Source organism: Garra rufa, chromosome 9 (assembly GCF_049309525.1).
Source record: "Garra rufa chromosome 9, GarRuf1.0, whole genome shotgun sequence".
NCBI classification, from domain to species: domain Eukaryota; kingdom Metazoa; phylum Chordata; class Actinopteri; order Cypriniformes; family Cyprinidae; genus Garra; species Garra rufa.
The window spans coordinates 777032-894509 of record NC_133369.1 but is presented as its reverse complement, the minus strand read 5'-3'; the positions used below and the strand labels follow the sequence as shown (position 1 = coordinate 894509).

At 40.2% G+C, this 117478-nt stretch overlaps 5 protein-coding genes across 6 annotated transcripts in view; 4 read left to right on the top strand and 1 right to left on the bottom strand.

Annotated features, from left to right (window-relative positions):
* gnrhr3 (gonadotropin releasing hormone receptor 3) overlaps positions 1–4010 on the top strand; it is an 11151-nt gene extending 7141 nt beyond the window's left edge. The window contains 3 exon segments of the mRNA XM_073846681.1: positions 1–159; positions 2986–3314; positions 3316–4010. The exon segment at positions 1–159 is cut by the window's left edge and continues 43 nt beyond it. Coding sequence (XP_073702782.1) covers positions 1–159; positions 2986–3314; positions 3316–3468 — 641 coding nt within the window. The 3' untranslated portion in view covers positions 3469–4010.
* Positions 4011–15934: 11924 nt separating this feature from the next.
* On the bottom strand, positions 15935–41908 carry LOC141342450 (immunoglobulin superfamily DCC subclass member 3). Its single transcript, XM_073846897.1, has 14 exons — positions 41863–41908; positions 32768–33073; positions 31606–31750; positions 30383–30513; positions 30161–30298; positions 26681–26839; positions 23597–23762; positions 22156–22406; positions 21901–22065; positions 20389–20577; positions 19188–19304; positions 18159–18285; positions 17928–18054; positions 15935–16045 (listed from the first exon to the last, which is right to left on the bottom strand). Exons 1-14 carry the CDS (start codon positions 41906–41908, stop codon positions 15935–15937), a joined length of 2178 nt encoding a protein of 725 aa, XP_073702998.1.
* Positions 41909–45062: 3154 nt separating this feature from the next.
* LOC141342446 (uncharacterized) lies at positions 45063–86796 on the top strand. Its single transcript, XM_073846894.1, has 15 exons — positions 45063–45620; positions 46091–46186; positions 46286–46519; positions 46799–46958; positions 47090–47137; positions 47363–47506; positions 51834–51951; positions 52137–52272; positions 59034–59401; positions 60347–60914; positions 70009–70104; positions 70204–70437; positions 71175–71334; positions 71444–71491; positions 85033–86796. The coding sequence occupies exons 1-15, from the start codon at positions 45063–45065 to the stop codon at positions 85566–85568; spliced, it is 3504 nt and encodes a 1167-aa protein (XP_073702995.1). The 3' UTR covers positions 85569–86796.
* Positions 86797–87686: 890 nt separating this feature from the next.
* LOC141342134 (E3 ubiquitin/ISG15 ligase TRIM25-like) lies at positions 87687–95593 on the top strand. The gene is made up of 6 exons (XM_073846523.1): positions 87687–88256; positions 88597–88692; positions 88792–89025; positions 94284–94443; positions 94584–94631; positions 94795–95593. Exons 1-6 carry the CDS (start codon positions 87687–87689, stop codon positions 95313–95315), a joined length of 1629 nt encoding a protein of 542 aa, XP_073702624.1. The 3' UTR covers positions 95316–95593.
* Positions 95594–103627: 8034 nt separating this feature from the next.
* On the top strand, positions 103628–106818 carry LOC141342133 (tripartite motif-containing protein 16-like). Of its 2 annotated transcripts, none has more exons than XM_073846522.1 (6): positions 103628–104200; positions 104513–104608; positions 104708–104941; positions 105326–105485; positions 105595–105642; positions 105934–106818. In XM_073846522.1, exons 1-6 carry the CDS (start codon positions 103628–103630, stop codon positions 106452–106454), a joined length of 1632 nt encoding a protein of 543 aa, XP_073702623.1. In that variant the 3' UTR covers positions 106455–106818. The 2 variants fall into 2 exon arrangements, with proteins under 2 accessions (XP_073702623.1, XP_073702622.1); XM_073846521.1 differs by having other exon boundaries at positions 105326–105507; positions 105599–105642.
* Positions 106819–117478: the final 10660 nt, after the last annotated feature.

The following is a 117478-nucleotide window of genomic DNA, read 5'->3' as shown; positions in this document are numbered from 1 at the left end:
CTCAGTGTGTCACTCATGGGAGTTTCCACGAACGCTGGCATGAGACGGCATACAACATGTTTCATTTTGTGACGCTGTACGTGATTCCGCTGCTGGTCATGAGCTGCTGTTACACCTGCATCCTCATCGAGATCAACAGACAGCTGCACAAGACCAAAGGTACAGCCACCCAGAATCAGTCATTCTTCTACACTGTAATCTGACTGTCATCTGAGAGCCAAATCAAACTTCCACTGAAGCAAATATGACTTGCACATCTTCTAAAAGCTTTTACCCTACTGTAACTTTTTTTTTTTTTTTTTTTTTACAATCTGGGATTAGTTTTCTTCCTGCGGCAACACACATGTGAGGTAAACCATCAAAAAAAAAAAAAAAAAATTATGTCAGGTTCAGTTTCTATGGAAGGCCTTTTCCGCCCCATAAAAAAAAGATCATGACATACAAAGTCATAGTTAGATAAAAAAAAGGTCATAATTATGAGGAAGAAAGTATAAAATTAGAGGTCAAAAGTCATTATGAGATAAAAAAAAATGTCTTAATGATACAATAAGTCATACATTTGAGATAAAGAGTCATAATTATGACAGAAAATGTCAAAAGTGTGACAATTACAATTATGAGATAAAAGATCAAAATTATAAAGTAAAAAGGTGTAAATGAGGAGTTTTAAAAATAATTTGAGAAATTAAAGTCAACTTAGATAAATGTCTAAATGACACAAATTGTTTTTATTTCATAATTATGACATAATTGTGACTCTTTGTCATAATTATGATATAAAAACAATTAGGAGATAAAGTCTTAATATAAGGTAAAAACTCAAAATGATCACACATTGTCATAATTGTGACAAAAATCAAAAGTATGACATAATAAATCATAATTATGAGATAAAAGCTCATAAAAATAAAGTATAAAATAGATAAAATAAGATAAAAAGAAAAAGTTGATTTTTTAATCTCAATTTATTTATCTATTACTTAACTTTTTTGTCTTATGTGGCTAGATTTGATGCTTGCGGTCTCAAGTCTCAAGTCTTATTTATTTATATAGCCCTTTCTACTACAACGTAGACCAAAGGACTGTACATCTAAAAGAAAACAAAAAACAAACATACAAGCCACATACCATGCAGTTAAGCAGTTAGAAATACTTATGTCCGGTAGCTTTTCTCAATTCTTCTCCTTTGGCAGGTGTAGCAAAGAGTTAATTTTAGCCACTGCAGATACCCATAATGCCGCTCTCAGGTTTAGCGGCTCCATTAGGGGCTCAATAACACAGTCACATGTCTACAGTAACAGCAGTCAGTGGATTACGGTAATATCGCAGCAGTGTGTCGGATCAGCGCAGCTTCTATTTTTCTCCCTCTGGAGCCGAGAGATTTGCTCAGATTCAACTCTACGGTCACTTGATTCCTGCCAAGGGCAACAAAACAAGGTCACATATTCATGAGGGTTTGCTGGATGTTTTTACAGGCTTAGAGACAGGTGAACACTGAACGAGTGTAGGTTAAACAAATATCACCATGCTGCTCTTCTTACTATGACAGCGTTTTAAAGAGACATAAAAAAATAAAGGTAAATAAAAATTTAACGAGAATAAATAATAAATATTACAAGAATAACGTCCAAATATTACAAGATTAGTTCAGAATATTTTGAGAATAAAGTAGAAATATTACAAGAATAAAGTCGGAATATTACGGGAATAAAGTCAGAATACTAAGAGAATAAAGTAGGAATATTAGGAGAAAAAAGTCAGAATTTTACAAGAATAAAGTCGGAATATTACGAGAATAAAGACAGAATATTACGAGAATAAAGTCAGAATACTAAGAGAATACAGTAGGAATATTACGAGAATAAAGTCGAAATATTACGGGAATAAAGTCAGAATACTAAGAGAATAAAGTAGGAATATTAGGAGAAAAAAGTCAGAATTTTACAAGAATAAAGTCGGAATATTACGAGAATAAAGACAGAATATTACGAGAATAAAGTCAGAATACTAAGAGAATACAGTAGGAATATTACGAGAATAAAGTCGAAATATTGCGAGAATAAAGTCAGAATATTACAAGAATAAAGTCAGAATACTAAGAGAATAAAGTAGGAATATTAGGAGAATAAAGTCAGAATACTAAGAGAATACAGTAGGAATATTGCGAGAATAAAGTCAGAATTTTATGAGAATAAAGTCAGAATACTACGAGAATAAATTAGGAATATTACTAGAATAAAGTCAGAATATTATATGAGAATAAATTCTGAATATTACATAAATAATGTCGAAATTACGAGGATAAAGTCAAAATATTATGAGAATCAAGTTGGAATATTATGAGAATAAAGACAGAATATTACGAGAATAAAGTTGGAATATTACGAAGATAAAGTCGGAATATTACAAGAATAATATCAGAATATTACGAAAATAAAGTTGAAATATTACGAGAATAATATCAGAATATTACAAGAATAATATCAGAATTTAATGAGAATAAAGTCGAAATATTATGAGAATAAAGTCGAAATATTACGAGAATAAAGTCGAAATATTACATGAGAATAAATTCCGAATATTACGAAAATAATGTCAAAATTATGAGAATTTTTTTTTAACATTACGAGAATAAATCGCATGCAAATTGCCCAGATTAAGAGCACTGGGAGATATATTTATTCTGAAAATATTTTGACTTTATTCTGGAAATATTTCAACTTTAATCTTGTAATCTTAATTTTTTTAATGTGGCAATAAAACACAGTTGTATCTTACAGTTACTAGTATATTACATAAACTAGTATGTTTTTATTTTTTTAATTGTCTTACAATGCATGTTTACTTTCTTAATGTTCTTCCATTTTTGTGTTTGTAAGTGCTATAAAAATCCGGAAATCGAACCCATGAGCTCAATGTTGCGAACACAATGCTCCACTGTTCAAGGAACGCCTCTGATCACTGATGACATGTTTGTCTCTGCAGCGGGCGAGTCTCTCAGACGCAGCGGCACAGACATGATCCCGAAGGCCCGGATGAAGACGCTGAAGATGACCATCATCATCGTCCTGTCGTTCGTGGTCTGCTGGACGCCCTACTATCTGCTGGGCATCTGGTACTGGTTTCAGCCGGAGATGCTGAAGGTCACGCCCGAGTACATCCATCACCTGCTCTTCGTGTTCGGGAACCTGAACACCTGCTGCGACCCCGTCATCTACGGCTTCTACACTCCCTCGTTCCGCGCCGATCTCGCCCGCTGCTACCGCTGTCGGACGCCCGCAGACTCGCCGCGCTCTCTGGACCGGCTCTCGGCCCGACACGGAGAACACGAGTCTGACCCGACCGGCGGGAAGGGCACATAAACCGCATCTCAATCTCATGATGGCCTTGATGGAGTTTCTGTATCTGAACTTCACAAGAAATGCTTGGCTGAAGCTCTGGAGCGCAGCGGGGTTCATGCACAACTAATGAAAAGAGCTCAGAGCAGATTTACACAGAAGCCTTTGCAGTTTTAGAATAACTTCACAGATTTCCCAGCGTGGCTTTGTTATTAAAGCAGCTGGATGTGCTGGAATAGAAGACGTCTGTGTTGAGCTCGTTCTGTATGTTTACGCTGTTGATCTGTGTGTGTTTGCATGCAGGGTGCAGGTTTTTGTTTGCATTAAAACTTGATTTAGGCTTTTTTTTTGCAATAAATCTTGACTGGCATTGAGTCTGGTCCACTTTACAGCTTATTCTGATCTAGAATCGCCAACATAGACACTGCAAAAAGTGCTTCTTCCTCAGTATTTCTGGTTGTTTTCCAGCAAACACTACCAGTCAGAAGTTTTTTTTTTTATAGAAGTCTCTTCTGCTCTCCAAGGCTGCATTTATTTGATTTAAAGTACAATAAAAACGGTAAAATTTTGAAATATTTCTACTATTTAAAATAACGGTTTTATATTTAAATATATTTTAAAATTTATTTTTTTCCTGTCATTTCAAAAATGATTTTTTTTTTGCATCATTTGTCTTCAGTGTCACATGATCCTTCAGAAATAATTTTAATATTCTGATTTGCTGCTTAAAAACATTTCTTATGTTGAAAACAGCTGAGCAGAATTTTTTCAGGTTTCTTTGATTAATACAAATTTTCAGAAAGACAATTTTTGTGAAATATATATATTTTTAAATGTCTTTATCATCATTTTTGAGCAATTTAAAGCATCACTGCTTAATAAAAGTATTAATGTGTACTATCTCTCATATATATATATATATACACACACACACACAGACACACAGACACACAGACACACACACACACACACACACACACAGACACACAGACACACAGACACACAGACACACACACACACACACACACACACACACACACAGACACACACAGACACAGACACACACACACACACACACACACACACAGACACACACAGACACACACAGACACAGACGCACAGACACACAGACACACACACACACACACACACACACACACACACACACACACAGACACAGACACACACAGACACACACAGACACACACAGACACAGACGCACAGACACACACACACACACACACACACACACACACACACACACACACACACACACACAGACACAGACACAGACACAGACACACAGACACACACACACACAGACACACACACACACACACACACACACACACACACACACACACACACACAGACGCACAGACACACAGACACACACACACACACACACACACACACACACACACACACACACACACACAGACACAGACACAGACACAGACACACACACACAGACACAGACACAGACACACACACACACACACACACACACACACACACACACACACACACACACACACACAGACACACAGACACACACACACACACACACACACACACACACACACAGACACAGACACAGACACACACACACACACACACACACACACACACACACAGACACACAGACACACAGACACACACACACACACACACACACACACACACACACACACACACACACACACACACACACACACACACACACACACACACACACACACACACACACACACACACACAACCTCTCTTCTTTATCTGGAGCCTTCCATGAAATCTGTGCCTTTTCCATTTGGAAAAATTATAAAATAAAATAAGTTTAACCAATATTTTTTACATTTCCATGAAATGAGGACACCTTAAAATGACAAGAAATTGTATTGTGCCATCTCATGCTATGTAACTTATTATTTTATGACAATTTTTCTACCTCGTGTTTTGGTTTTTGTTTAACTAAGGGACAGGCCAGAAACCTTACCCTTACCAGCACAAATGCTATTAAAATTATTTAAAATATTATGTAATTAACTATTTTGATGTAATTTTGATGTAAGCATACATAGTATGGTTATGTTTTGTAAATTGCATATTTATTTGTTGTTATATTAAATCTAACATTATTCCATAGGGACACAAAAGGCACCGTTTTCATGGAATGACTAAAATATCTACCTCTCAATATGTTCTAGTGGTCCTCCTCTCCTCTTCTCTTAACACGCTGAAGGAGAAAGGAAGGGGAATGATGTTTAATAGATTGAAGGGGTGTAAAGTGACTGACTAAGAGCTTTCTGGGATCCCAGGAGTGTCAGTAAAGTTCTCCGGATCGTGGCTGCAGTGCGTCAGAGTTGTGTTTGCTTCCCGAGTGCCGTCACATTCGATCACTCTGAACGTCAGCCTCACTGACACACACTTCAGGTAGAAACAGAGAAGCATTATGGGAAAAGAACTTGTCGTGAATTCTATTGACTATTTTCAACTTTTTTCCACTAAAGAGTATCAAAGTGTCAATCTATTTTAAAAAAATTGACATTACCAGCGGTGTCTTGCCATTTATTTATTTATTTATTTTTTAATCGCTACGACACATTTCTCAATACTTGGGTCACTTTTATTTGTTTCAAAAATAAACTGTGAATCAGTTATTATTGCTTTGGCACAAAATGCATTAATTGATCTGTCAAATTGCAGAAATTATTATTTATTACTTTCATACAAACACCACCAAAACTTTATGTACTATACGAGCCAGTATAGTATAGAAAACATATAGAAAAATATTCTGAATGTTAGATTTCTGAAGGATCATGTGACACTGAAGACTGGAGTTATGATGCTGAAAATCAACTTTGATTAAAATAATAAATTACATGTGAAAATATATATACATTTTTCCAAGTAACTAGTAATATTACCTTTTCCAAGTAAGGCATTTATTTTTAATTGACCAGAAAATATTGGAGTTACTTTTTATTAAATAAACTACTTTTTTATTGATTAAAAGCTCTCCTGTCCCCATGTTGAGAGAGATTGTAAGAAAGATGTTACTTTAGTTCTAGAATAAATGTGAACACTCGCTAAAAAACAGATACAGTATTCCTCAAAATGAATAAAAACAGTGAAACTTAATGCAAACCTGCAATAATTCAATATGTTAAATAATACAAACATCCTTTATGTATTTCATCTCATTTTATTAACCGATGTGTTTACTGCCAACCCTCGATGATCCAATTCATCCATACTAATGAGCAAAAATTACTCAAGATAATCGAACATTTGTTTTCCTTTTTTATTGCTGAAGAGTTGACATTTGTTCTTCTGTGGTCTACTGTACAGACCTCAATTTACTTTTCTCTAAGCCTGAGGCTTTTGCTGTGAAAAGGCTTTTACATTTGACAAAAATACAACTTTTAATATTAAAAACAAACAAGCAAACCCTGCCCAGATTTAAAAAGTAACGCAAAAGTAACGTAACACATTACTTTCCATAAAAAGTAACTTTGTAACATAATTAGTTACTTTTTTAGGGAGTAACTCAATATTGCATTACTTTTAAAAGTAACTTTCCCAACACTGATGAGAACTGTGTGAAGAGTTTAGACTTTGTTTACCTTTTTGCAACATTAAAATTACATTGGCATTACCAGTGGTGTAATGTAACAAAGTGATAATACTTCGTTATACTACTTAAGTATTTTTTGGGAGTATCTGTAATTTACTTGAAATTTTTTTTATTCAGCCTCCTTTTACTTTTATTCCACTACATTTCCTGATTAAAATGTATACTTTTAATCTGATACATTGTCCCGAAGCATATTTATTACTTACTACAAAATAGTCAGAAGTCAGGATCTCAGTCACAGTTGTGAGATGTAAACAATTTTTTTTCTTGATTTTGCAAAACTGTATGAAAAATTCACAAAAATATTGCCTTTCCCTCAAAAAAAGTTGCATTTGCATTAAAATCTAGATTTCTTTCTTTCACCTCTTTATTTCCATCACAAAAGTTTTTGTGAGCAAACAGTTTATATTTTTATCGCAGAAAAAAGTCAGAATTGCGAGATAAAACTCTGAAAATAAATTTTGCAATTTTGACTTCTTTTCAGGAAATTCTGGCTTTTTGTCCCAGAATTGCATGATTCAAACTAAATTCTGACTTTTTTTTCTCAGAAATTTATGATACAAACTCGCAATTGTCAGAAACATTTTTCCTCACAATTGCAAGTTTGTATCTTGCAATTCTGACTTTTTTTCTCCAAATTGTGAGTTTACAATTGTGAGAAATAAAGTCAGAATTGCAATATAAACTCATAATTCAGACTTTTTTTTCCCCTCAGAAATGGATGATACAAAAATTGCATTTACTTGTACTTTTACTTTCAATACTTAAGTACATTTGAGATTTAAAAATACAATAAATACCACATACTTTTAGACATTTACTCAAGTAATATTCTAAACGGTGACTTCAACTTCTACCAAAGTCATTTTCTGGTAAGATATCTGTACTTTTACTTAAGTATGGCTTCCAGGTATTTTATACAGCACTGGGCATTACATCAACCACATTTCAACACTGAAGCTCAGTCAGATGCCGGCTGGATTTGGAAACTGAATTACAAGGTGATAAAAGTGATTTTTATTTGGAAAGAAATGCCAGTTTTAATGTTTTGATATATTTTCACATACTAACAAAAACTCAAATGTTTACAGCACTAGTGCAAATAAGGGAAGATTTAGATGTATTTTAAGCTGCCACAAAGACTGATGGGAAATGTGGTTTTGTCAAGCAAGCCTCATGTCACCTCATTTATATTCTGAGCCAATCGCATGAGCTGTAAATGTCATGTGACTGAGAATTCAAATATTTTACAAAGCTTCCAGCAAAAGCTCTCCTCTGTAATATAACAAAATATTTCCTGATGAAATGTTTGCAAAGCGATTTTCAGTGCGTCGGTGAGGGTGAAGCGGTTTAGCAGTGAGACGCATTTCATGCACTGAATTATACATGAGGACTGTCAGCGCACTGCGGTCAGAGACAAGGTCATGTGACAAGGGATGACCCGTTTCCATGGCAACACTGGTAGGACACACACACACACACACACACACACACACACACACTGCTGCTTTAATTATTCATGCATCACTTTCTGTCTGACATTTTGGCCTGAACTTCAGAACATGTGCAGGTCGTATTTCACACTAAGATCTAAATAATGAAGTCATGGATTATATTTAACAAAGAACATGAATTCGGTGTTTTAATAAATACTATGTGACTTTTCATGACAATAAGCTCCTTCTGTCCAAACATACATACATGGGTCAAAGGAAATTTACAAAAGTGATTTTAAGTCAAATAGAAAGCACATTAAATGTAAGTAAAGTGTACTTTTAAGGTTTCAAATAAGTTTCTGGAGAATAAAATCTGGTTGAAATAATGTTACATTGTCACTCAGCGTAACAAAATATTTATGCAAAAAGTCTAACAACATGCTTATTCTGACTTGTACATATTAAAATATATAAAGAATAAGGGAGCATGTATTTTATTGTGTTTTAAATTAGTAACAAATGAGTAAATTTTACAAATGTAGAATTACAACTAATTAGTATTTGGGGTGAAAGTAGTTCATCTTTTAATATGTCATAAATTGATTTGTGTTGTAAATATGCCTGACAAGATCGGTACACTCAATGACATTTTAATGGGTGTCTTCTGTAAATTAGGGAAAAATGTATATTTATTAAACAGAAAACTTTTTCTTTTATTTATTTTGGAAAAAAAAAATTTAAAGCAGTATTATGCGTATTGTTTTTATGCTTAAACCTTTTTCCAACCTTTTGACCCACACATATTTGTTGATTTATTTCAGATTGTTTTATTTATTTATGTAAGCTACTTAATTTTTTAGGTAAGTGTACCCATTAAGCCCACCAAAATCTAAGTTTGTGTGTTTTCACTGATATTGACAAATGATTAGAAAAATCAATTGTAAAAATGCAAGATTTCTTTCGCATTTGAAAATGCATTTATTAGTTGATGTACACTTTAGAACATAAGATTAAGATATTTTATAAATAAAGTCAAAAGTCTGGCATGGGCTCAACTTTGGAACAATTTAAGCCTGCATAAGTTTCAAATAAGCCCTCGTCATGATTTATTTGCAAAATATAATAAAACAAAAATTGATTTTAAAGAAGTAAAACATAGATTTATTAAGTGACACAGAAGTGTTTTAAAAATTCCTTTTACTAATGTTTGCTCGTGCTCATTGCCTGTGCTAATAACATTTAACCCCAGAATCAACAGACACCCATTATATAATGGTGCTACACAGTGTGTATTTGTGGCCTAAATATCTACATAGAGTTGTAAATTAAGGTAGTAAATAAGGTAAAAGGTTGGTGAAGTAAAAACACACAAAGAACGTATCATTAAACACTTTCACTCAGAAAATTGACCAAAGTTCAAAGGATTTCTCATTGAATGAATGAATGATGCATTTATATAGCGCTTTCATTGTGTATTGCCGTACACCCAAAGCGCTTTACAATCATATGGGGGATCTCTCCTCAACCACCACCAGTGGTTGAAACACATAAGTTTGGCTTAAATGGTTCCACACTGACTAATGGTGAAAAAAAGACAATATTTTCATTTAAAGCAGCATAGTAATTTTCATTGTGCCCGCATTAAAAAATGTTAATTTTTTTCATTTAAGTTTAGCTGTGTCAACTGTAGTTTGCATGCATCTTTTAAAAAAGTTAATTCCTCTGCAAAACATTTTATGATTTATTTGCACATTAATGTAAAATGATTCACAAAACATTTACCCCCGGTTTCACAGACAAGCAACACCTTAGCAACCACCCTGGTTACCCTAGCAACTGCATAGCAACACCCTAGCAACCACCCTGGTTACCCTAGCAACTGCATAGCAACACCCTAGCAACCACCCCAAATAGCCTAGCAGCCACATAGCAACACCCTAGCAACCACACTGGGTCCCCAAGCAACGGCACTAGCAACCACTCCGGGTACCCTAGCAACCGCATAGAAACACCCTAGCAACCACCCTTGGTACCCTAGCAACGGCCCTAGCAACCATCCCGGGTGCCATAGCAACTGCATATCAACACCCTAGCAACCACCCCAAATAGCCTAGCAACCACATAGCAACACCCTAGCAACCACACTGGGTCCCCAAGCAACGGCACTAGCAACCACTCCGGGTACCCTAGCAACCGCATAGAAACACCCTAGCAACCACCCTGGGTACCCTAGCAACGGCCCTAGCAACCATCCCGGGTGCCATAGCAACTGCATATCAACACCCTAGCAACCGAGGGCCGAGTTTTGCAACAGCAAGCACCACTCACATTTTCTTCAGGAAATGTACATATCTAAAATGTAAGTCTGAGCTGTTTCAGCTGAAACAAAATTGCACTGATTGATCTTAAAATATATCAGTGCCTTTGTTTTGTCTCAAGATGCACACCAGTAATGTTTTTTTCTAAGCATGTTTATAAAAATGACTTAAATGTCCTAATTGAACTATGGCCTAATCCTGGCTTAGTCTAAGCCCTGTCTGTGAAACCGGGCCTTAGTGTTTGCAGTTGACATGCTTAATTCTTCAGCAGTCAAATCTTTCAGTAGTGTCAATGGTCAATAAAACTCAAACTCATCTTTCCATTTAAAGAGAAACTATATAAAATGATAAAGCACTGTTTGTTCATACACACACACACAAAAAACCCCAATACATTTATCTCTTATTTAACATAATAGTTAGAAATTTGCAGAAATGTGTCGATTTCTGAAGGGTCCAATAAATTGAAGTGGGGCTAATTAAACAATGCCAAATGTGATTGGTATGCAATAAAAAACGTCAGGGAATTAAGAAATCAATGGACTCATTTTTTTAATTTGACTTCAGCTTTGAAAGTGGGCTTAATGAGTACACTTACCCTATGCTACTTAATTATGTACTTAAATTATGCATTTAACTGTTATTAATATAATAATAAAAAATGTAAATGTTTTGTTTGAGAAACATGAGCTGTGTGGCTTTCCAGAAAGACTCAATATATATCTGCTGCAGAGATCAAATCTCCTTAATAGTGAGTTAATCTGCTGTTAAATCAATCTGCTGTGTTTCATTAATAAATGATGAGGATTAATTTTAAATGTGAAGGCTGCAGCACTGGTTATCTGGTGTAACAACAACACTTGTGATGATTCTGTGAAGAAAAACACATCAGCAGTTTCTCTATTTGTGGAGTGAATCTGAGCTGATATCAACTCAATATCGGACTGACTCTGGATCAGCTGACAGAAACGTTGTAAAACAATCACTTTTCATTATTCTCAGTCTATAATCTTGTGTTTTTATCCAATGTGATAAAAAGCACATGTCCAAACCTGTTGATGACGATCTCTGATTCTTCTCATTGGTCCTCAGCAGTTTCTGAGTCTATTTTGGCTTGTTTAGCTGGTTAACGTGCTTTGGTTAACCTCTGCTGGTAGCTTTCGTAACTACACCGTTATGAGTATAAAAAAAAAACCAACTTTCTCCTTTGAAAGTCGTTCAAACGCACTCGTTCTCACTCAGTAGAATTTGCGACGAGAAAAATCAAATACTTGAAAACAACCGCGCAGAATCAAGATGGCGGCTAGTGAACGGACATCATAAAGCGCATGCGTTCAAACTTGAGCTGTTTTCCCGCTGAATTTCTGACCATAATAGCGAAATCTTTTCCATGTTAATCGGAGTTTTTATCCTCATGACACGTGATATTTCTATTTGTGACCCTGGACCACAAAACCAGTTATAATAGGGTCAGTTTTTTGAAAATGATATTTATAAGTCAACTGAAATCTGAATAAATAAGCTTTCCATTGATGTATGGTTTGTTAGGATAGGACAATATTTGGTTGAGATTTGAAAATCTGGAATCTGAGTGCGCATTTATTACTCAAAAATGTAATTTTGATATATTTATGGTGGGAAATTTACAAAATGTCTTCATAGAACATGATTTTTTACTTAATATCCCAATGATTTTTGGCATAAAAGAAAAATCTATTATTTTGACCCATACAGAGTGGCTAAGACAACAATATACTGTGCTTTATTTAAGCAATAAGGTACGAGAGGCCGTGCTGTATCGTGAATAAAGCCGTGATTTATTCACGATACAGCACGGCCTCAAGTACCTTATTGCTTTTATAAAACGGTTACCACACAATAAAAATATTAAAATCAAAAATATATATTAATTTATATATATTAAGTTGTATGTTTTCATAAAGTAAAATCATTAACTGCCTTCCGCTGTAAAAAGTAGTCCCTAACTGCTGCAGCTGTGTTTACGTTGCTAAGGGTGGTTGCTAAGGGGGTTCAATGATACACAAAACAGTTGAGTGAAGCGGTCATAGCAGTGCCATATCATGAATACCACACAGCTGCTGACCAATCAGAATTGAGGAATGGAACTAACCGTTTTATAATTAATGCTAGAAGTGTCTAATGTGACCTATAGCCATAATGAAAACAAAAAATAGTTTACTTCAGATCTTTAAAATAAATTAAAGCAAACATGTACGTTAAAACTGCAAACACAATACGAACCAACAAGCCTATTCCATGACAAAGATGGTATCAGTCACTCAGTATGTAGCCTACATTTAATAATGTTAAAAAGGTTTAATATTTATAAATTAGATTGCCTAATTGCTTGTCGCATCGCGTAATATTATATTCACCTTATTCTTCAATGCAGAAGTAATCCTATGGGCAAGACTTCCGAATCTTTAGGGAAACAACGAGAAGAATAACAATGTGCAGTAAACCAGTGTGTTCAAAATTAAAATATAAAATGTGAATTTTTGCACTGGTTGCACAATTTGGCGCATAACAATTTTGGAGTCAAATAAACACTAGGTTTGCTGCATAGGTTGGTGTTACATGGTCTTTGATCTTACACTGATTACATAACTTACATCGTTTTGATTTTTTATAGAAATTAAAATCATTTAGTTCAGATGGATGCAGAAATACAAGCAATATTAAAGATTTTCAAAACATGGAATTCATTTTAGCCCAGCAAAAATGAAACACGCAACACGTAATGTTCTACGTAACGCTGTTTTATTTGGCACAGAGGCTCAATACAACCGACTGAAGGAAGAAAAACTAAATTTCAGCTGAGAAACACACAACGACCATCAGAGAATAAAACCAATCTGATGCATTTTCTTGTTGCGTCGTGAGTTTCATCAGCTGAACGTCGGTACCAGAGTAACAGCAGGTAAAGCTACAGGAGCGTTTGGTGCTGAGAAAAGAACAATCCTGAAGGTTAAAGCATCACTTCTCTCATTGGTACAAGCATATAAAAATCAGCATCTACTCGACTAAGTTCTTCTAAATAATAGACATGTTGAGCAATCAGTCACATATGACATTTCATCACATTTCATCAATCTGGAATATAAAAGAGTCCATTCGATCCTAAAGCAGCAAATTTCAGAGTCTGAGGTGTTTTCTTCAACAATAACGCTATAAAATCACACCTGGAATGACTGTAAATCCATATAAACTTGAGGGTTTTTTGCAATCAACAATCTACTCGCTTCAAACTCTCAAACGTCTAACTTTATAATTCTACAGAAAGAGAAGAAATAAATTTAAACAATAATTAAAAGGAATGAAAAGAACAGCTACAATATAAGAATAACATTAAAGAACAATCGTACATCTATTTTGGCAATATTTCCCAAATCAAGCAGAAAAAGAAGTTTTCATCCGTGGGAAAATAAATCAAAGTTCTACAAGAGAACAGACGTTTCTCCACTTGTTTCGTCTAAAAGTTTGGCCTCGGCTTCTAATCTTGTCGCTTTAGTTTTTACATTTTGGTTTTGTTTGTGTTTCAACAAGAATCAGAGTCCGAAAGGTTTAAAGACTTTTACGTGAATCCTAGAACGTGTTATTTTGGTAACTATTCAAACAGTGAAGAGTGTGTTAAACCGGTTAGTTAAGCACACAGACGCGCACATGAACACCATCAGACTGGCTTCGGGTTCCTTCATGCGCTTTAGAAGAAAAAATACGAGGTATTTGGTCTCATCAACACTAACCGCTATTTGGCAAGTTCAGCTTCAACATCACATACAAAGAAGCAGGTCTTATTTTCTGGTATATCATATGAAAATATATCCCATATCTGCTAGTTATTATTATTAGTTATATTTTCTAGAATAGAATCTGCGTCTTTGAGGTAATCATCATCATGTTATGAGCTCGAGCTAATGAGTTTAGCTTTGGTTAATGGTCAGCTGGTCAGTTTCCTGGTTTAATCACCATCACGACTGACAATAAACCAGGAATAACCATACGGCAAGAAATATATATTTTAAATACGTTGGATATACTCCATATAACATAAACTATGGAGTACTGCAAAATATGTTCCTTATAATATACATAAAAATGACCAAAATATATTCAAGCATACATTTTGAAAAATTGCCATTTTTGTATATTCCGACATATATTTATAAATATTTTTCAAAACATATATTTTTTGCCGTATAGGAAACAACTTTACAAATGACTGGAAGGAAACATCGGTGTGTTTGTGGAACACCGTGAAGAAAGAAAAGAGAAGCAGAAGTTCTTTGGACGTCCCTCAACTTTCACAGAAGCTTCTTCATATCACAAAATCTGAGAAAGAGTCTTGTAAAAACGTCAAAAGTCACAGCAGAGCTGCTGGAGGTTCCGACGGATCCGAGAGGACCCGTTTGAAGACTCGTGTGTTTGAGGTAGAGTGTTTTTCCCAGAAGCAGAGCAGCAGGACAGGAAGACGGTCAGACGGAGGCACGGCTCTTTGGACGGATAAAGAGTTTTGGTGGAGTGGGAGGGGCTTAAGGGAAGGGGCGGGGCTTCAGCTGTACACAGGCTAATATGGTGAACAATAACGTCCAATCACACGACACACACTCGTCGAATACTATAACAGACTTACTCTTCATCTGTTCGGTCACATAGAACATGCGTTTTTGGTTTAACAGGATAAAGTTCAGTTTGTTATTCGTTAGTAATGTTAACCAAGTTTGAGTTTGTTTGGAAACTCTAATGAGTATTTAAATCGGAGCTAGTGAGTCGCCTGCATAGACAGCACTGAATGCATCATCAGCTGTGTTAATCGGTCTTATAAGATGTAAACTGATCTCATTTGAAGACCTTTACATTCATGCATTTGGCAGATGCTTTTATCTTATGAACTCAAGCTATACATTGTTTTTTAGTTCATGCATTCCCTGGGAATCAAACCCATGCACTGGAAAAAATTAGAGGGAATTTTGCCAATTTTACCCAGTATATGCATGTCTATTTAGGCTAAATGTAAAAATCCTAATCACTCCCGTGTGATGCTGCATGATGGTTACGATGCTGTCTACGTAGGTCACTCAGGAACAGATGCAGTGTGTCATTAAGGCTGAGGCTTTGGTGAGAAACAAATGGTCGCTGTACAGCTGAAGGGGTGTTGGGGATGTGGAGGGTAGAGGTGCCTCATCCGGTCCCAGTATCTGTGCCAGTGCTGGTGTCCGGCGGGTGGACAGGTTGAGGTTCGATCATCACCTGACACTGAGGAACCGCCGCTGGACGCTCCGCTGCAGCAGCCTGAGGAACAGCAGGACAATAATTCAGTACAAAAGACTATGATTTATGACTATGATATGATTTTTAATAAATGACATGAGTCAGAGCTCTACAGTGCTACCATTTCTACCAGTTCAAACTACTGCGAAAATATATTAAGGAGCAGCAGTGCGACTGACCCCATCAGCATATTTGTGTTTGTGCTGAGAGGAGCTTCAAAGGTTTCTATGTGTTTTTGCAATGTTGAGTAATGCATCACAGACATATCTCACCAATCCTTTCACAAACACAGTGTAGAAAGAGTGTAAATAAGAGATTAATTCTGAACTTTGTGAGATTATTATGAACTAAGATGAGTGACAGCTTTTAATGATTATTAAGGGAGTCTGTAAAGGAGATATTGATTTCATACACCAGTTTAATAAACAAGTTTAAGTATTAAATATTAAGTGACTTACATTGTCTGACTATAACACTATTGCCTGATTTTGCTCTATTTCTGTCAAAAATAGCTTGCGCATCTCCATTCAAACACAGCAGTGTTTCATTTATGAATGAATGTGCGCTTTTTAAGGAATCTAGTGAGTCAGTGACTCAGTTTCCCATTCATAAAGACAGTCACTTGCTTTATTCCTGAATGAATCAGCCGTTCGAACGAATCAAATGAATGAATGATTCAGTGATTAAATCAGTGATTTGCTGATCTACTTTATTTTTAAAGTATCTTTTTGGTTATTTAAATCATTTAATATTTCTCTATTCAAAATTTGAGATTTAAAACATTAAATCTCAAGATGAATTTATGAATTTGGTTGCACTCATGCCACCTCTGAGCCTCATTAAACATGAAAAATACACCTACAAGCCACTTTTGTGTTCTTCTGTGCCACCTCTGTAATTAATTAATTTTGTTAATACTGATTTCATTTGATTGGTAACTTATTCTTATCCTACTTGTTCTTATTCTATTGTTAGAAATTTTAAAAAGCTTATAAATATATATTTTTTTATAATTTGACACAAAAGATGACAAACTTTTAGCGAAGTTAGAAAAACGGCATTACAAAGATAAAAACAAAATTCCCCTGTAAATCACTTCAAGGAGTCAAATATCTCCTCGTAATGGGAAGGCACATTTTTAATCAGATTTTTTGATTATTAATTAGAAGGTGCTCCTGAAATTTTGACTGTGTTCCTAAAAAGAAAAATAAGCGTAGAGCCCTCTGAGTGTGTGTTTTTATTCTCAAATGCATTTGTTCTGTAATGCAAACATTTTTTATAAAGTTAAATTTTTTTTTAATCTATTTTAAACAGTGTTTATTTTATTTTGCGTTTGTTCTATAATACTCAATACTCTAAAATGTTTTTATTCTACAATATTAAAAGTACTCTTTTGGGAGCAGGGTCAGGTTTACTTTGGGTTTATTAGTCACTAAAAATGAGCTTTATATATGTGACAACAAAACCAGTCATAAGGGGCATTTTTTTTTAATTAAGATTTATACATCATCTAGGATAGAACAATATTTCTCCAACATACAACTATTTGTATGAAAATCTAGAAACCTGAGGGTGCGAAAAAATCTAAATATTAAAAGATTGCCTTTAAAGTTGTCCAAATGACATTCTTAGCAATGCATATTACCAATCAAAAATGAAGTTTGGATATATTTACGGTAGGAAATTTACAAAATATCTTCATGGAACATGATCTTCACTTAATATCCTAATAATGTTTGGCATAAAAGAAAAATCGATAATTTTGACACATACAATGTATTTTTGGCTATTGCTACAAATATATCTGTGCTACTTTAGACTGGTTTTGTGCTCCATGATCACATATAAAATCATGACGTTCTCTGTCTCTGTAGGACTGTATTGATGTCAGTGATGTGTTCACCTGTGTTGTGAGCTCGATAGCATCAGCCGCTCGGATGCTGGTGACTTTAGCTGCGGCGTCTCTCTGGGAAACACTCTGTCCTGTTGACAGACTCCAGTCACCCTGAGAACCCTTCTGACAGAAGAAACTACACACACACACACACACACACACACACACACACACACGAGTCAGAATGCAGTGTCAGATAATCCCAGTATGTGTGAGTGATAGAGAGACTGACAGACGCACCTGTGCCTGTAGCCGAACATCAAGAAGAGTGCGCAGAATATAATGCAGGCCATGCCGATGTGGATCCCGACCACCAGAGCCGTCATGGAGCCCTCACCATCCTGACGACAGTTGCACACACTCTCACCTCCTGCTCATATAAACACACACATCAAATCAGCTCAGGATTATTATAGCAAAGTCTGTTATAGAACATGTCTTTGCATTGGAATACGTAATAGAGCATTCAATAAATACAGGAACTTAATATTAAAGCATACTGAAAAACAGAATGTGTATTCTGTGTAAAGCAGCTGGTAATAAAGATCAGAGTAAAGCTGTTATGAAAGGATGCATATTGGCTGTGACAGTTTGTGATGGACTCTGGCTCCATCTAGTGTGTGTGAAAACACACTGCAGGAGAGTGATGCTTTCAGAACAAAACAATTTACTCATTCCCTTGTCATTGACATTTTAGGAATTTTCTCCATATAGTGGACTTTTATGGTACCCGCGAGTTAGCACTTTCAAAAACGCAGTTTAAATGCAGCTTCAAAGGACTCTAAACGATCCCAGGAGAGGAAGAAGGGTCTTATTTATTGAAACAATCTGTCATTTTCTAAAATAAATAAATGAGCAATTTATACACTTTTTAATCTTAAATGCTCATCTTGTTGCGTTATGCAATGCGCATGCACTCTGTTCACTCCGGTTCAAGACAGTTAGGGTATGTCGATAAACTCTCTAAAATCTCATTTTCTAGATAAGACCTTCTTCCTCATCTGGGATCGTTTAGAGTCCTTTAAAGCTGCATTTAAACTGCATTTTGGAAGTTCAAACACGGGGCACCATAGAAGTCCACTATATGGAGAGAAATCCTGAAACGTTTTACTCTAAATAAACAATTTCTTTATGACAAAAACGCCATCTCAGTGTGGACGGAAGGCCAAAACGAAAGTGTATTAGTGTGGACATGGCCTTTATTGAATCATTTTCAGTTCAATTGTTGTTTGCAGACATGATTTGCAGATGATGAATACGAAGCGTCACCTGTTGCCTCTTTCCTGCTTTTTTCAGTCTCAGCCAATGAGACGAGCCGCTTGTTGCCGATGCTGTCTCCGTTCCCGTTAAAGGCCACGAGCTGAATCTCATACACCGCTGACGCTTCTGCAGGAGAAACACACTCACCGTCAGACTGATGTGTGTTTGTGTGTGTTTGCACTTGTACAGCTATCTTTGTGAGGGCCAGTTTGAATTTTAGACCACCGGAGTGAGGACTATTTTGTAAAGTGAGGACATTTTGGCCAGTCCTCAGTTTCTGAGACCCGTTTAACCCTTGTGCGACCTTATGGACATTTTTGTCCATTTCAGTTTAGTTTTTTGTTATAAGTGTGCCTGTGTTAATGCTGACTGCATGGTGTTTATTTTTATTGAAATTTTAATACTGCACCATCATTTCCTTAAAAAAATGTATTTTACCCTTCGTACAAAAAATACTCACACTCAGGACCATAAGGACAAAAACGTCCAGATTGAAACCCATTAAAACTGCAATTTTTTTTACCCAGGGCCATTTGACTATACAATCATGCAATATTTGCTAATAGGCATTTGTTCTATCGCCAAGGCTTCAAATTTTACATTTTTACCATTTTTTACTAGATTGTGCCATTTTTCAAATTTGGCATATACATTTTTTTTTTTTTAATCTAACACTACATAAAAATATAAATGCCTCAAAATCAATGTTGTTGTTCTTCACTGACACACACAAGAATCTAATAAGCAAAGAAAAAAAATTCTGCTCAGCATTTAGTATATGGAAATTACTACCTTTTTTAATTTTTTCATTAAAAAAAAACCTGTGGCATTATGCAAACAAACCAGCATTTAAAGGGTTACAATTCTGAAAATGAATGAATGTTTGGTATCTATGGATAGAACAGATGCTGGTTAAAAAAAAATCCACATCATTAATAAATCATATTTTTATGACAATTTTTGGACATTTTGCACCCATGTTTAACTCTTTTTTTATGCACAAGGGTTAAAGGCCTGTTTGAGGGTCCTGACTTGAATTTAGGAATCAGGTTATAATTGAGTAAAGGTAAGGTTTAGGGTAAGGAGCTAGAGATTGCATTGTGTCAATGTATGTCCTCACAAAGATAGCTATACAGAGCTCTGTGTGTGTGTGTGTGTGTGTGTGTGTGTGTGTGTGTGTGTGTGTGTGTGTGTGTGTGTGTGTACTGACCGAGGTTAGAGATGGTGTGTGTGTTGATCTGAGCAGGGAATCGCTCCTCGTGCCTGAACTCTTGCTGCGGCAGCATGCGATAAGAGAGTTTGTATCCTTCCACTCGACCGGCTTTAGCAGGAAGCTCCCAGAACACCTGCATCGCTGTGCTGTTCAGAACCTTCGTGAAGAAACTGGGCATCGTGGGAACTGACCGACACACGGACAGATGGATGAGATTAGTGAGAGTGGCTAGTAACTGTCTAGAAAAAACATTTCCACTGTGTTTTGGACAACCTTTAATACATAAACTGTTGAGATCAAAAGTTTACATCCCTCTTTCAGAATTTGCAAAATGTTAATTATTTGACCAAAATAAGAGGGATCATGCAAAATGCATGTTGTTTATTTAGTACTGACCTGAATAAAATATTCCACATAAAAAAGATGTTTACATATAGTCCACAAGAGAAAATAATAGTTGAATTTATATAAAAGTTTACATCCCCTTGATTCTTAACACTGTGTTGTTACCTGAATAATCCACAGCTGTGTTTTTGTTTAGTGATAGTTGTTCATGAGTCCATTGTTTGTCCTGAACAGTTAAACTGCCTGCTGTTCTTCAGGAAAATTCTTTGAGGTCCCACAAATTCTGTGGTTTTCCAGCATTTTTGTGTATTTGAACACTTTCCAACAATGACTGTATGATTTTGAGATGCATCTTTTCACACTGAGGACAACTGAGGGACTCATATGCAACTATTACAGAAGGTTCAAACACTCACTGATGCTCCAGAAGGAAAAACCATGCATTAAGAGCCGGGGTGAAAACTTTTGGAATTTGAAGATCAGGGTAAATGTAACTTATTTTGTCTTCTGGGAAACATGCAACTATTTTATGTAGCTTCTAAAGGGCAGTACTAAATGAAAAAAAAAATAATAATATTAGGCAAAATAAGAAAAATGTACATATCTCCATTCTGTTCAAAAGTTTTCACCCCCGGCTCTTAATGCATGTTTTTCCTTCTGGAGCATCAGTGAGTGTTTGAACCTTCTGTAATAGTTGCATATGAGTCCCTCAGTTGTCCTCAGTGTAAAAAGATGGATCTCAAATCATACAGTCATTGTTGGAAAGGGTTCAAATACACAAAAATGCAGGAAAAAAAAAGAATTTGTGGGAGCTGAAGGACTTTTCTGAAGAACAGCAGGCAGTTTAACGGTTCAGGACAAACAATGGACTCATGAACAACTATCACTAAACAAAAAAACACAGCTGTGGATCATTCAGGCAACAACACAGTATTAAGAATCAAGGGGATGTAAACTGTGGACTATATGTAAACATCTTCTATGTGAAATATCTTATTCAGGTCAGTACTAAATAAACAACAACATGCATTTTCTACTGTATGATCCCTTCTGTTTTGCTTAAATAACTAACATTTAGCAGATTCTGAAAGGAAGGTGTAAACTTTTGACCTCAGCTGTATATTTCCTGAGTTTACTCAGTCATGTACGCATGTGAACTCCTACCGGCTCCGAGTGTGGTGGCGATGATGCTGTTGGACTGCTGACTGGCTCCCATCGGTGAATACGCTTTCACGTAGATGGAGAAGGTGGTGGAGGCCTCCAGGTTTGTGAAGTCGTGCTGAAACGTGTCTTTGCTCACGGCTTCCTGAAGCTCGCTGCTGTCCGGCTCTGAAAGCACACAAACATCATTCAATCAGTCATCAGTCTGGAGTCTGATTCGGAGTCTGATGGTCTCAGTTCGTCTTTCTGTCGCCTCACCGCCCAGTTTGCGGATGTGCAGCACGTATCCGATGATGCCGGCGGTCACGTGCGGCTCTGGCTGAGTCCAGCGCACCTGTAGGGAAGTGGTGGAGAGCGGTGTGACCGTCAGATCTTGAGGGGCTTCTGGGAGATCGACGGACGGGGAGACGGCGAGACGAGCGCTGGCCTGGTTGGTTCCTGCGCTGTTCTCCGCGATGCACTGATAGATGCCCTCGTCTTCAGCTGTGATGCGCGTCACTGCTAATGTGCTGCAGATCAACACACACCAACATCTGATCAAAACTCACTGTCACACCCAACCTACTGCATGCATTCTGTCTCTGATTGATAGTTTAGAGTTTTTATACAGTAAAAGGCCTTTTATACTGCAAACCAAATGCTTTTCTTTTTGTCTTTTTTCCAGCCAAAATATCTAAAAATTCTTAAATCAAGAAGCATTTTCTAGACGAGTGAAAATGGTCTTGTTTTCAGAAAAAACAAGTAAAAATGAAGTGCGTTTTTGCTTGAAAAACGCAAAATAATCTGCCAATGGGGTAAGAAAAATAATCTTATTTTCTGATTGAAATAAAAACAATTTGCTTACCCCACTGACAGATTATTTTGGCTGTTCTAAGGCAAAACTCACTTAAATATGACTTGTTTTTTTCTGAAAACAAGAACATAAATCAACAAGAATTTTCTAGACAAGTAAAAAATTTATAATTTTTAGATATTTTTGGCTGGAAAAAAGCCAAAAAAAATCTAAGTAAAAAAAGTTTTTTTTTTTTTACAGAGTAATGTAATTGTACAAACGCCCACCTTCATCTTTTTGCCGTCAAATCTTGACTGATTTTTATCAATTAAATGAACACATACTGGACTGATATATTATTGGATATATATATATATATAACCACTGATATTTACATCATTTAGCACTGCAAAAAAAGTTTTTCTTACTTAAATTTTTTGTCTTGTTTCCAACCAAAATTTAAAAAAATTCGTAAATGAAGAAGGTTACATTTAAAGGGTTAAGGTAATGTACAAATTATTTTGTTTTCAGAAAAAAACAAGTCAAAATTAAGTGAGTTTTTGCTTAGAACAAGCAAATAATCTGCCAATGGGGTAAGCAAAAAAATCTTATTTCAAACAGAAAACAATACAGAGTCTAGAAAATCCTTCTTGATTTAAGAATTTTGAGATATTTTGGCTGGAAACAAGACAAAAAATCTAAGTAAGAAAAGCATTTTTCGCAGTGTGTCAGTATCTGCTGTCCTGTTATAAAGATCATTTCCTCATATTCTCACGATACCAGACTATACGAGCCATAAAAGGCTGATGGCGCAAATATGATGTGACCTTTGTTGTTGTTAATGTTCAATAAACTGGTTCATTTCAAAACATTACATTATTATTTGATATGTCAGCCGTGAGTTTGCAGCAGTAGGCCGACTCTCACCTGTTGTTGTTGGTGAGTTTGACGTTGACTCCAGGTGTGAGGATCTTGCCGTTCTTCAGCCAGATGAGGTGTGGATCAGGAACACCTTGAGCTTGACAGGTGAAGACGGCACTGCTGCCCGCCGGCTTCGACACGGACTGAGGCCACTGCAGGAACTCTGGAGGAGCTAGAGAGAGAGAGAGAGAGAGAGAGAGAGAGAGAGAGTTCATAACGTGTTTGAAGAGAGAGAGAGCACCTCTTGACCAGAGTTCACACAACGCCGCTAGATCTACAGATCAGACAGATTCACTCACTTTGTTTCCATAAGGGTCAACTGAAGGTTATATTTATTTATTACAAAATGTATTTCTATGGTTGTCAAAGTTAATGCGTATACTATGTGTATACAGGTACATAAGATAATATTAAAATATTTGTAAATCATGGAATTAACTGCATTCATTTTTTTTTTCATATTTGATTATTATTTTTTAAAGCATTATGCAATAGTATGCAATTATTGTGTAAATGCATGTACTGTATGCCACTTTTCTCTAAATGTAATAACATCTTATTCTGCTTTATAAAGACCAGTCAGACATAAGAATTAATTGCAATCATTTTATATTTTTATTCTTCTCATAATTTGTTTTTTTTTCCTAAATAATTTTCTAAATAAGCAAAGGTATTATTTTAGTATGAATATTTATACAAATATAAATCTGCAATTGTAAAACAAAGGCATTTATATCTTTAAATAACTAGTATGTCTCATTCTGAGTGTAAACTGTGTGTCTCGGAGTTCATTTCTTCTCATTCTGCTCATAGACTAAAATCATTCACAATCTAATCAATGTTTTGTTTATTGAAGTAGTTGGTAATCAGTCGTGTGATGAGCAGGAAAATAGATGAAATTCTAGAAATAGTGAATTGATCCAGCTTTTTCTGCGTTTTGTCCTAAAATCACCCCATCCGGCTCCACAAACCCCCACACTGGAACTGCTGGAACAAGGTCAGGGGTCAGAGGTCAGAGGTGATCCATCACCCCAGACACAATTATTCCTCCCCCTCTACCTCGCTTTCTTCTATTATCCATCCGTCCCAAACCCAACACAATCCCTACAACACACTACGATACTGTGAAATACTCTGGTAAAACAACTGAAAATAATCTACAGCACAGTAAAACACAAAAATATTTTAGAGTGCTGTAAAATACTCTTGTGAAACAACATAACATACTCTACAGTCCTGGAAAACACTAAAATACTCAACAGAGCTGTAAAATACTCCACCAAAACACTATAAAATGCTCCACAGCGTGGTAAAATACTCAAAAGCACTGTAAAATACTCTAGTAAAACAACGTTAAATACTCCACAGCGTGGTAAAATACTCAAAAGCACTGTAAAATACTCTAGTAAAACAACGTTAAATACTCCATTGTGTGGTAAAACACTAAAATACTCGACATTGCTGTAAAATACTCTAGTAAAATAGCATAAAACATCCCACAATGCAGTAAAACACTAAAATACTCCACAGCACAGTAAAATACTCAAAAGCACTGTAAAATACTCTAGTAGAACAACATTAAATACTCCATTGTGTGGTAAAACAATAAAATACTCAACATCGCTGTAAAATACTCTAGTAAAATAGCATAAAACATCCCACAATGCAGTAAAACACTAAAATACTCCACAGCACAGTAAAATACTCAAAAGCACTGTAAAATACTCTAGTAAAACAACGTTAAATACTCCATTGTGTGGTAAAACACTAAAATACTCGACATCGCTGTAAAATACTCTAGTAAAATAGCATAAAACATCCCACAATGCAGTAAAACACTAAAATACTCCACAGCACAGTAAAATACTCAAAAGCACTGTAAAATACTCTAGTAAAACAACGTTAAATACTCCATTGTGTGGTAAAACACTAAAATACTCGACATCGCTGTAAAATACTCTAGTAAAATAGCATAAAACATCCCACAATGCAGTAAAACACTAAAATACTCCACAGCACAGTAAAATACTCAAAAGCACTGTAAAATACTTTAGTAAAACAACATAAAATACTACAGAGTGTGGTAAAACTTAAAATACTCAACAGCGCTGTACAATACTCTACCAAAACATTATCAAATACTCGGTAGCGTGGTAAAACACTAAAATACTCAACACTGCTGTAAAATACTCTAGCAGAACAACATAAAACACTACGCAGTGTGGTAAAATACTAAAACAGCGCTGTAAAATATCTGTAAAATAACATAAAATACTTCACAAAACACTAAAACACAAAATTTCTCTATTAAAATAACAAATGAAAGAACTGTAAAATACTCTTGTAAAACAACATAACATACTCCACAGCACTGTAAAACATTAAAATATTCAACAATACTGTACAATACTGTAAAATATTAAATAGAACTGTCAAATACTCCAGTAAACACTATATAATAATCCACAGTTCTGTAAAACAGTTCTCCAGCTGTATTGTAAGTGTTTGTTACCCAAATGTACTTCAGTTTCATGTGATCTCAAGAGTGTGTGGCTTTAGTTCATTCACTTCCTCTGTGGGGTATGTGTGCATTTCTTGTCTTTTATCTATAATAAATATGAGCTGTCAAAAGATGATTTTAATAAAACACAGAAACACCTGTCTGTCTGTATGTGTGTGTCTCTCCATCTGGCCGTCGTGTGTGTGTCTGTAACGCAGCTGCTGCTCAAACCAGACGAGCTCACCAGACCATCTATAAGCTCCTCCCATATGCTAATGAGGCTAGAGGTGACGTGGGGGGGGGGGGTCAGGTGTCAGAGGTCACTGTCAAAGCCCTTTGTTCTTGTCTCCCTGCTCTAATAGAGAATAGTGTGTGTGTGTGGAAATGAATGAAGCCTGGTCTCTGGTCAGCTATTGTTCAGTATTCTGTGTAACAGGAAGTGCATCGGTCATTATTATGCTGATGGTAAATAAATGTTGGAATTCTCAGCTTTTCTAATGAGTCTGTCTCAGTGCAGTGCTTTAGTTACAATTAAACTGAAGTGATCTCCAGGTTTGACTGGAGTGAGGATGTGTGTGTGTTTATTGTACCTTGCACCACCAGTCGTCCCAGTGCGGTTCTCCTCATCCTGGTTCCGGGTCGGTTGGCGGAGCAGACGTACACACCTGAGTGCTGCAGAGACACGTCTGAGATGATGAGGTTACCTGTGCCCAACACCTGGATGCCCTCCACACCGATGGAGCGACCGTCTGACAAACACAAACACACATCAGCAGCAGATTCAGAGGCTCTCACTCCCAAAAATATAGTGTTTCATCTGCTGTAATGTCAATGCTGTAATTTAAAGAAACTAAAATATATTACAATTACAGTTTTTCTCAGTTGCTTAAACACATTTCTTGAAATTATGCCTCTTATTTGCGAAACTCTAAACACAAATCCACAACTCCTAACTCAATTCCCCAAACTTCCTATATTGAGGTCAAAATGAAGCTCTCCACTCAAAACAATTCAATCTTGCTGAAAAACCAAACTTTGCTCTCAGACATGACACACAAATCCTCAAAAACACACACACTACAACACAGTTTTACACACCGATGAGACAAATTCAAAACAATACTACGAAAACAATACAAATAAAAAACTTTTCACATGATGAACACAACAAATCTATGCCGAAGGTTCTGATTGGTGTCCACTTGGGTAATTGTGTGCTAATTGAGCTCAAACTTCGCAGACTTGAGTGAACAATGTTGAATGCTTGTGCTTTCTAAATGACATCATGGTGTAAGCACTGAGAAATGTAGGTATTTGTGTGTAGAGTTTTGCAGTAACAGTTCACCAAATATAACTCATGTGTCAAAGCAGGGAATAGTGTTTATTGTTTAGGGAAATGGGTGTGCTTTTTCAAAAATGGCGTTATTGTTTTGAAATTTTAGTTCAAAAGACTGGTTATAGTGTTTTAGCAATTGAGAAAAACTGTAAAATAATTAAGCTCCAGGATTGCAGACATTTTAAGAGCTGAAATTTTTTCAGGGTTTCAGCTTTTCTTAAAATCAACAATTATTTAATTTTTACTCACAATTTATCCTTGGTAAAATGTTTTTGGCTTGGCATAACTAGTAAAATGTATATTCATTCTAAAAATCCCTGTGGCATTTTTTAGATTTTTTTTTTTTTTCAGGTCTAATTTTTTTTTTACAAACTTATAAAATTAGGTTTTCCTTTATTATCCATGTTTTCCAACACAATGATAATCCTGGTCCTTCAAAAAACAAACTGTTGCACTGTGCACTTAGAACAAAACAAAGCTACTGTATTTAATTTTAGATGCTTATCATTATAATTATTGCTATCTTTATACTTCTGTTATAGTTGTAAAACAATGTAAAATTATTCACAGCGCGGTATAACACTAAAATTCTCAGTTGCACAGTAAAATACTCTAGTAACGCAACAAATTACTCAACAGCGTGGTAAACACTAAAATACTATCTAAAATATAAAATACTCAGCAACACTGTAAAATACTCTGGTAATGCAACATAAAATACTCAACAGTGTGGTAAAAGACTAAAATACTCACTAAAATATAAAATATAAAAATACTCAGCAGCACTGTAAATACTCTAGTAACGCAACATAAAATTGTCCACAGTGTGGTTACACACTAAAATATAAAACACTAAAATACTCAACAGTGCTGTAAAATACTCTAGTAAAACAACATAAAATACTCCACAGCGTGGTAAAACACTAAAATACTCACTAAAATATAAAAATACTCAGCAGCACTGTAAATACTCTAGGATCGCAACATAAAACACTCAACAACGGGGAAAAACACTAAAATATTTACTAAAATATAAAATACTCTGCAGCACTGTAAAAACTCTAGTAACGCAACATATAATACTCAACAGTGCTGTAAAATACTCTAGTAAAACAACATAAAATTGTCCACAGCGTGGTTACACACTAAAATATAAAACACTAAAATACTCAACAGCGCTGTAAAATACTCTAGTAAAACAACATAAAATACTCCACAATGTGGTAAAACACTAAAATGCTCAACAGCGCTGTAAAATACTATAGTAAAACAACATAAAATACTCCACAATGTGGTAAAACACTAAAATGCTCAACAGTGCTGTAAAATACTCTAGTAAAACAACATAAAATACTCCACAATGTGGTAAAACACTAAAATGCTCAACAGCGCTGTAAAATACTCTAGTAAAACAACATAAAATACTCCACAATGTGGTAAAACACTAAAATGCTCAACAGTGCTGTAAAATACTCTAGTAAAACAACATAAAATACTCCACAATGTGGTAAAACACTAAAATGCTCAACAGTGCTGTAAAATACTATAGTAAAACAACATAAAATACTCCACAATGTGGTAAAACACTAAAATGCTCAACAGCGCTGTAAAATACTCTAGTAAAACAACATAAAATACTCCACAATGTGGTAAAACACTAAAATGCTCAACAGCGCTGTAAAATACTATAGTAAAACAACATAAAATACTCCACAATGTGGTAAAACACTAAAATGCTCAACAGCGCTGTAAAATACTCTAGTAAAACAACATAAAATACTCCACAATGTGGTAAAACACTAAAATGCTCAACAGCGCTGTAAAATACTATAGTAAAACAACATAAAATACTCCACAATGTGGTAAAACACTAAAATGCTCAACAGCGCTGTAAAATACTCTAGTAAAACAACATAAAATACTCCACAATGTGGTAAAACACTAAAATGCTCAACAGCGCTGTAAAATACTCTAGTAAAACAACATAAAATACTCCACAATGTGGTAAAACACTAAAATGCTCAACAGTGCTGTAAAATACTCTAGTAAAACAACATAAAATACTCCACAATGTGGTAAAACACTAAAATGCTCAACAGTGCTGTAAAATACTCTAGTAAAACAACATAAAATACTCCACAATGTGGTAAAACACTAAAATGCTCAACAGTGCTGTAAAATACTCTAGTAAAACAACATAAAATACTCCACAATGTGGTAAAACACTAAAATGCTCAACAGCGCTGTAAAATACTCTAGTAAAACAACATAAAATACTCCACAATGTGGTAAAACACTAAAATGCTCAACAGTGCTGTAAAATACTCTAGTAAAACAACATAAAATACTCCACAATGTGGTAAAACACTAAAATGCTCAACAGCGCTGTAAAATACTATAGTAAAACAACATAAAATACTCCACAATGTGGTAAAACACTAAAATGCTCAACAGCGCTGTAAAATACTCTAGTAAAACAACATAAAATACTCCACAATGTGGTAAAACACTAAAATGCTCAACAGTGCTGTAAAATACTCTAGTAAAACAACATAAAATACTCCACAATGTGGTAAAACACTAAAATGCTCAACAGCGCTGGAAAATACTATAGTAAAACAATTTAAACAACATAACACAAGATATAACTGTTGAATTATTGTCGTTTTAGCTGATTTTAGCTGGTTTTGTCTTTTCTGAAGTCATCTTGAAGTGATGAGCTGTTTTTTTTTACCCAGCCTGCTCCAGGACACGATAGGCCGCGGGTTTCCGGTGGCGATGCACTCCAGGATGGCCGTCTGGTGGACATTCAAAGTGAGATTCTGTGGCCCAGAGAGAATCACCGGCTCCTTATAGAGACGATTAGCTGCCACTGAGACAGAAACAGAGACAGGTCTTTCAGATACACTCAGCGGTTCAGATCATATCATCAGATGAAGGACGGGCTCAGCTCTACCTGTGACTGACAGCTGGGCCTCGTGACTGTAGCGAGTGTTTGCAATGTTTTTAGCCACACAACGGTAGATGCCGCTGTCAGCCTGACGCACTCCTGTGATGTGCAGGATACCGTTGGGCAGGAGAGTGTACCTGAAAACACATACAACACAACATCAGATCATAATCATTATAGTTAGTTATATTTAGTTAGTTATATTGTCAGTTATGTTCAACATATCAGGCTTTACTCAGTTGCATTTGTGACTGAAATCTACTGCGTGCAATCAGCATATTTGTGTTTGCGCTGAGAGGAGCTTCAAAGGTTTCTGTGTTTTTGCAACATTGAGTAATGCATCACAGACATATCTGACCAATCCTTTCATAAACAGTGTAGAGAGAGTGCAAATAAGAGATTGATTGTTCAGTGGAGAGAGCTTCCTTGATTAGAAAGGAACTTTGTGGGATTGTGATGAACTAAAAGTGACAGCTTTGTTAGTGTTTGTAAAAAACAAGAAGTTAGATAAACAAGAAGTTAATATTAAGTGACTTATATTGTCTGACTATAACACTATTGCCTGATTTTGCTCTATTTTATCATCAAAAATAGTTTGAAACAAGTGAGCTGCTGCGCATCTCTATTCAAACACAGCATTGCTTTGTTCATGAATGAACGTGCGTTTTTAAACAAATCTAGTGAGTCAATGACTCAGTTCACTTGCTTTATTCCTGAATGACTCAGCCATTCGAACGAATCAAGTGAATGAATGATTCAGTGATTAAATCAGCAACTTGTCGCCACCTACTGGCAGTTTTTGTTTCATCTTTAAAGTATCTTTTCAGTTATTTAAATCATTTCATATTTCTATATTCAAAATGTTATATTTAAAACATTAATCTCAAGATGAATTTATGAAATTGGTTGCACTCATGCCACCTCTGAGCCTCATTAAACATGAAAAATACACCTTTTGTGTTCTTCTGTGCCACCTCTGTAGTACAAATACATTTTGTTAATACTGATTTCATTTGATGTAAAATATGATATACTTTTAATAAAGTTGCCAAAAATGCCATTCAAAAACAAAACTCCCCAGTAAATCACTATAAGGAGTCAAATATCTCCCCGTAATGGGAAGGCACATTTTTAATCCGATTTTTTGATTATTGATTAGAAGGTGCTCCTGAAATTTTGACTGTGCTCCTAAATTTTTTAGGTTAGAAAAGTATGTGAGTGTGTTTAACCTGTTATCATCAGCGTTGAGAGTGGTTCTGTTTCTTTCCCAGGTGATGTTGGCCTCTGGAACGCCGCTGACGGCGCAATGAAATCGAGCGACGCCGCCCTCATCCACGCTCACGGATTCTGGATGCGTGTGGAACTTAGGAAGCGCTGAGAGAGAAACAAATATTTCATCATGAGTTACAGATGCTCAAATCACTCCAGAAACACACCTGCATCCCTCAAGAGCAAAGCTGGTTTAGGCAGGTGTATAAACTCAGATGTTTCTCCTAAGACAGTTCTCTAGGAGAAACTATTAAGATAAGGACTGCTCCATTACAGCAAAAATCATAATCTAGATTACTTTGGTCAATATTGTAATCACGATTATTTAACACGATTATGAGCCAGTCCAGAACTTTATATGATTGATTAATTTGAAGATAGAAGTACAATAGAAAAAAAAGATACAAATGTAACAGTTTTTAATTTTTTTTGGAAATTGAATGTAATCAACTAAATGTAAAATAACACAGCATAATCTTCACTCTTAAAATGAAACATGCTTTGTTTCTTATAAAAACTACAAAAGTCCCTCTGTCAAGAGCAGTGAGTGATTTTGTCTTTGTCTTTTGTTGTTTGATTAACATTAAGCACAGAGACGGCAGAAGGAATATTACTGCACCGATCCAGTATACTGTTACACACATATTTTTATTCTCAACTGTTTATGTTCATTTGAGACATAAGTTGAAAGTTTACACAAATAATCACCAAACACCGCATTTTGACATATATGTGCATGTATTTGACATCTTAAGATAAACATTCACTTTACTTGTCCATGTTCTGTTCCATCTCTGAGCGCAAACACAGAACAGCGCAAATTCTCTTCCATGCTTTTAAAAACATGACATCAAATAAACATTAATAAATCATGCACGTCCCAATTTATGCATGTCATGTTACATAATTTGACTGATTTACATGTAAAATTTTAAAGAGGAGCTAAAGTGCACCACTGTAAAGGGGGCGGAATCGGGAGCAATAATCATTTTATCCCGATTATTGAATTTTCATAATCGTTTGAAGCCAAAATTGAAAACGATTAATTGCACAGTCCTAATTGAGATATCAGAGTGTTTTTTTATTTCTGAAGCATGTCTAGAGCATCTTTGCATCACTTACAGGCCAGCTGCACATGTGCTTTGCGGCTGATGAGCAGCCCGTATCGGTTTTGTGCTGCGCAGTCGTATTCGCCCGCGTCGCTTTCGTCCCCATCCCGCCGTTTCTGAAAGTTTCGGATCAGAAGCGTCCCGTTATCCAGCACGGTCGCTCTGGCTCCTAGAGGAACGGGAACGCCGTTCCGCCGCCAGGTGATGGTGATAGGCCCCTCCCCCTCTACCTGACAGTCCAGCATGAGGGGGCGGTCCCTCACCGCGATGACATCACTGGGCTCTTTGATGAAGGCCAACTCTGAAGCTCCGCCCAAACCTGCAGGACCAGAGCAGAATGTGAGGATGAGGAATAAAACATTGAAAGACGTGCGTTTGAGTAATCTGAGAGGAGTTCATGCTTACAAATGATTCATGATGATGAAGATGATGAGGATGATGATGAGGGATGATGAAACCCTGATGGAGGAAAACTGTTACTCACATAATATTAGAAATAACAATGCAGCATACCCTAGTAAAAAAGTAATAGAGTTAAAATGCATTTATTTTATACTAAGTATAGTTCAAGTCTATTGACATATTCAACTTTATTTGCAGTGCTACTTGTGCACAATGCACATTTCTTAATATTAAGCTTAAAATATGCATGATTGTATGATCTTTAAATAATATTGTTCTTTAAATGCTAAATAAATAAAGTGTACAATCAAATATAGGCCACTTAAGAATATCTTTAGTTGGACTTCTGCACAATTAAAGCACATTAAGTACAAAATTAGTTGTTCCAGTTTAGCAGACTTTAAATATACCAGTTTAGTATGCTAAAACTACAATGTCAGTGTTTTTTTTTAAGTAAATAATATGCAAATATATTTGTAGTATACTTGGCATTAAATAAGCATTATATAAGTATTTTTTCACTAGGGTAACTGATACAGAACTAAATAAAATACCCAATCAAAGCTTAATAATAATTATATTAGATATGTATGTGAACTATTTTAAATTTAGTATTTTAATTAAATATATTCACTGCAAAAAAGCTATGCCTTCTTTGGTTTTTCTCTCTTGTTTTCCAGAACAAATATCTTAACATTCTTAAATCGAGATACATTTACTTTAGAAGCAAAGTGACATAAGTCGTCTCATTTTCTGAGAAACTGGAAAATGAGGTGAGTGCATGATTAAAACAGTAAACATCTATTAATGAGGTAAGGAAAATAAACTTAATTCAAAGGTTGAATTTTCTGATCCAACTGGCGGATATTTATTCTTGATAAGCATTAAAAAATTGACCTCAAACATCCAAAAAAAAAAAATAATACATTTGTACAGTTTGGTAGAGTTTTTGTTACACTTACAATTACACTTGCTGCTAGTGTGGATGATAATATAGTTATTGCTACCTTTATTTGTTAGTTTCATTAACCTTATTGTTGTTGTAATAGTTGGTTGTTGTAATACAACCATCATTGAAAGAAATTGTTGCAAAGAGGCAAAAAAAATAAAAATAAAATCTGTACATTTTCTGAATCTTTTCAAAAGTTGCTGAACATTTCCAGTTGTTTCCAAAAATTCTGAAATTACTTGAAATTAACTGTAAATTTTCCACCCTTTTGAAACCTTATTGGCAAAAATGTATTCAGATGTGAACAGACCTCAAACACCCAATAAAACCACAAACTAAATATTTATAGTTATAATTACAGTTACCTCTATAGTTATCCTTATTGTGATTGTTATAGTTATCAATATCACTGACAGATAATTGTTCTTGTTTAAAGCATAACAACAGACAAACAACTCAATAAAACCACAAATATAATATATGACCCCTATTTGCAGCAATAGCCAAAAAATACATTGTATGGGTCAAAATGGTCAATTTTATGCCAAAATTCATTAGGATATTAAGTAAAGATTATGTTCCAAGAAAACATTTTGAAAATTTCCTACTGTAAATATATCAAAACGTCATTTTTGATTAGTAATATGCATTGCTAAGAACTACATTTGGACAACTTTAAAGGTGATTTTCTCAATGTTTTGATTTTTTTGCACCCTCAGATTGCAGATTTTCAAATAGAGATGGTGTATATATCTAAATTTCAAAAAATTGACACTTATGGCTGGTTTTGTGGTCCAGGGTCAAATTAAATTCCATGAAGTGCATTTTTAACAGATATTAAATTTCTTGAAGAATTCTTGAAGTTTATTTAGTTCTCAAACACACTCTTGCATCAGTAGCTGGTGTTTGTCTTGTGCTTGAGTTGCTGATGTGACGGAGGCAGGTCTGGCTGGATTTAAAGCGTCTTAAATCAAAGTGATTCATCTCCGCTGAACTTAAACTTGACTTTGGGCCGTCTGATTGATGGCTCTTTCAGAAGCACTCACACAAACACACACAAAACCCTCCATCAGCCCAAAACAGGCACACAATGCGACCCCACCCCACCCCCCCACAAACACACCCTCCAGATCTGCCCCGGCCCATCATTCCTGCCCCGTCTGAAGAGCCATCTGCCCCTCCTCCGCCCCGTGGCGCTGCGCGAGGGTGACTTTCCCATGCCATCGCATCAGTCAAACGCGCCGCACGCCGCCCCCTCGCAGCTGCCAAACACACAACAAAACACTCCGGTCACACTTGAACTTGAACGCGTTCGCACGGAAAAACCAGACTCCTGCACCTCTGCGCTCGTCTGGCATCTGGACCCGAGTCTGACCTCCGAACACGAGCCGGGTCTCCTCTGACCAGATCAACTTCAGGTTGTCCGTCACATTTACTCATCAAACTCACACACAGGATTCAGAGAGCAGCTTCCTGCTGGAATCATTCACAAGAATAGGCTATACAATGATATGGACAATTACTGCAACATAATAAAAACTAGAACAACAACCATAATCATAACTAGAACAATAATGAAAAATATGACAATAAAGATGACTATAAATATATTGAGGTCCACCCAAACAGACTACAACAATAACCATAACAATAAATATAAACTACTAGTAAATATATACTGGTAAATTTCACTAGTATTTAATCAAACAGACGATAACTGTAACAATAACTATAATCAATGATAGCTATAACTATTAACATTTAAACAAACAGACAACATCTATAACAATAACTACAATCATAAAGACAAATACTGTATGACTAAATAAATATCATCACCAAATATTATCGTTAGCATCACAGTCTTTTAGTATTGTTATTATTGCTATAATTATTATTATTATTACTGTTAATATTATTGATATTACTGTTACCATCAGTACAGCATATTATTGTCATCATTACAATCTTTCATATTATTGTTGTTATTATTATTACTACTATTATTATTATTACTGTTATTATTGATATTACTGTAACTATCACCACAAAATATCATCGTTATCATCACTATCTTTAGTATTATTACTGTTGTTGTTACTTCGATTATTTCTTTTTATGGTTATTTCTATTATTACTTTTTCCATTATTATTATTCAGATTGTCATTTTTTGCTTGTTTACATTTATTATCATTGCTGTTTTGTTGTTGGTGGGGTTTTTTTTGTAGTTTTTTTCTGTGTCCACTATGTTGTATGTTTTTGCACTCCTAATAAAAAAGAAAAAGAAAAAAAAAAAGACAAATATGACTACAAGCACTTAAACAATCAATGATAACTATAACTATATTAGTGTTTAAAGCATCCAGGTTAATGTTTAGATAACTAACTATTAGGAGAGGTCCACCAACGTATCGGTTTTGCAGATTAATTGGCGGAACTATCGGTTAGCGGAAAAATCCATGCCGATTGTTTTTCCGGATTGGGTCTATTGCTAGAGCAGCTGAGAAGGTCCTCATTATACAGCAACGTTCCTATAGTCTTTAGTAGGGATGCTCTGATTAGGATTTTTGCAGCCGATACCAGCGCCGATTCCGATGCTTTCAGCTTTATATAACTGATATATAATCTTTCTGATCAACATTCATCTTTTTTCAGATAAAGTATTACTATAGATGTTGCTTTTGTTATTATGTAATTATGTAATTAGTAATTATGTAATATATGTAATCTAATGTAATATTGTTTTAATATGCCTTTAAAATTGAGTTTATGCCTAAGGTTGGGTTTATGACTATTTCTTTGCCAAAGTATTTCCACGCTGCCGATTGCGGCGCCAATTCATTCACGTCCGCACGCATCATGTACGTTATCAAATTGCGATGGGTTTGTGAGATCAGCCAAGTTTAGTGAGTACTGATCGAGTCATAAAATGCGATTATCGGCCGATCGGAGCATCAGTAGCCTTTAGACACTTCAGAGACGGATTTAAAACATCAACAACAAAGCGGTTTATACACAGTATACTGTAGTGCATGTTTTCATATCATTACTGATTAATTTGTTGACTAAACAGAGAAACGACAGCAGTATTTTTTTGCCCATTTGGTGTTCAAATAAACTCTTGCAGATCGCTGCTTGAATTAAATGCAACAAAGTATTGTTCCTTGTTGGAGTGTCTTAATTCCTTTAAAAAAAAATTTGCTTTTGGTTACAATAATGAACTATGAACTAACTGTAATGATCATTATATAATTAATATGAATATTTTTATTCATTTACAAAATACGGTTCAGTAGGCTACTTTTTATTTAAATAGTAGTGCGCAAAATATTTTCCATTCAGTAGCCATTTAAAAAATTATCGGTATCGGTAAAATCCAGTATCGGTTGACCTCTAACTATTAGCATCCAAACAAACAGATGATAACTATAATTATAACTATAATTATAACAATAACTATAACAATAATCATATTAATGTCTACACAAGCGGATGATAACTTTGCTGAAAACCGTTAAAAAAATATAAATATATAATCATAACTACAACAATAATAACTACAACAACTAATAACTAAATTAGCATCACACAAACCGATAATAACTATAACGAAAACTTTAACACTTGGATTTTAAAGCCGGATTGATTCTGATTGTACGGTATCCCACAATGCAATGCAATGCACTACACTCTTAAAAATAAAGTCTTCAAATGGGTGTTTTTTTAATGGCATTAAAGAACCATTTTTGGTTCTCTAAAGAACCTTTCATTTTGAAGAACATTTTAAAAATCTATAACCTTTTCTGCATTTGAAAGGTGCCATGGATGTTTGAGGTTCTTCATGAAACCATCAATGTCAATAAAAACCCTTCATTTTTAAGAGTGTATGCAGTAAATGTACTACGTTTAGGCCCAAAACTGTGCTGGATCAGATTCAGTGATGTTTGCTACATGAACTCAAACTCTAGAGACTTTGTAACTTTGAACGCTTTACTGGAGCGTCTGAAACTGCAGCTGTTTTGTCCTCCTCACAATAGCGGCCCATCTTCAGCCGTAAACACTGGATAAACGGGCCACCCCCCCACAGGGTTCATAGAGCAGCTCCGCCCCCACCGGCACACCGCGACCTCAGATCCTAAAGGTCATGAGAGAATCAGCCGCTCCTCCTCCCGCTTTCTTCATTGTCTCTGGAGTGGCCATGAACTTCAGCGGCCAATAAACACGTCACACACTGCATTAAAGCCGTCTCTGTGGCATCTGCTGCTCAGACGGGACAAATCTGAATGTCAAATATTCGTCTGTGTGACCATGTGACCCCGAGGACAGAACTTATTATACCAACACTTCTTTAGGAGAAAAACACGTCTGGCGTCACAGGCCGCAAGTCGAATGAGCTGAATCTATTAGTGAAGCATCACAGATCTTCTCAATCCAATAACACTTGCATTTAACAAAGGCGTTTTCATAAACATAATGCTTTTACAAAAATATGCTGCTTCAGGATACATTCAATTGATCAAAAGTTCTCTGAAGATTTCTATTTCAAATAAATGTTGTTCTTTTGAACTTTCTTTTTATCTGTGAATCCTCAAAAATAAAATGTCTCAGTTTCCACAAAAATACTGGGCAGCTCAACTGTTTTCAACATTGATAATAATCAGAAATGTTTCTTGAACAGCAAATCAGTATTTTAGAATGACTTCTGAACAATCATGTGACACTGAAGACTGCTTTGAATTACAGCCAACTATGAGATATAAACGCACAATTGTGAAGTCAGAATTGCTAGATATAAAGTCAGAAATCAGTTTGTTTGTTTTCTCGCAATTGCAACTTTGTATCTCCTAATTCTATTTTTTTTTTCTCAGAATTTATATCAGAGATTAAATCTCGGAATTCTGACTTTACAACCCGGAATTGGGAGTTTATATCACTTACATTTTAACATATTCACATTGAAATCTGTGGAAGCCCATTTCTGCCACTAAATAAAAAAATAAAAAAGGTAATTGTGACTTTTTATTTCACAATTCTCACTTTTTTCTCTAAATTGTGAGTTTACATCTCACTATTCTGACTTTTTTTTTTCAGAATTGCGTCATATAAACTCAATTCTGACTTTTTTTCTCGCAATTCTGACTTTTTTTCTTCCGCACAATTGTGAATTAAGAATTGCTAGATAAGTCAGAATTCAGATTTTCTTTCTTGCAATTGCAACTTTGTATCTCACAATTCTGTTTTTTTTTTTTTTTAGAATTTATATCAGAGTTTATAACTCGCTATTGTGAGTTTATATCAATTACATTTTAGCATATTCACATAGAAAACTATGGAAGCCCGTTTCCGCCACTAAATAAAAAATAAAAAAATGCAATTGTGACTTTTTATTTCACAATTCTGACTTTTTTCTCTAAATTGTGAGTTTACATCTCGCAGTTCTGACTTTTTTTATTCAGAATTGCGTCATATAAACTCGCAATTCTGACTTCTTTTCGTAGAACCATGAGATACAAATGCATTGCGAGTTTTTGCGGGATATAAACTCACGATTGAGAGGAATAAAGTCAGAATTGCTAGATATAAATGTGCAATTCTGACTTTTTTTCTCAGAATTATGAAATATTAATATTATAAAGTCCAGTTCTGAGGAGTCAAAAAAAAAAGACTAATATGTTCACAGAATTGCAAGTTTGTATCTCACAATTCTGAGAAAAAAAGCCACGATAACTTTTTTTTTAATTCAGTGGCAGAAAGGGGTTTATAAATTGTAATAATATTTCACTATTTTTACAGTGTTTTTGATCAAATAAATGCAGCCTTGCTGAGCAGAAGAGTCTTCTTTCAGAACCAATAAATCTTAACTGTTCCAAACTTTTCTCCCGCAGTGTGAGAGTCACACGTTTTGATAATGCTGCTATTCCCAGACTTTATTTAGTGTGATTTAAGAGTTTAATCGCCGCTCTATTATTCTCTCCTGTCAGGATGAGGATGGAGTGAATGTGTGTGTAGAGTCTGATAGAGTCGTCTGAACTCAAAGTCTGTCCCGATTCTTCACGCTTTCAGACTCTCAGCGGGAGAATCGAGCGTCTAATGAGACTTACAGCGGCTCGTCTGTCTCAATTAACACTCATTAATGAGAGTGAGACATCAGAAATATGAGTACTGCTGAAGTTTGTGTGTGTGATATTCTACCGTATGCACTTTTCATATTATGCTTGTGTGAAAGAGAGAGAAAGAGAGAGTGAGTGTGTGTCTCCACTAACAAATTATCATATTCATGACACTGATCTGGTTCCCACAGTGCTGAATAGATTCTGGTGCTAATTAGGTAAATGAATCAGTCGCTGCTCACGTGTGTGTGTGTGTGTGTGTGTGTGTGTGTGTGTGTGTGCTCCAGACACACACAAACACACAGAGAGAGAGAGGGTTTGACCACAGACGGTGTAGATCTTTTGGATTAACCCCGTGACACTGTGCGGCCTGTGAGAGAGACAGAGAGAGAGAGAGAGTGTGTGTGTGTGTGTGTGTGTGTGTGTGTGTGTGTGTGTGTGTGTGTGTGTGTGTGTGTGTGTGTGTGTGTGTGTGTGTGTGTGTTCAGCAGCTGCCATGCAGGATTATGGGCCCTTATAATGAGATCTCAATCAAACCCCCACCCAGTCTGACCCCGACCCTAAAGGCCCAGTCATATGAAAATAAGGGTCAGGTCAAAGGTCAGGGTCAATGTCTGCCTCAGGTCTGTCTGTCTCACTCTCATGAACATGAACTTCAGCAGAATCTCCTGCAGCGACTTGGAATCATCCTAATCGTTCAGCTAACAGAGAATCATTCTACATTCAAACACAATATTTCTATTTTACAATTGAAATAATACAGAAATTACATATAAAGCAGTGCTGCATCAACTAATCAGTGAACATTAGCAAAGGGAAAAAAATAACAATGAAAGTAATTATAATCATCAAAGCATTTATGTATCAAAAATTGTATATTTGTGACCTTGGAGGACAAAACCAGTCTTAAGTAGCACGGGTATATTTGCAGAAATAGCCAAAAATATGATGGGTCAAAATTATTATAAATTATTATTTTTCTTTTATGCTAAAAATCATTAAGATATAAGGTAAAGATCATGTTCCATAAAGATATTTAGTAAATTTCCTACCATAAATATAACAAAACTTAATTTTTGATTAGTAATGTAGTAATGCACTACTAAGAACTTAATTTGCACAACTTTAAAGGTGATTTTCACAATTTTTAGATTTTAGATTTGCACCCTCAGATTTAAGATTTTCAAATAGTTGCATCTTGACCAAATATTGTCCTATTCCAACAAACCATACATCAGTGGAAAGCTTATTTATGTTTTCAATATTTCTGAAGAACAACAGACAACACACAATACAAGTTAACGATGAATTATCAATCACTGAATCAATATTTCTAAGTGAGAAAAATGAAGTGAGAATGAAGCAAATGATTCGAAACTCAGATCAGATGAACTAATGACTAATAACTGAACTCATTAAAGCCTTAATGAATGACTCCACTAATAACACAAGACTCATTTGCATATGAGCAGCAATATTCACATTATCAGACACTGAGTCAATTAAATGAACAAAGTTGTTAGTTCTGATCTGTTATAGTGATATTTTCCCACAACATGCACAAACCAGAATCAAACAAACAAAGCATCGCTGCTGCCAGAGATGAAGGAGTTCTGAGGAGAGGAAGAGTAAAAGCTGAGCCTCACCTGAGACTGTGATGAGCAGCAGCAGCAGCGCTGAGAGTCTCTCCATGATTCCTGCTGTTCGGATGATGTTTTATAAACTCATGACGGATCAAATCAAACGCGAATATTCCTCAGAGCTGCTTTATTCCTCCTCCAGATATTCCTCACGTTATTCCTCTCAGAGTCACTGAGCGCGTGTGACAATCAGCAGCTCTGTTGACGCTCTCAGACTCCAGCTGGGGCGGGGCCACGCGTCTCCAGCCAATCAGAGAGCAGATGGAGACAAGAACACGCCCCTTATGCAGAGATACCTGAACGATACTACAGGTCAGATGATAATAATACCATGATCTTGTTGTAAATTCCATTTCATGTTGTAAATGGGTGTTCCTTCCTCTTTGAGTTTTTAATTTTTTTATTAAATAGCTTATTTTTCACCTTTTCCTTTTATAATCATAAGTGTGAAAACCACTAATAATCATAAAATCTTACATACACTGTTGTACACAGGTACCTCCAGTGTTGGTTAGGTTACTTTGGAAATGTAATAGCTTACAAATGACAAGTTACTCTCTAAGTAGTCTTACTATTTAAATTGCTTTATCAATGTAATGCACTGTAATGTACTTTTCTAAATTTTGAATGTTTTCAGTTGTTAATCATTTTTGAACATTTAACCCAAACAGGGTTAACCTTATAGTATTACTCAACCCTGATTACTGTCAGACTTTCAAAAGCCTTCATCACTTGAATTAATACTGTTTATGATAACTAATTAGTTTAATTTAAAGCACAGCCACCACAAAATCACACTTTAGCAACTCTATTTACTTTGAGATCATTCTGAGGTTAAATACAGTTTTAAAATCATAACAAGAAATAGTTTAATAGCTATGATACTGTTTTTGAAATCAAATTTTTGCATATCTATGACAGGAAACACTGACATCTAACAATGCCTTGAAAAAAAAACTGTTAAACTTAAATAATGCATATACATTCAATTCTGTGTCTTTGTTACGGACGGTGTGGATGTAGGAGACGGAGACACAAAGTTACATCCAAATAAAGTCTTTAATATATATCCACAGAAGAAATGCCAGGAATGATCAGGAACACAGATGGACATCCAAACACGTATAACCAACATCAAAGACCAACAGTAAACTAAAGACACAGACAGACTTATAAAGGGTAACTGATAATCAAAGACAGGTGAAGGGGATCACGATAATGAGGGCTGAACCAAAGTAAACAGTTCGACAGGGGGAGACAATGGGAGAAACCAATGCACACAAACAGACAGAACTGTGACATTACACGCCTCTCCCGGAAGACGTGTCCTCATGCCTTAAACAAAAACAACAAAACAAAAAGGACAAGAAGGGCGAAATGGCAGAAACACAGAGAGTCAATATGGGAGGAGGCTTCGAAGATCATGGGCGACACCAAGGGTCCGGAGGGCCAATGGGAAAGCCCATGGCTCTGGTGACAGAGGTGGAGGCGGAGATCCGGAGGTCCGCGGCAGAGCTGGAGGGAGTGAGGAGCCCAACGGAGCCGGTGGGACGGAGCGACGAGGCACAGCCGGAGGAGTAGAGTACTGAGGCGATGGCGGGACGACGACCAACCAAGGCGGAGCTGGAGGGACGAGGAAGCCCGGTGGAGCTGGTGGGCCGATAGGCGACGGTGGAGACGAGAGAGCTGAGAGCCATGGAGGAGCCACAGGATCGGAGGGCCGAGGCAGAGTTCTGGACTCTGAGGCTGGAGACGGACATGAGGGACCCTCCAGCCATGACGCCGATGTAAGCTGGCAGACCTGCGGCGAGCCCACTGCACAGATGGTGGGCCGAGGGTGAGCAGAGGGGCTGTCAGAGGACAGCAGTGATACGGCAGATGCAGACATAGGCATAAGAAGGAGGGTGGGTGGGAAGTCCAGGCAGGCAGGTAGTTCAGTAAAGAAATCTATTAGATCCTCAGAGTCTTTTCCCAGCTCACCCCCAGCGGTGGCGCAGTGGACCAGGCTCTCTATAGTCCTCTCTTGTTCTATGTAGCACTCCACCTTCGCGGATGCTGTAGCCGGCTCTCGCACCTGGTCGGATGTGGTAGGTTCAGGCTCTATGGCGATACTCCTCGCTGTCGCTCCGTGCAATGACAGCTCTGTCGCTCGCAGCTCGCAGCTCTCCATCCACAGTGGGCTCGGGCTTGTACTCCGCGTGTCAGGGTTATGGTTGGCTGGGAAAAAGGCAGAAAAACAAACGTGGGGGAAATGCACGAGAAAAACTATTTGGTCTGTCTTTCTGTTAAGGACGGTGTGGAAGTAGGAGACGGAGACACAAAGTTACTGTCACATCCCCGGACATTCATGTTGGTTTCTCCCATTCTCCCCCACAGTTCAGTGTGTGTTTGGTTCCTCCTTCATTGTCTCCACCTGGATGTTTAATCAGTCTGTGTATATAAGGTGTGTGCTTTCCCCTGTATTCTTGTCGGTCTTTAATGTTTTATGGATGTTTTCCCCTGGTGTTCCCGTGTCTACCTGTATTCTGTTTGATTTATTAAATATAAGTCTTTTTATTACGTCGTTGTTCGTGTGTTCCTGCCTAATCCGTGACAGTTACATTCAAACAAAGTCTTTAATATATATCCACAGAAGAAATGCCAGGAATGATCAGGAACACAGACGGACATCCAAACACATATAACCAACACCGACTGTAAACTAAAGACACAGACAGACTTATAAAGGGTAACTGATAATCAAAGACACGTGAAGGGGATCATGAAAATGAGGACTGAGCCAAAGTAAACAGATCAACAGGGGGAGACAATGGGAGAAACCAATGCACAAAAACAGACAGAACTGTGACAGTCTTAAACTCCTGAAACATGTGTCTCATATTTAAGAGCAGCCAATGCAATTTATGAAAGAAGTCCATATGTGTGTGTGTGTGTGTTTGTGTGTGTGTGAAGAAAAATTCAGATGGTAACCTCATTTGTAATTGTTTATTTGAATGAGTAACTGTAATTAAACGTTTTTCTCAGTCACTGTAACTGATTACAATTACATTTATTTTGTAATTCAATTACGTAATTCCGTTTCATAGTTACTCCCCAACACTGCGTACCTCAAACACAGAACCAGGAAACAGGAAACACGTGTGCTCAGAGAAAGAAAAACTGAAGTGTGGTTGAGCTGTTGTGTGTTTGAGTCTCTGTATCAAAAAATGGCAGAAGCCAGCGTTTTTCAGGAAGAGTTCAAGTGTGCAGTGTGCCTGGATCTCCTTAAGGATCCTGTGACCATCCAGTGTGGACACAGTTACTGTAAGAGCTGTATCACAGGGTGCTGGGATCAGGAGGATCAGATGAGAGTCTACAGCTGCCCTCAGTGCAGACAGACCTTCAGTCCAAGACCTGCTTTAGCTAGAAACACCATTCTGGCTGAAGTGGTGAGGAAACGTCCTGCTGACTGTTTGGCTGAAGCTGGAGATGTGGAGTGTGACGCCTGTTCTGAAAGAAAATACAAAGCCGTCAAGTCCTGTGTGATGTGTCTGATCTCTTACTGTCAGAATCACCTTGAAGTTCATGAGAATTTGTTTAAACGTATGAGACACAATGTGACTGATGCCACTGGACGACTGCAGGAGATGATCTGCCAGAAACATGAGAAGCCCCTTGAGATTTTCTGTCACACTGATCAGAAATGTATATGTGTGCTGTGTACGATGGATGAACATAAAAACCACAACACTGTATCAGCTGCAGAACAGAGGACAGAGAAACAGGTATTTACAACTAGACATAAAATATTTCTGAAACTCGTTTCATGTGTGTTTATATTGGTACCCATTTTACCAGCTTACAGCATTCACACTGCACACGACAGCAGAAATTAACAGCTGCTGGAAGAGTTTCACTGATTCCTGAAAATGTACCGGAAACCTTTATTAACACAAGCTTTCATAAAATAGGCTTTGATTAAACAATATAAAATAATGGAGTAAACATTTCACCTGAGCTTTGACAAAATATATACTTTTTAATCAGTCTAAGGACAAGTTCTGCAGAAACACTGTCAGTGTGAAACAGGTTTTAATCGTCATGATAAATTATGTATGATGATTGGAACTGATCATCACTTCTGGATTATGAACCATCAGTAATCAGCTCTGCTTTTACTGGATTCATCTGTTCAGATGATGATTTAGTGTCAGTAGTTTTCTGTAACATTCACCATCATCCGTTTGTCCCGCAGAAGCAGCTGAAGGAGACGCAGAAGACGTTCCAGCAGAGAATCCAGCAGAGAGAGAAAGATGTTCAGCAGCTGAGAGAGACTGTGGAGTCTCATAAGGTGAGTCTGGAGAAGAAGAGAAGTTTGTCTCAGTCTCAGTTCAGACTCTCTTGTCTCTTTCAGTCCCACTGAAGCCTGAATCACTGTGTGTCCTAACAGCGCTCTACACAGACAGCAGTGGAGGACAGTGAGAGGATCTTTACTGAGCTCATCCGCTCCATTGAGAGAAGACGCTCTGAGCTGATACGACTGATCAGAGATCAGGAAAAGCAAGCATTGAGTCGAGCTGAAGGACGACTGGAGCGACTGGAGCAGGAGATCAATGATCTGAGGAGGAGAGACGCTGAGCTGGAGCAGCTTTCACACACACAGGATCACATCCAGTTCCTGCAGGTAACACAGATCTAGAAGAACAGGATCATAGTGGACTTGAGCCAGATCCTACAATGACACGAGACTCACAGAGAAACATTTCATGAGTTTAATCCAAACTATTTCCTAGAAAGTTCTCATAAAGTGTAAGTGTCAAATACTAGAATCTGTAGCTCTAAAGTGATTTAATGAATATGAGAAGAATGAAGCTGAAGCTAAAGATCCGTCAAATCTGATGTTGGTGCAGGTTATTGGGTGAAGTGTGGAGCTGATGAGTTTTGATTTCTGTTTTTTTTGTAGCGTTTCCAGTCTCTCTCAGCACCTCCTCAATCTACAGATGGAAATGATGATCTCTTTAACCCTCTTATCTCTTCTGATGACCTGAGAGTATCTGTCCGTCAGCTGAGAAACAAACTGAAGGATTTCTGCAAAGAGGAGCTCAAGAAGATCTCAGACCGAGGTAAAGTCCTGGATATTCATCTGCTCTCAGAAATGAGTCCATCATCATCTCATATCATCATATTAGAAATGTCTTAGGAATGGATGCAGGATCATGGGAATCACACTGTTCATGTCTGTTGATTTCCACAGTTACATTCACCAACATTGTTCCCAGGACCAGGAACAACTTGCTACGATGTAAGTCAATAAGAAAACAAGCAGAAAAACTCACTGAGTGTGTTCATGTTCTTCCTGTAGAAGGTGAAAGAAGAGTTTTCTAATTGATGATGTAAATGATGATTTGCTCAGGATATCTGCTCATCTGTACTGAGACACTGATGATACACTGGACATGAAGAGTTCAGCTACATGAAAACATCAAACAGATTCATAATTCCTGATTCTGTGTTTTATCTCCATCAGATTGCCATCAACTCACTCTGGATCCGAACACAGTGAATAGACGCCTCCGTCTGTCTGAGAGCAACAAAGTGATTACATACACTGGCACAGTCCAGTCGTATCCTGATCATCCAGACAGATTTGAATATTGGTATCAGGTGTTGTGTAGAGAGAGTGTGTGTGGACGCTGTTACTGGGAGCTGGAGTGGAATGGGACTCGTGTCTTTATATCAGTGTCATATAAAAGCATCAACAGGAAGGGACGGGGTAAAGAGTATGTGTTTGGATCTAATGATCAGTCCTGGAGTTTGTTCTGCTCTCCCTCCCGTTGCTCATTTATACATAATAACATTTGGACTCATCTTCCTGTGAAGTCCATCAGCAGTAGAATAGGAGTGTTTGTGGATCTCAGTGCAGGAACTCTGTCCTTCTACAGCGTCTCTGACACAATGAGCCTCATCCACACAGTCCAGACCACATTCACTCAGCCGCTCTATCCTGGGTTTAATGTTGGATATAAATCATCAGTCAAACTGCTGATGAATCAGAATAGACTGTACAGAGATTCTACCCATAATACTTTGAGCTGCTTGATGAATCAGTAACAGTGAGATGTTATAGAGTCTCTTCTTTTCTCTTCATGACATTGCAGGGGCGTCGTTGGGAATTCTGGGCCCCGTGCACTGACTCAGCTAAGGGGCCCCCCTAAAAAATAAAATGCTCTTTCATTTTACTGACCAATATTTCTGTCATGACAACTCTCACAGGGAATGGCCTGGTAATGTACATGACAATGTTAATGTATTTGGTCTTGGTGGAGTAGATCTGCTACGCTGCTGCTGTAGCAGAGCAAGTACTAAGACTTGATACATACCAGAGTTGGGGCCACTAATGAATTGAATTGAGAATGAATGGTAAATTCCAATTCACTTCCTGGAATGGAATTGGAATTGCATGCAGCTGACAGGAAATGGAATTGGAATTGAATTGGAATGTCAGGAAACAGAATTGAAATCAAATAAATTCCACTAAATTCCACTTGAGTTGCTAAATACAATAATTTGACTTGATTTGCTTAATAGTTTATAGTACATTAAATATTGTAAATTACATAAACAACAAAGATATAAAAGAAACACAAAGTACTGTATGTTTAGTATGTTAAGCATGATGCCACATTTCAGGAAATGATGATAATTCGATGCAATAAAAAGTGAATGAAATACATGAATGAACATGACTCATTTGTTTGTGAGTTGAGACATATATTATGTGGTGATCATATATTTAATGTATAGTACATCCAGAAACGTCTAGGTTACGTATGTAACCCCTGTTCCCTGAGGACAGGGAACGAGACGCTGCGTCCTGGTTCAGGACACTATGGGAACTGCCTTCAGTGTGACCGGTTCTGAAGCTCTAGTAAAACAACAACAATTAACTTGACATTGGCCCGCACCAGCCCATGACGTCATTAACAAGGCGCCTACCAGTATAAAAGGGCGCTTGTGAATACATCAACCATCTTTTTGTCTGACGGAGACGTAAGTGGGGCCCGAAGCATGGCTACGAGACGCAGCGTCTCGTTCCCTGTCCTCAGGGAACAGGGGTTACATACGTAACCTAGACGTTCCCTTCCGGAGGGAACTCTACGCTGCGTCCTGGTTCAGGACACTGTGGGAACGTTTATACCAACGCTACCATGCTGAGGAGTAAGTGAACACCTGACTGATTGAGGAGTCAAGAGGGAACATCACTCCCCACTACCAGCGAGAAATCGCTTGGGCCGACGTCACGGCTAGCTCGGCTACCCAAGCACGGAACTCCTAGGAGTGGAGGCCTGATACTTCTAAGCGAGAGTAGGCCTAACTACACTCACCGCTACAGAAAGTAGTGAAGCTTGCCATGAAGCCTTCATACTGAGCGGGGGTTCTGAAGAGCGGAGGCTCAGAAAGACCCTCTAGATGAGAGGAAGCCTAGCAACACTGTGCTTGCGGGGAACTCTGGGAGTGGAGGTCAGAGACCTATCTACACTCAACACTGGAGGTGATTCATGAGGCTCCAAGAGCCTAAGCAATAGAACCACCTAAGTGGAGATTCAGGAGAGTGGAGGCTTCTGCAGGAAGACTCTCAAATGAGAGGAAGCCTAGCGACACTCAGTCCTAAAAAATAGTGCTGTCTGGAGTGGAGTTGGAAAAACCCAGGGGTTTTTAGAACCAACTCTAGAATGGGAACGGAGAAATACTGCGTAACCCATACCTTACAGGTTTTTAGAAAAGAGCCCTACTCTTAAAGGGGGATCTTTACCATTTCAGGTGGATTCCTGAAAGTGCCCAAAGACTCGTGTGTGTGCACTTACCACCCTACATGGACTTTAGGGAGTGCTCAGAGCTTCCTGTGAGCACTCGCCACTACTGTGGACTTAAAAAAAGGTGCCCAGAGCATAGCGAGGGAAACACCCTAGATCATAACAGGCGGCAGCGAAGCCTGGAAATGAAGCTTTTCGGAGAACGGAGGCTTCAAGAAAACTCTCTAAATGAGAGGAAACCTGACAACGCTCAATCCATCAGCTCTTAAGAGTGGAGGTCTCAAACATAACCCCTATTTGTGAGGGGAGACCTGACTACACTCACGGTTGCAAGTGCAGAAGCGGAGCTTCTGGAGAACGTAGGCTTCACCAAAGACTCTCTAGATGAGGGGAAGCCCAACAACGCTCAATCCGCCAGCCTTTAAGAGTGGAGGTCTCAGAACTCTTAAGTGAGGAGAGACCTGGCTACACTCACGCTTGGAAGTACTAGAAACGGAGCTTCCAGGGAACGGAGGCTTCACAGAGACTCTCCAAAATGAGAGGAAAGCCTGTTCAACCTCCCAGCTCTAAGGAGTGGAGATCTCACACCAATACATTTCAGTGAGGGGAGATCTAGCTACACTCACGTCTGGAAGTACTAGAAGCGGAGCTTCCGGGGAACGGAGGCTTCACAGAGACTCTCAAAAATGAGAGGAAAGCCTAACAACGCTCAATCTCCTAGCTCTAAGGAGTGGAGATCTCACACCAAATTACTTCAGTGAGGGGAGACATAGCTACACTCACGCTTGGAAAGTGCTTGAAGCGGAGCTTCCGGGGAACAGAGGCTACAGAGGACTCTCTAGAATGAGAGGAACGCCTGACAATGTTCACACCCCTAGCTCTTAGGAATGGAGGTCTTCACACCCATACATTTCGATGAGGGGAGACCTAACTACACTCACACTCCAAAGCACTGGAAGCGGAGCTTCTGGAGAACGGAGGCTTCACCAAGACTCTTATAATGAGAGGAAGCCTAACAGCGCTCGAACCTAAGGGAAGCTCATAAGAGTGGAGATCTCACCCAACATGCTCTCAGTGAGGGGAGACCTGACTACACTCAACGCTTTAGAGAATACCAGGACTCACAGCAGGGCCCAAATGCTGAAAGCAGGGCTCTGTAGAGTGGAGGCTTTGAAACGAATCTCTAAAGAGAGAAAAAAAGCCTGACAACACTCAGTCTTGGTGAGTGGTAGTCTAATAGTTCCTAGCGAGAGGTGCTCGAGAGTGGAGGTCTCAAATAGAAATCCTACTGAGGGGAGACCTGACTACACCCAATGCTACAAGTACATGAACTCACCCTAGAACCCACACACAGGATTCTGTAGAGTGGAGGCTTCAAGTCTCTGAAAGAGAGAGCCTTGACAACACTCAGCTTTGGCAGCGGGGCTCAAAGCATAGAACAAGTAGTTAGCGAGGCCTAAACAGGCCTACCAGCTATATACCGTGAGGATGTACTATAAGCGGAGCACTAAGGGGAGCGAAGGCTGCAACTGGACGGTTCTCACAAAGAGAGAACACATCTAACAGCTCTAAGTCTGAACCATGGGGAAGACCAAGAGCACGACCGACATCATAACGCCACCAGGCGAAAGGAGGTCTGATCAGCAGCAGCCAAGAGCGGAGGCCTCTACAGAAAGACTTTCAATCGAGAGGAAGCCTACAACACCCTGACAACGCTCACCGTGGCAGGAAAATCTAGGAGTGGAGGTCTTAACAACACAACTCGCTAACAATGAGGGGAGACCTACTACACTCAGCCCCAATATAGTAATGAGGCTCAGAAAGCCTACATACTAAATTACCATCTGGACAGAGCTCTAAGCGCCTATACAGGGTTCAGGAGTGAACTCTGGAGGTCCAAAACAGGGCTTTCACCAAGGGAAGACCTACCACAATACGCTCAGTGTAAAAGCGAGGCTCAAGGGAGCCTACCAGCTACTAGAACTGCCCAAATCTGATAGAACTGTGAGAAATCAGCCTAAACAAGAACCTCCAGAGAGGGGAATCTCGTCAGCGCAACTCTCAGAGATAGGAGGCCTGAATAAATCCTCACGGGGGGGGGGGGTGGGTGGGGGGGGGGGTTACTAAACTTTCCTCTCTCCCTAAAGAAAACTCTTTCCCTTTTTTTTTTTTTCTCTCTCTGAGACCTGCTCCGTGGTGGAGGAGGGCCTCGAGTGGCCACACTAGCCACCTGGCCCTGTCTCTGGTCCTCGGACCAGGATGTGCCAGGCTTTCCACGGCATTTGGGCGAGGGCGCGGACCGGTGAGGGATAAAGGATTTAAAAGCCGCTGAGCACGCCTTCGCATCCCTGAATTTCTCGACCACCATTTCTATAGACGTGCCGAACAATTCGGAAGGCGAAACCGGGGCATCGAGGAGAAAGCGCTTATCTTTCTCCCCGATGTCCGTCAGGTTCACCCACAGATGTCTCTCTGTGGCCACCAAAGCAGACATAGCGCGACCAACCGCGGTCGCCGTCTGCTTGGTGGCACTCAGAGAGAGATCAGTGGTGCGGTGCAGCTCAGTCACCTCCTCTGGGGAAAGCCCCAGGCCCTGGTCCAGATCTTTGAGCAGATCAGCCTGGTACGCCTGCAACACCGCCACTGTGTGCAGGGCGGCAGCAGCCTGACCCACTGCCGCGTATGCCCTGCCATTCAGCCGCGATGTCTCTTTTAGCGGCTTGGATGGCAGGGTTGGAGCCTTAAGTGTCGACGTCACCCCTGATGAAAGATAAGCAGCCAAGGTATCTTCCACAGGGGGCATCAACACGTACCCGTGCTCGCGCATTCCCTCGACATCAGCATAGTTGACATGCTGATGCCTGTGAATACGGGCCGAGTATGGTTTGTCCCATGCCTTCTCGACCTCAGCATGGAGGTCGGAAAGGAATGGGAGGCTCAAAGGAGGTGGCCTGAAGTGGCCAGGAAGATACCTCTCATCTAGTCTACCGTGAGGGATCTCTTCCTACGCGCGCCGCCACGGCAGATCTAATCTCGCGGCGGCGCGTTCGATGACGGCCATCAGCTCCACATACGCGGGGCAGGAGGGCTGGACAGACTCAGAAGACTCATCTTCGCCCATCTCAACCACTTCCTGCTCGCCCTGGCTAGCAGCCAAAAGAGCATTCGCCGCTGGATCCGAGGATGTGAGAGATAACACATCCTCCACCAGCAGCGCGCTCTCGTCCCTCGCTGACGGGCGCGAGAGACACACGCCTCTTTCAAACTCGTCAGCGAGCTCCACCTGCGAACCCCACGATCTCAGCCGCCGGGCAGCCTCGGCTGCCGCGGGACCAGAGCCGCGTGGGGCAGATGAATGTCCCAATTCCCTCGAGAAAAGGGACAAACGAGAGCGGAGCTTTTTGAGTGAAAAGCCCTCACAATGCACACACTCTGTCCCCTCAAGAACAGAGCGCGCGTGCTCTTCACCCAAACAAATAACGCATAGGCTTTGTGAGTCATCCGGTGTCAGACTCCTCGGACATGGATCAGCACACTTCCTAAACATTTTAACTCCGGGCATTGCCATCGTACTCACGCTTAGAACAAGGTGATCTGAAGAACAAAAAGATGGTTGATGTATTCACAAGCGCCCTTTTATACTGGTAGGCGCCTTGTTAATGACGTCATGGGCTGGCGCCGGCCAATGTCAGGTTCATTGTTGTTGTTTTACTAGAGCTTCAGAACCGGTCACGCTGAAGGCAGTTCCCATAGTGTCCTGAACCAGGATGCATCGTAGAGTTCCCTCCGGAAGGGAACTTATCACCACTGTCATTTAATTATTAATTCATAATGTACAGTTCTCATTTTTATTTACTTGTATTTGATCAACTCTATTCCATACATTACTTGGTATTTGTAAAGCATCGTAAATAAAGTTCAAATGTATGTCTCTAAATGCAATCACAAATAAATGCTCAGAAACAGCAATAAACGGAATTCAGTGGAATTTCCCTGAATTGACTTCTTTGAATTGGAATTGTTGAGTTCATTCCTGAATTGACCCCAACCCTGATACATACACAACATGCTGGTGTGAGCATGTAAGGAATACTGCTGCTGCACATAAAACTTTAAGCTATTATGCCGTCTGCAGTTGGAATCAGCTTCCAGAAGAAATCAGATGTGCTACTACATTAGTCACATTTAAATGCAGACTCAAAACTCATCTGTTCAGTTGTGCATTTATTGAATGAGCACAGTGCTATGTCCGAACAGATTGCATTGTATTTCATGTATAATAATTTCTAATGTTTTTTTTTTTTTTTTTTTTACTGTTTTAATTAATTTTAAATCAAGATTTTGCATTGCATTGTATGTACAATCATTTTTACTGTCTTAATGTCAGGATTATAGACTGTTTTTTTCGTGTTTTCCTAGTGTCCTATTTTAAAATTAATTAGCACAGTAAAATGATTATACATAAAATAATGCAGTCTGTTTGGACGTAGCGCAGTGCTCATTCAATAAATGCACAACTAAACAGGTGAGTTTTGAGTCTGCGTTTAAATGTGGCTAATGTATTAGCACATCTGATCTCTTCTGGAAGCTGGTTCCAACTGCGGGCGGCATAATAGCTAAAAGCGGATTCCCCTTGTTTTGTGTGAACCCTTGATATCCTAGTGATCGGAGTTGTCTGTTAGGTTTGTATACTGTGAGCATATTTGCAATGTATGTAGGTCCTAGGCCATTGAGTGCTTTATAAACTAGTAAAAGTACTTTAAAATCTATCCTAAACATAACTGGTAGCCAGTGTAAGGACCTGAGGACTGGTGTAATATGCTCTGATTTTTTGGTTCTAGTCAGAATCCTGGCAGCAGCGTTCTGTATGAGCTGCAGCTGTCTAATGGTCTTCTTGGGAAGGCCGGTGAGGAGACCATTACAATAGTCTACCCTGCTGGTGATAAAGGCATGAACAAGTTTCTCCAAATCTTGACGGGAAACAAAACATCTAATTCTTGCAATGTTTTTGAGATGATAGTATGCTGATTTAGTTACTGCTTTGACATGGCTACTGAAACTGAGGTCTGACTCCAGAATCACACCCAGATTCTTGACTTGATTTTTTGTTTTTTGACCCCTAGCGTCAAGGTACGCATTTACCTTATGAACTTCATCTTTGTTTCCAAATGCAATGACTTCCGTTTTCTCCTTGTTTAACTGAAGAAAGTTTTGGCACATCCAACTGTTAATTTCCTCAATGCATTGGCAGAGAGAGTCAATGGGGCTGTAGTCATTTGGCGATAAGGCTAGGTAAATCTGGGTATCATCTGCATAGCTGTGATATGCAATTTGGTTCTTTCTCATTATTTGACTTAGTGGGAGCATATACAGGCTGAACAACAGCGGCGCTAGAATTGAGCCTTGTGGGACTCCGCATGTCATGGACGTCCACTTAGACTTATGTTCTCCTATACTCACATAATAGCCTCTCCCTTCTAAGTATGACCTGAACCAATTTATAACCATCCCAGAAAGCCCGACCCAGTTTTCCAGTCTATCTAGCAGAATGTTGTGATCGACTGTGTCGAACGCAGCACTGAGATCTAGTAATACCAGCACTGATATTTTGCCAGAATCAGAATTTAGGCGAATATCATTTATTATCTTTATGAGCGCTGTCTCTGTGCTATGATGTGGTCTGAAACCAGATTGGAAGTGGTCCAGGTATCCGTTTGAGTTTATGTAGTGGTTCAGCTGATTAAAAACAACCTTTTCAATAATCTTACCTATGAAAGGAAGATTTGATATTGGTCTATAGTTGCTCAATATGGTGTTATCAAGATTTTTCTTTTTCAGAAGGGGCTTAACAACTGCAGTTTTCAGGGAGTTTGGAAAAGTCCCAGAAAGAAGTGAGGTGTTCACCACTTCTAAGAGATCTGCTTCCAAACAGCTAAGCACACTTTTGAAAAAAGATGTGGGAAGTGTGTCAAGGTGGCAGGTTGATGATTTGAGGTGCTGTACTGTTTCTTCCAAAATGTTGCTATCGATTGCTTCAAAAGTAGACATAGTGACTACTTTTTGAAATTGCGGTCGAATCTGTCTGACCTCTGCATAACTTGAGGGTGTGCTGATTGTCTTTCTGATATTATTGATCTTCTCAGAAAAGAAGGAAGCAAACTCATTACATTTGCTGTCGGAGAGCATTTCACTAGGGATCTGACTAGGGGGGTTTGTTAGTCTCTCAACGGTAGCAAAAAGAGTGCGAGTGTTGTTTAAGTTGCTGTTTATAAGGTTTGAGAAGAATGTTTGTCTAGCTTTACCTAGTTCAACATTGAAAGCATGAAGGCTGTCTTTATAGATGCTATAGTGAATTTCAAGTTTCGTCTTCCGCCACATCCGCTCAGCTTTTCTGCATTGTCTTTTCATACTCTGTACTGCTGTTGATTTTCTCCACGACGATTTCTGTCTGCCTGACATCTTTCTGATTTTCACAGGTGCGATGTCATCAAAGACATTCTTAACTTTTGAGTCAAAGGACTCCAGGAGAAGATCAACAGAGTCTGCAGAAATGCTTGGCATTGAAGATATAGCCTTCATAAATAGCACACTAGTGTTATCATTAATGCATCTCTTTCTGACAGAGACAGATCTAGATTCAGTGGTAGCAGAGATCAATATATCAAAGAAAATACAGAAGTGATCAGATAGTGCTACATCCTTGATAACAGTGGATGAAATGTTTAGACCCTTACTGATGAGTAAATCAAGAGTGTGTCCACGATTGTGTGTGGGCCCATGCACATGCTGAATCAGGTCAAAAGTGTTCAAAACCGATATTATTTCTTTTGTGGTTTTGATTTCTGCATTTTCTATATGAACATTAAAATCCCCTGCAATAACAAAACAGTCAAACTCTGAACAAATCATTGATAACAGTTCTGTGAACTCTTCAACAAAGGATGGAGAGTATTTTGGGGGCCTGTAAATAATGATGAATAGAATGCGTGGAGCACCTTTCAACACAATCCCTAGATATTCAAATGACATGTACTGACCAAATGACACTTGCTTGCATTCATAGACATCTTTAAATAGAGCAGCTACGCCGCCGCCTCTCTTAACAGCTCTGCAGACACTCATGAAAGTAAAGTCTGGAGGCGCTGCTTCATTGAGGACTGTTGCGCTGCAGCTGTCTTCTAACCATGTTTCATTTAGAAACATAAAATCCAGGTTGTTTGTAGTTATAAAATTATTGATCAGATGTGATTTATTTTTTAGTGAGCGAATGTTTAAAAATGCTAGCTTGATGGCATTACTTTTTGTCTCTAGAGCAATCTTAGTTTGATATCTAATAGGCCTCAGATTAGATTGGTCAACCGTACGACTTGAGACGGCCTTTGACTTTCTATCACATATTAAAACAGAAATAGGGAAAACTACAGGCACACTGGGTTCCCGCTTGTTCTGTAAACATTCCAGAGTGTTGCTGCTATTATAGCGGGGACCCGACACATATCACTGAGAGCTGTTATCAGTTGTTTTTGGTTCACTCACAGCAGATGGAGGAGGGTTTGGGCCCTGACGTTGTGGCAGCGGCCGGAGAGCTCTCACAGGAGGAGGAGGGTGAGCTGGGCCCACAGGCTTTGGTGGTTGTGGTGCCCGCCGTTTTTTAGTTGATAACTGGGGGCTTGCAGCAAAAGAGTGGGAGAGTCTGGTTCCAGCATATACCAGTTCCTCGATTTTCTGTGAGAAGCTTAGAAGTGGAGATGCTAGAGAGAGGGATAATGTGTCTGGTGAATGGAGCTCTGGCTCTGGTGTTTCCGGTGGCTGGAATATGTTGTTGTCCTGGCTTCCCTGACTGTTTACCAGAAAGTCGTCCTTCGGTGCTGAGTCTTGGAGCTGTTGTAGTACGTCACAGTCTGTCTGTGATAAGCTCTGTGGGCAGGACTCAGCCAGGAAAGTGTCCATAAGCAGTGCTTGTTGTGGCTGCGTGGCGTTGTCAGTGTCCTTGTTGGTTGTGTTGGCCACATGATGACTCTGAAGCTGATAAGATGTCCTGTCGTCACTTTGTCCAAGTGTGTGTGTGCCATTCATGTTGGGTAGACTCACACATTCTACTGAAGGATGCCGGAGTGAAAAATAGATATTGTCCTTAAGCACTCTCGCACCAAGTTTGTTTGGGTGAAGGCCGTCCAGTTTGAACAATTGTCTATGGCCCCAGAAAAGATTGAAGTTGTCAATGAAGTTGACTCCTTTTAGACTGCAGGTTCTTTGTAGCCAGGTATTCAGTCCGAGCAACCGTGAAAACATGTTAGTTCCCCTTGCTGGGAGTGGTCCACTGATGAACGACTGAATTTCAAGTCTTTGAAGTGTTTCAATGAGTTCACCGAAATCCTTCTTTAGGAGTTCTGACTGCTCTTTCCGAATATCGTTCTTTCCCACATGGATGATGATTCGATTTGCAGTCTTGTGCTTCATTAGAATGTTCCGAAGTTCCTTGTTCACATCAGAGACGGTTGCTTGAGGACAGCAGCATGTAGTTGTAGTTCTGCTACTGATATTTCTGATAATGGAGTCACCCACTATGAGTGTCCTGGGCTCGGCTGCGCTCTGAGCTGAGTGCCACTGTCTGCTCGACCTTGCGCGGCTGTTTATAGCAATGTTAGCAGTTGGCTGACATGATACATGTTCAGTCACATTTGTGGATTCCTCACCCACATTCATTAATGCTTCAAATCTGTTTTCTAGCTGTATAGGGGGTGGTAAAACAACAGTTTTTGCAAGCCTTGTCGTTGCCATATCTGGGGTAGAGGCTGATACCGCAGCAATACGAGATACTCTTGACAGTCTGATGTCTCGAGTGCCTTTGGGTCTCGCTCCCTGTTTGTGCCATCGATTTGTGTGTCGATCAGTTTTGGCTTGTTCCTCTACATTTATAAACTGTCGATATTGACTAGATTCACAGGACTCACCAGCTGTATGCTGAGGGGGTCCGTGATGATGATCTTCTGTGTGTTCCGCCTGTTTTGGAAGTCCAGCGAGTAACTTTGTTTCTAAAACCACAATCCTTTGTAAAAGTCTGTGGCAGTTTGTGCAGCAAGTAGATTCCAGAAGAGGCATTTTCTTTCTTGTCTGTTGAAAGTAGGCAGCTGTGTTTTCCCGTCTCCGGAATGTAAACTGCTCGCAGAGGGAGGCAAAAAGTCTCCTTTTTTCGTGATGTTTGTATCAAAAATGTGTTGTCTGAGCACTGTGCTGATCTGCTGAATTTAAATATTAGAAAAATCGGAGAAAAGTTCAAAAGCAGGGAGCAAAGCGCGGAGCAGTAAGCAAAAGCGTCCGAACAGTAGCAAAGCCGGAAGCAAAAAGTCAGAAGGGCAAAGTTACATTCCAACCACCCTACAGCTCACCCTTCTGGACTCAGTCTACACCTCTCTGGGATCCGGGCACCCAGGTAGCCAGCAAACCCTCTCGCTCATCTGCAAGTGCTATTGGTGGCCCAACATGGCCCGAGATGTTGCCCGATATGTAAGGGGTTGTTCGGTCTGTGTCATCACCTCTACACCACAACAGCTGCCCGAGGGTAAACTGGTACCATTGCCCTTACCTTTTCGACCCTGGTCTCATCTCGGAGTGGACCTTGCTACGGACTTACCTCCCTCAAAGGGATGCACCACCATACTAGTGGTAGTAGACCGCATCTCCAAAGCCTGTAAACTTATTCCACTACGGGGACTACCAACCGCACTGGAGACTGCCGAAGCTCTGTTTCAGCATGTTTTCTACAACTTTGGCACTAAATAATCATAATGTCTGCATAATCAAAGTCTCACAGACAAGACTTTTTTACACACACACCTCCAGTGTTGGTAAGGTAATAGGTTACCCTCTAAGTAGTGTAACTATTTAAATTGCTTTATTAATGTAACTGATTATATTTGATTACATTTTGATTACTTTTCTAAATTTCTGATGTTTTCAACTGTTAACCATTTTCAAACATTTAAACCAGGCAGGGTAACCTAACAGTATTACTCAACACAGATTAATGTCAGACTTTAAAAAGTTTCACCACTTGAATTAAGATTATAATAATTTGATTCAAATCACAGCCACCACAAAATCAGACTTTAGCACCTCTGTTTATCTGAGATCATTCTGAGGTTAAATACAGATTTAAAATCATAAGAAATCGTTAAATCGCTATGATACATTTTTAAAATCAAATCTTCGCATATCTATGACAAGAAACACTGATATCTAACAATGCCTTGGAAAAAAAACAGTTCATCTTAAAAAATAAAGCATATACATAAACCCAAATAGGAAATAAAACAGTTATCGAATAAACGCCCTATTCTGTGTCCTAAACTCCTGAAACACAGGTGTCTCATATTTTAGAGCAGACAATGCAATTTATGAAAGAAATCCATTAAATCTGTATGTGGGTGTGTATGTGAATTCAGATGTGAATTTAGACTTGTAAATTATCAACATTTTCATAAGTAACTTTAATTTAACTACACATTTTTCTCAGTAATTGTAACTAATTACAAAGACATTTATTTTGTAATTAAATGATGTAATTCCGTTACATGCAACTAGTTACTCCCCAACACTGCATACCTCAGAACCAGGAAACAGGAAACACGTGTGCTCACAGAAAGAGAAACTGAAGTGTGATTGAGCTGTTGTGTGTTTGTGTCTCTGTATTCAAGCAGTAAAATGGCAGAATCCAGAGTTTTTTATGATAAGTTCATGTGTGCAAAGTGTCTGGATCTAATGAAGGATCCAGTGACCATTCCCTGTGGACACAGTTACTGTAAGAGCTGTATTACAGGCCGCTGGGATCAGGAGGATCAGATGAGAGTCTACAGCTGCCCTCAGTGCAGACAGACCTTCAGTCCAAGACCTGCTTTAGCTAGAAACACCATGCTGGCTCAAGTGGTGGAGAAACTGAAGAAGAGGAAACGTCCTGCTGACTGTTATGCTGGAGCTAAAGATGTGCAGTGTGACGCCTGTAAATACAAGGCCGTCAAGTCCTGTCTGGTGTGTCTGAACTCTTTCTGTCAGAATCACCTTGATCAACATGAGAGTATACTTAAAGTAAAGAGACACAATTTGACTGATGCCACTGGACGACTGCAGGAGATGATCTGCCAGAAACATAAGAAGATCCTTGAGGTTTTCTGTCGCACTGATCAGAAATGTATATGTGTGCAGTGTATGGATGAACATAAAAACCACGACACTGTATTAGCTGCTGAACAGAGGACAGAGAAACAGGTATATTTACAACTAGGCCCTGATGAAATATTGCTGAAACTCGTTTTAAATGCGTTTATATTGGTACGATGAGCCTTTTTTTTTTTTCAAGATAAGGCAAAATCAGGCAGAAGTACAATGAAAGTTTCTAAAGTAATTTCAGAATGATTCCTATATCATTTAAAATTATCAGAATGTGTCTATGACATAGGGTTTTGAAAATATGGCTGAAAATATTCTGAAAAAATTGTTCCTGTGCCTCAGTTTGCCCCAGGTTAGGGGTGAGTTGACCCAAGCCAGTGGGTAAGATGAACCATCTGTGTTTAAACTGACTGACTAAATCGGATTCAAACCTATGTGAAATTTGATAGATGATTTACCTCTTTTAAAAACTAATTTAATAGTCAAGTCAAGTCAAGTCACCTTTATTTATATAGCGCCTTTTACAATACAGATTGTGTCAAAGCAACTGCACAGTATTTAAACAGCACAATAGTGTGTAAGTAACGCATTATTGTAACAATCAATTTTCAGTTAAAAGCAGTTCATCAATGAATTCAGTGATATCATCGTCAGTTCAGTTCAAATAGTGTACGATATCGCTGGAAAGTGTCCCCAACTAAGCAAGCCAGAGGCGACAGCGGCAAGGAACCAAAACTCCACAGGTGACAGAAATGGAGAAAAAAACCTTGGGAGAAACCAGGCTCAGTCGGGGGACCAGTTCTCCTCTGGCCAGACCAAACAACAGTTTGTACCAATGTCTGATTGTAGAGAACTCATCAGGATAATAATGAAATTCAATTTTACAAACAGTCATTAACAGTCATAGCTGTGGCCTAATGGTAAGAGTTCAGGAAACCTAAACAAAATAAAACCAGTCAAATAAGTTTCGTCTTCAAATTCAATTTTTTTTGCATTTCTGAAACAATATGTTGAACACTTAAGTTTTAACCTTCCCAAAAATATATAAAGTTTGTTGAGTAAAATTAAACAAAAACTGAATTAGAATGAAGGAATAGATGTCATTGAAACTAATAAACTTTTTAGTAATTTACATACATTTACATTTAGACATTTAGCAGACGCTTTTATCCAATAAAAAAACATCACCTAAACAAGTCTCATTTAGCCTAATGCAGTACACGTATCAAGTTTTTTTTTTAATTATATAATAAATAAAAAGAAAATAGAATTAAAAAAAGAAAAAGCAAGCTAGTGTTAGAGGCCTAAAATAGATAGATAGAATACAACAAGAACAGAGAACCTAGTGCTAGTTAGTTTTTTTTTTTTTTTTTTTTTTTTAGGAAACAAGCAGTAAGTAATTAATAGATAATAAGTCTAAAAGGGCTTTTTTTTTTTTTTTTTTTTTTTTTTTTTTTAGAACAGAATAGAATAGAATTAGAATAGAGGATCAAATAAAGATGGAAGAGATGTGTTTTTAGTGGATTCTTGAAGATGGCTAAGGACTGAGGACTGTTTCGGATTGAGTTGAGCAGGTAATTCCACCAGAAGGGTACATTTAGTGTGAAATTAATTTTGTCCCTCTTTGGGATTGCACAATAATGCAAAATCGATACTTAAGTCCTTTGCGATGTCAGATATATATTAGGGCTGTGCGATATGGACAAAAGAAACCTATCACGATTTTCTTGAACAGTATTGCGATTTCGATTTTAATCACGATTTTGACACAGACATGTTTTACAGTGTGAATCTAAAACATTTTTTTAAAGGAAAACAATTAGATCTTTATCAAAGACCTGTTAAATGTCTCTAAAACAGAAGGTGGAAAAAAAATACCTAGCAGGGCTCGAAATTAACTTTTATTTGCAAAAAAAAAAAAAAATGTAGGCGCACCCAATTTATTTTTAGTAATGCACTGATCTTGATTCTTCATGGTGTAACAAGTGGGACGACTGAGAGTGAGGATCCAAATGCAAGGCTTTATTAGCAGGCGTGGTCAAAACAGACAGGGTCAGTCACCAGCAAACGACAACAACGAAGATAATCCAGAGAGTAATCCAATAAAACAGGCGTGGTTCAAAATCCAGGTGAGCAAACAAAGTAACAAAGAAACAAACAATGAAACAAAACAAGGAACAAGGCTAAACTATGACTAAGACTGAAACTAGAAAACAAGACAGGAATAAACTAGGAACTAGGAAACCGGGAACAAGGGAAAACGCTTGGTAAGGTCGCTAGGAGCAAAACAATACTTTGCGGTGTGTGTGTGTATTGAGCTAGCTTTTATGGCTGTAACCAACGAAGCAGCAGAGGGAGCAGCAACAGTCAGTGAGGGGCAAGGTTCCCTCTGCTGGCCTGGTGTAACATAGCCCCCCCCCCAAAGAGCGGCTTCCAGACGCTCCCAAAAGACTTAGAAAACACAGTCCTGAGGGGCAGTGGGGGGGGGGGGGGAGCAGAGGTGGAGCAAGGGAACAAAAAGGGGGGCCAGGTCCATGTGGCAGTGGGGGACCTAGGAGCTGAGGTAGGACCGGCAGATGAAGAAGAGCTGAGGACCTCCACAGCGGGAAATGTGGGAGCGAGGGTACCCACGGCGGAGCAGACGACCACCAGAGCCAGACCGTAATCCTACCGAGTGGGGTAGAAGCCCACCAGGGCAAAGCAGAGGGAGCCCTCCAGGGAGGAGCAGAGGGAGCCGGAGCCCTCCAGGGCAGAGCAGGAGGCGCAGGAGCCCTCCAGGGCGGAGCAGGAGGCGCAGGAGCCCTCCAGGGCGGAACAGGAGGCGCAGAAGCCCTCCAGGGCGGAGCAGGAGGCGCAGAAGCCCTCCAGGGCGAAACAGGAGGCGCAGAAGCCCTCCAGGGTGGAGCAGGAGGCATAGAAGCCCTCCAGGGCGGAACGGGAGGCGCAGGAGCCCTCCAGGGCGGAGCGGGAGGTCACGTCATGGACTGGGACCTGGGGAGAGCAGAGACAGAGGAGGCAGACAGAGCAAGGAGAGAAGCAGAGAGTTCATGGGAGCACGCTGCCTCCATAGCCGTGACAGGGCAGACAGGGAACCTTGGCGGAGCAGGCAGGGCAGGGAACCTTGGCGGAGCTGGCAGAGCAGGGAACCTTGGCGGAGCTGGCAGAGCAGGGAGTTCCTCTATGAACGCCACGTTCGAAAGAGGTATAGGCGCAGCGGACACGTGGACAGATGAGGCCTCTGGAGTGCAGTGTGCAGCCCACACACTCAAAATGGCGATGGCCATCGTGGGCAGTACGGTGGTTAATGGGAGGCCCATCGGGTTCGAGGGCGTGTGGCTTGGGAGCGTTGGCTCTGCGTGACTTGGATGCGAAGGCTCTGGACGCTCGGACGAGACGTGACTTGGCAGTGAAGGAGCAGCTGTGACCTGACTCGGCATGACAGGAGCAGCAGTGACTTGACTTGGCTCGGAGGGAACAGCTGAGACTTGACCTGATTCGGGAGGTGTTGTAGTGTCCTGATGTGACTGCACATGCAAGTGCTGCTGTAGCTTGCTTGAATACAGGAAGTGTTAAGTCTTGACTTGACTCAGAAAGCGCTGCTTGATTTGACTCAAGAAGTGAAGCTGTGTCTTGACTTGGCTCGGGAAGAGCTGCTTGACTTGTCTTGGCAGGAACAAGAGCTGTAACGTGACTTGACTTGGCAGGAACAGCAGACATGACATGAACAGGCTGTGGCTTGGCTGATGTGGTACTGGCGAACGCTGGCTTGTCAGACGTGACGGTAGTAGTCGCTGGCTTGGCTGACGTGGTGTCACCAGATGCTGGCTTGGCTGACGTAGCGTTAGCAGGTGCTGGCTTGGCTGATGTGGCTTTAGCGGTTGCTGACTTGGCAGGTGTGGTGTTAGCTGATGCTGGCTGTAAGAGACCGACTGTTCTGGCTGACAGTAGTGGAGGGTCCTTCTAGCTAGTTATCAGTCTTTGATAAGCCATGGAAACGTGAGGGTCTGATGCAGCAGCCACCCTTTTGACGACAGGCTCTGGTGTGGCGGCAGCCATCTTAGGTGCAGGCTCGGGCATGACGGCCATCTTGGCCGGGAACTCAGGAACGGACGCCATCTTGCGTGCAGACTCTGGAAAGGTGGCCATCTTGTGTACTGACTCAGGAAGGACGGCCATCTTGTGAACAGGTTCCGGAAGGGCGGCCATCTTGTGAGCAGGGTCAGGGAAGGCAGCCATCTTGTGCTGTGGCTCAACCTTACCCACAGTAAACGGAGATTTACAAAACATTAGAACATGTCAATAAACTGTCAATAAACTGGACGAGGGTCCAACTAGGGTCCTCTTCAGGTAAGTTCAAACTAATATCAGGATCAAGTCCACTCCAAAAGCATTCCTTAATCATAGTTTCATCACAGGGTGCCAGGTGACTATATGTAAGAAATTCCTCCACATAATGCTCGATGGGATGGCCATCTTGAAAAATGGAGCAGAGTAAACTTACGGGATTGGACAGACTTCCTGATAGGTCCATTCTGGGTTGGTCGTTCTGTAGATGAATAAAGCCGCTGGATCCGGGGTGTGGCGAAATATTCTGTAACAACTGGGACGACTGAGAGTGAGAATGAGGATCCAAATGCAAGGCTTTATTAGCAGGCGTGGTGAAAACAGACAGGGTCAGTCCAATAAAATCCAATAAAACAGGCATGGGTCAAAATGCAGGTGAGCAAACAAAGTAACAAAGAAACAAACAATGAAACAAAACAAGGAACAAGGCTAAACTATGACTAAGACTGAAACTAGAAAACAAGACAGGAATAAACTAGGAAACCGGGAACAAGGGAAAACGCTTGGTAAGGTCGCTAGGAGCAAAACAATACTTTGCGGGGTGTGTGTGTGTATTGAGCTAGCTTTTATGGCTGACAAACAGGAAGTAACCAGCGAAGCAGCAGAGGGAGCAGCAACAGTCAGTGAGGGGCAAGGCTCCCTCTGCTGGCCTGGTGTAACACATGGCTGATTCTGACTGCAGATATTTTACAAGCACATGATCAAAGTAGGCTACTCTTCCAATACTCAAAGTGCAAATAGAGACTGAATTTTTCAAGCATGATACAGAACTATAGACAACTACACAGCTATTGCCCACATACTAATAACTGCCTAGATATTTTATGTAGCCTAATTTGCGCGCATTGGGGAGTCGCTCTCTAAACGTGGGTTATTAAAATTGCTTTTGAATGTGCGTGCGCATTTTACTTTTGGTTTCGTTTTAACGATCGCGCGAGTCTCTCGACGGCGCTGAGTGTGCATTCTACAATACAAGAGATTACTTTTGAAATTTGAAATTGGGAGGACACAAACAGGATTTCGAAAAGCATGTCCCCAGTGGAAATTACGCCCATGTGTGAGTGGAACTCTGCCGCTGAGTTATCATCTGATGTGAATGGATGCCTCGTTGTACAGTATATGGACACATTTTTCTTTTATGCCAAAAATCATTAGGAAATTAAGATCACGTTCCATGAAGATTTTTTGTAAAATTCCTACTGTAAATATATCAAAATGTAATTTTTGATTAGTAATATGCATTAAGAACTTAATTTGGACAACTTTAAAGGTGATTTTCTCAGTATTTAGATTTTTTTGCACCCTCTGATTCCAGATTTTTAAATAGATGTATTTCGGCCAAATATTGTCCTATCCTAAAAAAAACATACATTAGTAGAAAGCTTATTTATTGAGCTACATACATCTCAGTTTTGTCAAATTTAACCTTATGACTGGTTTTGTGGTCCAGGGTCACATATATAGATATATACAACGAATAACGAAGCATGACAGATATGTCACGGGAGAGATGAGATGGAAACAATTGCAAGTAAAAACCGGTTTATTGAATAGTTGAGATGAGTAGCAAACACAAAGAACAGGATGAATGAAGATGGATGAACAAGATGGATTTCTCAGACGGACGGTGACGCAGGGACAAGATGGCCAGAGTGATGATGAACGATGAATGGTGAAATCCAGTGAAGTTAATATCCAACGAGGTAATCCAGAGATGAACCGACACACAAGAACAACGATCCGGAAACTCCAGACAAACGAACACTGAGAACCACATCGAACAACCATCTGACAAACAGGAGAGATTTCAGTGAGAATATATAGGGTGTGTAAATAGGCAGCAGCTGGAGAGGGTAATGAGAACAGGTGACGGGGATACATAATAATGAGGGCTAAACCAAATCAGACAGATCGATGGGGGGAGACAATGGGAGAAACCAAATTAGAACAATGACAAAGACCAGAAACACAAGGAGACATGTAACACACAGACATAAAGAACACAGTGGATTTCATGAAACGTCAAGTCAAGTCAAGTCACCTTTATTTATATAGCGCCTTTTACAATACAGATTGTGTCAAAGCAACTGCACAGTATTTAAACAGCACAATAGTGTGTAAGTAACGCATTATTGTAAACAATCAATTTTCAGTTAAAGGCAGTTCATCAATGAATTCAGTGATATCATCGTCAGTTCAGTTCAAATAGTATACGATATCGCTGGAAAATGTCCCCAACTAAGCAAGCCAGAGGTGACAGCGGCAAGGAACCAAAACTCCACAGGTGACAGAAATGGAGAAAAAAACCTTGGGAGAAACCAGGCTCAGTCGGGGGACCAGTTCTCCTCTGGCCAGACCAAACAACAGTTTGTACCAATGAAACGTGACAAGATATATATACATATATATACATACACACAAATATATATATATATATATATATATATATATATATATATATATATATATATATATATATATATCACAGCATTTGGCTCACTTTGCCCCATAACTGGCATTTTGGAAAAAACTAGCTAGCTTACCAATTCAGACTAATATTTATTGCATGGTTTAATATGTTGATGAATCACAGATATGCATTATAAATATTTTTAGGCCTGGATGAATTTGCTTTAATGTAATAGCCATTACATCTGTTATACTGAAATTTTACTTTGACTAACCAAAAACAGTTTTTAGAGTAAATAGGTGCCATACACTCCTCCCATGTGTCTTTCCTTTTCACAGTCTAATTATGTGTAGAAATTATGTGTGATTCCAAAATACAGGTGCTGGTCAAATAATTTGAATATCTTCAAAAAGTTGATTTATTTCACTAATTCCATTCAAGAAGTGAAACTTGTATAATGTATACATTCATTCCACACAGACTGATATATTTCAAGTGTTTATTTCTTTTAATTTTGATGATTATAACTGACAACTAATGAAACCCCAAATTTAGTATCTCAGAAAATTAGAATATTGTGAAAAGGTTCAGTATTGAAGACACCTGGTGCCACACTCTAATCAGCTAATTAACTCAAAACACCTGCAAAGGCCTTTAAATGGTCTCTCAGTCTAGTTTTGTAGGCTACACAATCATGGGGAAGACTGCTGATTTGACAGGTGTCCAAAAGACGACCATTGACACCTTGCACAAGGAGGGCAAGACACAAAAGGTCATTGCAAAAGAGGCTGGCTGTTCACAGAGCTCTGTGTCCAAGCACATCAATAGAGAGGCGAAGGGAAGGAAAAGATGTGGTAGAAAAAAAGTGTACAAGCAATAGGGATAACCGCACCCTGGAGAGAATTGTGAAACAAAACCCATTCAGAAACGTGGGGGAGATTCACAAAGAGTGGACTGCAGCCGGAGTCAGTGCTTCAAGAACCACTACAGACAGACGTATGCAAGACATGGGTTTCAGCTGCCGCATTCCTTGTGTCAAGCCACTCTTGAACAACAGACAGCGTCAGAAGCGTCTCGCCTGGGCTAAAGAGACAAAAAGGACTGGACTGTGCTGAGTGGTCCAAAGTTATGTTCTCTGATGAAAGTAAATTTTGCATTTCCTTTGAAAATCAGGGTCCCAGAGTCTGGAGGAAGAGAGGAGAGGCACAGAATCCACTTGAGGTCCAGTGTAAAGTTTCCACAGTCAGTGATGGTTTGGGGTGCCATGTCATCTGCTGGTGTTGGTCCACTGTGTTTTCTGAGGTCCAAGGCCAACGCAGCTGTATACCAGGACGTTTTAGAGCACTTCATGCTTCCTGCTGCTGACCAACTTTATGGAGATGCAGATTTCATTTTCCAACAGGACTTGGCACCTGCACACAGTGCCAAAGCTACCAGTTCCTGGTTTATGGACCATGGTATCCCTGTTCTCAATTGGCCAGCAAACTCGCCTGACCTTAACCCCATAGAAAATCTCTGGGGTATTGTGAATAGGAAGATGTGATATGCCAGACCCAACAATGCGGAAGAGCTGAAGGCCACTATCAGAGCAACCTGGGCTCTCATAGCACCTGAGCAGTGCCACAGACTGATCGACTCCATGCCACGCCGCAGTAATTCAGGCAAAAGGAGCCCCAACCCAAAGTATTGAGTGCTGAACATGCTCATACTTTTCATGTTCATACTTTTCAGTCGGCCAAGATTTCTAAAAATGCTTTCTTTGCATTGGTCTTAAGTAATATTCTAATTTTCTGAGATACTGAATTTGGGGTTTTCATTAGTTGTCAGTTATAATCATTAAAAGAAATAAACACTTGAAATATATCAGTCTGTGTGGAATGAATGTATACATTATACAAGTTTCACTTCTTGAATGGAGTTAGTGAAATAAATCAACTATTTCACTAATTCCAAGATATTCTAATTATATGACCAGCACCTGTATATGGTCAAATGACAGTAAAAGTGTACAGCTGCCAGGATACAGAGGGTGGGTCAACTTACCCACTGGCTCAACTTCCACAGTGAAAATAAACAGCAGCTGCAAGAAGAGTTTCACTTTTTACTAAGAATGCAGCAGAAACCTTTATTAACACAATCTTTCAAAAAACAGGTAAACTATTCACATGTTCTTTGACAAAATACATACTTTCATCTGTCCCAATACAAGCTCTTCTACACAGCAGAAACAGTATCAGTGTGAAACACTAACACCTGAGTCAGTTTCATATTTGTAACACTTGTAGCAATTCATGTATGATGATTGTAACTGATCATCACTTTTGGAGTTTAAACCTTACAGCCATTTGTTATCAGCTCCACTTTTTCTAGATTCATCTGTTCACATGATTTAGTGGCACTAGTTTTTGTGATATTTACTATCATCGGTTTGTCCTGCAGAAGCAGCTGAAGGAGACGCAGAAGACGTTCCAGCAGAGAATCCAGCAGAGAGAGAAAGATGTTCAGCAGCTGAGAGAGGCTGTGGAGTCTCATAAGGTGAGTCTGGAGAAGAAGAGAAGTTTGTCTCAGTCTCAGTTCAGACTCTCTTGTCTCTTTCAGTCCCACTGAAGCCTGAATCACTGTGTGTCCTAACAGCGCTCTGCACAGACAGCAGTGGAGGACAGTGAGAGGATCTTTACTGAGCTCATCCACTCCATTGAGAGAAGCCGCTCTGAGCTGATACGGCTGATCAGAGATCAGGAAAAGCAAGCAGTGAGTCGAGCTGAAGGACGTCTGGAGCGACTGGAGCAGGAGATCAATGATCTGAGGAGGAGAGACGCTGAGCTGGAGCAGCTTTCACACACACAGGATCACATCCAGTTCCTGCAGGTAACAGAGATCTAGAAGAACACGATCATAGTGGACTTGAGCCAGATCCTGCTGTGACACAAGACTCACAGAGAAACATTTCATGAGTGTCTTATTTAACCATTAGTCAGACTCTCATCTGATCATCTTTTGAAAGAGACGCCGCGTACAAATGGCTCTGGAAATCTTTTAGGAATAATTTTTTATGAGCTCTTTCTTCTAGAAGATATATTCAGCTGTCAAACACCACTAGCGCCACCAACAGTTCAAAACTTCACTAACATTTCAACTTTTACCTCATTTTTCCCTCTAATTTATTATGTCATGGTAAAATTTGTGAATTTGATAATACCGTTTCTGAGTTGTGTTTATCCAAATTCAATCAGGTGATCCTCAAACCTGAAAAAAAAAAATTTTATTTACCTGAATTTGACCATGAAGATGCTGATTGAGCTGATTTTCCTGAGCAAATCTAGTCAATGAGACTCTATTGATGTGCTTGAGCTGTTAGATGGACATTTATGTTCTTAGCAAATGTTTATCATTCAAGCTATTTCCTAGAAAGTTCTCATATAGTGTACGTGTATAATTCTAGAATCTGTAGCTCTAATGTGATTTAATGAATATGAGAAGAATGAAGCTGATGCTGTGAAAGTGCTGGACTGAGGTGAGTTACTAAAGATCAGTCAAATCTGATGTTGGTGCAGGTTATTGGGTGAAGTGTGGAGTTGATGAGTTTTGATTTCTGTTTTCTGTAGAGTTTCCAGTCTCTCTCAGCACCTCCTGAATCTACAGACGTAAATGATGATCCCTTCACTTCTCCAGTCTCCTCTGATGACCTGAGAGAATTTGTCTATCAACTGAGAGACGAACTGGAGGATTTCTGCAACAAGAAGTTCAAGAGGATCTCAGATGGAGGTAAAGTCCATCATCATCTCATATCATGGAGAACATCATATTAGAAATGTCTTAGGAATGGATGCAGGATCATGAGAATCACACTGTTCATGTCTGTTGATTTCCACAGTCACATCCACCAACATTGTTCCCAGGACCAGGAACGACTTCCTACAATGTAAGTCAGTAAGAAAACAAGCAGAAAAACTCACTGAGTGTGTTCATGTTCTTCCTGTAGAAGGTGAAAGAAGAGTTTTCTAATTGATGGTGTAAATTATCCCAAAAGAAACGGTCGATAATATAACTTTCCACCGCGTTCATCGCCTCGGATCTATCAACAATAAAAACCCCGACACTAAACATCCACGTCCCATCGTTGCAAAATTCGAACATTACAAACAGAAAGAACTCATCAAGAGCAAGGGTAAAGAACTGCGAGGAACCACATTCGGACTTAACGATCAGTTTCCACGAGTCATTCAGGACAGACGGAGAATATTAATTCCAATTATGAAACAGTTTCGTCAGAATGGAAGGAAAGCGGTCATCACAGTTGACCGACTATAGACGGTTTCATCGGGCGCACGCGCCTGGACCTAAGTTAACTTCCGGTCTGTGTTTGTTTATCTGTCTGGTTCGTGTCGCGGGCTACAAACGCAGCTAATAATGAGTAATGAAGTTGGTCTCCGGTTATTGTGCTGTGGTATGTGTTTCCCAAACATTTATTTATTTGTGGCGACCTGCCACGATATAAAAACCGACTGATTTTCCAATAGACTTCGTTGAATAAACGTAATGGACGTTTAAAAATCAAACCGAGGCGTGGGTGTATTTATATCACTGTATTTCTGAAGAAAGACTGTCTTTAGAAAATGTCCTTTTCATTTCATCCTGCATAAGGCAGCGTTTTCAAATTAAGAGCTGCTTTGTCTATAGCCATTACCGGGGAAACCTCGTTTCTCGTGCTTAAAGCACCTCCTGCTGGCAGATGATGAGTTTGCATTTTTAATAAATCAGTCTAATTTACGCAGCCAACATATTTCGCTTGTTATTAAAAAAATAATCTACTCTAGAAGGATTTAGCTGTTGTTATTGATTCTATTTGGATGTCTACCGGAAGTTAAGTTTGGGCCACAAAAGCGCGCATGCGCAGTAACGTTTGTTTATGTTGTTGCCGTTGAAACCGTCTATATGTTGATGGCCAGCTTTACAGAAACGACACTATATCCTGGTTATAGTTCCTAAATGGAAAACAAAAAACAAACAAATAAGGAAAAAAAAAAAACGCCAATGATTGCAATACAAAATAATTCATAAACACCTGTTGACTACAGTCAAAATATGTTGTCTGTATTCTCATTTGCAACCAAGTGCTCTAATGGCTTCATGTTTTGTCTGTCTTGTATTGAATATGTCTTGTGTGTAGTTTTTTTGTTTAGATTATATAATAAGGTACAGACATTAAAACAAAACAACAAACTACCTTAATATAAAATGTCACATCTAAAACTGATAAGCTGGAATGTACGGGGCATCAACTCACCAGCTAAAAGATCCAAAATTTTAAATCACCTTAAAAAACTTAAGGCAGATATATGTCTATTACAAGAAACCCACCTTTTGGAATCAGAACATAAAAAATTAGCAAATACACAACTAACACAAATATACTCTGCATCTTACAACTCAAAGAAAAGAGGCGTAGCTATATTAATCAGTAAAAACATTGCCGTTTTTAATCAATCAGCTATATGTGACCCAGAAGGACGACACGTTATCATCAACATATCATTTAATAACAAAACAATAACTATCGCTAATATATATGGACCAAACACTGATGACCCCCAATTTTTCCATAATTTTTTCTCATCAGTAGCAAACCTTTCTCAGTCAGTTATCATAATTGGAGGTGACTTCAATACAGTTATTAATCCAACCCAAGACAAATCAAATACACCACCACAATTTAAGCCATGGCAGTCCACAGAAACCATTAAACAATATGTCACAGGGAGAGTCAGACTGAGACGTGCGGATCCATTTGCCAGGCTTTATTGAGAGAAGTCAACAAGCAGGAGTAATCACCAGAAAACAGGAACACCGTAGATAATCCAGTAGACAGTTCAATACTCAGGCAATGGTCACAATGGCGGGCGGCAAGAATCAACAACGGGGTACACAGTCCAGAGTCATACACAGAAAATCCAACACAGAGAAACACGCTTAGAATTATGACCATTGGAACGATAAGACTTCGCAAGGTGGCTGTGTGTGAGAGTGGCTTAAATGCAGTCAGTAAATGTGAAACAGGTGTTTGCAGCAATCAGATCAGTGGGAAATGAGGAACAGATGTGTGCAGTGATTGGTGCAGTGGCTTATGGGGATTGTAGTCCATGAAGTGTGGTGCAAGAGTTCATGATGACAGGGAAGACCAGATACGTTACATAGCCCCTCCGCAAGGAGCGGCTTCCAGACGCTCTAACCACCTTAACAATCTTGAGGGTGGTGGAGCGGAGGCGGAACAGGGGGAGGGATGGAGGGCCAGGTCCATGTAGTGGTACTGGAACCACGAAATGAGGCGGAGCCGACGGAGGGAGAAGCCATGGAGGAGGAAGGGTTGGCTCCTGCATGGGGCCGACCGACGGAGGTAGAGCCGGTGGAGCCCGAGGCGGAACCGGAGAGTCGATGGTCCTGGGTGACACAGAGGATCCGGAGGGCCAAGGCGGAACCCAAGGCTCTGGCGACCCCGGCGGAGATGGAGGTCCGGAGGTACGCAGCGGAGCCGGAGTGACAGAGGATCGAGGCTGTGCCCACGGGAGGGAGGAGGTCCACAGAGCCGGCAGGACGGAGTGACGAGGCGCAGCCGGAGGAGTAGAGTCCAGAGGCGAAGGTGGGGTGACGACTGACCGGGGCGGAGCCGGAGAGACGATGGAGCCCGGAGGAGCTGTTGGGCCGACGGCCGACAACGGAGACGAGGGAGCACAGAGCCGGGGTGGAGCCGCAGGGTCGGAGGACCGAGGTGGAGTCCAGGACTCTGAGACTGGAGGTGATGGTGAGGGGTCCTTCAGTCTGGACACCGATGGCGACTGGCAGTCCCACGGCAAGTCCTCTGCCACGAAGGTGGGATGGGGGTGAGTAGAGGGACTGTCAGGAGACAGAGGTGGCAGGACTGGAGCAGCAGGGAGGGTGGGTGGGAACAGTCCATGCTTGAGCTCCGTGACCAGAACCGGGCAGACAGGAATCTCAGGACGACTGGATGTAACCAGCGGAGTCTCTGGAAGGCTGGGCGGAACCAGCGGAGGCTCTGGAAGGCAGGGCTGAACCAGCAGATTGTCTGGGAGACTGGGCGGAACCCGCGGAGTCTCTGGAAGGCTGGGCGGAACCAGCGGAGTCTCTGGAAGGCAGGGCTGAACCAGCGGAGTGTCTGGAAGGCTGGGCGGAACCAGCGGAGTCTCTGGAAGGCTGGGCTGAACCAGCGGAGTCTCTGGAAGGCTGGGCGGAACCAGCGGAGGCTCTGGAAGGCTGGGCGGAACCAGCGGAGGCTCTGGAAGGCTGGGCGGAACCAGCGGAGGCTCTGGAAGGCTGGGCGGAGCCAGCGGAGTTTCTGGAAGGCTGGGCCGAACCAGCGGAGTCTCTGGAAGGCTGGACGGAACCAGCGGAGTCTCTGGAAGGCTGGGCGGAACCAGCGGAGTCTCTGGAAGGCTGGGCGGAACCAGCGGAGTCTCTGGAAGGCTGGGCGGAACCAGCGGAGTCTCTGGAAGGCTGGGCTGAACCAGTGGAGTCTCTGGAAGGCTGTCTTGAGGAGCGGGCTCTGGACGACGCTCTTGTGAAGCGGGCTCTGGACGACGCTCTTGAGGAGCGGGTTCTGGAGAACTGGACGACCCCAGCGTAGACTCTGGAGGGCTGGGCGTCTCCAGCGGAGACTCTGGAAGAGCAGGCTCTGGGCGAGCGGTCACTGGAGGGCGCTCTGGCGGCGCAGTCACTGGAGGGCGCTCTGGCGGCGCAGTCACTGGAGGGCGCTCAGGCGGTGGAGACTCTGATTTGACGGTAGCCATCTTAGGTGCAGACTCAGGTTTGGCAGCCATCTTGCTTGCAGACTCTGGCGTGGCAGCCATCTTGCTTGCAGACTTGGGCGGTTTGGTAGATGTGGCTCGAACCGTTCCAGGCATGACAGATGGGATGTGTGAAAATTCTGGTGATATGGGTGCTGTAAGACTGTGGGGCTCCTCATCCGCAGTCCCAACAGTAAATGTTGAACCGGCCAGCAGGAGAGCATAGTCTATATACTGTTCAAGTGTCCAGTGCGGGGTGTGTAAAGGCATATTGGGTTTTAAATTCTTGTTCAGTCCATAATAGAAAATGTGCTTTAGAAAAATGTCAGTGAAATCTACCCGGTAACATAGTTCGCAGAAGTCAGCCACATACTCCTCAATAGGCCGGTTGTTCTGGCGAAGACGAACTAGACAGTCTCCTGAGTTCATGGTGAACGGCTGATGAATAAAGCCGCTGGATCCTTGTAGTGGCGAAGTCTTCTGTCACAGGGAGAGTCAGACTGAGACGTGCGGATCCATTTGCCAGGCTTTATTGAGAGAAGTCAACAAGCAGGAGTAATCACCAGAAAACAGGAACAACGTAGATAATCCAGTAGACAGTTCAATACTCAGGCAATGGTCACAATGGCGGGCGGCAAGAATCAACAACGGGGTACACAGTCCAGAGTCATACACAGAAAATCCAACACAGAGAAACACGCTTAGAATTATGACCATTGGAACGATAAGACTTCGCAAGGTGGCTGTGTGTGAGAGTGGCTTAAATGCAGTCAGTAAATGTGAAACAGGTGTTTGCAGCAATCAGATCAGTGGGAAATGAGGAACAGATGTGTGCAGTGATTGGTGCAGTGGCTTATGGGGATTGTAGTCCATGAAGTGTGGTGCAAGAGTTCATGATGACAGGGAAGACCAGATACGTTACACAATACATGACTGACCTTGGTCTTGGCGATAGCTGGAGACTGAGAAACCAGAATTCAAGAGAATACACTTATTTTTCAGCAGTTCATAAATCATACTCGCGTATCGATTATTTCTTAACAAGCAACTCTCTCATCCCAGACATTTTAAATACAACAATTAATCCTATCATCATATCTGACCATGCCCCAGTCACTATAACTATCAATAATACAGATGTTGCAAAAAAATCATTTAGATGGAGGATGAATACATCACTGCTTAAAGACAAAGACTTTAATGAATATTTTAAAAAAGAATGTGCATTTTTCATGGAAACAAATAACATACCAGGCACTTCTGCAATAACTCTCTGGGAAACAGCTAAAGTTGTTTTAAGAGGAAAAATTATATCATACTCTACATATAAACTCAAAAAAGAACAAAAATTAGAAAAGGACTTAGAAAATAAAATACACACATTACACAATATTTACTCCCGTAATCCTGATGAACAGATTTTAAAGGAGATTAACAAAACTAAGGATGATTATGAAGCTATTATAAATAAACGGATAGAATTTCAAAAACAATGTCTTAGACACACAATATTTGAGCATAGTAACAAATCAGGTAAATACTTAGCAAATTTACTCAAACGTAATCGAGAAAAAACACTAATCCCTATAATTAAGAACACAGAAGGAAAGACACTCCACACCATACAGGATATCAATGACACCTTTCCCACATTCTATAAACATCTGTATAGTAATGACAAAGATCCAAATACCAAAGACACTAATATATTCCTCAATAAAATAATCTTACCCAGTTTAACCTCAACACAAAGAGAATCATTAGATAAATCTATATCAGAAATTGAATATAAACAGGCTCTTGACTCACTATCAAACAATAAAGCACCAGGCTTAGATGGGTACCCACCTGAATTTTATAAACACTTCTGGTCAACTATATCACCATTATTCATGCAAATGACAACAGAAATTAAAAATACTTCTTCTATTCCAGCACATATGAACACAGCGTTAATTACAATTTTACTCAAACCAAATAAAGACCCAACATTATGCACTAGTTATCGCCCATTATCTCTTATTAATACAGATTTAAAAATAACTAGAAGCTAAAGTTCGATGACAAACTTTAAATGTTGGCTTGGAGAGCCAAACCGGGCAGCCTTGGGGCAAAAGGGCCAGCCCAGAACACTTAGAGCTCGCTAATTGAATTGTTTGTAGTAAAAATGATAATACGAAAAGCAATGCTTAGTATATTTTAGGCTAAAACAGCTTGCCATTGAGTATTAATGTGTGGATTTTAGGTTAAAATGGCTTGCCATACAAGAAAATGTGTGCAGCGCTCGTGCTTCAAAGCGTTGCTGTGCGGTTGAGCCGAAAAGCAGAAATAAGCAAGCATTTAACCTGTGTAATATATTACTCTACTATTATTGTGTTTAATCGCTGGAGTGTTTGTATTTAAATACCTTTAAAAGACGTGCAAATTATGTCTTTGATCATGCAGACGAAGACTGAGCAGTGCATCCAATGTTAGTTAAATCTATGAAACAGCTCATTTGCACTCAATGCAGCTCTTTAAATTATTCTTCTATATTTATTGTGTTGAATCGCTGGAGTGTTTTTATTTAAATGCCTTTAAAAGACGTGCAAATGATGTCTGATGTCTTGACACAGACAGATATACGTGGGTTGTTAGTTAAACTTTTGAAACAGCTCATTTGCACTTAATGTAGCTGTTTAAAATATGCATCTATATTTATTGTGTTGAATCGCTGGAGTGTTTGTATTTAAATACCTTTAAAAGACGTTCAGTGATGTATATAGTTCTCAGACGGACATCTCAGAGCTCATGTCTAACACACTGCTGAACACAGCGCTCTCTGTATGAAAACAAAACTGCTCACAAACAACTGCATTTAGCTGTTGATAATTTCTAATGGGTTGACTGAATTAAATCGCTTCAATATTGTAATTTTAAAGGCGGAAAAATGCGTGCAAATTATGTCCTTTGAACCATGTATACGCGTTGAAGGCAAGCTGTAACAGTTACACGGTGAAGGAAATGCTAAGAGTTTTGAATAAATTAGCTAAAATAGCTGAATTCAGGTCTTGGTGTGTTCTAATGGGTATTTACAATTAAATCGCTGGAATATTTTAATTTTAAAGGCGTTATTTATTTGCATTTTCCACCAAAGTCAAAGTGAAAGTAGGTCAGAGCTCAACGATCTCCTGTTGAGTGGAGAGGAATTACTCCTTTAGAGGGCGCCTTTTTCTCAGCCCATTAAAGTCTATGAGACATATTTCCAAGTGCACCTGTCTGCAGCCTGCAGATCGAGGCGGGGCTGAATCTGGGGTGGGGCTGCACGTGTCGCCCCGCCCACATGCCTTCTCATTGGTAGTAGGTAAAGTAATGACGTCGACGCAACATCCCTCCCACAACTCATCTCATTGGTTAGTGAAATGGAATGACGCCAAATGCAGTTGGAAACTATACTTATGAATTATACGTTTGATATAAACGCGGAATCCTTTGCTTATTTATTCAGCTTTCAGATGTGTACAAATCTCAATTAAAACGTACGCTTATGACTGGTTTGTGGTCCAAGGTTACATACATTTACAAGCATGTTATGCAATGTTAACCAGTGGTGTTTATTTACAGCTTTTTTTTATTATTGTCTTAATTGTTAATAAGATACATAAATGTGGAAAATTATCAGCAAGAGTGTCCACTATCCTTATGTTATTAAATTAATAAATAGAAAAGGGTTGTTAAACAGAGTTGTATATAAATACAAACATTTATGACACATGAATGAATTATGACGACACATGAATGAAGTTCACTGTTATTTATTTAAGATAATAATGTTCACAGTTATTTCTGATTCTCCCTCCGACAGTCTAATAACACGCAAAATAGCAGTCTGGGTCCTCTGTGCTCAAATACATTAATTTCTCTAAGAAATTGAAATAACACCCTATAACAATCTGTTGACCCTTCCCGAAGTATATCTACTAAAATGAAACATATTTTAATTTCTTCTAATTTCGCTATTAATTGACCATATCGGATTACTTCCTTGTTTAGTCAAGCCAGCCAAGTCATTTCTGGTCAACTGTAGGCTACTGTGCCGTAATATGAGCGTACTTTGTTCATTTTCTCTACATAATCCACTCACAATCGAAGAAAAGTGTTGTTTGTCTAAGAGGACCAAGCGTCCATGTATACCGTTTCAAGAATGACAGATGCCAGTTTAAAAAAATAGAGTAATTCGGCTAAATATGCGCGATTCATTGCTATGATTGACAGTAATAACTGGACCAAACATCTGACAAGCTGATGTAAAAAAAAAAAGCTTAAATGATTCAGACTAAATTTAGAGTAACAAAACTACAGCGGTAACAAGTATGGTTAATAGATCAATAGATTTTAGAGTTCAAGATAAAACTTAAAAGATGTTATTAAATTTTATATAATATTTAATATTCCTATCGATTCACATTGAGTGCATTATTTAATTATTATACCATAATTATTTAATGTATTTGTAGTGAACTATATATTAGTATTTAAATAATTTACCCTTATAGGCTATTTGTGTGTGAGCTTAATGATTTTCTGCACTTCCTGTAATATATGCTTAAGGACGGTAAAAGTACTAAAATTTATTATACTAGTAATTTTATAATAAATCGAAAAGCAAGACATCTTGAAAAATGTAGGGAATTTAAAAGGCAGCTGCATAATAAATAATCCTGTGCTGCCATCTTTTGGTTATATTGGGTAATTCCATATTACGCTCCGTGCATAAGGTCAATTGTCTTCTATCAGTTTCATATTTCCTGCACTCTAATATGACGTGTTCCACTCTTTCTTCATGCCGGCAATATTCACATTTCCCTGTGCCATGTTTACCTATTTTCAGTAATGTTTCATTTAATCCCGTGTGTCCAAACCGAAGCCTTGATATTTTTGTCTCTTCTCGCCTATTCCTCCCTGTACACCTTATTTCTCCCACTCTCCTTTGAATCTTATGAAACCATCGTCCTTTTCTATTTTCTTCCCATTGTTGTTGCCATTGTTTCTTTAATTTATTTTTTATAATAATTTTTGTTCCTCTAATAATAACTGTAAAATCAATTTGATTATTTTTAATAACTTCTTTTGCTATTTTATCTGCTATTTCATTTCCCTTAACTTCATAATGTATTCAACGTCATAACTTTGCCACCAATGAGATGAGTTGTGGGAGTAACGTTATTTCGACATTATTAATATACCTACAACCAATGTGAAGGCATGTGGGCGGGGCGACACGTGCAGCCCCGCCCCAGATTCAGTCACGCCTCGATCTGCAGGCTGCAGACAGGGGCTTCTCCATATTTCCATTCAGTAAAGAGGTATTGCTCCATTAGAGGGCGAAATTTTAGGAATTTTTAATATAAAAAAATTAATAATAAATCAACTGTAAGTCTGATCAGTCTAAAAAGATATAGCAACAATCTCGTGGTCAGGGCCCAGGGCTTGTAGCCTTAAAGCTCTAGGAGGAGTAGCGTATAGAATTTTAGTCTCAGAAGAATTTTAATAATAATAATAATAATAATAAGTTTAAATAGCATAACAATATGTTGGCTTCTCCAAGCCAACATAATAAGCAAAGCTTTAGCAACCCGTCTGGAATCAGTAATTACATCCCTCATTCATCCTGATCAAACAGGTTTCATAAAGGGACGCCAATCATCTAATAATACCAGACGATTATTCAATATAAAAATAATAAATAATAAAAAACTATAATCATATCACTGGATGCAGAAAAAGCTTTTGATAAAGTTAATTGGCACTTTCTTTATACTACACTTAAAAAATTTGGATTTGGAGACTCTTTTATCAACTGGATTAAAACATTATATAATACACCATTAGCTTCTGTTATAACAAATGGTAAAATATCCTCACCATTCCAACTTCAGCGAGGGACTCGACAAGGTTGCCCCCTATCTCCATTACTCTTCGCTTTATTTATAGAACCTCTGGCTACTGCAATAAGACAGAATGAAAACATCCATGGAGTAATATCACATAACACTAATCATAAAATTTCTTTATATGCAGATGATATATTACTGTTTGTACAAAACCCCCAAATATCTCTCTCAGAAATAATTAAACTCATCAATAAATATTCGATTGTATCAGACTATTCCATAAACTGGACCAAATCAACAATTCTACCACTGAATATGAATTCACATGACACTAGTATACAGAATACGCCCTTCTCAATAAATAATATAACATATTTAGGAATAAAAATCTCCCAGAACCTATCTGACTTATTTAACCTTAATTTTATTTCACTACTAAAAACGATAGAAGATGACTTAACTAGATGGATGAACTTACCACTTTCCATTATAGGCCGCATTGCAACAGTTAAAATGTGTATACTACCAAAAGTCCTTTACTTATTTACCATGACACCTGTACAGCCAACTAAGAAATGGTTCACCTCATTAAATCAATCTATAAGCAAATTCTACTGGAAAAACAAGAAACCTAAAATAAGTTTACAAAAGTTACAAAAAAATAAAGCTCAAGGTGGTTTAGCAGCACCTAACTTTCAACATTATTACTTAGCATCTCATCTACAATACCTTTGCAAATGGATAAGACATGACACTACCCAAAACCCATGGCTAGAGTTAGAACAAGCAGAATGTAAAGACATTGCTATATCTGACCTCCCATCACTCACTAAAACAATTAAAAAACAAAATCTATTTTCAAACCTGATGATTAAAACAACTCTCACTGCTTGGTGGCAAACTAATACACTGACAAATCATGTGCTCACTCCACATATCAATTCACCCATATGGAATAACCCGGATTTTACTATCAACCATAGTCCACTCAGCAATAATAAATGGAAGGAGAAAGGCATCACACACTTACATCATCTGTTTCCGGGTAACAGCTTCATTACATTTACAGAATTAATGCAGAGATTTAATCTAGGAAAAGAACACTATTATTACTATCTACAAATTAAAAATTCTATTAAAACCACAACAGGAATCAATGATATAGCACAACCTCCTCCAATTTTAAAACGTATTAGCACAATCAGTAACACTACAAAGTCGCTTTCGAAATTATATGCTTTAATATCATCTATAGACACAAACACTGCACCAGTCGATCAATGGGAAAAAGACCTTAATATCAGCACAGATAAGGAATTTTGGGAAACAGTTTGCGGAAATACTTTTATCTTTAGCACAAATATCCAATTAATTCAGTATAAAGTTGTACATAGAACACACATTACGCAACACAAGATGTTTAAAATGGGCTTAAGTAATTCTGACAGATGCACCAACTGCAGTTTAAATACACAAGACACCTATCTTCATGCAATTTGGTTATGCCCACCAGTTAATCAATTCTGGACAGATGTCACAAATAAATTAACAGAAATCTTCAAAACTATTATCCCAATGCTCCCAGTACTATGCCTCATCGGCGACACCTCTCAAATTAACCCAGCTTTTAAACACCCAGTTCCTTTACTCATGTCTCTAGCTATCGCCAAGAAAACTATATTACTTAACTGGAAAAATAAATGCCAAATTTCAGTTACACAATGGATACATCTGTTAAGGGAACATATCATTCAAGAACAACATACATCAAAAACACAAAACCAGTTACTCAGATTTAATACAACCTTCAGCCCTCTGCTTTCACCATTAAATATTGAATAAAACTAGCTGATGAGCTGATGCCCCAATTAAGCCGCAAGATTTATAATTGATGCCTTAAACTAATTTCATGATATACAAATACAAACAATGATGTTGTAATTATATGATAGCTGTATGATAACTGACTTTGATGACAATGAAATTTTTTTTTTTTTTTTTTAATCTGGCATATTACTACTAATATTAATACTACTTCTGTTGTTATTATTATTATTATTATTGTTATTATTATTATTATTATAGTCAACGGGGTTGGAGGCAGTGGTTGTATGTGTGTTATATATTAATTTAGATAGCACATAAGCTTTCTGGGTGTTGCAGCTGCTTTGTCCCTGTCGGTGGGTCTGATGGGCACATCCTGTCGGCATGGGCTCTATCTGTGTCTTGGTTAAGGTAACCTGATCCCCTCAATTGCTGCTTCTGCCAGCATTGCCCCATATTACTGAGTTTGACGAAATCAAAATTGAAACTGTGCTGGATGAGGTGTCTTTGGTTGGGGAGCTGACTGGTGAACACCAGGACTACGGCCAGTTTGCAACATAACAAGGGCTCAGTGGATACAATCAGTACTAATAATGAGCGGTCACCCATCGGGTCACGCACAGACTGGGGGAGCCTGTTCTGGAGGTGCATGGTGTGGTGGACCATTATATAAAATGCCATTCACTGGCATAGGAGTGGGGTCTAGTCACTGGCAGGGTGAGAAGCAAGGTGGAGGGACGGGGTGGATTGGGGACGTTGTTGGGGTCTGTGCCGATGGGTGTGTCCGATGGGTGTGTTGGATGCGCTCGCTGGCAGGGATGGGGCGGCTGCTGGACCAAAGGGGATGGGAGACATCATTTGCAATAATTATCAATAACTCTACCAATTAGTCTATTTCATACTAGTGTACTATTACTATTACAATCATCGATGCTCCCACTGCTTCCACCTCTGTGTCCACTACTGGTTTCATTATATTATTATATTTCTACTAGGGCTCCTCTTAGTTATCTGTTCAGTCACGTAAAAAGTAGGATATCATCTGTCATTGCCGTTATTGTATCCTGGATCTGTCCCATTATACTGAAGTTAACATCTACTGCCCCGATTGCTGTTTAAGGGGCCGTTCACATGAAGCGTCTTTTGCGCGCGCAAGTTCGTTATTTCAAATGGAGACGCGCGGCTTGCGCGCGCATTTTGGAAGCGACGCGCTCATTTTTTCCGGGCGCGTCCGCGCCGCATCGAGATAAAAACATCTCGAACTTTTCAGAATGTCGCAAGCGCACCGCAGCTTGGAGCTAGAGCGCAGCTGATGGTTGCTTAGAAACGGCAGACGCTTCCGGAGCGCAAGCGCCTGAGCGCTTTGTTGACAAGGAAGAAAGCGGCGCGCCTAGCGTTTTCCACGCGTTTTTAGGCGCGACATGTGAACGGCCCCCAACGTTGTATTATAATATCACTACTATTGTATATCGTATTGCTTCCTGTTCAATATTTAGTACAGTTATGTCTATAGTTAAATCTTTTCACTAAACAACACAGAAATCGAATGATTTAACTTATCTCTGTACCCATTCAAACTACCACATCCATACATTTACAGCTTGTTTTTTGTTTTTGTCCTAATTTTTGCTCCCATCTTCTTGTACTCTTTTTTTTTTCTTTGCTTTGTTTTGTCTTGTTTTACTTAGTTTTCTCCCCCTCTGTGTCTCATTTGCGTATATATGTGTATATATCTGTGTATATATCTGTGACTGGTCTCAGTCTATGTCATCATGTTGCTGTCTATCTATGTTTTATTGCGCTCAATAAAAAAAAAAAAAAAAAGATGATGTAAATGATGATTTGCACAGGATATCTGCTCATCTGTACTGAGACACTGATGATACACTGAACATGAAGAGTTCAGCTACATGAAAGGATCAAACAGATTCATAATTCCTGATTCTGATGTGTTTTATCTCCATCAGATTCCCATCAGCTCACTCTGGATCTGAACACAGTGAATAAATGGCTGCGTCTGTCTGACAACAACAGAGTGATTACCCAAGCTAAAAAAGAGCAGCGGTATCCAGATCATCCAGACAGATTTAAATACTGGTATCAGGTGTTGTGTGAAGAGAGTGTGTGTGGACGCAGTTACTGGGAGATTGAGTGGAGTGGGACTCGTGTCTTTATATCAGTGTCATATAAGAGCATCAGCAGGAAGGGACGGGGTGATGAGTCTGGGTTTGGATCTAATGATCAGTCCTGGAGTTTGATCTGCTTTCCTGACAAATACACATTCAGACACAATAACATAGAGCCTGAACTCCCTGTGAAGCCCATCAGCAGTAGAATAGGAGTGTTTGTGGATCACAGTGCAGGAACTCTGTCCTTCTACAGCGTCTCTGACACAATGAGCCTCATCCACACAGTCCACACCACATTCACTCAGCCGCTCTATCCTGGGTTTAATATTGTTCAAAAAGGATCCTCAGTAAAACTGTGTTTTGAATCAGAATAAACCATAATGCTTTGAGTTGCATGATGAATCAGTAACAGTGAGATGTTATATAGTCTCTTCTTTTCTCCTCATGACATTAATACTGCAGCTGAACTTCTGTAAGTGAAATAACATCAGTAAGGTGAAACCTCAGTAGGCACCCTGTTTCATTCTTTATAGCCATGTAGTAAAATCCAGTCATTCTGCCCATGTATATTTAAGTTTCTTGCTGATGCACACTCTATCAATCTAAAAGCTGAGCCTTGTGTTGGACTTCTGCAGAGCAGAGGATGCTTTCTGTAATGGGTATCAAACATAGGCCATCTCATTCTGTATGATATTTGCAAAGAGACTTTTTACAGATGTGGAAAGCTAACGCTGTCCCCAATTTTGCAATGTGGACTAGGGAACTGGGAAATATGTTGCACATGAAAGAATTGAGATTTACATTAAATGATACAATTTTCCATTTCAATTTGATTTGGAAACTAATAAGGTTATTCTTACAAGAGGACTGAAATGTTTAAAGGTCATTATATGCATACAATTTGTTTCTCCCTTAAACAAGTCTTTTTATTATCTGTGTTGTGTCTCTTTTATCACATTGTCTGGTTACTCATTATTTTAATTTTGACTCCTGCTGTCCACCAGGTGAAATGATTGCATATTTTAATTCTGCTACTCATGTACAATATGCTTTTTGTTGAGCATTTGTAGAAACCTTCCAATCTACAGTTATTGTCATTTGTGGGGTTGAGGGGTGGTTAATGATGTTCTAAGTTCTTTTTTGCTATATGTCTTGTATAAGTGTCAAGGTGGTATTGTACATGTGCGAAGTTTTAATAAATAACATGTCAGAATAAATTTATGTAATACCATCCTCATATAGACAGTAAGATCAGTGTGTGTGAGTCCTGCTGAGAGAGCGTGTGTTTCTGTGCTTTTCTGTTTGTGTTGATTGAAATCAGTCATTTATTTTTTTAATGTTGTGTTGTAACGCCACACCAGCAGAGAGAGCCCTTGCCCCAATACTGACTGTTACCGCTCACTCTGCTTCCTCTATGGTGACTTCCTGTTTGGCAGCCATATAAAGAGTGTCATGCCAAACAGGTCTTTGTGAAGTATTGTTGCAGACTCTACCAAGTGTTTTCCTTGTTTTCCATTGCCTTGCTTATTTGTCATAGCCTAGTTTTTTTTTTTTCTTTGGACTGACCTCTTGGATTTTGACCTTTGACCTGTTCATTGTTTGTTTCGCTGCCTGTCTTCGCTGTATGTCTTGATCACGATCTGTATAATAAAGCTCGCAATTGGATCTGTCAATGCTGTCAGGTCGAGTCCCGTTACAAGTGTCACATCAATAATTTCATTGGTGTCGGTTTTGAATTGGTGTCTTTGACTTGTGAATAAACTTCCTCACTGTAGAAGGAAGGTGTTCAAATTGTTTGGAAATGGCTGTATTACTCTTCCCAGATGGATGGCAGCAACAATTGCTTCTCCAAGATCATTGCTGATATATTTTCCCCTTGGCTTTGTGTTAACACACACCTAAAGTCTTCAGCGCAGTAAACTGCCAAACCTTTGCTTTTAGAGATGATCACACATACTGATGATGAGTTAATCAAATACATTTGAATAGCAGGGCCTGGCTGCTACGTACCCACTTAATTCCCATGTTAACAGTAAGAATGTCCTAATTTTGTCACGTATAGCTTTTCCATTTTGGCTTTATTTTTGTTAAATAAATCATGACACAGTGTGATATGTTGTGCTGTTGGTCATCTGAGGACAGGACGTGTGGCCAAGTACACTGACCCATAGTCGGAATTTGTGCTCTGCATTTAACCCATCCAAGTGCACACGTGTGTCCATAAGTCCATATATGTGTGTTTTTGAAAAAAATAACCCCATTTGTAATTGTTAACATTTTCATAAGTAAAAGTAATTTAATTAAATGTTTTTTCTCAGTAACTGTAACTGATTACAATATCACATAATTCCATTACATGTAACTAGTTACTCCCCAACACTGCGTACCTCAGACATAGAACCAGGAAACAGGAAACGCGTGTTCTCAAAGAAAAAGGAACTGAAGTGTAGTTGAGCTGTTGTGTGTTTGTGTCTCTGTATTCAAGTAGTAAAATGGCAGAAGTCAGAGTTTTTCCAGATGAGTTAGTGTGTTCAGTTTGTCTGGATCTCCTGAAGGATCCGGTGACCATCCAGTGTGGACACAGTTACTGTAAGAGCTGTATTACAGAGCGCTGGGATCAGGAGGATCAGATGAGAGTCTACAGCTGCCCTCAGTGCAGACAGACCTTCAGTCCAAGACCTGCTTTAGCTACAAACACCATGCTGACTGAAGTGGCGAGGAAACTGGAGAATAAACGTCCTGCTGACTGTTTGTCTGGAGCTGGGGATGTGGAGTGTGACGTCTGTACTGGAAGAAAATACAAAGCCGTCAAGTCCTGTCTAATGTGTCTGAACTCTTACTGTCAGAATCACCTTGAACAACATGAGAGTTGGTTTAAAGGAAAGAGACATAATTTGACTGATGCCACTGGACGACTGCAGGAGATGATCTGCCAGAAACATGAGAAGATCCTTGAGGTTTTCTGTCGCACTGATCAGAAATGCATCTGTGTGCTGTGTACGATGGATGAACATAAAAACCACGACACTGTTTCAGCTGCAGCACAGAGGACAGAGAAACAGGTATTTAAAACTAGCGATCAAGTTATTACTCAGTGAAGTAATAGAAGTGAGATAATCTCTTTATTTTCTGTGTAGAGCTGCAGCTTACACAGAAACACTGTTAGTGTGAAGCTATACACCTGTTTCAGTTTCACTTTCATGATACTTACACTTTCAGTGTGAAACAGGCCAAAATATTAATTGTAATTCATGGTAAATTATTGTAAATGGTGATCACTTCTGGAGTTTGAACCTACAGCCATTAGTTATCAGTCCTATGTTTACTGGATTCATCTGATCACATGATGATTTAGTGTCAGTAGTTTTCTGTGATATTTACTATCATCCGTTTGTCCTGCAGAAGCAGCTGAAGGAGACGCAGGAGACGTTCCAGCAGAGAATCCAGCAGAAAGATAAAGATGTTCAGGAGCTGAGAGAGGCTGTGGAGTCTCATAAGGTGAGTCTGGAGAAGAAGAGAAGTTTGTCTCAGTCTCAGTTCAGACTCTCTTGTCTCTTTCAGTCCCACTAAAGCCTGAATCACTGTGTGTCCTAACAGCGCTCTGCACAGACAGCAGTGGAGGACAGTGAGAGGATCTTTACTGAGCTCATCCGCTCCATTAAGAGAAGCCGCTCTGAGCCGATTCGGCTTATCAGAGATCAGGAAAAGCGAGCAGTAAGTCGAGCTGAGGAACGTCTGGAGCGACTGGAGCAGGAGATCAATGATCTGAGGAGGAGAGACGCTGAGCTGGAGCAGCTTTCACACACACAGGATCACATCCAGTTCCTGCAGGTAACAGAGATCTAGAAGAACAGGATCATAGTGGACTTGAGCCAGATCCTGCTGTGACAAGAGACTCACAAATAAACATTTCATGAGTGTCTTAATCATATAATCATCAGTTAGACTCTCATTTGTTCATCATTGACAGCACATTTAAGAATACTTAGATGTTCTTAAGATGATCTTAAATGGGTCATCGAAATGCCCATTTTCCACAAGTTGATATGATTTTTAGGGTCTTAATGAAAAGTCTATAACATACTTTGGTTACAATTTCTCAACACTCTTTTACCTTGTCAAAAACAGCTCTGTTCACAGTAACCTGTTTCGGTGCATGTCCGTTTAAATGATAATGAGCACTGATCACCCCGTCCCTTTCTTCTGTGGGGTGACAAGCAGTTCTCTCTGAGACTATAAACCTTTGCTGCATTTAGGTGTGAAACCTGCTAACTAGTACATTGATAGGAAGGGTGATTTCCAATGATTCATAAAAAAAATATTGCTCACACTATACTGACATCTTTAGTAGGATCACGAATGATTCGTACAAACATAGAAGCATTTATGTAGATCGCCGGCCCAAATGCATTTAAAAATGATACTAAAGTTATTCCTCTGCGTCTTCCTCTCGGGAGAAAATGAAGACTGCTATGGTCATTATTATATTCAACAACAAAACACCTCAATCATATAGGAGATATTCTTGTCTACATCGAAACAATGGTGGACAGTTTACAGCTCACTCAGAGCAGGACTAAGGTAGGGACAGCTGTGTCAATCAACAATCATGGAAGCAGCCTTGGTCTGTAGGATGTCACACAGCTAAGAATCTGAGAATGGCTTGATTTGAGAAAGGGGATATTTTTCCCCTTTAGTCGTTCACTACACCGTTACATATGGGAACTCGCTAGAGAGACCGGTCACCTCTGAGCTTAAGCGAAAAGGCCAATGAGAATTGGCGAGTGAGATTTGCATGCATAGCCACTCCCCCATACATATGATGGCGGCGTGCACTCACTCATTCAGATTTTCTGCTTCAGAGCCTCCCTTCTGCTGAGCAAAATAAGGAAAACTACTTCAAAGAGATCGCTTATTGCCTGCTGCCTGCTGTGGGGGAGGAGCCCCCACCATCGGACTGCTGTCAGATAAAAACAGCCTGAAGAGCCGTTCTCACGGCTAAAATTTCACTCCAGCGAGTGCCACTGAGTGCATGAGTGTGCCGCGGTCCTCCCTGGGCAATCCAGGCTTACTAAAAGAGTGAATTTCTACACGGTCGTCGAGAGATACTCCCCCGGGATATCTTTCTGACCATGTGCTTCTGGATGCAGTAGCTTTCTTGCTTCCTTGGATAGCCACAATCACTGCCTCACGTGCCTGGGCTTGAAACACACTGAGGCAGCACTTGTGGATGCTTCATGCATTCATTGTAAGGTCCTGCATCACAAAAATGGCTCCCCTTGTCATAAACCTGGGCCAGTTCAGCGAGCCGTAAGATATCTCGGCTGCCTCGGTTTAGGTGCTTGGGGGAGCTCATGGTGACTGTACGGAATGTTCCGCTGGGCCACCCCGCACGGACCTCTGTGTCTTCACGTAGTCCCGTGGAGCTCCCTAAGCAGGCCGTTCCCCCGTCCAGAGGGCTGAACATCTCCTTTGGAGCTCCCCAGGAAGGCAGGATGTCAATCGCTGCATCAGAGGGGGAGCTTACGGCAGCAGACGCGGAAACTACAGCAGACAGCACCCCTGCACACTTGCTGCCCCGTCTGAGGCGGATGCTGAGCTGTCGGCTATGCTTCTCCGGGCCTAAAGCGCCCTCGCCCAATGTCTCAAGGCTGGACGATTGGTTTCTGGGGCCGGATGCCACGGCAATGTTCCTCACTCCTCGCTACCCTCAATGGCAGTGTGGCCAGGGGGTACATGGGCATTCCGCCGGTGGAGTGTGCAGTTGTGGTGCGCTTGTGCCCGCAAAATGCCGCCACCTGGCAGGACTGACCTTGTCTCCCACCTAAAGCCTGTAAAGTCTCCTCAGGCCTGGCTCCCAAGGCTTAGTATTGCAGACCAGGCTGCCACCGCCCTGCAAGCTATGGCTGACGTCGTCAAAGTCTGCTTTCTCGATGCTACTGTCTCCCAGGTTGACCATTTCGGCGACACTGTCGAGGACTTTGTCCAGCAGTTCTTGACAGTCCAGAAGCAGACAGAGGCCATCAAACACATCTTGCCCCGACGTAAGGCCACCAGGCAGTCGGGTGCCCAGCCTCCATCTGCTCATTGCCAAGGGCGCCCCCCTGCGGCCGCTACACCAGCTGCATCTCTATTGGAGGAGGGCCGGGAGCCTCTATGTACTCAACTGCCATCGACCCACGGTCAGTGGTACCCACCTATTCACAAAAAGCGTAATTTCCAAAATCTCTGGGTCTAGTGCCCTGAGATCTGTTTCTGAGCGACGCCCTGCCTCCTCGGATCCAGACTCGGAGCCTGCAATAGCCAAAGCGGGAACCACGGAAGAAGGTTTTTTTCCCCAGAACCTTTACCTTCCTGGGATCAGTTCCTTCCCCCCCTCCCCCCAGGCTGCCCCACCATGGTCACGTCAGTCAACATCTAGTTGATCCCACTAGTGGATGGGCTGGAGGCTTGGTTACAGCTTCCCAGCCCGTCTTGGTGGTTGATCCGGACGTTACGTCTCAGCTACGCGAATCAGTTTGCGAGGTGTCCGCCCAAGTTCAAAGGCGTCCTCTTCATCGGATGCCCCTGTCCTGCGTGTGGAGTCCTCCTGGCAAAGGACACAATCGAGCCGGTCCCTCCAGCCAAGATGAAGTCAGGGTTTTACAGTCATTACTTCATCGTGCCCAAAAAGAGAGCTGGGTTAAGGACAAACCTGGACCTTGGAGTTCTGAACCAGTACCTTCACAAGCTACCGTTCAAGATGCTTACCTCGAAGCGCATTCTTTCATGCATCCGTCACCAGGATTGAGTTTGCAGCCATCGACCTGAAGGACGCGTACTTTCATGTCTTGGTTATTCCTAGATAAAGACCATTTCTCCGGTTTGCTTTCGAGGGTCGGGCATATCAGTACAAAGTCCTCCCATTTGGCCCGTCTCCCCGCTGACCCCTCATCCACATCCTCAACTATCTCGACGACTGGCTCACTCGCAAGATCTGTTGTTTGAACACAGGGACCTGGTGCTACAGCACCTCAGCCATCTGGGGCTTCTGGTCAACCAGGAGAAGAGCAATCTCTCCCCTGTGCAGAGGATCTCTTTTCTTGGTATGGAGCTGGTTTCGGCCTGCTCCACAACCGAGTCCCAAGATGGGCATGGCGCCGTGGTACTCTCCGGATTGGCTGTGTGTTGGCTGAGTGTTTTTCAGCCCATGGTCGGACCCTGTCTTCCTGCGGGCCAGAGTAATCCTGGGCCAGGTGTCCAGGCATGTTGTGGTCAACACAGTTGCCTCCATGTCAGGCTGGGGTGCTGTGTGCAACGGGCAAGCAGCCTCAGGCTCCTGGACGGGACCTCGACTACAATGGCATATCAATTGCCTGGAGTTGCTAGCCGTACTTCTGGCGCTGCATCGGTTTCTTTTGATGCTGCGCTACAAGCACATGCTCATCCGATCAGACAACATTGCCACCGTAGCGTACATCAACTAACAAGGAGTTTACGCTGCCGTCGCATGTCGCAAACCACCTGCCATCTGCTCCTCTGGAGTCAGACGCGGCTCAAATCGCTGTGTGCCGTTCACATACCAGGAGAGCTCAATCGTGCAGCAGACTTGCTCTCACGACAGCTCACTCTTCCTGGAGAATGGCGACTCCATCCCCAGACAGTCCAGCTGATTGGAGTCGGTTCGGGGAAGCTCAGATAGATTTGTTTGCTTCCCAGGAGTCCTCCCAGTGCCAGCTCTTCTACTCCCTCAATGAGGCTCCCCTCGACAGGGACGCACTGGCACACAGTTGGCTTCCGGGGCCCAAGTATGCCTTTCCCCCAGTGAGCCTCCTTGCACAGACCCTGTGCAAGATTAAGGATGACAAGGAGCAGGTCCTGTTTCACAGACCTCATGCTCCTTGTGAAAGCAAGGACACGCTTGCCTGTCGACATCTGGGGCCTCATTTATAAAGACTTGCGTAGAAACCATCCTTGATTTTATCTAAGAACTTTTCTGATTTGATCGTAAGAGCGATTCAGAGAAGCGAACGTACACACGAAATCCATGCGTATGCCAGTCATTCGGTTATAAATCACAAATGATCGTGGAATTGTGTGCAGCTCAATGTTCCGCCGTCGAAACGCCCCTGCTTAATTAATTAACATATAAAATGAGCTCATTCCTAAAGCAAAAACTCTGTGACAATGGCAAGTAAAAAGGAGCGCAAGAAATCAAATTATAGTGAGGCTGAACTATCTGCAATACCAGGCATTACCACAAGGAAACGGTCGTACGCCAAGCTGGAATCTGACGTGGAGATAAGTACTTTTCCACGTCAAAGACGTTTTTTATAAATCTGTACTTTGACGTGGATTTGATCGTACGAACATTCTAAGATCAAATCAGTGCGTAAGAAAGTTTTATAAATGAGGCCCCTGGTCCTCATGCATAATGCAGCTTCAGGATTGTGGAGTTTTAAATGGGATAGTTCCCATATGTAATGTCGTAGTGAATGACTGAAGGGGAACGTTTAGTTTCTGTAGGTAACCCACGTTCCCTGAGGGAGGCAACGGAGATGTTACATTCCCTTGCCACAATCCTGAACTGTGCTGTACGCCGGGCTCTAGCTCGGCTCTTCAGTAAAAAAACTGAATGAGTGAGTGCACACCGCCATCTTATATACCCATATGTACAGGGGAGTGGCTATGCATACAAGTTTCACTCGCTAATTCCTATTGGCCTTTTCGCTTAAGCTCAAAGGTGATAGGTCTCTCTAGCGAGTTCCCATATGTAACGTCTCCATTCCCTCCCTCAGGGAACATGGGTTACCTACGTAACCTAGACGTTTTTGGTAATTAAAAAAAAACAGTGAATGGATTTTTTTTCATAATAGGGTGATTGTGTACATACACTGCCAACAGACATTTATACTCAAATAACATGTAGAAGTGAATTTTGCATTCAATGACTCCTTTAAGAAGTACTAAAGAACAATTTTTTGAATATTAAGTACAAAATTACTGTGAGAAAATAGAGCACTTAATGTACATTATGGAAGTGCACTTTTTTCACCTAAAAATCAGGTTATTGGGTGAAATGTGGAGCTGATGAGTTTTGTTTTTTGTAGAGTTTCCAGTCTCTCTCAGCACCTCCTGAATCTACAGACAGAAATGATGATGCCTTCAGTTCTCTCATCTCTTTTGATCGTCTGACAAAATCTATCTGTCAGCTGAGAGACAAACTGGAGGATTTCTGCACAGAGGAGCTCAAGAAGATCTCAGACAGAGGTAAAGTCCTGGAGATTGATCTGCTCTCAGAAACGAGTCCATCATCATCTCATTTCATGAAGAACATCATATTAGAAATGTCTTAGGAATAGATGCAGGATCATGAGAATCACACTGTTCATGTCTGTTGATTTCCACAGTCACATACAACAACATTGCTCCCAAGATCAGGAACCACTTCCTACAATGTAAGTCAGTAAGAAAACAAGCAGAAAAACTCACTGAGTGTGTTCATGTTCTTCCTGTAGAAGGTGAAAAAAGAGTTTTGTAATTGATGTAAATGATGATTTGCACAGGATATCTGCTCATCTGTACTAAGACACTGATTTTGGTGTGTTTTATCTCCATCAGATTCCCATCGGCTCACTCTAGATCTTAACACAGTGAATAAACACCTCCGTCTGACTGAAAGAAACAGAGTAATTACTGTCGCTGGAACAGATCAGTTGTATTCTGATCATCCAGACAGATTTGATGTGTGCCAGGTGTTGTGTAGAGAGAGTGTGTGTGGACGCTGTTACTGGGAGCTGGAGTGGAGTGGAGATAAAGGTGTGCGTATATCAGTGTCATACAAGAGCATCAGCAGGAAGGGAGATGGCGATGAGTGTCGGTTTGGAAAGAATGATCAGTCCTGGAGTTTGTTCTGCTCTCCCTACAGATACTCATTCATACACAACAATATGAAGACTGTTCTCCCTGTGAAGTCCATCAGCAGTAGAATAGGAGTGTTTGTGGATCACAGTGCAGGAACTCTGTCCTTCTACAGCGTCTCAGACACAATGAGCCTCATCCACACAGTCCACACCACATTCACTCAGCCACTCTATCTTGGGTTTTGGGTTTATGTCGGATCATCAGTGAAACTGTCTTGACAAGAGATTCTACCTGTAATGCTTTTAACTGCATGATGAACCAGTAACAGTGAGATGTCAATTTCTCTTCATGACATTAATACTGCAGCTGAACTTAATGTCAGTGAAATAACATGTCAGAATAAAAGTGTGTAAGAAATCCTCATACATATGTGAGTCCAGCTGAGTCACCATGTCTTTCTGTGCTTTTCTCAAACTGTTTGTGTTGGTTTAGTTTTACAATCAAAATTACCTTTCAGTTCAAATGATCACAGTCAATAAATCATTTTCATTGTTCACCTTCTGGTGCTCTTTCCAGTGTTTTGTGTTTTTGTGTCACAAGTCACTTATTATTGTCATGCATTTAAGTGATGTTTTATTAACAAATTTCGGGAGGAGCTCGCGCAGATAATTAACACGGCCAATTCACCATCAGCAATCACACTCCCTATCCAATCACTCTCCCTATCCAATCACTACAGTCCCCTTAAATAACCAAGCAGTCCTACCTTCACTTATCTCTGATTTCAGCATCCCTCCCACCCCCCCCTTTTTATTTTTCTCTTCACCTCCAGCTAGGGGGAGCGCTATTGGGTTCGGGCCAAATGCCGAGCTCGGAGCCCTCTCCCGGACAGCACGCCAAACACGCTTAACTTTTACGCCGTTTATTATACGTAAGAGCGAACTCGTGAAATGTTAAACATGGAGTTTTTATTTATATGTCACAGCATATGTATTTATTCTATTAATATTATATCAGTGGTTAAAACCTGTAACTTACATGAAATTTCAAGAAGTGCATCAATAATGCAAAACAATAATAGTAAACACTCAATTTTCAGTTAAAGTCAGTTAATTTACATATGTGTGTGTGCACTTGGATTTGTAACTTACATAACCCGCCGCACAGATGGTGAGCTGTCAGGAAACAGCAGTGGCAGGGCTAAAGCAGCATGGCTGTTAGATGGAGTTAACTGAGGGAGGGAAGTTGGGAAATCCACACAGGCAGGCAGTTCTACCAGAAAGACTCAGGAGAATGAATACTGTGACAATTATCCATTTATTAGCAGCCCAGCAAGCAATAACGTTCTTTGGCGTAGGCCCCGTCCATAACTCGCAATCTGAGGGTCCGGACTCTGCATATCCTGCCTGAAGATCAAGGCAGGGGCGCAGCCGACCCCCGTGAGGTATGTAAGGGACCCTCCTGGTGGTGGTGGTGAGGAAGATGGAGGGAAAGATTAAATTTGGAGGAGGTGGGGGGGATGGTGGTGAATTGAAGCGTCAGCATCTGCGAATTCAAACATGAGTAAGTACCGATCTTATATACCACAAGTGTTGGAATGTGATTGGATAGATGAAAATTGAGTGACGTGACAATTAAGTCTTCCCGGCAGAACTTAACGCTAGAGCTTTCATTTCATTGAATACGACGGAATGGAAGGACAAGAAAAAGAGTCTGTTTGGATAAATAAAAGACATAAAAAGACAGACATCCTAAGACTGCACTGCGAGTTATTTTATGAAAGAACATGAACAAAACATTGTACCAGAAGCAAAGTAAAAAACTGCTGTGAAAGTGACATATGGATAATCTGAAACCACCAGAGAACTTGAAGCTCACTGGAAATGTTGACAGCAACTGGCGAAGTTTCAAGCAGCAATTTGAGCTGTACATGGCCGCTATCGGGATGGACACAAAGCCAGAAGCACGTAAGGTTGCTTTACTACTGACGATAGCTGGTCCACAGGCTATTGAAGTGTATAATACAGTCGTCTTTAATGAGAACGAAGATAGAAACAAGCTCGATGATGTGCTGGCTAAATTTACTGCTCATTGTTCGCCCAAAAAGAATGAAACTTATGAAAGATACGTGTTTCGTTCACGTGTGCAGCAGCCACAGGAAACATTTGATAACTTCCTGACTGACCTGAGACTAAAGGCTAAGACATGCAATTTTGACCAGTTAAGTGATTCAATGATAAGAGATCAGACAACGCTTACTGAGAAAAACAGAGCTCACTTTGCAAAAGGCAATCAAAATGTCAAGCTAGTGGACTTGCTCAACTTCATGTGAAAACATTTGGTGAGATAATGCCAAAAAGTATGTCTTCAAGCACAGATGCTGCAATTGGTGCAGTATCCTTTAAAGAGAAGCGGCGCACATTCAGAGCAGCAAAACAGAAGGATGCCGTCTACAGTTGCAAACAATGTGGTACTGATCATCAACCTAAGCAATGTCCAGCTTTTGGGAATAGTGTGCGAAGTGTAATGGTAAAAATCATTTCGCAAAACAGCGCTTTACCAAAGGAAAAACAAAACAAAAAGGCCGATCTGTCAAGATGATAGAAGAAACTGATTTGAGCGATACATTCTTTGTCGGCATGGTAACCTGTGAAAATTTGCAGGAATCTGAGAACACTGGATGTGGACAGTTATCAGTTAATGCACAGAGTCAACAGGATGTTGTCAAAAATGACAAATGGGTGGCACCATTACAGATAAATGGAGCGCTGGTCACTCTCAAGCTGGATACTGGTGCTAAAGCGAACTTAATAAGCATGTCGGGCATCAAAAATATGACAGAAAAGCCAAAAATCAAGAAGAAGCCAATACTTCTCAAGGACTACAATGGAAAAAGCATTGACTCTTTAGGTATATACAGGCTGAAAGTAACAGTAAAAGACAAAGTGCATCATCTACTCTTCTCTGTTGTTGCTGAGGAACTGGAGTCCCTGATAGGTGACAAGGCCTGTGAGAATTTAAATCTGGTCAAAAGGGTGTACCACATCAACCACGACAATTCAGCTGTCACTACAAGTAACTCTGTGGATGACATAGTGCAGAGTTTTGCAGATGTTTTTAAAGGCTTTGGTGTTTTACCTTATGTTTACAAGATCCAGCTGAAAGAAAATGCACAGCCTGTAGTGCATCCTGCACGCCGAGTTCCAGCTCCACTCAAAGATCGTCTAAAGAGAGAATTAGACAGGATGACGACATTAGGAGTGATTAAAAGAATTCAAGAACCAACTGACTGGGTGAACTCCATGGTGTGTGTGAAGAAAAAGAATGGAGACTTAAGAGTGTGTATGGATCCAAAGGATCTGAATGATAACATAAAGCGTGAACACTATCAAATACCAAAACGTGAAGAAATAATGAATGAAATGGCGGGTGCCAAATATTTCACAAAGCTTGATGCCTCACAAGGATTTTGGCAGATACGTCTGGACGAGGACAGCACAAAGTACTGTACCTTCAACACTCCGTTTGGTAGATATTCTTTTCTTAGAATGCCATTTGGAATAATATCTGCATCAGAAATCTTTCACAGAGCAATGGAGAGCATTATTGAAGGACTTGAAGGAGTCAGAACATACATTGATGATATCATCATTTGGGGATCTTCACTTCAAGAGCACAACAGTAGACTAACCAAAGTGCTACAGAAGATCAGAGTGAATGGACTGAAACTAAACAAAGACAAATGTCAGTTTGGTGTGCAAGAACTTCTATTTCTTGGGGACAAATTGTCAAGTCAAGGGATACAGCCTGATAGTGAGAAGATAAATGCCATCCTGAAAATGAAATGTCCAGCAGAGAAGAAAGGAGTACAGCGCATCATGGGCATGGTGAATTACATAGGAAAGTTTATTCCGAATCTTTCTTCAAAAACATCATGTCTACGAGAACTACTGCAAAAGACAACAGACTTTGCATGGACAGACAAACATGAGAGTGAATGGCAACAATTGAAAATAGCATTGACCTCAGCACCTGTATTGCAGTTCTTTGATCCAACCAAGAAAACCAAAGTGTCCACACAGATGCCTCCAAGAATGGTCTTGGTGCAGTTTTATTGCAAGCTGATGATGAGATCTGGAAGCCAGTAGCGTATGCAAGCAGATCCATGACTGACTCTGAGTGTCGATATGCACAAATTGAGAAAGAGTGCTTGGGATTAGTTTTTGGCCTGGAGAAATTTCATAATTACGTATATGGCCTTCCCACCTTTACTGCAGAAACTGATCATCGTCCATTAATTGCAATAATAAAAAAGAATCTGAATGAAATGACACCAAGGATTCAAAGACTGATGATGAAATTGCAGAGGTACGATTTCAATTTGGTATATACGCCTGGCAAATACTTAGTGCTTGTGGATACCCTCTCACGAGCACCTACAAAAAATAGTGAGAGTACAACAGAAGAAGATGTTGAGATTCATGTAAATTTGGTGCGCACAGCGTTTCCAGTGTCAGATGCAAAGTCGAAGCAAATAGCTGAAGAAACCAGAAAAGATGATGAGTTACAAGCTGTCATTTACAACATGTATAATGGATGGCTGACGAGTTCATCTCCAAAACTATGTGTGGTGGATGGAATTCTTCTGAAACAAAACAGAATCATCATTCCTCAAAGCCTGAGACAAGACATACTACACAGAATACATGAAGGTCATCTCGGCATTGAAAAATGTAAGAGGAGAGCGAGAGAGTCTGTTTTTTGGCACGGAATCAACAAAGACATCGAAAAGATGGTGAGACAGTGTGACACGTGTCAAAAATTCAGAAACAATCAAACTAAGAAGCCAATGATAATACCGGACTTACCAACATCTCCATGGGAGAAAGTTGGAATGGATCTCTTCCATCTGAAAGGCAATAACTATCTAGTGGTGATTGATTACTACTCAAATTACCCTGAATTGGCCTTGCTCTCGAATATGTCATCAAAGTGTGTAATAACACATGCAAAATCAATTTTTGCAAGACATGGCATACCACATACTGTCGTCAGTGACAATGGTCCATGTTTCAGCAGCAGAGATTGGCAAGACTTTTCAGTGCAATATGACTTCAAGCATGTCACTTCAAGTCCAGAATATGCTCAGTCAAATGGCAAAGCTGAGAAAGGAGTTCACATTCTAAAGCAACTTCTAAAAAAGGCTGCTGACAGCAAGTCTGACTCGTACCTTGCTCTGCTCAATTACAGAACCTCTCCGTTAGAGTGTGGCATGGCCCCGGCTGAGATGTTGATGAATCGGAAACTTCGCACTACACTGCCGTCTTGTGCCAAACGAAAAGGAAATGTGAAAATGAAGCAGAAACTCAAGCAATTGAAAGATAGACAGAAGTTCTACTATGACAGGGCTACAAAGCATCTACAACCGCTGGTGAGGAATGATGTTGTCTGAATCAAAGGTGATGAGAACTGGAGCAAGAAAGCCACCGTTTTGCAAGAATTAGCTCCAAGATCCTATACTGTGAAAACCAATGACGGACAAATCTTCCGACGGAACAGACGTGATCTGTTAAGGACTGAAAACGAAAGAGAAGACCTGAATCAATGCAATGCAAGATCTGAGTCAACTGCATTGTCCACAACAAATGACTGCAACACTGATTCAAACAACGAAACACAAATACCAGACAATCAGACATTTACATTTAGAAGATCTACAAGACACATTAAAAAGCCTGATAGATTAAATCTGTAAGAAACTGCTGAAGAATAAATGTTTGTAGTTAATTCGTATTAACTGTTCAACAGTTCAAATTTAGACACCGAGTTAAAATGTTGTTCTAAGCACAAGTCAAGATGTGTTACAAAATAATACTGTTTACTTGTTTATGTTTATTTGAAGAAAGGGGATGTGTTGATATCAATTGATTGTGCCTGTTACTCTAGGAAGCCACTAGAGGGCAATGTGTTCAGTGTTATGGGTTGAATACAACGGAATGGAAGGACAAGAAAAAGAGTATGTTTGGATAAATAAAAGACATAAAAAGACAGACATCCTAAGACTGCACTGCGAGTTATTTTATGAAAGAACATGAACAAAACAGGAACAACTGGGTGTAGAACACAGAGATGCAGTAAGTAACAACAATGCCGGACAAAGCAATGAGGGAAAACAAACCAACTTATAAAGGGACACTGATTAACAAGGACAGGTGTTGGGAATCACGCTAATGAGGGGAAGTCCAAATATGGGCTAGGGAGAAACCAAACACACATAACAGCAGGGGGAGACACTGGGAGAAATTGGTAATGTTGTCAGCTATCTGTTTTATATTTTATTATGTATTACATTTTACAATTTATAAATTAAATTACACACACACTGTAATTTAGCTGAAACTAAATCTAACTAAATGTAAATTTAACTAAATGTTAAACTAAACATCTGTAAAAATTGGTGAAGCCCAGGAAGTGTTGTAATTCCTTTAGAGTGATGGGCTTAGGCCAGTTTAATACAGATTGCACCTTTTTATCATCCATTGCACCGGAATTGCTCACGTAACCGAGTAATGATACTGTGGCTTGGTTGAATTCACACTTCTCAGCTATGGCATATAGTTGGTGGGTGATTAGACGTTGGAGCACAGAACGAACATGCTTGACATGATCTTCATAGATGTCAGAGTAGATAAAGATATCATCTATGTAGTGGTTGTGCTCTCTAGCCAGGAGGGAATTGAAAGACAGACAGATGATCTCTGGGTAAAAGGCTTCTGTGCACAGTGATAGATCTCCGGTGGTGAAACGAACCTGGCTGAAGCTCAGGGGCTGCCATCAATTGCTGCTACTGCCAAACAGGCTTCACATGGAAAAAGGGGACTATAATAAGTCTTGAAGAATTCAATATCAATAAAATTTCCTCCAGCCCCAAGTCAAAAAGCCCAATGCCCATTAACTTTTAAAGTAACTAGTTTTTCTACGCTGGTAGAGTGGAATTCTGACTCACCATAGAAGAGTTACAAGGTGCACAAGTGGGGCAAGTTGCTCTCAAGTATTCATTTAATCCTCTCTCTCCTCCATGCCAAGATGAGTAATGCCAACTTGCATGGGTTAAGTTATAGATTGCAGCGGCCCAATGGTAGTGGGAACAGATGAGTGTTGTGTTTTTTATTGAGAGCAGATAAGATTGTCTATGTGAATTGCCAGCTCAATTAATTGATCCAGAGATTTGTTTTCATCATGGGAGGCCAGTTAAGACTATAGCTCAGCATTAAGACCCATAAGGAAAAAGAGGAGGGGGGGGGGGGGTCATCCAGCCACCCTGTTTGTGCAGTGAGCATACGAAAGGAAAGAGAACAATCAGCCACTTAACTTCTTCTTTGCCGGAAGGACAATAGTTGTTCACCTACCTCCTTGCCACCAGCTGGGTGTTTGAAAACGTCTTTGAAGCCTTAAAGGAAATAGGGGAAAACTGTGTGGTTCTCACTCCATACAGCTGTAGCTCAGTCCAGCGCTTTTGGATCAGGAGAGAACAGACAAATGCAATGCAGCTATTGTCAGTTGGATATAACATGGGTTGTTGGTTAACAAACATGGAGCACTGAAGCAGAAATCCCTTACACGTCATAGGCAATCCGTCAAACTTTTCCGGGAATGCCAAGCAAGGGTTGGCTATGACAGATGCTGTAGTGGCAGCCGGTGGAGGTGGGTTTGGCTGAGGAACACTGCCATAGGATGATGGTAGATGGACAGCTTGGAGGGTCTTTACCAGCTCCTCAGTGAGCGAGGTGAGTCTTTTAACTGTTGTTAGTGAGAAGTCAGCACTGACGCTTGAGAAGACAACTTTGTGGTGAGTTGATAGAAAGCTGCTGGATCAGGAGATGGTGAAATCTTCTGTAGGGAGGAGTCAGTGCCATTGGAATCCATATGTAGCATCATTTGTTCACAAAATGAGTTAAACAGGCAATAGTTAATCAACAGCGTAAGAAACAAGTAGACATGGCAAAATCATAAAGTTCAGGCAGAATGTTGAGGCATGCAAGCAGAACAGAGGGTAAATCCACAAAGCCAGCGGTGTCAGAAAGTCAGGCAGCGAGCAATTGGCAGAGAAACAACAGTCCAGGTTGGCAACAGAGAATCAAACAGAAGTCAAAATTCAGGTGATGGCTCCCTCAGGTGGTGATCAGAGGGAGCCACAAAGGCATGATTTGTGACAGTATGTATCCTATTCTGTGTCCTAAACTCCTGAAGCATTAGTATTTCGTATTTTAAAACAGTCAATGCAGTTTATGAAAAAAGTCAGTAAAATGTATTTGGGTGTGAAAAAAACTATAAAAATTATGTTAACCCACTTTGTAACCATTATTTTTTATTATTATTTCATTATTGGTGACTGTCACCAATTACAATTACATTAATTTTGTCATTAAATTACATAATTCCATTACTTGTAACTAGTTACTCCCAAACACTGCGTACCTCAAACACATAACCAGGAAACAGGAAACAGGAAACACGTGTGCTCAGTGAAAGAGAAACGGAAGTGTGATTGAGCTGTTGTGTGTTTGAGTCTCTGTATTCATGCAGTAAAATGGCAGGAGCCAGAATTTTTCCAGATGAGTTCATGTGTTCAGTGTGTCTGGATCTCCTGAAGGATCCAGTGACCATTCCCTGTGGACACAGTTACTGTAAGAGCTGTATTACAGAGCGCTGGAATCAGGAGGATCAGACAAGTGTCTACAGCTGCCCTCAGTGCAGACAGACCTTCAGTCCAAGACCTGCTTTAGCTAGAAACACCATGCTGGCTGAAATGGTGGAGAAACTGATGAAGAGGAAACGTCCTGCTGACTGTGATGCTGGAGCTGGGGATGTGGAGTGTGACGTCTGTACTGAAAGAAAATACAAAGCCGTCAAGTCCTGTCTGATGTGTCTGAACTCTTACTGTCAGAATCACCTTGAAAAACATGAGAGTTGGTTTAAAGGAAAGAGACACAATTTGACTGATGCCACTGGACGACTGCAGGAGATGATCTGCCAGAAACATGAGAAGATCCTTGAGGTTTTTTGTCGCACTGATCAGAAATGTATATGTGTGCTGTGTACGATGGATGAACATAAAAACCACGACACTGTATCAGCTGCAGCACAGAGGACAGAGAAACAGGTATTAAAAACTAGCAATCAAGTAAATACTCAGTGAAGTGATCTGATAATCTGTTAATTTTCAGTGTAGGGCAGCAGCTTAATTAAATAGAAACACTGTGAATGTGAAGCTCTACGTCTGTGTCAGTTTCACATTCATGATACTTATGCTTGCAGTGTGAAACGGGCCTTAATTTTCATCATAATTCATGCTTAATGACTGTAACTGATCATCCCTTCTGATGTTTGAACTTACAGCCATTAGTTATCAGTTCAAGATGATTTAGTGTCAGTAGTTTTCTGAGACATTCACTATCATCGGTTTGTCCTGCAGAAGCAGCTGAAGGAGACGCAGAAGACGTTCCAGCAGAGAATCCAGCAAAGAGAGAAAGATTTTCAGCAGCTGAGAGAGGCTGTGGAGTCTCATAAGGTGAGTCTGGAGAAGAAGAGAAGTTTGTCTCAGTCTCAGTTCAGACTCTCTTGTCTCTTTCAGTCCCACTGAAGCCTGAATCACTGTGTGTCCTAACAGCGCTCTGCACAGACAGCAGTGGAGGACAGTGAGAGGATCTTTACTGAGCTCATCCACTCCATTGAGAGAAGACGCTCTGAGCCGATACGGCTGATCAGAGATCAGGAAAAGCAAGCAGTGAGTCGAGCTGAAGGACGACTGGAGCGACTGGAGCAGGAGATCAATGATCTGAGGAGGAGAGACGCTGAGCTGGAGCAGCTTTCACACACACAGGATCACATCCAGTTCCTGCAGGTAACAGAGATCTAGAAGAACAGGATCTTAGTGGAGTTGAGACAGATCCTGCTGTGGTCAATCTAATCGTAGCCTTTGAGCTGCTTTTCCTGAGCAAAAACTCAAACCTACGAGACTCCATTGATGTGCTTGAGCTGTTAGATGGACACTTATGTTGTTTGCAGATGTTTTATCATCCAAATGACTTTCTAGAAAGATCACATATAGTGTACGTGTCAAATACTAGAATCTGTGGCTCTAATGTGATTTAATGAATATGAGAAGAATGAAGCTGATGCTGTGAAAGTGCTGGATTGAGTTTCTAAAGATCTGTCAAATCTGATGTTGGTGCAGGTTATTGGGTGAAGTGTGGAGCTGATCAGTTTTGATTTCTGTTTTCTGTAGAGTTTCCAGTCTCTCTCAGCACTTCTTGAAACTACAGACAGAAATGACAAAGTTTTCATTTCTCCAGTCTCTTTTAATGAACTGAGAGAATCTGTCCATCAGCTGAGAGACAAACTGGAGGATTTCTGCAAAGAGGAGCTCAAGAAGATCTCAGAAGGAGGTAAAGTCCATCATCATCTCATATCTTGGAGAACATCATATTCGAAATTTCTTAGGGATGGAAGCAGGATCATGAGAATCACACTGTTCATGTCTGTTGATTTCCACAGTCACATTCACCAACATTGTTCCCAGGACCAGGAACGACTTCCTACAATGTAAGTCAGTAAGAAACCAAGCAGAAAAACTCAGTGTGTTTGTGATCTTTCTGATGATTTGTACAGTCACCTGTCAAGTCACCTGTATTTTGTGTAGTGCTTTTAACAATACAGATTACGTCAAAGCAGCTATACAGTATTAAATAGGAAAACAGTGTGTAAAAATGCAAAAAGGATATCTGCTTATCTGTACTGAGACACTGATGATACACTGAACATAAAGAGTTCAGCTACATGAAAAGATCAAACAGATTCATAATTCCTGATTCTGATGTGTTTTATCTCCATCAGATTCCCATCAGCTCACTCTGGATTTAGACACAGTGAATCAATGGGTCCATCTGTCTGAGAGCAACAAAGTGATTACTTACATTGGAAAAAAACAGCAATATCCAGATCATCCAGACAGATTTACAAATTGGTATCAGGTGTTGTGTAGAGAGAGTGTGTGTGGACGCTGTTACTGGGAGCTGGAGTGGAGTGGACTTGTTCATATATCAGTGTCATATAAGAGCATCAGCAGGAAGGGATGGGGTAAAGAATGTGGGTTTGGAAATAATGATCAGTCCTGGAGTTTGTTCTGCTCTCCCTCTAGGTACTCATTCAGACACAATAACATAAAGACTGCTCTCCCTGTGAAATCCATCAGCAGTAGAATAGGAGTGTATGTGGATCACAGTGCAGGAACTCTGTCCTTCTACAGCGTCTCTGACACAATGAGCCTCATCCACACAGTCCACACCACATTCACTCAGCCGCTCTATCCTGGGTTTAATGTTGTTCAAAAAGGATCATCAGTGAAACTGTGCTGATGAATCAGAATACTGATGAGAGGTTCTACCCATAATGCTTTGAGCTGCATGATGAATCAGTAACAGTGAGATGTTATAGAGTCTCTACTTTTCTCTTCATGACATTAATACTGCAGCTGAACGTCTGTCAGTGAAATAATAATGTCAGAATAAATGAGTGTAAGAAATCCTCATACAGACAGTAAGATCAGTGTGTGTGAGTCCTGTTGAGTGACCATGTGTTTATGTGCTTTTCTGTTTGTGTTGATTGAAATCCGTCATTTGGATTTTTAATGAAGTGTCACATCAGTAATTTATTTTTTAATAACAAAATGATCTTTCAGTTCAAATGATCACTCAGTCAATAAATAATTTTCATTATTCACCTTGTTGCTCTAGCCCTTTTCAGTGTTTTGTGTTCTTTTGAGTCCGTTTATATTGTTGTGCATTTAATTGTTAACTGTGGAATGTTTTCATTTTAAAGGTTATAGCTTGTTAACAATTTATTCTATTATAGATAAGTGGATAAAACCTTTAAATGACATGAAATTTCAAGCTGTTGAAAATTCTGAGTATGGTTACATACCTGTGCAATAATCATGCTGTCTAATCAGCATCTTGATATGCCACACCTGTGAGGTGGATGGATTATCTCGACAAAGGAGAAGTACTCACTGACACAGATTTAGACAGATTTGTGAACAGTATTTGAGAGAAACAGGCCTTTTGTGTACATAGAAAAAGTCTTTAAATCTTTCAATTCAGCTCATGGAAAATGGGGGCAAAAACAAAAGTGTTGCGTTTATAATTTTGATCAGTGTATATGGACATTGCCCCATGTCCCCACTTTTTAATAGGCTTAGAAATCTTTTTTGAAAAAGTAAAAATGGGTCTCCTGTGAGGGCAAGGTTTAGGTGTAGCGTGATAGAAAATATTGTTTGTACAGTATAATTTTTTTTTTAAGTCAACGGAAAGTCCCCACAATTCCCAAAAACAAACCTGTGTGTTTGTGTGAAGATAATCTGATGTAACCCCATTTGTAATTGTTAACATTTTCATAAGATCTGTATTTAATTATACATTTTTCTCAGTAATAACTACTTACAAATACATTTATTTTGTAATTAAATTATGTAATTCTGTTACACTGCGTACCTCAAACACAGAACCAGGAAACACGTGTTCAGAGAAAGAGAAACTGAAGTGTGGTTGAGCTGTTGTGTGTTTGAGTCTCTGTATTCAAGCAGTAAAATGGCAGAAGCCAGAGTTCTTCAGGATGAGTTTAAGTGTTCAGTGTGTCTGGATCTCCTGAAGGATCCAGTGACCATTCCCTGTGGACACAGTTACTGTAAGAGCTGTATTACAGACTGCTGGGATCCGGAGGATCAGATGAGAGTCTACAGCTGCCCTCAGTGCAGACAGACCTTCAGTCCAAGACCTGCTTTAGCTAGAAACACCATGCTGGCTGAAGTGGTGGAGAAACTGAATAGTGTGTAGAGCTGCAGCTTAATTACACAGAAACACTGTCAGTATGATGTCTGTGTCAGTTTCACTTTCATGATGCTTACCGTGCAGTGTGAAAAAGGCCTTAATATTCATCACTCTTCTGGAGTTTGAACCTACAGCCATTTGTTATCAGTCCTATGTTCACTGAATTCATCTGATCACATGATGATTTAGTGCCAGTAGTAGAGAGAGAAAGATGTTCAGCAGCTGAGAGAGGCTGTGGAGTCTCATAAGGTGAGTCTGGAGAAGAAGAGAAGTTTGTCTCAGTCTCAGTTCAGACTCTCTTGTCTCTTTCAGTCCCACTGAAGCCTGAATCACTGTGTGTCCTAACAGCGCTCTGCACAGACAGCAGTGGAGGACAGTGAGAGGATCTTTACTGAGCTCATCCGCTCCATTGAGAGAAGCCTGAATGCAGCAGTGAGTCGAGCTGAAGGAGGACTGGAGCATCTCTAAAGAATCATTTCTCTGAGCTCTTCCTTCTGGAAGATACATTTTGCTCTCAAACACCACTTGTGCCACCAACAGTTCAAAACTTTTTACCAAATTTTTGCTTATGATTCATTATGTTACAGTAAAATCTGTGAACATGATAGTATTGGTTTTGAGTGATGTTTGTCAGAGTTGGATCAGGTGATCCTCAAACCTTGATAAAGTTTGACCATCAACACCCCAAACATGAAGTGAAGCTGTATATTAGCATTGCTTCAGTATATAGAAACCAAACCAGTTTCTATTCACTGTGACTGTCCTTGTGAAGTTTCAGTGACTCAAACTGCTCTAAAGTTATAAATAATGGTCAGTCTAATCGTAGCCTTTAAGCTGCTTTTTCTTAAGAAATCTACCCAGCCCTACAATGAGACTCTACTGAAGTCCTTGAGCTGTTAGATGGACACTTATGTCCTTAGCAGATTTATCATCCAAACTATTGCATCACTTTTTAAAAGGCTTATAAATCAGTTTTTTGGGGGTTTTTTTTGAGAAAGTAAAAATGTGTCCTGTGAGGGCAACGTTTAGGTGTAGCATGATAGAAAATATAGTTTGTACAGTATGACATTTTTTTTTTATGTCTATGGAAAGTCCCCACAATTCCCAAAAACAAACCTGTGTGTTTGTGTGCAGATAATAAGATGTAACCCCATTTGTAATTGTTAGCATTTTCATAAGTATCTGTATTTAATTATACATTTTTCTCAGTAATAACTACTTCCAATTACATTTACTTTGTAATTAAATTATGTAATTCCGTATAATATAGTGTAAGTGTCAAATACTAATGAATTTAATGAATGAGGTTAAGCACAAAACACACTGCACGATTTTCGGTTGTCTCAGACGAAAGATTGGCATTGTGAACCAATCATGGCGATTTCTGTGATCGTAGGTCCTAATCTGTGGTACTATGTTGTACAGTGAGAGAGACATTTACTGACCAGCCAATAAAAATGCGACATTAAGTCAACATGACATGGCACTAAAACTTAAAAGTGCTCATCACAAGCCCTTCTTCTTTTGATGCTACCAATGATTTTTCAGCACATATAAAAACTACAACTGTGAAAGTGTGATTCATTATGCTCTTTGTGTTTACCACTAGCGCAAGCGGATGACGTTTTATTATTTTATAGTATAGTAGTTTTATTGGGTGAAGTGTGGAGCTGATGAGCTTTGATTTCTGTTTTCTGTAGAGTTTCCAGTTTCTCTCAGCACCTCCGGAATCTACAGATGGGAATGACGATCCTTTCATTTCTCTCTTCTCTTCTGATGACCTGAGAAAATCTGTCCATCAGCTGAGAAATAAACTGGAGGATTTCTGCAAAGAGGAGCTCAAGAAGATCTCAGACCGAGGTAAACTCCTGGAGATTCATCTGCTCTCAGAAACGAGCCCATCATCATCTCATATCATGGAGAACATCATATTAGAAATGTCTTAGGAATGGATGCAGGATCATGAGAATCACACTGTTCATGTCTGTTGATTTCCACAGTCACATCCACCAACATTGTTCCCAGGACCAGGAACGACTTCCTACAATGTAAGTCAGTAAGAAAACAAGCAGAAAAACTCACTGAGTGTGTTCATGTTCTTCCTGTAGAAGGTGAAAGAAGAGTTTTCTAATTGATGTAAATGATGATTTGCACAGGATATCTGCTCATCTGTACTGAGACACTGATGATACACTGAATATGAAGAGTTCAGCTACATGAAAAGATCAAACAGATTCATAATTCTTGATTCTGATGTGTTTTATCTCCATCAGATTTCCATCAGCTCACTCTGGATCCGAACACAGCACATAAACGCCTCAGTCTGTCTGAGAGCAACAGAGTGATTACTGTCACTGAAACAGATCAGCCGTATCCTGATCATCCAGACAGATTTGATTATTGTCGTCAAGTGTTGTGTAGCGAGAGTGTGTGTGGACGCAGTTACTGGGAGCTGGAGTGCAGTGGAGATGATTATAGTGTGTATATATCAGTGTCATATAAGAGCATCAGCAGGAAGGGACGGGGTTATGAGTCTCGGTTTGGAAAAAATAATCAGTCCTGGAGTTTGTTCTTCTCTCCTGACAGTTATTCATTCAGACACATTAATATAAATACTATACTCCCTGTAAAGTCCATCAGCAGTAGAATAGGAGTGTTTGTGGATCACAGTGCAGGAACTCTGTCCTTCTACAGCGTCTCTGACACAATGAGCCTCATCCACACAGTCCACACCACATTCACTCAGCCGCTCTATCCTGGGTTTTGGGTTTGTAAAAGATCATCAGTGAAACTTTGTTGATGACTTGACAAGAGATTCTACCCAAAATGCTGTGAGCTGCATGATGAATCAGTAACAGTGAGATGTTATAGAGTCTCGTCTCTTCTCTTCATGACATTAATACTGCAGCTGAACTTCTGTCAGTGAAATAACATGTCAAAATAAATGTGTAATAAATCCTCATAAAGACAGTGAGATCAGTGTGTGAGTCCTGCTGAGTGACCATGTGTTTCTGTGCTTTTCTGTTTGTGTTGACTGAAATCCGTCATTTAGTTTTTAAAGAAGTATCACATCATTAGAGTTTTTCACAAAAATCGGAAATTACGTCACTGCAGGGTAAAGTTAGTTCCGCTACAAGTTTAGTACTATATTAGTATTAGGAAATTTTTACCAAGAATAAAGAAATCAATTTTGAGTCTGGTTGATGCATAAACTAAATGCAACTACATAATCCGAATCCAACAGGAATTACGCCATTAATTGGAGTCATCTCTTGTTTAGTCAAGTCAAGACACCTTTATTTATATAGCGCTTTTAACAATACAGATTGTGTCAAAGCAACTGCACAGTATTTAAACAGCACTATAGCGTTTAAGTTACGCATTATTGTAAATAATCAATTTTCAGTTAAAGGCAGTTCATCAATGAATTCAGTGATATCATCGTCAGTTCAGTTCAAATAGTATACGATATCGCTAGAAAGTGTCCCCAGCTAAGCAAGCCAGAGGTGACAGCGGCAAGGAACCAAAACTCCACAGGTGACAGAAATGGAGAAAAAAACCTTGGGAGAAACCAGGCTCAGTCGGGGGACCAGTTCTCCTCTGGCCAGACCAAACCAGCAGTTTGTACCAATGTCCGATTGTAGAGAACTCATCAGGATCCTGTGGTGTAGCGCCGATGGCCGTCTAGGTTGGCGAGGTCTTCATTGATGATCCATCTCTGGAGCTCATCTGGTTGACATCCACGGCTATTGAAGTCATCTCCAGGTGGTGATCCATGATCTAAGCTGGGTACGGACTGGATCCAGGGGACTGCAGTGACCATCTGATCTGGATACAGGCTGGGTCTGGTGGCTACGGTGACCTCGGAATAAGAACGAAACAGACTAATATTAGCATAGATGCCATTCTTTTTACGATGCAACGAGTGCATCAGGTGTTATGGGAGGTGTTTTCGGTTCCGGTTGACCTAATTAATGCAGCCTAACAATCCTTTAACGGATTTGAATTATAGGAATGTGTTAATGTTTTTATGTGTAAGCCAGGTTAAAGAGATGTGTCTTTAATCTAGATTTAAACTGACAGAGTGTGTCTGCCTCCCGAACAGTGTTAGGTAGATTGTTCCAGAGTTTAGGCGCTAGATAAGAAAATGATCTGCCGCCCGCAGTTGATTTTGATATTCTAGGTATTATCAAATTGCCAGAGTTTTGAGAACGCAGTACAATTTGAACCATGCCAGTGCACTGCCATTAATGCCTACATCATTTTCAAGTCTATTTAAAAGAATATTGTGGTCAATAATATCAAACACCGCACTAAGATCCAGTAGCACTAATAGGGAGATGCAACCACGATCGGTTGACAAGAGCAGGTCATTTGTAACTCTAATAAGAGCAGTCTCAGTACTATGATATGGTCTAAAACCTGACTGGAAATTCTCACAGTGTCACGATCAGGCAGGAACACACGAACAACGACATAATAAAAAGACATACATTAATAAATCCAATGGGAAACAGGCAGACACAGGAACACGGAGTGGTAACATTAAAGACCGACAAGAGTACAGGGGAAAACACACACCTTAAATAGACAGACTAATTACACAGGTGCAGACAATGACGGAGAAACCAAAAACACTCAGAACAGTGGGGGAAAATGGGAAAAACCAACAAGAAAGTTCGGGGGTGTGACATTACCTCTCCCTCCTGGAAGGCACGTGCTGACAAATAGACAAAAGGAAACAGTACAAAGTCTTAGGAGGGGGCTTAGGTGGAGGACGGACTCCCGGGAGGAGGGCACAAGATGGAGTCCAGGGTGGTGACGGAGGGAGGAGCCAAGGAGGTGACAGGAATGGGCTGGAGCAGGAGGAGCCAGGTGGGACCCAGAACATAGCCATGATGTAATCCCACGGTGGAGCCGATGGAGGGAGGAGCCATGGTGGAGGAAGGGCTGACGACTCCATGGGGCCGACCGACGGAGGCGGAGCAGGTGGTGGGAGAGCCCGAGGCGGAGACGGAAAGCCGATGATCTTGGGCGACACCGCGGATCCGCGGAACCCAAGGCTCTGGCGACCAAGGCGGAGATGGAGATCCGGAGATCCGCGGCGGAGCCGGAGCGACAGAGGGCCGAGGCTGTGCCCGTGGGAGGGAGGAGGTCCACAGAGCCGGTGGGATGGCGCGACGAGGCACAGCCGGAGGAGTAGAGTCCAGAGGCGAAGGTGGGGCGACGACTGACCAGGGCGGAGCCGGAGGGACGATGGAGCCCGGTGGAGCTGGTGGATCGACGGGCGACGGCGGAGATGAGGGAGCAGAGAGCCGGGGTGGAGCCGCAGGGTCGGAGGGCCGAGGCGGAGTCCAGGACCCTGAGGCTGGAGGCGATGGTGAGGGATCCTCAAGCCATAACACCGATGGAAACTGGCAGACCCGCGGCGAACCCACCGCACAGATGGTGGGCTGAGGGTGAGCAAGGGGACAGACAGTAGACAGCGGGGATTCAGGACGGCTGGACGGAACCAGCAGAGATTCAGGCATAGACAGAAGAGGGAGGGTGGGTGGGAAATCCAGGCAGACAGGTATTTCAGTGATTAAGTCTATTAAGTCCCCAGAGTGTTGCTCAAGCTCACCCTCAGTGTTGGTGCAGTGGGCGGGGCTCTCTACCGCCCTCTCTTGCTCCACAAAGCACCTCACCGTCGCAGATGTAGTAGCCGTCTCTCGCACCTGGTCGGAAGTTTTGACCCCATTGGCGCTCCATAATACTGTCACTCCGGGCTCAGGCTTCCCGTCTACGAAGGGCTCGTACTCCGCGGGTCGGGGTGGCTGGCTGGGCTCTGGGTCCGGAGTGGCACTGGCGAGATTATCCACGGAACAGGCGGGGAACGAGGGTCTGTTTCTCGCCAGTGTCCACTCCACAAACGCGGCGAAGTCCGCTCGAGGGCCGTCCTCGGACGACGGTGCTCTGCAAGACGCGTTGAGGCTGGTGTCATAGAAATCACAGAGCACATCGTCCGGATAGCTGGTGGTATTAGCTACGAGCTGGAACATAAACGTGTAACCCTCGAGCGGTAAATCCCCCTGCTTCAGCCGGAGGAGGATGAATTCAGGACGGAGGAAGGAATCCATGGGGAAAAACACAACGGAAACAAAAAGACTGAAAAACAGAACGATAAACAAAACGGGGTGGAATACGTAAAAAAAACTGTTTCGGTCGGTCTTTCTGTCACGATCAGGCAGGAACACACGAACAACGACGTAATAAAAAGACGTACATTAATAAATCCAATGGGAAACAGGCAGACACAGGAACACGGAGTGGTAACATTAAAGACCGACAAGAGTACAGGGGAAAACACACACCTTATATAGACAGACTAATTACACAGACAGGTGCAGTCAATGACGGAGAAACCAAAAACACTCAGAACAGTGGGGGAAAATGGGAAAAACCAACAAGAAAGTTCGGGGGTGTGACACACAGATACCATTTTTCTCTAAGAAGGAGCATAATTGTGAGGATACTGCCTTTTCTAGTATCTTTGACAGAAAAGGGAGATGCGAAATTGGTCTGTAATTAATTAATTCATTGGGGTCAACTTGTGGTTTTTTAATGAGTGGCTTAATAACAGCCAGTTTGAAGGTTTTGGGGACATAACCTAATGATAATGACGAATTAATAATATTTATAAGAGGATCTATGTGTCACGGTACACACATCCGCCGTGTTCTCAGGTCTTCTGATCAGTGTGTGTGTGTGTGTTGTTCGTCATGCTCATCAGCACAGCTGCCGATCATTCCCACACCAGGTGCTCCTCATCATCACGGCTACTTATACTCACCACATTCTCTCCCTCCCCGTCAAATTATTCACCCCGGATGTCTGTCGTCGTGTCGCCGTTCGTGTGTCTGAAGTTCTGTTCGTGTTGAATGTTCATCTTCGAGTCACTGTTGGATTACTGTTGGATCATCATCACCCTGGGACTCACCTGCACGGATCTTCACTCCCCACAGTGGGAGCCCCGCCTTCCCACCCCGGAGATCTACAGTGGTGAGCCGAACTTCTGCCGAGCTTTCCTCGCTAGATGTTCGATGCACTTCGCATTACAACCACGCACGTTCGCTAGCGAGGAGAGCAAGGTGGCATTCGTGCTCACCCTACTGTCTGGGAAGGCGACACTGTGGGGAACGGCGGTGTGGGAAAACCAGGAACCTTGTTGTGCCTCGTTCACGACACTAGCCGCCGAGATGAAGAGGGTGTTTGACCGCGCGGTCGCCGGATCTCAAGCAGGGGGAGAGATCCGTCTCGGATTATTCCATCGAGTTCCGCACCCTGGCCACGGAGTGTCAGTGGAACGAGGAGGCGCAGTGGGATATGTTCCTGCATGGGCTGGCTGACCGCGTCCAGAAGGAAATCTATGCCCTGGATCTACCTGCCACCCTTGACGGCCTCATAGACCTGGCGCTACGGGTAGACTCTCGACTCTCCCGAGCTGAGCGGCGGTGGTTACCCGCTCGGCTCCCCCCTGCGGAGAGAGGTCCATCTCGAGCCAGCGGCGAGGGCGCGGCCAGTTCAGTCTACGATCCCGAGTCCATGCAGGTCGGTCATTCTAGCAATGTATATTTAAGTTTCTTTCTGAAGCACACTCTATCAATCTGAAAGCTGAGCAGAACAGAGGATGCTTTCTGTAATGGTATCAAACATAGGCCATCTCATTCTGCATGATACTTGCTAAAAGACTTATTTTACAGATGTGGAAAGCTGAAGCTGTCCCCACTTTTGAGATGTGGGCTAGGGAACTGGGAAATGTTGCACATGGAAGAATTGAGATTTACATTAAATGATAAATTATCCATTTTCAATTTGATTTGTAAACCATAAGGCTATTCTTACAAGAAGACTGACGTTACATATACAATATATGCCCACAAGTTTTTTTTCTCCCTTAAACAAGTCTTTATTATTACCTGTGTTGTGTCTCTTTAATTACACTGTCTGGTTACTCCTTATTTTAATTTTGACTGTTGCTGTCTATCAAGTGAAATTATTGCATATTTTCATATTGTACATGTTTCTGCTACTCATGTACAATTTGCTTTTTGTTGAGCATTTGTAGAAACCTTCCAATCTAGAGTTATTGTAATTTGTGGGGTTGAGGGGTGGGGGTGGTTAATGATGTTCTAAGTTCTTTTTTGCTATAAGTCTTGTACATTAGTAATTGTATAAGTGTCAAGGTTGTATTGTACATGTATGTTTTTCTGAATAAAATAAAAATAAAGAGTTTAAATAAATAACATGTCAGAATAAATGTGTGTGATAACATCCTCATATAGACAGTAAGATCAGTGTGTGTGAGTCCTGCTGAGTGAGTGTGTGTTTCTGTGCTTTTCTGTTTGTGTTGATTAAAATCAGTCATTTAGTTTTTAATGTTGTGTTGTAAAGCCACACCAGCAGAGAGAGCCCTTGCTCCAGCACTGACTGTTAACACTCCCTCTGCTTCCTCTATGGTGACTTCCTGTAAAGTATTGCTTTGCTGTTGTGGACTCTATCAAGTGGTTTCCTTGTTATCCACTGCCTTCTTTCTTTGTCATTGTCCTATTCCATTGCCATCGTTTTTGCCTTGTTTATTTTGTTACTTTGGACTTACCTCTTGGACTTTGACCTTGGATTGTTTCCCTGTTTAATGATTGTTTCACTGCCTGCCTTGACCCTTGCCTGTGTTTTGGATTACATTTTTGTCTTGCCCTTGGATATTACTGTTTGCTGGTATTTTGTTAGGACCACAATCTGTATAATGCAAATAATTTGATCTATCAACGCTGTCACATCGAGTCCCGTTACAAGTGTCACAGCTGTCATTTAGATTAAGTTCAAATGATCACACAGTCAATAAATCATTTTCATTATTCACCTTGTTGCTCTGGCCACTCCTCTTTACAATGTTGCTCCAGTTTATTGAGATTTGTGGACATTTGTTTATGCACACAGCATTGCCACAGCATTTCAGTCAGGATAAAGTCTGGACTTTGATTGGGCTATAGCAACATCTTGATTATTTTATTTTTCAGCTGTTCTGTTGTAGATTTGCTGGTGTGATTGGGATCATTATCTAGTTGGATGACCCAATTTTGCCCCAAATTTAGCTGTCGGACTCATGTTCTCACATTTGACTCTATAATACTTTGGTATACAGATGAGTTCATGGTCAATTCAATGACTGTGAGGTGCCCAGGTCCTGTGGCTACAAAACAAGTCCAAAATCATCAGATATTCAATTTACTATGAACATGTTTATTAGGTGCAAAATTTAAAGTGAAAAAAAAAATTCAGTGTTAAATAAATAACTGAATACATGAATAAAAGAGTGTATAATAGTGCTGTATGTTCTACGATCAAGTGTTTATGAGATGGATTGACTGAGGAAAGAAACTTTCTGCGTCTGGTTTTTCTGGTGTTCAGTGCTCTTTAGCGCCAACTAGATGGTAACAGTTCAAAGTGATTTTGCCAGCAGAAATCTTGAAGGGTAGGAAGGGTTGTACTAATGATTTGTTCAGCAGTCCGGA

Coding starts and splice junctions, on each gene's coding strand:
- LOC141342134 (XM_073846523.1), top strand. CDS start 87,687: ATGGCAGAAGTCAGAGTTTTTCCAGATGAGTTAGTGTGTTCAGTTTGT. Junction 94,444..94,583: donor CAAGAAGATCTCAGACAGAG/GTAAAGTCCTGG, acceptor TGATTTCCACAG/TCACATACAACAACATTGCT. Junction 94,632..94,794: donor CAGGAACCACTTCCTACAAT/GTAAGTCAGTAA, acceptor TATCTCCATCAG/ATTCCCATCGGCTCACTCTA.
- LOC141342450 (XM_073846897.1), bottom strand. CDS start 41,908: ATGGAGAGACTCTCAGCGCTGCTGCTGCTGCTCATCACAGTCTCAG. Junction 30,514..31,605: donor CTCAACGCTGATGATAACAG/GTTAAACACACT, acceptor ATGTGTTTTCAG/GTACACTCTCCTGCCCAACG. Junction 23,763..26,680: donor GGGACGACTGGTGGTGCAAG/GTACAATAAACA, acceptor CTCTCTCTCTAG/CTCCTCCAGAGTTCCTGCAG.
- LOC141342446 (XM_073846894.1), top strand. CDS start 45,063: ATGGCAGAAGCCAGCGTTTTTCAGGAAGAGTTCAAGTGTGCAGTGTGC. Junction 47,138..47,362: donor CAGGAACAACTTGCTACGAT/GTAAGTCAATAA, acceptor TATCTCCATCAG/ATTGCCATCAACTCACTCTG. Junction 71,335..71,443: donor CAAGAGGATCTCAGATGGAG/GTAAAGTCCATC, acceptor TGATTTCCACAG/TCACATCCACCAACATTGTT.
- LOC141342133 (XM_073846521.1), top strand. CDS start 103,628: ATGGCAGGAGCCAGAATTTTTCCAGATGAGTTCATGTGTTCAGTGTGT. Junction 104,201..104,512: donor CACAGAGGACAGAGAAACAG/GTATTAAAAACT, acceptor TTTGTCCTGCAG/AAGCAGCTGAAGGAGACGCA. Junction 104,942..105,325: donor ATCACATCCAGTTCCTGCAG/GTAACAGAGATC, acceptor TGTTTTCTGTAG/AGTTTCCAGTCTCTCTCAGC.